Source organism: Diadema antillarum, unplaced genomic scaffold (assembly GCF_040938485.1).
Source record: "Diadema antillarum isolate AM-2024a unplaced genomic scaffold, OU_Dant_1.0 scf00000051, whole genome shotgun sequence".
NCBI lineage: Eukaryota > Metazoa > Echinodermata > Echinoidea > Diadematoida > Diadematidae > Diadema > Diadema antillarum.
The window spans coordinates 1047484-1191662 of NW_027270940.1; the positions used below are offsets into that span (position 1 = coordinate 1047484).

The 144179-nt window shown below is 38.7% G+C and overlaps 5 protein-coding genes across 5 annotated transcripts; 2 read left to right on the forward strand and 3 right to left on the reverse strand.

Moving 5' to 3' along the window:
- Positions 1 to 8409: 8409 nt before the first annotated feature.
- LOC139715570 (C-type lectin domain family 19 member A-like) lies at positions 8410 to 14723 on the reverse strand. The gene is made up of 3 exons (XM_071627131.1): positions 14700 to 14723; positions 14137 to 14397; positions 8410 to 8772 (listed from the first exon to the last, which is right to left on the reverse strand). Exons 1-3 carry the CDS (start codon positions 14721 to 14723, stop codon positions 8410 to 8412), a joined length of 648 nt encoding a protein of 215 aa, XP_071483232.1.
- A 30741-nt stretch (positions 14724 to 45464) lies between these two features.
- LOC139715593 (26S proteasome non-ATPase regulatory subunit 2-like) lies at positions 45465 to 74007 on the forward strand. The gene is made up of 20 exons (XM_071627155.1): positions 45465 to 45553; positions 46974 to 47030; positions 48901 to 49065; positions 52132 to 52253; positions 52800 to 53027; positions 54477 to 54635; positions 55543 to 55687; positions 57831 to 57891; positions 58373 to 58525; positions 61058 to 61164; positions 63067 to 63194; positions 64140 to 64227; positions 65919 to 66081; positions 66995 to 67096; positions 67778 to 68013; positions 68974 to 69142; positions 69541 to 69762; positions 70885 to 71003; positions 71661 to 71775; positions 72995 to 74007. Exons 1-20 carry the CDS (start codon positions 45470 to 45472, stop codon positions 73060 to 73062), a joined length of 2691 nt encoding a protein of 896 aa, XP_071483256.1. The 5' UTR covers positions 45465 to 45469; the 3' UTR covers positions 73063 to 74007.
- A 5119-nt stretch (positions 74008 to 79126) lies between these two features.
- Positions 79127 to 89773, reverse strand: LOC139715571 (uncharacterized). The gene is made up of 9 exons (XM_071627133.1): positions 89512 to 89773; positions 87284 to 87505; positions 86468 to 86560; positions 85558 to 85708; positions 84679 to 84709; positions 83536 to 83644; positions 82692 to 82794; positions 80576 to 80658; positions 79127 to 79329 (listed from the first exon to the last, which is right to left on the reverse strand). Exons 1-9 carry the CDS (start codon positions 89771 to 89773, stop codon positions 79127 to 79129), a joined length of 1257 nt encoding a protein of 418 aa, XP_071483234.1.
- Positions 89774 to 93751: 3978 nt separating this feature from the next.
- LOC139715572 (U11/U12 small nuclear ribonucleoprotein 35 kDa protein-like) lies at positions 93752 to 98304 on the forward strand. Its single transcript, XM_071627134.1, has 4 exons — positions 93752 to 93859; positions 94901 to 94999; positions 96945 to 97158; positions 97631 to 98304. Exons 1-4 carry the CDS (start codon positions 93752 to 93754, stop codon positions 98302 to 98304), a joined length of 1095 nt encoding a protein of 364 aa, XP_071483235.1.
- Positions 98305 to 104522: 6218 nt separating this feature from the next.
- On the reverse strand, positions 104523 to 140764 carry LOC139715573 (DNA-binding protein RFX6-like). Its single transcript, XM_071627135.1, has 17 exons — positions 140668 to 140764; positions 134686 to 134914; positions 132989 to 133112; positions 128952 to 129013; positions 125204 to 125281; positions 124121 to 124148; positions 114416 to 114523; positions 113242 to 113319; positions 112039 to 112202; positions 111295 to 111454; positions 110391 to 110532; positions 109468 to 109562; positions 109040 to 109157; positions 108402 to 108524; positions 107282 to 107995; positions 106392 to 106739; positions 104523 to 104785 (listed from the first exon to the last, which is right to left on the reverse strand). Exons 1-17 carry the CDS (start codon positions 140762 to 140764, stop codon positions 104523 to 104525), a joined length of 2931 nt encoding a protein of 976 aa, XP_071483236.1.
- Positions 140765 to 144179: the final 3415 nt, after the last annotated feature.

Consider the following 144179-nt stretch of genomic DNA (forward strand, 5'->3'; position numbering starts at 1 on the left):
GCAAACGAAGTTTGAAGGGGGTATATAGGAATCAGCGGACGGTCGGTCGGGCGGTCGGTCGGGCGGTCGGGCGGTCGGGCGGTCGGGCGGGCGGTCGGTCCGTTGCAAATCTTGCGTCGCGAACTACTTCCTCAGTTTTCAACCGATTCCCATAAAACTTGGCACAGATGTGTGCCTTGGGTTGTAGATGTGCAAGACGTATTTTTTGACAGTACCCAAAAGTACGTTGCCATGGTAACGGCATATTATGGGCAAAAATGGGTACAAATCTTGCGTCGCGAACTCCTCCCACAGTTTTTGATCAATTTTTATGAAATTAGGTACAGATGTTCATCTGAATATGTTAATGTGCAAGACACATATTTCCGCAGTGGCAAAAGGTGCGTTGCCATGGTAACGGCATATTATTGGTAAAATATAGAGCAAAATGCTTCATGGCAAAACTGCTTCATCAGTGTTCTTCCAATTCTCATGGAATTCATATTGAATGTTTGTCTTAGGATATAGGTCAGCATGACACATTTCTTGACAGTGACAAAAAGTATGTTGCCATGGTAACAGCTCACATATTATGAGCCAAAATGATGGAAAATTTTGTGTTGCAAACTAATTCCTCAGTTTTTGCCCAATTTCCATGAAACTTGGTACAGATGTGTGCCTTTGGTTGTAGATGTGCAAGACGCATTTTTCGACAGTACCCGAAAGTACGTTGCCATGGTAACGGCATATTAATGGCAGAAGATCAAGCAAAGATCTTGCGGATTTAACTACTTCCTCAGTTTTTTGACCAAAGCTTATGAAATGTTGTTTTGACCAAAGCTTATGAAATGTTGGTTGGCGGGGGTATAACCAATCGCTGTAGCGACATTTCTAGTTTTTTAGAGAGAACATTTCAGTATAGATTTCATTAGAAGATACCATTAAAAACATGCTGCCGGCTTCTCCAATACTTTCCATTGAACATTAACAAATATTTTCACCCAAATTTCACTTCAATTTTACTCGTAACTCACTTTTTTTTCTGTTAGTCTCTCCTCCAAGAGCGAAGATTTTCACCCTCTTTTTTCAGAGAGTAATCTACAAAAATACGATTTTAGATGTTCATTATGTCCGAATGATGTATTTATATATATTCAAACATTCAAACATTTAAGTAGCTATCACACTTTTAAGTAGTTATCTTAAAGATCGTCAACAGAAATTGCAGTTAATGAAATTGAATCTGATATCAGAACAATTAATTGTGGTGTTCCACAAGGATCGATTTTAGGCCCTCTTTTTTTTCTTATATATATATATATATATATGATTTCCCTTTATCAACTCAACATTTAAGTTATGTTTTATTTGCTGATGATACCATTGTATTTTGTAAAGGCTCAGATCCATGTAAACTGTTTGGCATTGTTAATAGACAATTGCGTAATATTAGTGATTGGATGGAAGCCAATAAGTTGATTTTGAATATAGATAAAACTCATTATATTTCATTTGGTATGCGAATTATAACAGACCACAATTTGCAATTGTATTTTAAGAATATGAAAATAGATAGAGTTGTAAGCACAAAATTCTTAGGAGTAATTATAGATGAAAGATTATCATGGAATTATCATATTGATTACATAGCCAGTATTATATCAAGAAACATAGGGGTTTTGCATAGATTACAGTATCTTCCTAGAAATGTCCTTAAAATGTTATACCATGCTTTGATTTCACCACATATTAATTACTGCAATATTGTATGGGGATTCACTTTTAATAAGAATATTGATCGAATATATAAATTACAAACAAGGGGAGTGCGTTTAATAACCAATTCAAGATATGCTTCCCCCAGTTTACCTCTGTTTTTAGAAACTCAACTATTATCCATTCAAGATTTAATTTCATTAGAGTCTGCAATATTCATGTTTAGACTTAATAATAGTTTTCTCCTAATGTATTCTCTGATTATTTTACCAGCAATAGTTCAATACCAGAACTGCTCAGAGTATTCATCCCCAATTAAATCGCACATCTTGTACGCAGTCATCAATATTTTATAAAGGTACTATTTTATGGAATAATTTTAATTTAGTTTTCAGGATCAGTAAGACCGTATGACAATTTAAAAGATTATATAAACAACATCTTTGTGATGCAATTAAGTCACAAGTTGACGAATAGTTAAATATGGAGTTTCTTCTTTTCTTCTCTACTTTCATATCTACACATATCCAGTTTTTTTATTGATTCAAGTTGTAAATCTTATCGTATTTTGCATTCATATTCGTTTCAATTCAGTTACAAACCAGCGATTATAAATGATTACATATATCTACATCACAATATTTCTTAAGGGATCATTTTCAATAAGCCTACTTTGTGCTTCTCATGATTCCGCCACTATCATATTTGACACCATGTATTTTTGTTTTTAATGCAAAGTTTGTAAACCTGAAAGTGGAAATAAATGAAATGAAATGAAATATATATGTATATATATATATATATATATACAAACACGTTTAATATATGTACATGTTTATGTATAAAATGTCAGTTGAGAATTAGAAGGGCGTTAAGTTATCTCGAATACAGTTGTTTTAGTGCCAACTTAACACCCTTCACTTTCTCACCCGACGATGAACATTATTATGAACATTTTATACATTTGTACATCTACTTACTATTATAATCATAACAAGATTATACATATTGATTTTTTGGGGACATATTAAATGAACATACGAAATCGTATTTTCTCAGAAAAAGGATATCAAACAAGATTTTGATTTTTATTCTTTCTATCACAAGGCACTAAGCGACATTATGTCAGATTTGTTGTTACGGGCTTCATAAGTCTTTCAGTTTGTCGAATGCATGTTAATTGTGTTCCATATTAATGTCGCAATTACTGTAATAATAAATTGTCATGCAAAGTAGATTTGATTATATTCATTACTATAATATTGTGCATCGCTTCCGTACTCTGAATTCCTATAGATTTCTTATGGATCAATTCAAATTTCTAATGGTCCATTTTCGTAATGGTTTTCTAATGGTCCAAGGGGCTGTATCTCTAGTGCTTTTTCATAATGGTCCCGTGTGTCACTTTCCATGTTGAAACCATTCATTAGCTTAATGATTTTCTAATAGCCCAGTAGAAGTAATGGTCAAAACACTCATGGAATTTCGACCTGGGTATAGGCACTATTTATGAGCGCCACAGAAAAGCGCCCATGTAAATACGTTGTAGTTGTATTCCAATGTACTCGACTATTATTTACGTTGTGTACTTGAGTATCGTAGTTCAATGCTCTGACTTTGCTTTGGGAAATGCTAACTCACCCTGAAGGTCTTTTTAGATTCCAACGCAATATAATTTTCCTGTGAGTATAAATAACATGCACTTTGATCTCACATTCCATAATGGAATTCACTTATGTAGTTTAAATGTGATTTGATACAATGTTAGTATGATAGGGTCTGTACTAAAAGACATGTAGTATTTAAGAATCATTCGCACCATAGTGAAGAATACACTAGTCACTAAAGTTTCGAAATCACTTTGTGAACTTACCCGTCAATAAACACCGTGCAGGATCGAGTCTTCACCGAAAACTCAGCATACGAATTATTATCACAAGTAACGTTTGATCGTTCATATAAGTCAAAGCTCCAACAAGCCAAAGACCACTCCTATGTTCTCTTCATGCCGAAGAGAAACTAACCTCCCAGAGCCAGGTAACCTAGTTCGCAGACTACAGTATGTCTTTCAGACATGTCAGAGTTACCTGTACGTGTACTGGCTTTTATGTGTTTTTGCTTATTACCCACCGCAACTCGTATGCTTCAATAAAGAACAAACACAAGTACAATAGTGATCCGCTTTTTCCCCTATCTCTCTCTCTCTCTCTCTCTCTCTGCGCTGGTGTTTGTTCTTTTCGTCAACAACAATAGTTTTTGCGTTGGGGGCGATCACACCAGCGCTTCTCGATTCTTTATACCGTTCAAACATGCTTATTAATGAAAGAGACTAACTCTGATTTTTTATTTTCCCATTCGTGGGTTGTACGTGTCTACTTTGTGCCACTTTGTTGCAATAATGCAGCAAAGCTGAACACCCAACAGTAACTATGTATGTTGGATGTTCTACATAGACAGATAAACCTGTGTGTATGTGTGCGTGTGTGTGTGTGCGTTTGTGAGTGGGTGGTGTGTTTCTTTTCGCAACATGAGGTGAGGGTATTAAGAGATGGTTAACATAGCTTAGAGGGTAAAAATCCTTATACTCTCCTACATTCTTCCTATCCCCCTTTTGCTTGATAGGGGAAAACCCCTAACCGATACACATAAAAGACTCGTAGAATGTCCAGCATATTCGGTATATACGGAGAGGAGGTAGAGTGGGTGTAAACTCTATTGATAATCATTGCCGTCTGGTAATGCCAGTGAACCATGATCCTTATTGCTTGTGTATTTCGTAGAATTCAAGGTTGTGTGCGGGAGTGTCCTCTTTATTCTTCTTTTTGCGTTTTTTTAAAATATATTTCGTTTTTTTCCTGCAGACTGCTACCGTGTTTTTTCCCCAACTTTGTGGTATCATCTTGGAGTACAATTTATGTGTAACCACATATTTGTTTGCCATATTTAGAAGGCACTGAGGCACATGTTAGTTGCTTGAATGTACATTGAAGAGTTTGACTGGAATGCATTTGTATCAAATTGAGAAATTATAGATTAAAGGGATCGAACTGTTTTTGGTTGAGACCTACCTTTTTTATTTTTTTTGTATGTATGTGTGAGATAATAAAAAACTTCTTATGAAATATAAAAGAGCATGCAATTCCAAAATGAATTCAACGTTTATTTGATGAAAATGATTTTGAAATGGCTGAAATATCCAAATCATAGCAATCGTACATGATAAAAGGTGGCAGCCAGCTTTTATTACGATCGCTTTGTTTTACTTGGTTTTTGGATGTCTCATCAGGCATTCCAAACCCCATTTTCATCAAGTAAGCTTTGAATTCCTCTTAGAATGATATCCTCTGTACTATTTCATAAGTGGTTTCTTGATATCTCGCAAAAAGTTCTATGAGCCCAATCCTCATCTCCACCACTAATGTATCATCCCTTTAAGGCTGCTATAGAAACGATTGAAAATGACCGTAAGATGGATAAGTGCGTGATCTTTAAGATTTGACCAACAAAATTCATGTAAAGTAAGGAATATACCTAAAAACAACGGCGAAAAGAATTGCTTTTTCCTATTTGATGATGATGACCTCACATTTAAAAGAATAAAAAGAAAATGACGTGTTTTTGTTTTTGTTTGTTTGGTTGCATGCCAACTCCTTAAGTGATGCGAGTCTTCGTGGGAGTATGTTCTGTCACGGTATACTTGTGGTCTACTTCGGCAACAGCCTCAGCAGTTGACGCGACGCATATGTTCAGGAATTATACCTGGAAAGGCCAGTGATTTCACCTGGTTTGTTTGTGCAGCGGGGGATGTGCACGATAGTGGAAAACATATTTGACTTTCAAAATGGAGGTCCGGAAGTCGAATCCTCCAAGAGTCGGAATTATGTCTATGGACGAAATGCGCTTGCCGAGATCAGGGAGGCGTCACCTCCCTGGCGAGATGATGATCCCGACGGTGTAGTGCAAACCCAACTACAGCTCGACCTCGATTATCCGACCAGATGTCGGGACCGGCGCTCATCCGGATAAGCGAATTGACCATTTATGGGAGACACGATGTTAAAGGGATAGTACAGTATTGGTGGAGATGAAAATTGGGCTTATAACTTTTTGTGAGATACCAAGAAAACCTTTATGAAATAGTACAGAGCATACCATGTTAAGAGGAATTCAAAGTTTATTTGAAGAAAATCGGGTTTGGAATGACCGAAACATCTAAAAACAAAGTAAAACAAAGCAACCGTAATAAAATGTGGGTCCCACACTTTATTAGAATCGCTCTGTTTTGGATATCTCAGCCATTTCAAAACCAATTTTCATCAAATAAAAGTTGAATTCTTCATGGAACGACATGCTCTTTCATATTTCATAGGAGGTTTCTCATTATCTCACCAAAAAATGTTAGAAAACTGAAATTAGGCCTCAACCAGAACTATACGATCCCTTTAATGTACAAAACTGCCGTCCAAGCTGTCGTCCCAGTGTACTGGCAACTAAGCTGGTAGCGTACCCCGCAGCGGTGGTGTAATCTATGCTATATAGCCTGCGCAAAATTGTAGTCCCTTCTTCACAAAAATAGAATTATGTGAAAATCATACATGTTTTACCTCATTAGAAACCTATCATGCACATCTTATGAAACTAGTGAAATAGTTCCAAGAAAAGATGTTAAAGTCACTGTTTTTTCTCAAATTTTGGATGAAAAAAAAGTACTTCGCTGCGTGAACGCGTCCGGATGACAGAGATTTCCGAATAAAAGGAGGTCGGATAATCGAGGTCGAACCGTATTCTGTAAATTCCCAGCATGGTATCACAAATACTTTGCGTGTGCTAATCTTTCTCCTGGAAGCATTCGGGACGGGGAATGTTGTTATGTATAATGTTTCTTATCTGGCTTCAGATTGCTTTTTCGCCAGCAAAACTGAATTCTGAATGTTTTTCACAGTGCAAAGCCTCAAGGCAATAGGAAACAGCTCTTTTGATAAAGATGCAAATACAATAACATGAAAAATGGTAAAAGTAAGACTTATCAGAATCTATGTCTTCTTTTCGTATGAACTTGACGCCGACGAAAAGGATGTTTGCATTGGTCTACTGATGCATCTGTTATAGTGTAATTGAAAAGTGAGTTAAGGCCTTTTTTTCTTCTTTTTTGTATCTAGCTACGAATCACAATGTTTTATATTTTTCAGAAAGTCACTGGGAGAAACCGCGCAAAAATGTGGCAAAATCCACTTTTGTACAAATCAGCATGGTCATTTATTATACTTACGTTCCGTTGCTCATTGATAAACATGCCTTCACCAAAAGTTTCACAACAAAAGACAAAAGTATCGACGAAACATGGAGGCAAATCATCACATGTAAAAAAAAAATGTTTGAATAAAAAAATCTGCTCAATGATTTAAGACCAATGCTGTCCGTGATTGCACATCACTGAAGGATTTTAAACGGTCCCTTTCTGAAGTGGTTTTGTCCACCTGTGTAAACGCATCTATATATTTTTTTTCTGATATACATGAAATGTATCTACACATCTCAAGAAAGTGAATTTTGCCTTGAGATTTTGTATAATATTGCATTATAAAACAATATTTCATATTTAATTTTATATTTATATAATATGTAATCTTCTACTCTCTTTTCTTTCTTACCTCTTTATAACTGGTCCCCATGGAAGATCAGCGGCACCAGAAACGTGCAGCTGATTATAATGGGCTATCCATCGCAGCCGTTATCTTTCTCTAATCCTATACATTCTATTCTTTTTCGTATATCGATGATGTGTCACAATAATCATTTTTGCTATGTATGTATGTTTCATTTTATGCATGATGTTTCATTTTCCTTGTACCTTATGTTGTCTTTTATATCTGTATGTATGTTTATGACGGAAGTAAAACAAACAAACTAATTTTGTGTACCATAAGCACACTTTGGACGCTATATGAGATTTCAGATAAGTGGAATGATAGATCAAAAAAGTATTGCAATACAGACACAGGTAAGCATTGAACATGAAGCAAAATTATTAGATTATACATGACCTCAGGAGATATTTTACACAATTCGTGTCACATGAACATGTTCAGACGTTTCAAAAATGATATGAAGAAAATGCAATGTGAGTAGTACAGTACTTTTAATCAATGAATATTTATGCAACTGTTGTAGGTGAAAGGATAATCATCAAGGTTGTGAATGGTATTATTCCAACATTTTGCCCTTAAACTCAAGGTTGCAGACATGACATATAACGTTCTACAGGTTGTATACATTGGCATCTGAAAGTATAAACTTGAGTGTACACGGTCGTAATTTGAATAGATTTACAAGATGTAAATCTATGCAGATCTTTAGCGACTTAGTCCTGAGTGTTACATATACTACATTGATGATTCTTAGTAGCTGAATCAAGGCCACAGGCAACAAGGGGTCATTTACATGATGTAATATACGGGCTCAGGCAAAATGGCGACCATTTTGCACGTGATTTTATGCAAATATATGCAAAAACTATATATAGGGATGTTTGAAAGTTAATAAAGATATCATAATTGTATTCTAAAAACATAGGTTTAGAACCGGGATGTATACTTTCTGCGGGTTACATGTCCCGAGATATAGGCGTAGATAGGTTGCATGGCGGCAATTTTGAATTTATGCAAATTAGGCACTGATTCACCACTCGAATCTTAGGGAACTTTTGATATGTTATTACATTAGCTCTTCCAGGTAAAATGCAAGTGGATTCGTTTCTGTTGCAGTTAGTTGGGGGTTATTGTCGACATTGTCGTACTGGACTAATGGGTCGTTTGCCTCAACTTCGCAGATAAATGGCATGACTTCCTGGCAGTACACGTCATTCCATCCCTGGATGTCGTCGTCGTTGGCATTACGGCGCCAGACGTGGACGCAGTCCTCGGCCTGCTCATCGTAGTAGTTATTGTTGGGCTCACCAGGCAGCCAGTTCATGTAGTCGTACTCTGAGTCATCTGTGTAGATCCACGGGCCGTCGGCTTCGTTCTGGTGCAGACCGGTCCAGAATCCGTTGAACGGTCGCCGGTTGGCCTTGTCGTACTGATTGGTGAATAGATAGAAGAGTGAGAAATAAGCGAGTAATCCAGGCTCAATGCATTTTATTTTATTTTTCGATTCCAATAGTGTCTAGTTTATATCAAGTATATTACCTTGGACATCATGATTTGCACTGCAATAAAGAGCAGGAAGTCTGTAAATAAATCGATATAAAATTGATTAAAATTCAGTCATTCGATCATGTAGATGCCAATGTTTCCTATCTACCCACGGTATGAAAGCTATGTGTGCGGGCGTGGGGTTAGTTGCTACTGAGGTAGGTACTGAGGTGTCTGGTTTCCACACCTTATAACCAACAGCAGTCCCTTCCACAAAATGCGCCCTCCACGGCGACGAAGACGCGGTCTTTTCCGTCCATCTAATCTTGCCTCTTCTCTGATACCGTTTACAGTGAGTGAAAAGGCCGGGCTCAGCCCGGGCACAGCCCGGCCTTCCTTTCACTGTAAACGCTCAGAAGGCCAGATGCAGTACTAAAAATGGCCGCGCATTTAGCAAAGCTCTGGAGGTAGTCTCGGCCCGGGCTCAGCTCGCGCTCGGCCTGGCCTTATTTTGTCACTGTAAACGCAAACTGGGCAAAATGTGGTACCAAACGGCGACCGATGAGCTCCCAAAAAATGATCATTAATTGTTTACAAGCAGAGCACCACTATGACAAAATATTGAAAGCTTTGAATGAAATGCCCGGGCCGAGCCCTCTTCTGTAAACGGACAGAATTGCGGAGCCGAGTACCGCTGCAATAATTGAGGCCGGGCTCAGCCGGGCTCAGCCCGGACTCGGCCCAACCCTGCACTGTAAACGGGGTCATAGAGAATGTTAATATATCAAAGAGTATAGAAGCTTACGCTAACAGGGCGTAATCTCTCGATTTCGCACGCAAACTGATGTAGTACGCCATGGAGCCCCACATGGAGCACCACATGGAGCCCCACATGGAGCACCACATGGAGCCCCACATGGAGCCCAATGGCGGCCATTTCAGTAATAATAACGCGTGCTCCTTAACACTTGAGCCTATGGAGCGAACTGTGCCTTCCTTTAATTTTCTTCATTCTAAGGAGGCACAAAGCGGTAAAATTGTGTTTCAGACCTCAAAATATCACCAGAAGCATATTTTCTGTCGATACGTTAAAAAACAATTGAAGAAATGCCATTACTTTTCAATCTGTAGTCCCTCAAAGTTTGTGTTTGAGCTGACAAATCTCTTTCTCTCTCGGGCTACTTTAGCTCAAACTTTGTGGGACTGCATATTGGAAAATAAATGACTTTTTTTTAAAATGCATTTCAGGATTAGACAGGAATGATACTTTTGTATGACAAAACGAGCTCCTAAGTACATCCCTTCCCCTGCATGCCCCCTAAAAAGGGGAAAAAGAAAGGGAGACAGAAATCACTACTATAACGACACTGCTATGATCACGTAATATACGCCCTCTATCGGTCTGTTACCTAATGGCGCCCATATTTCGCCCATGAGCGTACTACGCGAAATCGCGGGAGTAAGCCCTCTTAGCTTCTATACTCTTTGGTTAATATAATGGGAAGCAAAATAGTACAGGCAGATGGTCTGGAAGCCAGACTACTAATGAGACAGCCGGATGCCTTGTTATGTCTGTACTTTCAGGCCTATCCATGTAATCTTTCATTAAAAAACAAACAAACAAACAAACAAACAAACCTGATACTGTGCTGGACATGATGGCATTACGAATTTTTTATTGAAAAACATTATATCTACAATACTGTCTCCTTTAACATATACATTAAATTTGTCTCTTGTTACTGGCGTAGTGCCTAGTCAAATGAAAATTGCTAAAGTTGTTCCGGTTTATAAAAAAGGTAATAAAGAAGACGTAAGTAATTATCGTCCAATTTCTCTTTTGACCGCGATTTCCAATTTCCAAGATTCTCGAACATTTGATATATTCTCGTGTAATTAAGTTCTTAAACGAATGCAATGTGTTTTTTTTTGTAAGTCTCAATTTGGATTTAGAAAAACAAAACAACTCTATTTCTCACGCTGTGCTTGCTTTTATCGATAAAGTAGCCGACGCTATATATTGACGACTCATCACATACAGTTAGTATATTCCTGGACCTCTCCAAGGCCTTTGACACTATCGGTCGCGGTATTTTGTTATATAAACTCTCGCACTATGAGATACGTGGAAAGGCCTTGGACTGGTTCAGGAGCTACCCAACCAACAGGAAACAGTTTGTCAATATCAAGTTTAAAAACACTATCTTTCGGGGTCCCTCAAGTTTATTCTTTATGATATAAAGGCCCACTTTTGTTTAGTCTTTATACAAATGATTTCATAAATTCATCTAATGTTTTATCTTTTCTTCTTTTTGCCGATGATTGTAATATCTTTTTTTTTCACATCGAAACCCAACAACCTCTTTACATGTAGTTAACAGAGAATTAAAGTCGGTTCAACAGGATGATTCAAGCAATGTAAACGAAACTGTTTATATTTTATTTAGTAACTCTGTTAACCATTTACCTAGCGATATAAAAATGAATAATGACTGTTTGATTCAAGTTGAATCATGTAAATGTTTAGGTCTTTATATTGACCATGAATTAACATGGAAATAATTATCACATAGATTGTTTATCTAAGGTGCTCTCAAGAAATACTGGGATTTTAAATACGCGAAAACATTTTTTTCCTAAGTATATTTAAAAAAATTTATATGCAACGCTTATTTTACCCTATCTCAGTTACGGTATACTTGCCTGGGGAAATTTGCCAAATCACACATTGATTTTCAATTTTCAAACTACAAAAACGGGCTATTTGTTCAGTTAATCTAGCCGACTTTTATTGCGACAGGAATACTTTCTTCTTTGAAAACAGACTCCTAAAGGTTACTGACTTGTTTTTATACAACTTAGGCACATTTATGTTTTGTTTCTGTTATCAGCCAACGGCTTGCGTAACGCATTTACCCACATGTTTCAGAAAAACTATACTGTTCATGCTTACCCCACAAGTCAAAGAGATTCATTTCACCTTCCACGTACTCGCACACTCCTTGCTAAAAAAAAAAAAACAATAGTTTTTACCGCACCCAAATTATGGAATGATCTTCCCGCTGATTTAATCAAATGTTGTAATATGCTTACATTTAAACAAAAATTAAAATCAATGTTACTTTATGAATATAACCTGCCTGACTAGAATGTTTTGTATGTTCTCTGCAGTATCCTCATTCAATGTATGGCGGATCAACCTGCAGTGTATGATCGATTTACCTCTGGTTTATGCTCCCATTATAATTACTTCATCAGTACCTGTATTTACATTTCGAACTCGTTATGAACTTGATTCTAGATATGTACTCGTATACTTGTGTATCTATATTATGCTATTTTTTCACTCAGTTCTTTTTCTTTTGGTCCTTGTTTTTCCCCTTTTCTTTTTCTTCTCTTTTATTTCTTCTTCCCTTTGTACCTTGATATTTTAGCTTTCATATAGTTTCGTCATTATTACTTTGTGTCCTATCTCCATTGATTACATAGCAAATCTACATTGGTATTTTTTCCCGGAACCTGCGTTTACAAGCTTTGCTTTTGCGGTTCATCATATTTCACAAGTTATACAGAATTGTCTTATGCACATTTTGTATGCTGACACACTTTCAATTCATTTTTTTTTAATATCTTGGATGTATCTCGATGTCAAGTGAAATATGAAAATAAACGTGCTGGAACTGTTCACTGTGTCTCGAGTGTAAGACCAGTGCAGTTTCAGTTATTCAATTCAATTCAATTCAATTCAATTCAATTCATTTCAATTCAAATAATTTTGACCTGCGCTGCACATGGCACTTGATGTAACAATTCCACGCAAGATCGCCGCAGTTACTCGGGATGGACAAGCAAATAATGGTGCCGTGACGATGTCGCTCTGTTCTGATAGAACTGATGTCGTGTTACAGCGGCGATGACACGACATGTATTATGCTCCCTGAGTTAGCTCATTGGCACATTGGCACGAATGACCTTTCTTTTTTTTTTCAGTCGCTTAGAGACACTTCACTCTTTTTCAGAGCGACGTAATGCATAAGCTTTACGTAACAATTTAGGGATTCATCAATCCTTTGCAAAGAATGAACTTGTGTCGACCAGATGTCCAGAATGATTGGTCAATTAACACTAGGGAAAACATTCATTTCCTCTTTTTTTTTTGCATTCGATGTATTGACAATCTCTTTCTATTGATATTGCCCAATATCACTTTAGCTGTTAGGTGGATGCGCTGGCGAGCAGTGTTTATAAGGATTACATTACATTGCATCACAGATGCTTATACCAGTGAATTTAAAAACCAATATGCCTGTCGGAACGAATGACCTTTTTCTGCTCATTCGCAAGAGTATAACTCTGAACTGGCTTATTGTTCCGGTCTTAGTTTCTCCGAGAACTTAGGGTTAGAGTTAGGGTTGTGATAGGGTTTTAGGTTTTATAGTCTAATGTGAAATAGGATTTGGGTTAGGCTATTGCTAGGGTAGACTCGTGAGCAGAATTTATGTGTGGCTTACAGGGGCGGATCCAGGGAGGACCGCAACCGGCGCACGCCCCCTTTATTTTTTGTTGAAACAAAAGAAACAAAAAGAAGAAAATGGGGGGAGGGGTGCGTGCGCTCCCCTTTAATTTTGTAAACGCGTCCCTTCTTTACGAAATTCCTGGATCCGCCCCTGGGCTTATAGATGTACTGTGCAGTTATTTCATGGGAGCAATTATTGTCGCGGACGCCAATGTCATTGAACTTACGTGAGTAGCAGTCAGTCGTCCTACAAAGCAATCTCAGCAAAATACCTAATGACTCATATTTCTATGAGCATAGACCTATACTATATACTGTAAACAAGACCTTTGTGTTAAAGAGACAGACTGTTCTACGTTCAGGTGAGGTTTTTCCTTTATGCATTGTAATTGTTGTAATGTACAATATATCATTTTTTTCTGTGCCATTATCGTGAGAAATATGGAAATGTGTTAGAATTGAAATTCAAAAAGCGCGCTACGTATACATAAACTTATCTGTACATTTGGATTTACAAAACATTTCATTAGAAAGTATAGCGTTGACGCAGATCAACGACCTCTTCAATGTTAACCTTTATAGTGGACACTGAAATGAAGTCATGGATGCCTGTACATTTCAAGATAGGCCCAGCCATTTACACACTCGTATCGAAAGACACTCTGGTATAAAATAGACCACAATTAATGTCCAAGAATGAATGGTTTACAACCCAGGACCTCCTACTAGATCCCATATCCTTATTCACTACACCCCATCGTTTTGCCTCGCAGAAGCAGAAAGAGGACTCACCTGCCAGTCGGGGGTATCACCTACACTTGAACGGTAGAGCTCGTAGGCAAAGCGGTTCTCGTCCTCAGCATTGAGTGAGATCAGGTGAGCCATTCCTTGGGTCGAGAAGTATTCTTTACAGCTGGCCTCAGCTTCTGCCCAATTCACTCTCTTCCCGAAGTAGCGGTAGCAGTTACCGTCAAACAGGTGCCAGAAGACCGGGCAGGACTCTGCGCTGGTCAGGGCTGCCGTGGCAACCGTTACCAAGAGGATGGTGAGTAACTAATGGTGAGATGGTGATTCATCTGGGGTATCATGATGCAGAAATGATTACAAAATGTCATGTGAGACATTACTATTATTCATAGACAAAAAAAAAATATTAGTATTATTCATAGATAAAAATATGTCCTTATGATAACAATAACGATAGCTCGACCTCGATCCCGGATAGCAAAGCGTAGTCATCAGTACCGAAGACTGTAAACAGTTCCATATTCGATTACAATGTTTCAACATTTCTTTTCTCCGTGTCGAATCCCCGCTTCTGCCCTTCCGTTCATGCAGTTATATCTTAAATATACCCCACTAATTGCCTTCTTATCCATCTTCCTTAAATCAAGAGAAAATATAGGAGGATGAAACCAAGGAAACACGTCCCTTTACGTCCCAATACTAGTAAATAAGAGAATATCCAAACGTATTTTCTTACTTTCTTCACCGTTGTCTACACAGAGCTAGTTGAAATGACTGGAAACCGCTGAGGGTAGGCTGTGAGGAGCTATTGCGGCGAGGACACACGGTTTTCTGTCAAATTGCAGAAGCTTCCAAAGACTGACCGATGGCTTGTCCCTGCCTCCTTTTTTATAGGGGCAGATTATGATCGGACTTCAAAGTCACGTGTGCCAAAACATGCCGAAGCAGAATTCGTTGAAGATAGACCAGTTCGTAATTCCACTTTGCGCATGAGCAGAAAAAAGGTCATTTGCACCAACACCGGGTATTTTGGTTTGTAAATTCACTGAGATAAGCATCTGTGATGCGATGATTATTCATGTGATCCTTATCTAAATGGTGCTTGCCAGCACATCCCCCTGACAACAAGAATGTTATTTGGTCGTAATATAGAAATAACTTAACTGTTATTGCATTCAGTACAAAACAATGAAATGGATGCCTGTCAAGATTGTCACATTACTGATGGAGTAATTCTGATCACCTACTCTAAAGCAAGCTCATTCTTTGTTTGAACGTGAGTTCCATAAAATGTTACGTTGGGCAAGCTTATGCATTAGGTTACAGCTCGTTGTTCCGAAGGTTCGTTATTCCGAAGGCTCTTCAGTCCGAGGATTCGTTATTCCGAAGGTTCGTTATTCCGAATTTCATTTTCGGATTAACAAAATGTTCGGAATAACGAACCTTCGGAATAACGCCACAAGTTAGTGATCGGATTAACGAACCCTTTTTCATTTTCGGATTAACGAACCTCTAGGTATAGGGAATTTGTGTGTTTCAGATTAACGAACCTTCGGAATAACGAACCTTCGGAATAGCGAAGCTTTGGAATAACGAACAGCACCCATGCATTATGCCGCTTTTAAAACGAGTGAAGTGCCTAACCAACTGAGAAAAAAGAAAGGTCACTTGTACCCTTGTGTATAGGCCTAACATGAGATATCTCCGAACTATAGAGAGGAAGTATAAACCAGAGCAACCAAGTCCCACGCATTGCGAGTGAGACTCAAGCATCTAGGGTCTGTCTCACGATATCACGCATGACACTCCACTTTTTTCACGCATCGGGAGCATGGCTTGAAGGATTAAAGCGAGATTTGCAATTGAAGGCATATCTCCCTTTTGTATTTCAAAATAAGTAAAAAAATAATCCCTTATAAGTATGCACCAGCTTGCAAAAAATTAAAAGAAAATTAAAGCTAAAAATTGAAAAAGCTCCCTACCCCTACATGCCCTATCGTGGGAGGGCGGACACCAGTAGTATTATGATGTCTCGGGTGCCATAACTTAATTCTATTGTTTAGGACAATAGAATATGAAATATGAATATGAATATGAATATGATAGATCGATGAGTTATGAAATAAGAATATGGGATATATAAATATGAAATTATGAGTATGAATAAGATATAAAATCAAATTAAAAAATTAATCAAATAAATAACGTGATAGGAGAACTGGAAAATGAATGACGTCACTCATTTAAATATTCATAATGACGTCAGGAGCTTTATTCATTTGCATAAATGACGTCATAGGTTGTTTTGAGAAGAGAAAACAATAAAGAAAAAAAGAAAGGTGTATAGTGAATAGAGGGTGAACGAGTTGGGGCATGAAAGTGACGTCATGACATAGAACGCTGCATGAAGATGTATGTCAGGAGGATGTATAAATTCTCGCAGTCGACCATACTTGTTATCACTTTGCAAAAGGTTGGTTTAGTCATAAGAGGTATATCATGTCTCAGTCTGACGTTGATCCTGATAGTGAATGTTGCAAGGAGTTTCAAAAAACCGCGGAGAAAGCAGACCTACTCATGCTGATAGAGTACCTTACGTTGGTGGAATTGTTCAAGGAACTGAACAAAACCCCATCGAGCTACATCGACCAGTTAGTGTCGGACGACCCACAACTGAAAGTTCGACAAGCGGCTACGTACTTGGACCCTCAGAAGGTAGCCAAGTATTATCCTCATGCAGCCAGGGTGATGTGGATGAATCCAAAACTGATGGATCCATGCATGTTTACGGAGTACATGAAATATCTGCTCAGGAACGAGACAGTGGAGGATCTGAAAGAGAGACGGGAAAAACTGGCTCGTCACCTCGAAGGACTGGACGCCGCGGTGCGCGTCGTGTACCGTGCTATGGGGGAGGAGAGCGACCTGTCAGACAGCGTCATGAAGACATCATCGCTTTAGATACTTCTTGGAGGGATGTCTTGTCAATCATCATTCGACAGACTACTACAAAATCCTGTTTAAATGTGGATATGTCAAGAATATTTTCCACTAGTCAACGCATCATGGCATTGGAAGAATTTGAAAACGTGGAAATTGTCGAGCTAGAACCAGACGACTCATTCGAAGATTTCGTCAAGATTATACTTTCAAACTGTATTGGAAATGAGACACGAAAGAATGTACTGGAACGTGGAATGACAGCCGTTTGTTATTTCTTGAAAATGTATATGCTTTCTAACCTGGAGGAACGATGTAAAGATGAACTGTTACTCTTGTTCACGAATGAACTGCGACGATATGATATACCATGGCCCTGTAAACCCCCCAAACGTAGTAAATTGCACCTGATAATGCATGTTATATTAGATGGGTTCTGTCAATTGTATACTGTGGATGTAAACAGAATAGCAACTTAATTGCATGTGTAAAACATTTATACGTATATTTCCGACAACTTGACTTTTTTATGTAGACTAGGTGATCAATAAACACATAGCATTAATGTACAAACACTTGCTTTCTTCATCTTTTTATATTCAGTGTCTTTTAAATGAATGGGGTGAGTGACTTGCTGTTCATTGATGAGTTTTGTCAGAGGAGAGAGAAGACAGGAGCATGGCGTCGTTAGACAACTTATTACGTAAAATCTATTACACGGCGTCAAACCAGGGAAGTTTTTGTGGAGCAACTAACTTGTGGAGAGCGGTTAGAGAACGAGGAATTGAGAATGTACCTCTTGAAACTATCAAAAGGTGGTTAGAAAAGCAAGACACGTACACACTGCATGCGCCTGCGAGAAAGAGGTTTGTGCGAAACAAAGTTGAGGTGAGAGGGGTCGACGAAATTTGGGAGGCTGATTTAGTCGATGTTCAGAACTTGAAAAAATATAACAATGGATACAGATACTTGTTAACTTGTATAGATGTGCTGTCAAAGTTCGCCTGGGTCGTCCCACTCAAAGATAAAACGGGGAAGAATATTGTTCAAGCTTTTCAGAAAATTACCAGTGGCGATCGCGTTCCCGAGATGTTACATACAGACAAGGGAAGTGAATTTATGAATAAAGAAGTCAAAAAATTCCTTAAGAATCGAGATATCCATTTCTTCACTACGGAAAATGAAACAAAGGCATGTATTGTGGAAAGGTTTAACAGAACCTTAAAAGCACGAATGTGGCGGTATTTCACTTTTTCTAATTCATTCAAGTACATAAACATTTTACAACAACTGGTCAAGGGGTACAATTCTACATTTCACACTAGCATTCGAATGAAACCGCTGGAAGTAAACATTGAAAATCAGCAACAAGCCTTGGATGCTCTGTACGGGGACAAACGTCACAGACGAAGAAATGTTATTCCCAAAGCGAAAAACTCTTTCCAATTCAAGATTGGGGATCAAGTTCGTATAAGTAGAAATAAATTGCGATTCGAAAAAGGATATGAAGCAAACTGGTCTGAGGAAATATTTACCGTCAGCGCTCGAAAGTCAAGGCGGATTCCAGTGTACAAACTAAAAGATTACAATGGAATTGAGTTAGACGGCACATTCTACCAAGACGAAATTGAAAAAGTGTCTAAAGCAAAGTATGAATTATATTCCGTTCAAAAAGTGTTAAAGACCCGAAAGAGAAAAGGAAAGAAACAATACCTAGTTCGGTGGAAGGGGTATGGCAAAGAATTTGACAGTTGGGTAGATCGGATTGAAAATCGTTAAAAGTTAGAAGTTTCGCATACAGCCCTCATTCTCTCTATTGCGAGTGAAAAAGGAAGGTTGACATGGGTTCGCAATTTTACATTACTCTACCGAGTAATAGCTCAATGAAATATTTTCCGGAGAACAAGACATGCAGATATTCAACTAAATTGCACAGACCACTTACTCTAAATGAAGACTACGAGGTAGGGTTAGCTGAAATACAGTTTCAAAATTCATGGTACAACGTGAGAGAGGACAACAATTGGTTAGAGATTGTTACTTTCGACGAGAGTGACGGAACAGACACAGCCGTCCCACTGTCGTTCCGAGTAAACATACCAACTGGATACTACTTCACTGGTGACGAGCTGTGTGATGCGATAAATGATGTTTTGCCAGACCGACTTCAAAGAAATGTTGAATTTCATTACAAGAAGAAATCAAGACGCTGTAAAGTCGAAATACGAGAACACTTAGAAATATTGATGTCATGTCATCTGGCTATGATATTGGGTTTTGAACGTGAATGCCGAATCACTGAAACAACGATGAGTCCGTTACCAGTAGATGTCCATATGAATTTTCATACATTTTATGTCTACTCTGACATTGTTCAGTTTCAACATGTGGGTGATGTAGCTGTTCCCCTTTTGAGAACAGTCGCGGTGGTACCCAATAAGAGGCATGAAAATATTGTCAACACTTACGCCTCTCCACACTACGTTCCTCTGAAAATTTTCAGTTTTGAGACTATTGACATTATATTAACTACTGAAACGGGTAATGTTGTTCCATTTGAACGCGGGAAAGTCATAGTGAAACTACACTTTCGTGAGCGCTCTTCGAATCTATCTTGAGAATGGTGTATGTTAGATCATTTGGAAGAAGTGTCAATCATTTGTCTAGACCCTTCCATTCATATCAACGTGGTATGGGTATTCCCGTCTATAAAGGAGCTGCGATACAGCGAGGTCATGGACTGGGAAGTTTAGTAAAAGGCTTATTTCGTTCCGCTACCCCATTACTAAAAAAAGGAGCAATGGCGTTGGGACGAGAAGCTATGACAACGGGAATGAATATAATGCAAGACACATTAAGCGGTCAATCGTTTAAAAAAGCTGCTAAAAGAAATGTTTCAAAAGCAGGCAAGAGAATGGCTCACAAGGCTCTAAATGGTGTAAGAAGGAAGGTACAGAGCGGAGGAGGTAAATTTATTTTGGTTAAAAAGAAGCAACGAGGTCGGAAACGTGTCATTCGAGTTAAAGGAACCCGTGCGAAAAGACGTCGTCTTGATATTTTCGATTAAACCACGCCTATATCCTTCGTGTAATAAGCAATCATCATGTCTCTGCTTCACGAGAAGAGCGACGCCTGCTGCAAGTCAGAATTGGACATTTTTTCTGTACCATTCACGCAGATGAGCATCGTGAAAGGACCGTGGGTGGAATATCACCCAGTAAGCAACATCACCGACTCCGGCCCCATCGAATTTAATATCGCCGGTACTGCTGAAGAATATGTGGATTTGTCACAAACCATGCTCCATGTACAAGCAAAAGTAGTGAACCCAGATGGAACCAATCTAGCGAACGATGCGCAAGTTGGACCAGTCAATCTGTTCCTGCCTTCACTGTTTAGTCAGGTAGACGTGAAACTGAATGAAACTTTAGTGTCACAGCCATCAAACACAAATGCATACAGAGCGTACTTGGACGTGATAACTCACTACGGACCCGATGCATTGTCTTCTCAGATTACTCAACAACTTTTCTACAAGGACACTGCTGGACATATGGATGTTGGGAACCCTTTTGCAACGGGAGGAGATGCTAATTTAGGACTGAAGAAAAGACAGACGTTCATCGGCACGAGTAAACCGGTCTCTTTAATTGGCCCGATATATGGAGATATCTTCTTTCAAGAAAGGCTTTTACTCCCAGGAGTGGATATCAAAATTAAACTCATTCGTAATAAGGATGCCTTTTGCTTACTGTCTTCACAAGCTGTGATCAAGTACAAAGTTATGATTGAAAAGGCCTCCCTCTACGTTAGAAAAGTAAAAGTAAATCCATCAGTGATGCTCTCACACGCCAAGATGATCGAGTCTTCACCTGCGAAGTATCCTATCAACAAAGTTGATGTACGCTCTTTTACAATTTCATCTGGAAATATGTCAGTGAACAAAGATAATCTCTTTTTAGGTCAAATTCCAAATCGGATTATCATTGGATTTGTTGACAACGACGCCTATAATGGGAGTTACATGAAAAATCCCTTTAATTTCAAAAATTTTCATCTAAGTTACATTTCAGTTACTGTCGATGGTGAACCCTTACCAATGAGACCCCTCCGCCCTAGCTTTGGAGAGGGAAATGGTCAAAACTTCATCGAGGCGTACAATACTCTGTTTCTAGGAACAAATCGTCTATTTACTGACAAAGGGATTGCTATAAATAGAGAGGAGTATGCTAAAGGATATACATTGTACGCGTTTGATCTCACCCCTGACTTAAGCGACGGATGTCACTTGAATCTAGTCAAGGAAGGAAACGTGCGACTTGAAGCTGGATTTGACCAAGCTCTACCCAACACCGTAAACTGTATCGTGTACTCTGAATCTCAGGGACTGATTCAAATCGATAGAAGCAGAAACGTCGTCTACGATTTCAAAGGGTGAAGAAAGAGAGGGGAGGACTATTACATCAAATCACCTTATCTGTCATGGATACCCATCAGATTACCTACGCTTTGACTCGTCATCAAGCTACCAAGGCGTATTTCAGGGGAGTTTATGCCCTAGATGAGATTCCCCGTGTATTAAAGCGGGAAAAGAATTGTTGCATCGTGAATTCAGACACGAGTGACAAAAGCGGTTCCCACTGGTTAGCGGTGTATTTTGATGGAAACAAAGGACAGTTTTTCTGTTCATATGGGAATCCGCCCTCATTTTACGACGATCGCCTAGAAAGATTTATGGAGACATTTGCAGAAAAGTGGAACTTTAATACAAAGAGGCTTCAGGGAACTTTTTCTACTGTCTGTGGTCAATATTGCATTTACTATTTAATCAAAAAATGTGAAGGGAAAAGCCTGCGAGACATTGTTAATGTATTCGGTAAGGATTTGCATTTGAATGACGAAAAAATTAATTCGTGGTTTAATCGAAAATACAATTCAACCTTTCCAACGCATGATATTGGTTTCACATTCACTCAATTTTCCCGTAGTTTTGAAGATCGAGAAGTCAATACTTAACACACGCACACACACACACACACACACCCAATAGTCACAGATGCATGTATTCAGCACGGGCTCTAACTCAGATTCATTCATGGCTGTGGAGACACGTTATGAATTCATTCATGCATACTAAATATCTATTCCGTATTAAGAGGTTGAATTCAATACACAAAGCTGTCTCTTTAATAACGAAAAATATGAAAATATTTTTGTATGTAAATGTGCTTGTACTTGTTTTTCTTTTTTAATGGTATGAGATTGTTGGAAAAAGTGTTGTAAATGTAAGTTTACATCTTTGAGTATACTACGTAACGACCGTAATAGAATGTGTACATAATCCTTTCACATCCGTGTTCTATTCATCATTTATTTCAAACGTAATGTAAGAGCTAGTCACTTAATCACTGACCATGTCAATATTCTAAGGTCATCTTAGAATATCCACATAGGGTTACTCTCTTTTCACCTCCTTGTCTCATGCACTATCCATTTCAAACGTAATGTAAGAACTAAATAATGATAGCATGCTCTGTAAAATAAGTGATATCAATTGTACTGAATATGATTTCACTCCGAAACCAATAATCACATGATCAAATCTTAGAATATGGACATGTAGGCCAACTCTTTCTTTCACCTCGCTATTTCATGCAACCGTACACTCATTCCACTCGTAATGTAAGAACCAAATGAAGGTAACAAGCTCTGTAAATCATTGTATTGAATGTGATTTATACTCCGTTTACAATCAATAAATATTACATATTATCCGAATCGATGTACAAAATCTTGTTATTTGTTGTCCTATATACATAGACATAACGAATTAATGAGAAAAGTAAAAGAACAGACACACAGAAGATTATTTCGAACTAAGTACAATCTATGCAGGAAAGAAAAAATGTATCTAGGTATCAACCACATTCTTATAATCAATACAAATAACTTTAAGCATTATTTTTTTTTCTTTCAAGATGGTCTTGTGCATACTCCTTTGCTAATTATAATGATGCACAAATAATTCGCAGGAACAGACACACACAATTGAATTCTCAATATATTCCTCATAATTTCAATATGAGATAAGCCCTCACAGCAACGATTTGTAAATACAGAAAGCGAAAGGAAATGAAATAGAAAAAACAAAAAATAAGCAAATCAATCAATAGATAAGCCTTTCACTCATTTTACGTTTACAAAGCTGATGCCTCATATAATACATAAAAGTCAAAATTTAAAATTATTGTAAGTCAGTTCATCATATGATTCAACATAATATGAAGATACTTTATCAGTCTACCTAATGTATCGTCTGACCATTTTTAATACTCTTCCGGTCATTTGGTCATTCGGCCTTTTGGTCATTTGACCATTTGCTCATTTGGTCATTTGCTCGTTTTTGTTTTTGTTTTTTGTTTTTTTTTTTGTTATCAGTGTGAGTTACATGGGAAACTGAAAAATATTACAGTCTCCATCACACATTTTCAGAGGAAAAATATATACATTAATCAATCTAAGTAATAGTAAAAACTATATCTATTTACAATCAAAATGATATCACAATATTTTTCAATCCGTTTATGGATATGGAGTCATATTCACCATAAACAGAACCCCTGTGTAATGGGGTCTAATCCTCATGGGATTAGAGAATAGAAGGGGTGACTGAAACCATTATTTATTAGGGGGATTAGAAACTAACCCATTTTTTGCTTTGAGAAATACCACTTAAACTCTCAGGTTTAGGTTTGTCTTTTGCACCACCACGTACTCGCGGGGCCACCCTTTCTTCACGATCTACCCGACTTCCTCCTTCGTCTGCGCTGTCCATACGCTTCCACCGTTGTAGGTCCTGTCTCCTCTTAGGATTAGTGAGAAATGTTTCTGGAATATTCATCGCTGCCAGTATGCGCATGAATTGTTCGCTACCTGTGGGAGAATATCCTCGTCGTTCACGGAAAATATCGTACATCAAATCGCAAACATTACTCCCACGAATTGTGCGCCCATCTATGACAAGCTGACCCGCAGAAGTCCAACCAATGCTAGGATTGGTTTTCAGTTTCTGTAAAAGATGAGAGGCTCGGTTGACGTAAGATTTTGGAATATGTCGAATAATTTCCAGTTCAAGCGGATCAGGTTCAATATGTTCGGGCTCAGTTTCTGTCACAGTCGATGGTTGGTCGGGGGAATCTGCGGACGAAATGTCTCGAACCTCAATAGACAATGGTTTCCTCGCAATTTCGCCCGACTTTAAAAAATTCTGTAGATATTGCGAATACATATTGGCTTTCTCATGAACGTCCAAATCATTCCTCTCTAACACCAAGCGCATCTTTTCGTCCAGTGAATTTCGGTGGTGGTTCGATGACGATGAAGAAGCTGCTTGCAGTGTTTGTAACATATTAGGCGGAACAAGGACCATTTTGCGTGCGTGTTCCATGATTGTCTATACAGATTATTTCTTTCCGGTAAATGCTGTCGCTAGTGCTCCCACCGCTGGAACCACGAGTCTCATCAATAGGGGTAAGAGAAATCCACCGCGTTGAGTTAGAAGTCTCTTCCTTTCTCTTAATGACGTGGACCGATCAGAGAGCTTTCGTAACTTCTGTTTATGTTTAGACAGAGTTCGCTTCTGTGTCGGTGAAATTTTGATATTACCGTTAATGACGTTCACGATGCATTCGCAAATGGCGTCTATCAACCCTCTGTCAGCGGTTTTCAGCAGGGCCCTTCGCTGTTGAGCTGTACAGTGTGTCAATGTCTTCAGAAGAACCGCATGTGTCTTGATACGACGAGACATTTTTAAAAAATAACGAGGTTAAGATGGGATCGTGCTCTTTATACTTTAGGAAGATATGCGAACTGCGTTTCTCCGGGAAAAATATTAGTTCTCAGTCTGAAGTCTTCTGGCGTGTCGGGTTTCAGATCAATGAAAAGGTAGCCATATTGTTCGTGGGTAGCATCGGCATACGCATCCTGGAAATACTTGGTGCGGCCTGGATACATTTGACGCCCTAAACATGATACTTGCATTTTATCTCTACTATTCTTAAACAAGCAATAATACTGAGTATTTAAGGAAATTGTCCTAGACTCTTTTCCGTTTCTGTACATATTTTGGGTTAGATAAATCAAACTTACATTTCTATGGTGACATCCCTTTGTAAAAAGAGCAGCCACTTTTCTACTATCACTAACAACATCCATCAAATCATCAATTATAAATAACGTGGGTCGTGCGTTGTCAGTAAATGCATAAAAGTCTTCTGGTAGGTTTTCGTGAAATTCAATTTGAGGAATCTCATGCATCATTTCAGCATAATCCTTTTGAAATTCCCCATAAAACCAGACAATTTTTCGAGGAGCAGGGTTAAACATACGCTCACGCTGTTTAATTAGTCTTTTGACAAAAGAAGTCTTTCCCGAAAAAGTTGGTCCGACAACGCACATTGTAAAGGGATGTTTTAGACGGACATCCATGGTAGATCTGTAATCAAAATCAACACGAAAATACTATAAGAGTGCAAACATTAAAATACAAATATTTGAGTTCAAAGTGAATGCGATGTATATTTACAATATAGAGATGTGGGTACCAATATTCATGACTTAAAGCTAGGAGCAGTTAAAACAATTACACATGTAACTACTGTCCCCCATCAGGAACGTCTTCACATTCATCCAGCTGAAATATAACTGACGCTTTCTTCAGAGCTAGAAGTATTTAAATGGGATAAAATTACAGTCGAGTTTGTCATGCCTTGTTTCTCAAGAAGAATGTCGAGAGAAAAACTGACAAAAATAACAACTATCAGTAAAATGGTAATCAAAATATTCATACGACACGTGTTGTACGGAATACGCCTCACAAAGTCACGATGCATTCTTTAAAAAATCATACTATCCATTTTTTTTTTCAACACTATCTCAACCTCAAAAATAATACAACCTTACAGATCTAGAGTCGGGGACTAAATGAGGCAGCATTTTTTTACACCGGTGTATATAAAATACTGGTTATGAAATATCCTTATGGCCATATGGTAGGGTTTTGGTTCCATCTCCAACTCGAACCCTTTTAGTAAAGACTACCCTGTAATCTTTTTTAGATTCGATTGTGTGAATCGTCTTGGTTTTGGTGTCTCGGACAATTTTTGATTCATGAATGGTGCGTATTTCATCGCTTTTGGACATAACGAGTTCTTTGATGAGTGTGTCATGATTAATGACCATAGAATTAGTGTGGTTCAACGTGAACCCCCGCACCTTGCACACTGTGTTTCCTTTGTTAGTTTTGTAACTGTAATTCTTCGGTCCACCACACACCCACGTGTGAATGTATTCATCATTAGTGGGGTCGATTTCATTTGTGAGATCACCTAGGTAATCGCCAGTCTTTGGGTCAAAGGGTTCGAGGGACTGATTCGTCTTAAAAACAACACTATCAGTATCATAATAGAGCGCCCTCTCTTCTAAGATTTCCAGAATTGAATACAGCTTCAATCTAGCCATTGCCGTTGTAAAGCTCGCTATCACTATATTAGTATTAACATTTTGCTCTACAAACCCGCGGGCGTTATTGTATTGCACTTCTATCATGTCTTCATTGATAACCCACATGTCATGGACTGTAACGGAATCATCTCTAAAATACCGTAATAGTTCCGCTGGTGTTTTGACATATTTCGTTTGCTTATGATTATTCTTTTCAGCAAGTTTACCCCATAATGTATTTAAGAGCAATTTTGAAATGGCACGCATGCCCGGATTCTTCTCGATACGGTCAGGATCTAACGATACTCCTTCGTGATTGTGATATTTTTGAATGTAATTTATCCTATCGGATTCTGTCTCGACACTAGCTGGATAGCCCGACGACTCTTGCTTTATTTTCATGAAAGTATCGATATATTCCGCAAAAAGGCCCCCCTTGCATTCCCGTTTGTCATACTTGGTATATCGATCGAAGTGCCATACTTCAGAAATTTTGATATCGTAGTATCCTTTTTCTACTGCCTTTTTTACTTCTTCTGACACCCAAACGCCTTTAAGCGCTCTCTCGCGGTCCTCGTGCGTGCACCGAGTTTGGTTCAATGACTCTGCGCATGTAGCACACAGTGGGAAGGTGAGTTTACCCGAGGATCTGTAGGGGAGGACAGGGTGATACAAATCTTTGGGAGGAGTTATCTCACACTGGATGAGGCCAAACATTTTCTCGAGGGGTGGAAAGTTTGAGCGGATGATTCGAGGGTGGCCAATGGGGTACTTTCCAAATTTGTTTATGAATGGATACAGAGAAGTAAAATCATAGTATAAAATTTTTTCACCCTGTTTTGCCTCATCAAAAAGTGAGCATCCATCAGTCCTACCACCAAAAAAAGAATCTCTTGGATTGAGGGGATTTTTGAATTTTTCGTGAAGATGCTGGACGCGGGCTTTCACAGCAGGATCTTTGATCTGCATGTCCCATTCATGCTCCCAGATGTAATGTACTATGTAACCTGCATTTCGGAGGCGGTAGATTCTTTCCATAACTTCGTTATGGAGTTGACTCATTGATTTGTTACATCTTTTGTTGATTGTGAAGGGGTTAAAACATTGACTACATCCATGGTAAAAACAACCTAGAAATTCAAAAATGTGCTTTTCCTCCCCTACCTCGGCATACCCGTCCACATAGCGGCCATGAACCTTGCGCTCCCCACCAGTAAATGCATATTTGATATCGATCCCTCGTTCCTCAGCTTGATAATGTAACCATTTTCCAGCTTTAAGCGAATGACGCTTAGGGTTAGAATAACCGTCGTGCGGAATAAGGGCTATCTTGTTCGGTTTTAGAAAATTACTCCTGTAGAGATAATTACACGCGCTCGGAAGGGTGAGGCTGCGTAAGAAGGGATCGATGCCATCGGGATTAGCTTCTGTGGCACTTATTGTCTTGAAATGCAGGCGAAATAATTTACAACTTTCATGCAGTATTTTTACATCGCTCTTGCAGTACTCCAAAATTTCTTTTTGAAAATCAAACACAAAATTGTCAGGAAGGCTATCGTACCATGCATCAAATTCTGTCTTCGCTTCTTTCATCATGGTGTTTGTCCCGAAATATTTCTTATCGGGAATGGGACCAACGTAATTTTGATTATCTTTTACGTTAAACAGGTGTGGGAAATATCCCTTCTTCAGCTCTTTGATACCGAAAGTTTTTGGAAGTTTGGCCAAGCCCATTTGGAAGAAGTTTAAGCTATCTTTAATTACGATTTTGGGGTCTTGTGTGCTCAGACACATGATCTTTCCTCCATTCATTATGACTTCGGGGATTATCCCTTTACGAACGAGGTGATTAAGAAGGAAATATGTGTCATACGCCTTAGCGTTGTGTGCAATAGCTATTGCCTTGTGGTTATCTTCTGACAACAACCATGTACAAAATCGTTCCAGGGTGTCCTCCCCCTGAAAAGTGATCTCTCTTCCTTCATCTACATTACCGCACCAAAGACAGCCCCACCCATCGGGAGTTACACCATCCATACAGTTACTACAATCCCAGGTAGCGTGTACTAGATTAGGAACATGAGAAGTGGTATTCTGGGTACATTCAAAATCAAAGAAAATATATCTCTGTGGGTCTGGCAAATCAGCTTGCGTGGTAGGTTTTGATTTCTTTTTTTTCTTTTTCATAGCTGCAAGTTCTTTCTCAGCCTCAGTGGGGACGTAGTATTTGCTTTCTTTTGTTACTTTCATGTAGCATTCATGGGTGGGTCCATCGACATAATCTTTACATGTCTGACAAAATATCTTGGAACAGTCATGTTTATCAAATATGCCTGGAAATACTTCCGAATCAAACACGCGCGCACATTTTAGGCATTTACGACGGGTCTTACAGGCAGTTGATCCCTTGAAAATTGTCACCGAATGAGCTTTAAAGCATTGCTCAGTGAGGAACGTCATGTTACAATCGGCGCACGTTCGAGGATCGCGTTTAATGGGGTCAGTGCGATTGCAATTTGTACTGAAACAATCGTAGCAGGTATTACAACAACTGTGAGTTCTGGGATCGTTGTAAACTTCATGGCATTCTTCGCACAAATGCTTGACACACAAGAATGCAGAAACATTTTTGATGACATTATAATGACCGGATTCAGTCAAATACAAGTACAATGTCTTCTCAGCTGGGGGGCCTGCATATATCATGGCATGTTTTTTTCGACCTCTGTATATGATCAATCTATATTCAGGTAGTAAGACTTGTTGAAAGGCGTCGTACTGACTCGAATCAACCTCTCCTTTAGGAACGCCAGCTAGATCGTGAAGTTTTGCGGCTTCATGAAGTAAACCCTTTGTGGGTGGTCTGTTAGTTCGAGACCAGGTTCGATATTTTCGATCATTATTAACGTAATAGCGCGAGATGACAATTGCGCTTGCAAAACAGGTTTTTTCTTCTTTGCTGGAGGGAACGGTGATGATGGAAGTTTTTCTTATGGATGCCTCGTCATCAGGCAAGCCATCCATTTTTCGCGTATATCCACCAGTGGGGTTTTGCACATGGTGAAATCTGATAGTAAAACCAGGTTTGAGGAAAAAGTTCTGGTTACTATTGAGAACTCGTTCTATCCGTTCTAATATAAGCGCGATGTCAAAGTGCCTGACCACTGCCCAGGGAAAAGCGATCGGAATATTAAATTGGTCCGAGACTAGCACCAGTCGCACATAGTCTCTTTCATTCGTATCGTGAAGAAGGAGCGTTCGTAGCTCCTCGAGAGATGATCTAATATAGTCAAGAACATGTCTAATTGAAGAATGATCGGGTACATCTCCGACAAAGTCGTACCAGACTTCTCGTACGCCGAAGCGTTTATTAATTCGTGAATCTATGAATTTCCATTGAGGTGAGGCTGTTTTTGTAGTCTCATTGCTCTGGCTTGAACAATCGCTCTCCGATTCATTTATGTCTGACGAAGAAGTCAGTGGGGGGCGAGACTGATTGTGGGGTGGGTCTAAATGCTTTGTTTTTCTCTTTCTCTTGCCTCCGTGCTGTTTCGTCTCAGAGGGAAGATCAGAATTTTGTCTATTTCCTCCACTTTGTACATGACCACATGGAGTATGATGACAGTTGTTATCAGAGTAGTCAAAATCATCGAGATCTTCGTCATCGTTATCATGATATCGGGTAAGGGGAGGAGGGGCATGTTCTGGTACGTAATTTCCGGGGGTACCATGAAAATGTGAAGGGCCAGGAATATCATAAATGTTATTGTCTTCTCCTTTTTTCCGTCTTGACCTTTGTCGGAGACTCAGTTTCGATCTTTTGAATTGGGAACCGCTTCCGATGTCCATTCTACGCTTCATTCCTCTTTGTTGTTTTGGAGAAGAGAGAAATATTTTTTCTTTTACAATTGGACATTCCGATCGTTTTTTGTTTCCTTTCAATGAATCAGACACACGTCTTGCTTCCTTTCCCTTTGACTTTCTTCTTTCAGCAATTAATTCGGATTTTTTCTTTTTCAAACCACCACCTTTCCCTCTATTAGAGCGGGGTTTTTCCCGCTTTCTAACTCGTGACTGTTGTGGATTAGGATCAACAAAGTCATCATCATCAGACCAATTGCAAACGGAACTAACAGGAACATTTTTTGAAAGTAATATTGGTTTCGACGAAACTGCTGAAGCGGCAATAACTTCACATGTAGAGGCGTTTTTACAAATACCCACATCTCTATCTGAACTAGGAAAAGAAACATCGCATTCACTTACCTCATTTTGATCTGCCGGATGAACGCTAGGAGCACGACGGACTAAATCAACTGTTCTGTTCACAATCCTTTGAATTTGAGAAGACGTGAGGTCGTACAAGTTTGAAATCGTGTTGGTTAGATTGTTTCTAAGAGTAGAACTGCGTTGTGAAGGATGGTTTTCATCCATTTTACGGCTTAAAGTGAGTAACAAGTTAACTCTAAAAAAGTGCAAACTTGACAAGTATTCAAACGCTAAATACAGTCATAATGGTTTCAGTCACCCCTCTTGGCGTCTAGATTCTGTATAAACGTAAAGTTACAGAGCAATGACCACACGATATAGCTCGTGTATAAAATAGGAAGAAATGTGGAGAACTGGGTTTTGCTCAGGCCTTTTTATCTAACTCTCGCTCCATTTTCCCGTCACTTTACTTTCAAGCTGAGACATGTAAGTCATCGGGAAGGACCGATCAATAAATAAGGGATTATTTTCTCAAGTGGAGGACAAACAATTCTGTACTTGCACATAGGTCCCGCATAGGAAGTTCCATCCATTGTTCTTACGTAGACCTACTTGGAAGAATTCTTTTGAGTAAGGATTAACTTTGAATCGTTCGACGTTAATGGACTGTGGACAAAGGTGTTTTTCAGTCCGGAGTTCTCTTAATGGAGAGACAATATACTTGCACTTGAGTCCCCGAATAACAGTCATCGTTCTTTACTATTGTACCTAACAAACTTTCTTTACAGGACGTATTAACAAATTTTTTGAACTACGTTAATGGACTGACGACTTGGACTGTCGACAAAGGTGTTTTTTAGTCCGGAGTTCTCTTAATGGAGAGACAATAAACTTGTTCTTGAGTCCTCAAATAACAGTCATCGTTCTTTACTATTATACCTAGCAAACTTTCTTTACAGTACGCATTATATTTGTACTGCGTTAATGGACAGGCGACAAAAGTGTTTTTCAGTCCGAAGTTCTCTTAATGGAGAGACAATAAACTTGTTCTTGAGTCCCCGAATAACAGTCATCGTTCTTTACTATTGTACCTAACAAACTTTCTTTACAGTGCGTATTAACCAATTTTTTTTTGAACTACGTTAATGGACTGACGACTTGGACTGTCGACAAAGGTGTTTTTTAGTCCGAAGTTCTCTTAATGGAGAGACAATAAACTTGTTCTTGAGTCCTCAAATAACAGTCATCGTTCTTTACTTTTATACCTAGCAAACTTTCTTTACAGTGCGTATTATATTTGTACTGCGTTAATGGACAGGGGACAAAAGTGTTTTTCAGTCCGGAATTCTCTTAATGGAGAGACAATAAACTTGTTCTTGAGTCCCCGAATAACAGTCATCGTTCTTTACTATTGTACCTAACAAACTTTCTTTACAGTGCGTATTAACCAATTTTTTTTTTGAACTACGTTAATGGACTGACGACTTGGACTGTCGACAAAGGTGTTTTTTAGTCCGGAGTTCTCTTAATGGAGAGACAATAAACTTGTTCTTGAGTCCCCAAATAATAGTCATCGTTCTTTACTATTACACCTCGCAAACTTTCTTTACAGTGCGCATTAACCGATATTTGTACTGCGTTAATGGACTGGGGACTTGGACTGAAAAACACCTCATCTCTTCATCATGCATACTCACTCACTTCCCCCCTCCTCTTCTCTCACTAGCATGCAATTCAGTACATTTTGATCTTAGAGGCAAACAAATACCCATCCAAACACATATGCTCACTCATAGTTATCCAATCAATGTCTCATAGTTATTTTTCAACGAAATATCTATAAGGAACAACGTAATAAGGACGGTAAAATGAAACAAGTTCTCTATATGATGTATTTTTTATTATTATTCCTCATTCTCCTTTGACATTGACATTAAAAAAAAGAATAAAATAACATAAATTGTTTTTTTTTTTCAAATCAGTTAAGTCCACATAATTTCTCCATCGGTCTCCTGAATCTCGGCCTTTATTTTCTGTATTCATCTTGATTTAAAATAATCTTTCTTGTATAGCCTTCCTTTTTTTTCTCCCATCGTTCAGCCGATCCACTTCACCCTCTCACATGTTGCCCTTGAATGGCGTCGTTGATGTTCTTAATCACCGATGTAAAAGCTCTGAATTCCTCCATGGTGAGCGTGATTCCCTTCTTGGTAGGTAGTTCTTCGTGGTTTTTCTCAAAGTACTCACGAATGTCAATGTAAGTCTTGCTGCGGAACGTCTTGGCCACGATGTACTTCAGGCGGTCCGGTTTCACGCTGATGGACACTTTGCAAATAATTTTTGAATCATCCTCATCTTTCGTTCCCGGAGTATGGCTCGTAGGTTCGGGGTTCCCCGTGGTCTTCTTTCCTTGCACGTTTCCACCTCCTCTCATTCTTTTACGTGAAAGATCAACACGATGTTCACCTTCTTCCATGTTTTTCCGCTTAGACGACTGGGGAAAACATGTTCCCTCCTCCATATATAGACGGTCTGGAGAATAGTCCACGGTGCAATCACTCCCGACTTCCCCCTGAATACTGCTCATGTCTTGCGAGCCTTCAGGCGATGGGGCTGATGGCGTGTTATACACGTAGTTGTAATAACTCTGCTTCATTTTTCTCTCGTTCTTGTAGGACTGTTTCGTCTGGTTGACAAAATTGTGTCTGTTTCCTTCTCAGAGGGAAGGAGTATATATAACCATATATATATATATATTATACGAATGCACTGTATGTATAAATCACACGTACTCCTGCACACCTTCATGCAGCGTTCTATGTCATGACGTCACTTTCATGCCCCAACTCGTTCACCCTCTATTCACTATACACCTTTCTTTTTTTCTTTATTGTTTTCTCTTCTCAAAACAACCTATGACGTCATTTATGCAAATGAATAAAGCTCCTGACGTCATTATGAATATTTAAATGAGTGACGTCATTCATTTTCCAGTTCTCCTATCACGTTATTTATTTGATTAATTTTTTAATTTGATTTTATATCTTATTCATACTCATAATTTCATATTTATATATCCCATATTCATATTTCATAACTCATCGATCTATCATATTCATATTCATATTCATATTTCATATTCTATTGTCCTAAACAATAGAATTAAGTTATGGCACCCGAGACATCATAATACTACTGACACCCCCTTCCCACACCCTCCCCTCGCCCAGTCGCTTCGCTCCCTCGCTCACACACATGCACACGCGCTGAGATGCTGAGTCATGAAAATCTCACTCATATTTTTTTTTTTTTTTGAACTTTACATCTATGATAAACCCGGACGAAAAACGACAAGCCAGCTTCCAGTCGGCACCAAATATGTCACGCCATGTTTGATGTGGGTCGAAAAGCTTCATATCAAAAATTTACTGTGCTTTTTTTAAAGCGTTTCTGATTATCAATAGGAGACCTCCGGATGATTTTTGGACTTGTTTGAACATCTAGTAGTTATTAAGTATAACCAGTTCAAAGATATTCATACAAGCGTCTGGGTATAGAGTTTTAGAACAGAAGGAAGGACAAAACGCCAGATGAATTTTGAAATCATTAAAAGATAAACAAAAGCGGGTCATACAGAGACATTATGAGGGCACGTTACCATGCAAGATAAACTGGGACAAAAGCCGTTCATACTAACAAACTGTTTCCTGTCGTTAATATAACTCCTGAAAAAGTCCAAGGCCTTTCCTACGAGTTTATAATCATCCTGATCGATAGTGTCGTATAGGACAAGTCCAGGAATAAAACCAACTGTATAATTTATGTGATAAATCGTCAATAGTCTGGTCTACTTTATCCATATAAGCTAGCAGATCATGGATGGCAGTTTTGTTTTTTCTTTTTCCAAAATCCAATTTTAGAAGCATAAAAGATATTGCATTCGATCAGAGACTAATTGATTACACGAGAATATATTAAATTTTCGAGAATCTTGGGTATAGTGGAGGAAGTACAGAGGACGGCCGGATGTATGATGTTTAGATGAGCTATGTGATCATGTTGTACTTTGGAAAAATCGGAAGGAACATGGTAGTAAGATGGATTAACCATTAAAGCTTGAGTTTGATTTGAAAAAAGCTGAGCTTAGGTTAATTTTTGTTTCTGTTTAAAGAGGCACAGATCATATTCAATTCCAAAATACACTGATATACGGATATTATGACAATACATTGTTAAGCAATCACCATCACGTCTATAGCCATTACTAGTATCCTTTCCCATTTTACAAAATTACAAAGCTTAAACAAACTGTCAAACCGAAGAAGTTTTCTATCTCTTGCTCCTGGAAAAAGAAAATAAACCTTTTCGAACCACATAGCTTTAAATAGCCGCACAATGGATTCTGTAATAAGTCGGGGAGTGGTGGACCATAAAAATGAAAAGTGTCCACCGGAACAGACTTGGTTCCCTGTAATTGCTACGGATGAGTTCCATTACATTGCATTATACCTGAACATGACATAATTATGCGCTCATTTCTTTCTTATTTTCTTTACTGTAACTTTGTTAGTAGATGACTTCAGGGTAGAGTCACGAAACATTATTTCTAAATCCATATTTTGCCTTTCCACCATACTAATCGTCGAGTGGATTTTGATCTAGCCTTCAATTCCACTCAAAATCCCCACCAATCCCCAGTGTGACATGAAGTAAAGTAGATTCGCATATTGCATATTACAAGCCAGAAGGATAAAGACTAGTTAATATGTAGTTTGTTCGTTTGTAGAACAGGAATTTTTTAGGTATCTTCCTCTTTACATTGTCCTTTGCATACACTTATCAATGGAATTTTTTCAACTAATGAGTTTTCAACTATAGATTTTCAACTTTTTCTTTCTTTCATTTTGCTCAAGATTTACTGAGATTAGGAAGCCTACTCGACTCTTGCCAGCATAACATCCCATGCATGCAAAGTGTATAAGCTGACAGGCTCGCTCCTATAGTAATTATCTTCAAGGGTAAAAATGTTTGCGTTTTTGTTACTGTATAAGAATATCTGTCTTACAGAACCGTCGACGAAATATGTCCATTCCTCGCTTTAAATGAAGAGTGAAAAACAATAAAAAGAATAAAGGTCAAAAGAGAGGTGGACCCCGTAATGATTACGCCAGTAACTCTACGTACAAAGGCAAACAACTGTAGAATACACAAGGACATGTTTTCGAATTATTCAGCGATGAATTGTGTATCTCTTGACCAGAGATGGCAGATGACGTTTACAATCATGATGGCCATGGTTCAATAACCTGGCGATTATGCTGTCCAACCAAGGTCCAATTTTCAAATAAAGACCCATTCTTTGAATTTCGCATGAAAACTCAATCTAACTTTATAATAAAATATCGGGTTATTTTAGAATGTCATCATTTCTTTCTTCTTCTCTTCGTTTACTTAGGAACCTATTAATTTCAGTCACGTGTATTGATTTTTCAACAGCTTTATTCATTCTAGGAAAAATAGATTAAACTTTGCACTTTTACCCGCACTGTCACATTGGGAGCATCTTTTCGAGTACAACTTTCAGACTAGAAAGTTGCAAAGCTGAAACTTTAAAGGTGCACACTGGTCTGAAAGACGTAAAGTGGAAGGTAAGAGATGATGATTTCAATTATCCCTTCCACTTTGATAATGTCTCCACTGAATCTACTCTGGTGAATTACTTGTCAGTATTACTTTTGAGGGGACTTATACAACCCCCACAAGCATCTGCATGCGTGTTTTTCTGTAGGTTCACCCGCACAATAGCTTAATTGCGTGTTAATTGTTGTTCAATATGAATGTGACGTACTCTAGACTGATTTCAATCCATTCTGAATCATGAAATATTATTTATAGTCTGTATACTCTGAATTTTCAAACATATATGTTACGGTTCACTGATCCAAAGAGCCATGGACTATATGTTAGAAATGAAATTTGTGTGAAAACTTATTGAATGAAATGGGTATATGTTATTGGCCGGCTTTTTCATGGACTTTTTGCTGTGCACCTTAACACACCAAAATAGAGCATTTCCACATCCTTATTTTCTCACAGCATTTTTTTATTGCTACACCAATTATTGCTAAATTGAGTTTCTCGTTCAAAAGTCTCTACTGACAAATCGTTATCCCCCAAATGCCTTCCACCGCCATCACCCTTTCACTTCACGAGCTTTAGGTTAACCAATCCAGGTTGTGCTTTTCAAACTCTTGCGCCATGATGTACGTACAAGTATCATAAGCATGCTTTTTGCCCCAAATTTAAACTTTCCCTAATGCTTACAACCCAAGATATGTATAAAAAATAAATTTAGCTATGGCGGTCATTTTGAATTTCAAGATGGCGGCCTGCAAATTGTATCAAAATAATCCACAATATCAAAAATAAGATATATCAGAGTGTCTGACATCACAATCATGCATTTTAGTTGAAACTTCTACTATGCTCACCATATTATGAGATATGGGTCAAAATGCAGTTTGCTCTGGTGGCCATCTTGAAATTCAAAATTCGGCTGCAGATTTAGACAACTATATTTCCTTATAAAACTTGAATTACACAACTGATATCTAACATCTAAAATGTTCATTTACGAGTAGATTGTATGCAAGAGGTTTGGTGGGGCACCTAACTACCACGTGGCAAACGTACAGTATAGTCGTGTACACTGAGGATTGTGCTATATACCTGCATAATTTCCTCTTCTAGTTTATCTGTCGCCACCGATGAAGTTTGAAGAACAGTGAAGTGTCACGTCTCTTAGGGCGTTGAAATGTGAGCTATATAGGCTCTCTTCGATAAGTGAAAGTCTTCTTAAGGACTATTTCCATTGTTGAATCGTTAACATCTGTCCTTATTCCAAGTGTTGTGCAGCCTTGATACACATTTCAGCTGTGTATAGAATCATATTATATATAATGAAGATTGCTCACTTGATAGATGTTAAATTTCAAAGAAACATGATGCTGTCGTTGGCTGGAAACTGACACAGGAGCCAACTAAGGGTATCAGAGGTCATTAAGACATTTTTTTTTTGTATCAAATATCGGGTGCTGTTCGTTATTCCGAAGGGTCGTTAACCGGTAACGTTGCATGTATTCCCTTTACGCCTGGAGATTCGTTAATCCGAAAATGAAATAGGGTTCGCTATTCCGAAGGTTCGTAAATCCGAAAATGAAATTGGGTTCGTTTTTCCGCAGGTTTTTTTTTTATCCGAAAATGAAATAAGGTCCGGAACGAACCTTCAGAATAACGAGCCTTATTTCATTTTCGGACTAACGAACCTTCGGAAAAGCGTACCTTATTTCATTTTCGGATTAGCAAACCTTCGGAATAACGAATCTTCGGAAAAAACGAACCTTCGAAATAACGAACCTCTGGAATAAAGATCCTTCGGAATAATGAACCCTTCGGAATATTGTGTAACCTCAAATTTCTTGATTTCGTAGTGGAAAAGAAATAACGTTACAATATTAACCCTTATTGAAGCAAGACAGTGAGAGGGGGAGAGTTCAAATACCTGTCAGTCTCAAACAATGTCAACCAGGACAGAAAAAAGCCGCACGGGACAGGGCGATCATTAATTTCCCCACCCTCCTGATTTTCAGAGTAAGCATTTTATTGGACAAATTCTGCATGCACATTGTGAGATATGAGAGAGACGTGTTACAAGAGATAATTTATCTTAAGCTGTTCAAACAATTAAAACAAAGTCTGACACTACAAACGACCAGTGTTAGGAGCGTGAAGAGATCATGCGGAAGGTCCTAATGGTCAAACTTCTATTTGCATTCAAATTATTTCATTCTTCATGTTTCAATATTTTTTCTCTCTTCCATACATTTTGTTAAAAGGTAGGACTAAAAACATGCTACAATCATAGCAGTTTTTAATGTACGACAAGAATCAATAAAATACCAGGCTTTCAGTTTGCGCGAGTGCGTATACATCAAGCACATTCGACTTCATTTTTTATGTTCTTATAGCTGGCGATAAATTTCGGAAATGTTTGTGATGTTAATCTCTCCCGGTGTATTGATATAATATTGTTAAACATGTCGAGGAGAAACACACACACATACACACACACACACACACACACACACACACACACACACACACAAACACACACACAAGATCGAATGACAAACGGATCAGACTTAAACTAGAAATGTCGCTATATGGCGACTGCGGGTATCAGGGGCGGATCCAGGAATTCCGTAAAGATATAGAGGGGGCGCGTTTACAAAATTAAAGGGGGCGCACGCACCCCTCCCCCATTTGTTCTTTTTATTTCTTTTGTTTCAAAAAAAAAAATAAAGTGGGGAGAGGCGTGCGCCGGTTGCGGACGGTCCTCCCTGGATCCTCCACTGGGTATGGCCCCGCCATATGGTTCTCCTGATAGATCTATAGGGCAATGTCTTGGTAATGTGTGAGAAAGTTTCACATAATTGGTTAAAAAACGTGTTGAATGTTCACTCTCCTTGAAATAGGTTTAATTGGATGAATGGCTATATTGCCTAAAAGTGCAGGTATTTGGGTATTTGAGCACTTTACTTGACTTTTGTTCCTTTCATAAGTTTAAGGAAGAAGTGAAATTAAGCACTTTCACTTGACCTTTGACCTTTTTACCTTTGAACTTTTGGCAAGAAACTCCCAAGAGAATGTCTATCATTTGGTAATACATGTATACACTATAAGTTACAAGAAAAATCCTGCCGGCACTGCATAGATAAGAGGAAAATTTTGCGGAGTTGACCTTGACCTTTGACCCCCGGACCTTTAACCCATGACCCCCAGTCAGTACATCCGCATGTACTAAGTTCCATGAAGATACCTTGAATCATTTGTGAGATACGGAGAAAAACGTGATTTTTTTTTTTTCATTTCACTTGACCTTTGACCTCACGACCCGTAACTCTCTCGGGAGAATCTCTATTTGGTAGTTCATGTATACACAAATGCCCCTGTCACACTTTGCTGGATAAGGCAAACGAATGGGAAATGAAGGTTGTTGTTTTTTCCATCCGTTGATGTCCGTTAAAATGCGTTTCATATCCTGTTTATCCTTTGGATGGAAGTTTATCTTCCGATGATTTCCTTCAGAGAGGCCAAAAAAAAAAAAAAAACGTCTAAAACGCTTTCATCGTACTGTGGCATTTGGCGATTTATCGGTCCCTTTGGGCGACTTTGTGCTTTTGAGCAGAATATGAAAGTGGCACATAGAGAGTTAAAGAATGTCCAGTGTTGATATCATTATTAGGCAGTTCTGGAAAGGGTAGAAGTACCTATAATTATGGACGTTCGCTTCTCAACGTTCAGAGTTCAGGGTCAAAGGTTACTGTACTCTCGGGTAAAGAAATCCTTGAAAGAAAGTTATTATTTCAACAGGGAATGTTCAGCATGTCCAATAGTAATTGAAGTCTAAACAGAAATACACGACTACTTGCAAACACATGATTGTGTTGGTGGGTGGTTCTATAAAAGGAGGAAGGTCAAAGGTCACTCTGGTTTGATTCAAAACGTTCAAGACCTAACGCGGTAAGGTCAACTGTCAAATACTGGAAATAATTTCCTTTGTGCAAAGAGGGTTAAAGGTCAATCATTAATCAGCTGTCAAGATATGTGAACTTCATGAAAGTGCAAGTGAAATACTATACTCCCATAATCCCACAGAACAAGTCAAATTACATTTTAATTTTTTCCTGGTATATAATATTGTTTATTGCATTGTTAAATGGATAGTATAGATTTGTTGAGATGAGAGATGTCAAAGACCATATGATTTTGTGAAGAATTCAAAGTTTTTGATGAAAATCGGTTTTGAAATGGTTGAGATATCCAAAACAAAATGTAACAGAGCAATCGTGATAGAAGGTGGGTCCCACCTTTTATTAGAATCACTTCGTTTTGGATATCTCAGTCATTTAAAAACCAATTTTCATCAAAATCAATAAACTTTGAATTTCTCTGAAAATTATATGCTTTTCATATTCTATGTAGGGTTTCTCATTCTCAAGAAAATCATCAAAAACGTTTGAAACCTGACGCCCTACTCAACCTAAAATACCATCCCTTTAAACCTCTAAGTACATAATAAAAATAATACGAATCTTGCGAAAATTCAAGTTCGTGCATTTTCTCCAAACATGAAGCTGAGATAAGTGTATTTTGATTATGATATAGGAATTCACATAATCAAGCTTAAATTCTTGAATTCATAATACTTGATTTTTTAGATCGCAGACTGAATTCAAGCTCCTACCTCGGTGGTGATAAAGAATGAATAAAGGTATGAATAACAGGGGCAAGGGAGATTTTGGGCTTCTGAGACTCTTTCAAAGAGATAAGTATTCTCCCTTCCAGGGCTCCTCCTTTCGTCACATTCATCTTGTCTAAGCATGCACCTCCTCTAGAAAAAAGCACACGGACACGAATCAATTATTTTACGTTGTGTTGTGTTGTTTTGTTTGTTTGTTTGTTTGGTTGGTTGGTTGGTTTGTTTGTTTGTTACTGTCGTCATTGTTGTGGATTTTGCTGCTATGGTTCATTCGTTAAACCTCAAACAAACAAACAAACAAACAAACAACAACAACAACAACACGATCCACGATTGCATTAGATAAGGAGGTACGATGCTGCGCACTCCAAGGTATACATGACGCAAAATTGGACAGTGTCAAGAAATTAATTTGTGAACAAATTCAAATCACAGTGGCGTTATATCTGAATGAGATCACATTGTGAACGCGTACCAGTAGTAATCTTCTAAAGTTATCAGGTTATCATCCGACTGATCAGAGGGTTGAAACTTAATTTTCTTAAGGATATATCCTTCCACCAAAGTGTTTAGTTCTCCCTCCGACACGTGTCCGATGACTCCCTTGAGGGCGCTATAGTGTTCAATTGAACTCCTTGTTATCATGACCGTGCACAGTGCGTGGTACCTGTCTAGCACACCTGGGTCAAGAGACCAAGAGAACAAGGGCAGGATTCGTGTTTCAGTCAATTTTATTATTCTCTCCTCCTAAAGGTGTCAGGATGGAGCCAAAGACGTTCAAAGAAAGTCATCGCGTCATAACTCGTCACTCTCTCGATCAGTGCTGCGTGTATGAAAGCCGACGTAGAGGGCGTGAAACGGTCGGAAACAGCCGAGTGGAAACAACTCGCAACTTGCAGTCTTTCTGTATCTTGATTAATATGCTGTCAGTCATGGCCGTCATGTGTAATAACAATAGAAGAATGTGGTTAGTGAAAAAAGAAGAAGAAGAAGAAGCAATAACGTGCAGGCTTCTCAGTCTTTTCAACGATACAAATTATTTTGCAATATTTACAGAGGCAATGTTTTATGCACATATTTACAAATTTTCATTGGGGGATTACATGATATTGATATTAAATATTGTTATTAAGATCATTCGAGATTGATTTAAAGTGCAAAATGTTAGGAAACTACGAAATCCCTCCCTTTTTTTTACAATTCAGTGCTTTTAATCAAGAACTAAATTTGGCAAAGGTTATGAGATCATCACCTCCTAGTCTTAACGTGACTTGTAATAATTATTTAACAAAATATCAATTTCTTCCACATTGAATAGATAAGAATTATGTATTTCAAAAGTTCAATTTTTTTTGTTTATTTCCGTCAAAGAAACAATGATAGTATACTTACAACACAATAGCCGAAACCTAAATTAACAAAATATACGTGAAAATGAATACTAAAATGAAGAAAACATAATTTTGTAAATCCATACATATAATATGCATAGAACAAATTGAATAAGGATGGGGTGGAAATTGCAAAGCTTAATTAAGTAGATATGGGACCCTCAGGAAATACATACGAAAACAAATAATGAATAACGAAGCTACAAACCGATATAAAACAAAACCAAAGGAACCAATGTCTACTGACAGTCCTTCAGTGCAGTGAAAAAAAATATTACTTTTGCAGCAGCTTTTAACATCTAATACAGCAGTTCGGCGAAGTTTCAGTTCAGTTTGATTTGATCATATTTTGAATAGGCATTTTTTTCCCCAAGAAAAATTATGCATAACTTATAAGGATACATGCATTGGACAAAAATGAATTCAAACTATAACCACGATAATCTTGCAGGTATATTTGCGCAAGTACAATAACAATAATAATGATAATGATAATAATAATGATAATGATAATAATAATGATAATAATAATAATAATAACAATAAGAATAATAATAGTAATAACAATAATAATGATAATAATAATAAGGTCTTATTTACCCAGGGTAGCTTCTTCAGTGTTGCCACTGCTCTACCAGAGGGCCTTGCTATTAAGATTACCCGAGCATTGCCAGGTACCCATTTATACACCTGGGTCGAGAGGGACACAGTGGGTAGTAATCATCTTGTCTAAGGACGTAAGCTGACCAGTGGGCCGGCGTGAGATTGATTCGAACTCGGATCCTCCGATCAGGGAGTCGGGAGTCTTATCCACCCAGAGCCCCCCCCCCTCCCCCCTCCCCCCCCCAACGATGAAATCAAAGCAATCAATGCGCTTATTTCCAGTTTGAGAGTTAAAGGGGATGGCTAGTAACTGATAGTGGGAATCAGTGGGAATGCTGAGGGATGATTGTTCCAGTCCTTGTGGGATTCATGTAAGAGTACATTATATATCTATTCTTGTGTGAAAATTATTTGCTTCAGAATGGTCTCATATTCAAGTAATGTGCAGTTTAATGTTTCCAGGTAAGCGTCCCTGGTCAGTGACGGGGCATTAATCTGCACATTACTTGAATATGAGACCGTTCTGAAGCAAATAATTTTCACACAACAGTAGATATATAATGTACTCTTAAATGAATCCCACAAGGATTGGAAAAATCATCCCTCAGCATTCCCACTGATTCCCACTGATCGGTTACTAGCCATCCCCTTTAAAAGGGGGAAATGTAGGAGAGCCCGACACTGGGAGTCTGTTTGACAGTGATGTCAGCCTCATAAAAAAGACAAAAAGAAACACATGCAGAAATGGGCGATAAAACCTAAAACAACAAACAAAATGTCCTGCATGAGTGCCATCCATTATAGACCTTCTTTCAGATATTTGCCACTGTACGAAATCTAATGATTATGTAGGCCTATACGAATTGAATATTACAGTCATTTGATATTAATATTGGCATTTCTGTCGATTATGATTCCTTAATTTTGCCCCCCCCCCCCAAAAAAAAAAAAATGTTACAATTTCCTTCTTGAATTTTAACATGGTCACCAAAGCCTCTTATTAGACCTAAATCGTAGTGTTATTCATAAGTGAATCAATTTATAATACTAATAAGTGAATCAATTTCTAATAAGGGGCCTATACATTTGGGTGTTTTGAGAAATGTTTCTCAAGTGCTGGTTTGCGAGATTTTTTTTTTTTGTACAGTTCTGGTCAAGGTGAGGATTTAGCTTTTAACATTTTGCGAGATATTAACCACTTTATATGAGATGTCAAAGAGCATGCAATTCTGAAGGGTATCAAAAGTTTATTTGACGAAAATCGGTTTTGAAATGGCTGAGATATCCAAAAACAAGGTGAAACAAAGACATCATAATAAAGTTGTGGCATGTCGCCTTTTATTATTATCACTTTTTTGGATATCTCAGCCATTTCAAAACCAATTTTCATCAAATAAATGTTGAATCCTTCTTAGAATTACATGCTCTTTCATATTTCATAATAGGTTTCTCACTATCTCACTTACAAATGTTCAAAACATGAATCCCTTACCTCAACCAGTACTGTACGGTCCCTTTAAGAGGGGAATTAGAAAAATCGACTACCACCCCCCCCCCCCCCCCCCCGAAAACCACCCCCCCCCCCCCAAAAAAAAAATAAAATAAAGGTAGGATTTCACTGAATTAGATAATTCTCAAATAGGGCCTATGAGTTAATAGAAATGCCGCATAAAAGCTTAGTCTCCATGTTAAAAGTGGTTAAAATTTAACCACTTTTAACATGGAGACTAGGCTTTTAAATTGAAATCACCAACAAAGAAAATAATATCCTTCGTTAACGATAAAGAATACCTTTTCACTTAGCTGGAGAGAGAGAGGGAGAGAGAGAGAGAGAGAGAGAGAGAGAGAGCGAGAGAGAGAGAGAGCAGTGCTGCCAATTTGCTACAAATTATAATCTTTACCTTTAATTCATTTTTTTTTAGATTTAATTGTAAAGAAATAACCACAAAATAAGTATTAATACTAAACTAATTTATTTTTTGCTATGTAATGCCTACAAAGTTTGCTAATTATTTTTTTTTATTATCTTTTCTTAGACTCTGCAATCTCCGAGTAGCAAAAATTTAGTCTTATCCAAAGGACTATTGAGTGGAGTTAAAAATACGAAATGAAAAGTTAGGACTAATAGAGGGAAAGTTTTTATCATTAAGATGGAGGGCAGAATAGAATTTAATATTTTTATGTGTGATTGTTGTTTTGCTCTTTTTCACTTTGATACATCTGTATAAGAAGAATTATCAAAAGTATGGTCTGTTGTGTAAAGCCTAGCGCACGTACTGTGTTCTGTCCTCTAGTGTGTGTGTCTAGCTGCATGCAAACATGCTAGCTAGCTGATGATCGCATGCGTAATAAATGTGCTGTATGTACGTGTGTAGTGCAGTGATCACCGGATCCAGAGAACGGACCCCTCAAAATGGCAGACACAACGAAGCCGCCAGAGAAGAAACAAGAACAGAAAAATGAAAAGAAAACTGAAGATGATAAAAACCTTGATCTGGTAAGTCATCAGTTGAATCTGTATCATTTGTATTACTTAACACTGTAAAGATGAGTGAAATAAATCCTTGAATAATTCAGATTGGGGTAACAAGTTGCGGCCTATGATAATGACTGAGCAAGTTTGGGAATCTGGCAGCACGCACTGCACTGGCAGCTGCGACTCTCGCCCGTTTCTTCGGAATGGTACCGGCGCGGCGCCGGGGTCGGTCGGTCGAGAAGTGTGAGACTGGCGTTGTGGCGACCCCTCTGCTCTACTGCTCCAGTTCTTCGGAGCGGAGCCTGTCCTCAGTCCTCTGTTAAAGAGACCGGCTGAAGTGCCATGGGTAGTATAGAACCAGTTTCAAACTGCACCTAGTTCCGACGAAATATTTCTGAGCATGTATGACATAAAGTATCACTATCAAATCACTCGCGTAAAGTCCATACGACTCACGAGATTACGACTAGAACAATCTATTCAAAGTCACTAACGGCTAGGCCCCAGATGCTAACGGGTAACGAGATATGCATCCTGTACTGTAGGTCTAGGCCTAAATTTATGTTAGGCAGCCGGCCAGGCAGGGAAAAAAATGTCGACCACAGCACATCCGATCCACACTAGAGTCCTCTACCACAGGGCCACAGCTATGCCCTGATTAACTGCGACCAGCAGCCCCAAACGACTGATGTAGCGTAAGATTATAAGAATGGGGTTGCGGACTGTAGCTTTCAGGATCATGACAGGGGTAGTATCGCCGATAAATATCAACTTAAAATCAAAAAATTTCTTCAATTTGAAGATTTACAGATGAAGTTGAAGTGTTGACAACAGGTAACACGCAACGTTTGGTTCTGCCAGTAGTCCCTTTCTGCTCGTATTGATGACTTAATGTGATTCGGTCGAGAGAGAGGAACCTGGTGGGAGCGAGAGCGCGAGCTACACTGAATTGACGTACGGCCAGCGCGCGCGAATGTTCACACACACATCCATTTTTATCCGGTCAATAGGATTTGAAATTTGTCCGCATGTGATGTGTGCACATGCGCTGGCCGTGTAATCAGTTGTGTAATCAAATACTTTTGATAGCAAACTTGGCACGGTGTGCGAGTTGGAGATGCTATTGCTAGAATGTCCAAATTGTGTTGCTGATACACTGGTCACCATACATGTGGCTAGCTCATTCTCTCATTATGAAAAAAAGAAAAGAAAAAAGATCGGGGGATATAATTCAAAACCAAATGCAAAAAAACCCCAACAAAACAAAACAAAGATGAAATTACGAGAGCGTAAAAAAAAAAGAGAAAAAGATTAAATACATTACTATCTTCAACAGTGATACCGGACGGTGCTTACTGGTGGTGTTAACATGTCAATGAATGTTTCGCTTTATTTTCTCCCTAATGCAAACATGTCCTCCAATTTCTTTTCCCCAATGCAGTCCGAAGAGGACAAACAGCTGCAAGAAGAGCTGACCATGCTGGTGGAGAGACTCCAGGTGAGTGGTCAGCGGTCTGGGCTGGACGTCCATAGTCTTAATAAGGCAATTACATTGTACCCCCTGTGCCCACTGGTTGCAGTTGGCACCGTTGAATTGGATACATCTGGCTCAAACAGATGCATGGAAGATCCATATGAATGTGAATGTAGACAGTTTATCCCAGAAACGATTTTATGATTACTTTGGTTCACATTTTGTATGTGTACTGATTGGCTTTTTAAAAAAATTGGTTGTTTTATTCCTAACTGGCATTTTAGAACTATTTTGAAGCAATATACATGTAGTGTGGTTTTTGTTTCACTTTTATCTGCAAATGCTATTGAGGCCTTTAAACCAATACAAAGCCACAGAAGGGCTGTTTCTTTGACTTCAGAGGTCTTTTAAAAGCATAACAGTGTTTGGTGTACAAACTCATGAGGAATACAATCCAGGTGAATAGACGGAGTTGGTATGGTATTAACATAATTTCTGTTTTGTATAATATCCCTCATAGGGCTGTTCACAGTGTGTGGCCCTTTGTATGAGCACAGTCGGTCATTATCTGCACTAGGCTTTATGCATGTGTACAAAAATGTATTACAGTAGGTCAGTTTCATCTAAGGTATTTCTAATACTTTTCAGAATACAATAGTGCCAGGGGCATGCGGATATGAACCATGGTGATCCTCAGTCACTTCCAATTTTAGACTTTACATAATACTTTGCAAACGTATTCCTACTCCCCATGAGAACAATAGTGAAACTCAAAGTTTCTGACTTTGGCTGCTTGTTACATACTGTATGTGTATCTGTAGGAGGAAGATGCCTCCCTCTATGGGCCAGCACTGGGACAGTCAGATAACCTCCCAGTTCAGTTCAGACTTCCCATTATGCTTTACAAATTATTACTACTTACTACCTATGAAAACGACAAACAGGCCTGTTTCTTTAACAAGGCCCCCCCCCCCCCCCCCCCCATGTGGCTTGTGTGTTGTAGGAGAAGGATACCTCCCTTTATGGGCCACTGGAACAGTCGGTCAGTGGCCCTCCCAGTTCGAACTTCCCATAATGCTTTGCAAATATATCACTAAGACTACATGTACCCATGAAACAACACACAGGTTATCTAACAATTCTTCCACTATGGCTTGCTGTGTATATTATTGTAGGAGAAGGAAAACTCCCTCTATGGGCCTGCACTGGAACAGTCAGTCAGTTAACCCGTTGAGGACGGACTGATTTTGCCACAACACGTTCCCATAGACACCTGCCCGAGTGTACTCGGGACTCGTCCTTAACGGGTTAACCTCCCAGTTTAGACTTCCCATAATGCTTCGGAAATATGTCACTGCTACATGTACTCCTGAAAACAACAAACAGTTTCTCTAAAAAGTTTTCTCCCTGTGGCTTGCTGTGTGCATCTGTAGGAGAAGAATACCTCCCTCTATAGGCCAGCACTGGAATGGTCAGTCAGTTACAATGTAGGCCTAATCTCCCAATGCAGACTTCTCATAAAAAACAACCAACAGGCCTGTTTCTCTAATTATAACAAGTTTTCCTCTGTGGTTTGCTCTGTGCTATTTGTAGGAGAAGAATACCTCCCTCTATTGGCCAGCACTGGAATGGTCAGTCAGTTTAGGCCTAACCTCCCCATTCATACTTCCCACAAAACAACAAACAGGCCTGTTTCACTAATTATAACAAGTTTTCCTCTGTGGTTTGCTCTGTGCTATTTGTAGGAGAAGGATACCTCCCTCTATTGGCCAGCACTGGAATGGTCAGTCAGTTTAGGCCTAACCTCCCAATTCATACTTCCCACAAAACAACCAACAGGCCTGTTTCTCTAATATAACAAGTTTTCCCCTGTGGCTTGCTGTGTATATTGTAGGAGAAGGATACCTCCCTCTATGGGCCAGCGCTGGAACAGCTGAGGCAGATGATCCGAGCCTCCACCAGCTCCATGACCTCAGTACCCAAGCCGCTGAAGTTCCTCCGCCCCCACTACGACACGCTGAAGGAAATCTACGAGAAGATGGCTCCTGGCGACAACAAGGTGAGAGGTCAGGGGTCAGGGGTCATGCCCACGCCAGAAGAAGTGATTCTGACTGTTACATTTTTGATGTATTGGTGCAATTTTAATTTTTTCCAAAAATGTTGCAGGTCTCAGTGTTTCTTTTCCAAATTTGCATACTTCGCACATCTATAGAGGGATAGATAGAAATGAAGTTTACCACCAAAAGAACAAAAATGACTTTTCACCCCTTAGAATACACTTATTATGCAGTGCTGTTTGCAAGTGTAGCATATCTGTGGAAGGCATTTCACATGTCGATTCTTTGTGGATTCTACTGACCTACAGTCCATGAATTGAATTTGCTTGGACATCATTAACTCTTAATGTGCCAATACCAAAACCCCTAACGTGCCAGACGTTTTTACCTAATGCCAGAAAGTTTGTGAACTGAATTGACAATGTAATTTAAAACTGCCATATCTTTGAAACTATTGTCTGTTTTGAATTGGGTTCTTCACAACAAATATCAAGAAATGATTGTTCTTTCGTGTCATGTAGTCAGTTTGCTGTAATATCTATCTGAACCTGAAATATTGAAGAAATAATCAATATCATAAAAAAAATTATTACAATTTTTTGTGTAGTAGGGAAAGAAAGAGTCAGTCATGATTTTTCTTCAATAGAACGCTACCTTAACTCTGTGAGAAAGTTTTAGAGCTACATTTCCTCTTTCAAATGATAACAAATTTGTCTTCTAGAGTTGTATAATTCCAAAGATATTGGCAGTTCAATTTGTCTTTTCAATTTCATTTTCTGCCTCGGTAATTCATTCCCAAATCTGTGTCCTTTAGTCCCAGATCCTGTATTTGAAACTCAAGTAAATCCCGGGTCGAGTCCTGGAAGAGTTTCTTTTGTCCACTTGAGAAGGAAGCACCTACTAATCCTTCTTTTGTCTCTACTACGGCCGGGCGCACTCTATTGAAATCGGCAGGCCTTTGTACGCGAGGAGTTTGTGCTCGTGCAATTCCTTGGTTTACAGCTACCTTCCGTCCACTGTACATGTACATAGACATGAACAAAAGCGTGTTCTTCTTTTGTATATGCTAGCGTGGGGACGATTAGTGAAGTTCACTGTCCAAGACAAAAGGATGAAAGACTTGACCGACGAACAAAAGCTTTTCCCTCTTTTAGGGACAAAATGAAAGCCGCTCCCGCAGGAGAGCGCCCAAGCAGAGCAATGCGAGTGGAAACGCATAGACAACACAGGCAGATTCATTAGCATACACACGCGTGGTTTATCAATGAGATATTTGATCTATACACATCTCGCAGAGGGTGCGCTCCCTGCGGATTTTCCCGACGCGAAAAAAATACTTCTAGCTGAAAAATCACGCGTTTACTCAAAATTTTCCAATGTAAGCATACTCATATTTTTAGTGGAAACGATGGATATGCTAATCAGCTACCAGTGCATGTAAGTGGCAGTTTCTTGTTGTAACGCATTTTGGTACCACAAGAACTTAAATGACCAATGTTTTTCGCGCTCTTCTTAGTCGCCGATTGGCGACCATGGCACGTCAGGACTAAGGTCGCCGAACGGCGACCATGCCACGTTAAGAGTTAACTCGCAACCTGCCAAAGAACCTGCTGTCCTTTACTTTTCTTCTCTTCTGTTGAATTGTGCTTTATTATTGTTGTGCAATACTGCTTCTAGTCTTATTACTATTTAAATGACAATGATATTGATGTTGATAGTGATAGTGAAAAAAAGAAAAGATAAAAGTACCGATGGGATGATATTGTGTGTAAAACTCATTGAGCAAGGATGCTTGATCCATGTGTGATTTGACCTGAGAATTTGTTCAACAATGGAGAGCCATAACCACTACACCAATCCACTAAACCAATTCTCCCAACCACGCTGTTTTCACAGGGGGGGGGGGGGGGGGGGGGGGGGAGTGAAAAAGAAAAATTAATTATACCTGTATCTAGGGTTTCTAGGGACTACTCATCTCAGCCACTTCTGAAGTCATTGCACTGGCTTCCTTTGAAGCAACGGATAATCTTTAAAGGACAAGTTCACCTTCATAAACATAAGGATTGAGAGAATGTAGCAATATTAGTAGAACACATCATTGAAAGTTTGAGGAAAATCAGACAATCCGTTCAAAAGTTATGAATTTTTGAAGTTTTTGTGCAGTACCCGCTGGATGAGAAGACTACTGCAGTGTATGAATAACTTAGATGTCACATGCGTACAACAATATAAGGAAAATATAAAGAGAATTTCACAAAATTCCATCTTTTGAAAAAAGTACACATTCCCCTGACTCGTTACCGATAAATGTTATGGGTAATATTATTCCCCCTGCCTTTAGAAAGAGGCAAGTCAATTGCTCTTTTATTATGCGAAAAAAGTGAAAATATGTTGAATTTTCTTTTATATTTTCTTTATACTGTTGTACGCATATGACTCACAAGCTGTAGTAGTCTCCTCATCCAGCGGTTCCAACACAAAAATTTAAAAAATTCATAACTTTTGCATCGATTGTCCAATTTTCCTCAAACTTTCACTGATGTGTTCTACTAATATTGTTGTATTTTCTCAATCCTTATGTTTATGAAGGTGAACTTGTCCTTTAAACTAGTTTGGTTTGTCTAGAAAATCCTCAACAATCAAGCTCCAAAATAGTTGACACCTGTTTGACTTTATATACACCTACCAGAAATTTGAGGTCATCCAGTGATCCGCTTCGTCTCACATACTCTGTTACTCGCACCTTAGCCGGTGATAGGACATTTACTGTGTCTGCTTCAAAGCACTGGAACAATTTACCACTTACCGTTAGACAGTCTCCATCAGTCAGTGTTTTCAAAAAAGCCTAGAAAACACATCTTTTTAGTAGCAACTAGTTCGTAGCTATAACATTTGTCGAATTTCACATACTGCAAGTACATACTTTGAATTGATTGTAAGCACATTGGGCCATGTTGGAAAAGCACACTATGAATAATGACAATAATGATAATAATAATAATAATAATAACGATAATGATAATAATCTCCAAATCATAGTTTTCATGCCTGTTTTTTTTTTGATGCAGTGTTTCTGTGCAGACATCGTGTCCGTGCTCGGAATGACCATGAGTGACTCCAAGGACTGCCTGAAGTACCGGCTCCTGGGGTCCAAAGAAGACATAGCCTCGTGGGGGCACGAGTATGCCAGGTAATAGAGGGAGCCCTCTGGTCTTGGCAGGAGGGAGATACATTTGTAGTAACTCTTTGACGTTTCACACATGTTTACATTCAAGACACGTGCTAGAATTAAAAAGTCCAGAAAATTCAATGAAATGTACAAATTGGTAATTTTTATTTTTCTAGTTTTAAAGGAAAATCAAATACCTCTATCAGATGTTGGGAAAATAGTACCCTATCTTATGTCAGTAACAAGTCAAGGGAATATGTGTCTTTCAAAAAGATATATTCTACAGAATTCTCTTGATATTATTGCAATGTCTGTACATATAGGTTTACCAGGTCAATAACTCATGGAGATGTGCTAGTCCAAATTTCCTCAAACATTACTGATGTGTTCTAAAATGTTCTCTGCATACTTTAATTTTATTCTTAATCTAAAAACATTGTGTACATATACACCTAAAACATAATTTCCCCCTTTAAAGAATATGAATGGAATTATGCCATACAGTGTACATCAAGTGTTGTACACCATATGAAAACCTCTCCAAAACTGCCCACATTTTTTTGACAGGCACCTTGCCGGTGAGATTGGACAGGTGTGGAATGAGACGGACGTCGAGAAGGATGCTGAGCAGAGGGAGCGGCTGCTGGGTCTGGCCAAGGAGATCGTGCCCTACCACATGCAGCACAACGCCGAGGCCGAGGCCTGCGACCTCCTCATGGAGATAGAGAAGCTGGACCTACTCCAGGACTACGTGGACAAGAACGTCTTTCCCCGCGTCTGTCTCTATCTCGTCAGGTGATTACGTTTATTCCAGTTATAATTATACTGTATACGCCATATATTTCGCAGGGTTTTTATTTTTCGTGAATTTCGCAAATAGAGAGCTATTTGCAAATTTAAGAGCATGCAAAAACACTAGATCTGATCCCGTCATGAATGCAATGTGCATGAGTACATTTCTTTGTTCATTACTGTACTCTACTATAGTAAATTGTGAAAATGGTGTGTGGTAATGATCAAACAGATCCTTGTCATTAGATAAATTTCCTGCAGACATTTTCGGTTAAAAAAATAAAACAATGATGTTTCACTGGAGGATATGCTGCTGTGACTGCTACAACCAATCAGTTGTGGTGACTGCTACAACCAATCAGTTGTGGTGACTGCTACAACCAATCAGTTGTGGTGACTGCTACAACCAATCAGTTGTGGTGACTGCTACAACCAATCAGTTGTGGTGACTGCTACAACCAATCAGTTGTGGTGACTGCTACAACCAATCAGTTGTGGTGACTGCTACAACCAATCAGTTGTGGTGACTGCTACAACCAATCAGTTGTGGTGACTGCTACAACCAATCAGTTGTGGTGACTGCTACAACCAATCAGTTGTGGTGACTGCTACAACCAATCAGTTGTGGTGACTTGGAAAAAACAAAATCTGGCTTGCTCTCTCGTCACAAGGTGACTCTAGGGTAACGTCAGAGACCTTTCCAAACAAGATAGCAGCTTCATTTGCCTGGAAATCTTATGATTTCTCTGCGATATCTTCTCAGTTGCGGAGATGTCTTAATGTGACGTCTCTACATCAGTGCCTGAGGTTTTTAAGGTGTCTCCGCAAGGTTGTGGAGACACCTTAAAAATGTCGCAGACAATCACACATAATTTTATAGTGCTATCCAGCCACATTGGAATCCGTAATGTCAAATACAGCCTTGTCAGTGCTTGATGATATTTGTTCATTATGAAATGGTTATGGATCCTAATCAAATGATTGGCAGAGAGCTATCATGTGACCATGTAATTTGCCTAAAATCCTGAATTTACTTTTCAAAGGCTTTAAATAGTACAGTACTGACTGGTAGAAGCAACCGCTAATGTGTGCTCAGCTGCATTGCCTGTGTACTATAAATGCATTAGAGTGGTTTCTGTGTGCAGTTCAGTTTACCAGCTTGGAGCTACACTTTGTAGCCTTTACCCTGAGGATCTTTCTATTAAAGAAGGCTACCATGGAATTTAGATCCTTTCACCATCTTATAAATCAAATAATGCACATTACCTGGTCAGGCATTTGTAAAATTATCCACCCTCTTCAACTTTGGAATAATGCAAAACACACTTATGAACTGTTTCAAAGTTATTGTCCAATGGATAATTCTTGATTATGCCCTGTGTAATATGTATTATTTGCATCTTATATCGCCTTTTTGGTCAATATCATGTGAATGTTTTCCTCTCTCCACAGCTGTGTGAACTATGTCCCTGAGCCTGAAGATTCCATCCTACTCAGGACGGCACTGAACATATTCAGGAAGTTTGACAGTCATCCGGAAGCCATGCGGTTGGCGATTCGACTCAACGACATGGAACTCATCGAGAAGATATTCACATCGTGCAAAGACAAGTTAGTATGCCTGGTCTTGATTTGATTGCATCTGATATTCATTTCTTTCACACTTTCCTTGATATTGTTTGTTTTGTTTTTATGTTGCAACAGCCTTTAGATCTGAACATTTATTTCCTTCTATTTTCATGTTTACATCTGGTATTGTAGCAATATTTCTTGATAATGATTGTCTTGTCAGTAAAAAGCAGTGCACAGCCCTTGACTAGTGAGATCTCTCGGACTTTTCTAAATATTCTGCCTTTTATTTGCTGTTAGTTGATTGCCCAGAAGTAGCTGGCGTACATGGTAAACTAGCACACAATAGGATGTTCACAGTTGCTTTTTTTAGTGATCATAATAATTATTTGGTTTTGTATGTCTGTTGGTAAAAAGTAATGAACAGCTCTTAATGAATGGGATGGCAGTGTTTTCTCGACTTATTCTATACTATTTTTGTATCCACTGTCATTGTTTGTTGCAGACTGGTCCAGAAGCAGCTGGCCTTCATGCTTAGGGTGCTACAAGTGTGCCATTTTTTGAATGTTTACAGTTGCTATTGTCAGTGATCATACTACTCAATTGATAGTACGTGTCTGGCCAGTAGAAATCAGCACACAGCTCTCAACCAATGAGATCACAGTGTTTCATGAACTGTTGCTCTGTAATATTTTAGCTGATGTCATTGGTCAATGCAGACTGGTCAAAAAGAACCTGACCTACGTATGAATTATGCTTAGGGTGCTACAAGTATGCAGTTTTTGAATGTTTTTGTACAGTTGCTATTGTCAGTAATCATTCTAATCATTTGATATCACACACCTTGCCAGCAGAAATCATTCCACAGCGGTCAACCAATGAGATTGCAGGGTTCTTTTGACCTGTGGTTCAATAATCTTCTTTCATGTGCTGTCATTGGTTGATACAGGCTGGTCCAGAAGCAGCTGGCCTACATGCTGGGCTCACAGCAGATCTTCCTGGAGCTGCCTGAGGAGACAGAAGATTTTGATGACCTGGTGGAGATCATGTCTAGCACTCAGCTCAACACACACTTCTTGGCACTGGCCAGAGAGGTAGGAATGTGACCTGGGCTACTGGCTAGCTAAAATGCCAGCTGTTTTTTCTCTCTCTTTTTTTTTTTTTTTTTTGGGGGGGGGGGGGGAGAAGGGGGGGGGGGGATGGGGAGGAAGGATGTGGTATTTTGTACATTTTGTTTCATGAAAAACACTATTTCTCTCGGTATGTATTACTTCACCAAGGCTGCCAAGTCTCTCTGACTCTGACCAGAATGCAGAATCTTCAAATATGGGAATAATTTTTGCCCATTGAGATGCATTCACATGTGCCACACAAGTATCTCCTTTAATAGGTGCTTTCTCTAATATTTTATCAGATTTTAGTGGCTAATCATGCTTAAGGCAGAAAAAGGTAAAATACCTTCTTACCACCAAGAATATGCTATTTCAGCCCTGAAAATACTGCAGTCCTGTTTACAAGGTTGGCATCTCTGGCCAGGATATCCAAGAGGTTTATTAAACCCTAAAAAGACTGGGGGGAGGGGGGGCCTAAACATTTCACGCGATTACTCTGCAACACGCAATGCTCTCGACGCGATGCTCTATGACTTTTTTCTTTCGAGTTTCGCGCACATTTTGACACCAAATTTGTGACGCCCGGGGGTACGGTTCTGAAGTTACATAACTTTTGTGCCCCCCCCCCATAGAACTTCTTTATTACATGATGTATGACCGTCATATTTTCACATCGGTAGAGCAACTCGTACTCTACATGACCCAACATTTGAAAGTTCTCAAGGTCATCCACAGAGGGCGCTATTTATTAAAATATAAAGAAATACATCGGAAATATGCTAAAATAATGTTTTTTCTGTTTATTTCTTTATCCAAAGTATATATCTTTTTATTTTGTATCAATCATTTTCATATTTACCTAAAAGGAAAAGCAACTCAACCTTCACTATTTGTTATGGTTCAAATTTCTCAAGGTCAACACATGGGGGCGCTTTTCATTGCAATATAAAGATATATATAAAACCTATGATGTATTGCTTGGAATAGATACATATATTGGTATTGCATTTCATATTTCCAAAATATTGTGATTTTGAGTTTGTAGATTGATAGTATGATAAACAAATGATATTACAGGCAAAACTTGTGTGAAGATAACACAAAATAAAAGGGTAGTCTTTGGAAGATGCTGTATTTTCGATTATTTCTATTATATCTATTGTTTGATGCCTATGTCATATAGAAAACAAAGGAAATAATAAGAAAACCATTTCAGGATAATTCACAACCATAATTCCTTCACCCTTTGGTCCTTCAGCAAATTACAAGCCAAGAAATCCCCCATTTCATCCATTATTATACTGTTAACTGAAATTGGAACAGAAAATCATGCAAAATCTGACGAACATGGTTGGCAGTTTATGGTTGCCATGGCAACCAGCAATATTGGACATAGCTAGATTATACATCAGAATGTGCGCAATAAGATTTTAGGAAAAGTTACCAAATTTGGTTGAAATCGGGTAAAGGGTGTAGGAGCAGCAAACAAAAATATGGTGGGGGGGGGGCACAATGTGCCCCCCTTGGGCTTTGTAGGGTTAACTCTGCATGCCTCGTAATTCTGAGACCCCAGGATCATTTCATGGCAAAGTTGTTGTTATTTTGAATTTCTGAAGATGTGTGTCATTCCATTGTGAATAGTTTTGCCAAAGTTGTACTTATTTCTAATTTTAAAGTGTTTGTCATTCAGTTGTGAATATTTAGGCCTAAAAGGCTCTTTATGCCAAAAGGCTATTTACACCAAAGGGCTACTTATGCCAAAAGGCTATTGGATTTCAGCCTTGATTCCAGGTTTCACTATTGTTTTTCTTTTATCTATGCTGGCAAAAGTAGCTTAAACTTAGCCTCAACTCCAGCCTGCGCAATGATGTTTTAATGTACACTGACCAGCATGGTTTTGACTTGGCCTACAGTTTACTAGTCGAATCAGTGATATCTGTGTGTACATGTACGCGTACAGTATGTATCTATGGGCGATACGAGTTGAAACATAGCCTTGATTCCAGTCTTTGCAATGTTTATATTCTAATTCACACTGGCCAGAAATGTGGGCATCTTCACTTGAATACAGCATGCATTTCTGTTCCTGAGAAATGTGTGTGTGCCGTTTTCTTTTTCCCTTCAGCTTGATATTATGGAGCCGAAGGTGCCAGAAGATATCTACAAGAGCCACTTGGAATCAACAAGTAAGTCTACAGCTTGAATGGGAGAATTCCTTTTCCTAATTATATGTCTTGTAATTATACCAACACTTTGCACAGAGAGATCGAGAGCGAGGAAAACATGGCCCAAGGGGAAGAGCAGACAAAAATAAAACTTCTGCTCTGTATTTATGCACCCTGTATGATAACTGTTGTATTATGAACAATCTTATGTAGTGTGTCAGTAGTTTCTACCTGATTTTTTTAGTAGATTGAGATACTCGTGTTTCTTTGTGGTATTTTGTGTTGGATTTTTTTGTTTTATTATTCAGCTTACATGAAGAGCATTTAGTTGGCTGTGTTTGAGCACGATGTGTATGGTGTTTTCTATTATTATTATCATTATTATTATTGTTGTTATTCTTTTTCTTATTATTGTTATTGTTATTCTTCTTCATATTATTGTTGTTGTTGTTGTTGTTGTTGTTGTTGTTTTTAATTCAATACTTTTACTTCCTTCAAACAGGGCCGTCATTTGCACCCAGTGGGTCACAGGTAGACTCGGCGAGGCAGAACCTGGCGGCGTCCTTCGTCAACGGGTTGGTCAATGCCGCGTTCGGCCAGGACAAGCTGCTGACCGAGGACGGGAACAAGTGGATCTACAAAAACAAGGAGCACGGTGAGTGTTGGTAACCTATATAAACCCATTAGACCAAATTCACAAAGGAAGTTTAAATGATCAGCTTGCGATTGTCAATCATCAAATTGCCAACTCTGAATTCACTGCAAATGTTATGCTCAAGAAAAATTGTGTGGCATACGTTGAATTCATTTATCTTACAAAAACGTGGATATAATTTTATTAAAAGTTTATAATTTGAGTGAGAAACACAAGCTTTTATCTGCCAAAATTTGGTACTGATTCACGATTCAGTTTTGATATAGACTCAAGCAGCAATGAACTACTTAATTTTTGCACCAAACCAGACGATCATGTTTTGCCTGCAAAATATTTTTTCTTTACCTTATGGAGCACTGATTTTGAATGATAAGAACTGTGATACAAAGATAAAGCACCTGACCGCACATATAGATATTATTTTGTTCTTTGATTTCTTGTTAGTGACTGCATTTGTCACAAAGACACCACAGGCATGTGAATACTACAGGTGTGGAAAAACAGGAAGAAGAGAAAAACATTGTTTGACTGTACCGTTTTTATAAACATTGTAGAAGCAAGCTTGCGTTATTAGCATGCTGTAAATCTGTGATGCTTGTAGCCTATTAAATAGCTAAAAAACATTCAGAGAAGAAATAAATTGTTTTACTGCACATGCGCGAGACAGCTGTTCCCATTGTCGACCAGGGACGATGTGGTGTATCATCAATGTTAGCATTGCAGATCTAACTAGAGGAGCACTCTGAGAGCGCGGACCTCCGCCAAGCATGCAGCTCATTTCCACCACTGATCTTGTTCTTCCGTAGAGATATCAGTGATTTCCACCCATACGTACTGCATTGTGTGCTGAAAGTTGCCAGATTTTATTTCCCAATATAGAAGCCTTTGTTAGCTCACCTGAGCCGAAGGCTCAAGTGAGCTATTGCGATCGCTCTTCGTCCGTCGTGCGTCGTCCGTCGTGCGTCGTCCGTCGTCCGTCGTGCGTAAACTTTTTACATTTTCATCTTCTTCTTGAGAACCCCATGACCGATTTTCACCAAACTTGGCAGGTAGCATCCCTAGGGGGATAGGATCTCAATTTGTTCAAATGGGCACCATGGCCCACCTGGGGGGCCCCAGGGGGGCCCAAACACCCTAAAATTAAGGAATCTTTAAAAATCTTCTTCTCTAGAACCAGAAGTGATAGGGCTTAATTGATACGTTAAGTAAGTACATTGATGACTGTAGTTTCAAGTGTGTTCATGGGGGAATCAGGGGTGCCCCCCTTGGGACCCAGGGGAGGGGGGTGGGGAGGGGTCCTAATGGGGCCTAAATTGTACATTTTCATCTTCACTTTGTGATCGCCATGTCTGATTTTCACCAAACTTGGTAGGTAGCATCCCTAGGGGGATAGGATCTCAATTTGTTCAAATGGGCTCCATTGCCTACCTGGGGGGTCCCTAGGGGGCTAAACCCCCTAAAATTAAGGAACCTTTAAAAATCTTCTCTAGAACCAGAAGTGATAGGGCTTAGATGATACTATGAGTTAGTACATTGATGACTGTAGTTTCAAGTTTGTTCATGGGGTTGGCGGAATCTGGAGTGCCCCCCCCCCCCCCCCCCCCCCCCCCCCCCCCCCCCCCCTTAGGACCCAGGAGAGGGCTGGGGAGAAGTCCTACAATACAGTTGTAATGGAGCCTGAATTGTACATGTTCATCTTCTTCTTGAAAACCTCAAGATGAATTTTGACCAAACTTAGCAGGTAGCATCCCTAGGGGGATAGAATCTCAATTCCTTCAAATGGGCACCATGTCCCTCTTGGGGGGGGGGGGGACTAGGGGGCCCACCCCCCCCCCCCCCCCCACATTAAGGAATATGTAAAATCTTCTGCTCTAGAACCAGAAATGATAAAGCAAAGTTAATACCATGAGTTTGTACATTGATGACTTTAGTTCCAAGTTTGTTAATTGCAGATTCAGATCCAGGACTGCCTGCCCCCCCCCCCCCCCCCCCCCCCCCCCCGAGTTGAGGGGGGGGGGGGGAGGGATCCGTATGCAGACCTAAAGTTTCCAATGTTCTCAGGTAAGAGTGTGCAAGAATGCATGGAAGTTGAAATTGCGATACTCAGGTGAGCGCGTGACCCGCGGGTCTCTTGTTACGTCATAAACCCTTATCTGCACGGCGCGCCTCACCCCAGCATTTTTGAGCACGCACTTTAGTGCGCGCAGGCAAACCTCAAATACGCGCAGCCTGAACTCCAAGTTCATTGACCCTACCTGCTAAAATATCAAAAATCCTTCATAAATTCCTTAAAAATTCTCGCATCACTACCAAAAGTTAATCGTTTGGTACTTGTGTCATTCTCAACCTTTCCTGCAAGTTTCATCCCAATCCGTCAACTACTTTTTGAGTTATTTTGCGCACGGACAAACTAACAAACCAACGGTAACGAAAACATAACCTCCTCCCTTGGCGGAGGTAATAATGCATGATATTGTATTTATATGATCAGGGATAATAAGAACTAGCCACTGTGCTCTGTCTGTATGGTAGGAATGCTGAGTACCACAGCATCCCTGGGCCTGGTCCTCCTCTGGGACGTTGACGGAGGACTCACACAGATCGACAAGTATCTCTACTCATCAGAAGACTACATCAAGGTATTCTTTTCTTTCCTATATCTTCCTCAATCGTTCCTTCTGCCCTTTCCTTCTCTGCATCATTTTGAATGGCATACTTTTTTAGACTACTAGTACATTAACCCTAAAAACACTGGGCTATTTTGGTAGCTCGAAAGACGGGGGGGGGGGGGGGGGGGCTAAAGGGACCCCCCCTTCAGATCTCGGCCACGGATCGCGCGATTGCCGCGGAAATTTGCACAATGGTAGTGTGCGATGTAATCTACAAGATCGTATATTTAAGTTTTCCAAAATAGTCTTCTTTTATTTTATTTTGATTAATTATGCAAATTTATGCGAGAAATCGGACTCTTTGATCTAAATCAGTAAAGCTCCAAAAGTGCTCATTTTTGGTCTAATTATTCTTTGTGGCATTCTTAGCAAATGTACTTGAAAAAAAATTCGGTATCAAAGTTAATTTCTTATTTATTTTATTGTTTTATGAATTTCTTTTGTATTTCCTTGTTTTTTTTCGACCTTTTGTTTTTGTTGTTTATTTTACAAAAATTGTGGCAGACACTTTTTGAAGCATAATACTCCTAAAACAAATGAATTTTAGCCATTGAGAGTAAAAATAAGCATATTTATATGAACCATGTAAAAAAACTCCATTTGCATTGACTTTGTACACAAAATCACATTTTTGGGCCATTTTCGGCCTCACGTGCATGTACAAAAAGTTATGTAACTTCAGAACCGTATCCCCGGGCGTCACAAATTTGGTGTCAAAATGTGCGGGAAACTCGAAAGAAAAAAGTCATAGAGCATCGCGGCGAGAGCATTGCGTGTTGCAGAGTAATCGCGCGAAATGTCGAGGGGGGGAGCTTTTAGGCCCCCCCAGTCTTTTTAGGGTTAAGATATCTTTTCCTTTATCTTCCTCCATCGTACCTTCTCCTGCTCTATCCTTCTCAGCTTCATTTTGAATGGCAAACTTTAAAGACTACTTCAAGGCATCCCTCCCTTTCTTTTATCTTCCTCCATCATTTATTCTTCATTTCTTTCCTTCTCAGCATCGTCTTGATGGTATATTTTAGAAACCATGTAGCGTTGGAGATTCATGGGTGGTCCAATTCATTCGCTGCCCTCCGGGATACATTTGAAAAGCACGTATAGCACCGGTCAGCGAATACGTGTATGTGCATTGAAGCGTAGGCTCATTGTCATTGGTCGTCTCCATTTTGCACTAGATTTTTTTTTTTGTCCATGGCCTAAATTGGAACCATTGATTTGAGCTACCTATTAGCAAGGTTGTACATTAAAGTTGTTTAAGGAAAACTCGAACACCTTGACCTGGTTTTGACTTACCCTACTTGCAATTAGTTTACTTGTTCTTGCAGCTACTTTAGAAGCTTTGGTCACTTATTAGTTGGTAAGGTCATAAAATAAAGTTAAAGTGAAAACTACAACACTGAATTCCATCAGACTAATATCTTGACCTGCCATTAGTGTACTTGCTCTCGAATCTGTTTTAGACACTTCGGCCACCAATTACTCATTAACATGAGATAGATTGGTTGAGTGAGCGCCCGTCATGTTAGGCAAAACCCGGCTGACAGTGAACAGTGCCATAGATAAGGAGAGTCTGGCCAACTCAGTTTTCGACTTATTAGCTTTGAAGCCCATGATTGGTCAATGACTAATCTTGTGATGTACATCTTACATGTGTACATGCCGCCATGTTGTTGCCAGACAGAGCACATACAATGTGCCCTTTGTTAACTACCCTCTACTTTGCTTGCTTTAATTACGTATGTTGTCTGAGCGTACATGCTAACCCTCCAATGCCTAATACACTGGGTAACGACATGGCCCCCATTGACAGCAGTTGGCCAGACTCTCTTTACTTCTGATAGTGACTGGACGGTGTTTTTCTTTTCTCTCCAGTCTGGCGCCCTCTTGGCTTGTGGCATCGTGAACTCCGGCGTGAGGAACGAGTGTGACCCCGCCCTTGCCCTCCTTTCTGACTACATCCTACACAACAACAACGCCATGAGGATAGGTGCTATATTTGGGTAAGGCATTGAAATCGCGAATAGCGCTTCCTCCAGTGTAGACACGGATGACAACACTGGGTATGCATGGTGGTAATGCAATGATGTGGCTTTTGGTGTTGGTGTCCCAGTGGTGGTGTTTGTGTTTGTGTAGGTGTATGTTAAACTAGAAAAGCACTCAGAGAATGTAGAGCGGAACTTCAAGCTGGCTTATTGTTTAGTTTCATATTCAGCGACACCAAATGGACATCTTCCCATCAACTCCCCTCACCGTTTGACACGCGTTTATTGAGATTGCAAAAACAGTGTCTACTGTCGTATTCTCAGGAGAATGCTATGAGCACATGAGAATGAAAATCATCTTTAATGCAAATGACTCTTGCCTTTCATGGCAATAAATAGTGGTCACAGCATCTGATAGCTATTCAAGTGTGAATTATAAAGGGTCAGTCTCCAGTGCGCTGAGCAGTCTTCTACAGAGTCATGCAGCACGTGAAGCTAGGATTGCTCTTTAGTATCCATGCAGGAAGTCATACCTACAGGGAATTCTCGGTTATTCATTTGAGCAAGGTATCAGTCCAATTCATCATCAAAACACATAACACCTATATGAGGTTGAAATGTGGTATGCAGATTGATGTCCAAACATCAGATTGTCAGATGAAATTCAAGGGATATACAAAGTTACTTCAGAGTTTCAAGAAGGATTCACTGTTATAAATATCAACAAGTTTTCCTCCCATATATGTCATTAAATCACTCAAGTTTATTAATTTGTCTGACAATGCAAGGGAAACTCTTGAAAGGACATTCCCAGTTTTGTATTCGATTATGGGTTTAAATACAACTTTGCGAGCACTTGTACTGCCTTTTAGGACAGATCTACATTATGCAACACAAAATGCTACCGGTTGGCATATTATTCTTATTTTTCTGTCCTGTTCCTGGAATTCTTGCCCCAAACAGGCTTGGCTTGGCCTATGCTGGTTCGAATCGTGAAGATGTCATCCAGCTTCTTCTACCAGCTCTGGCGGACTCGAAATCCAGCATGGAGGTAGGTCGCTGAACTCGTACCAGGTTTACCTGTAGGTTCGCAAAAGCTCCAGTCAGTCTGTGCAAAACTGTGTAGTTTACTTCCAGTTATAGGCATAATTTACTGTTTGCAGATGAAACAAAAGCCCAGCATTAGTGCTTTAAAATAGTTCTAAAATGTGAGTTAGAGATAGAAACAACCACTGTAAAAATTTGAATCTGTATAATCAATGTTAAGTATTGTTAAATGCACAAAATGTGAACAGTAGTTATAATTGAAATGTTTCCAGACTATTGTAAAACCGTATACAGTTATGGTTTATTGAGAAAAATACTGATATATATCTCCTTATATTTTAGGCTTTCTTGTGAATATTTTGTATGATAGGATGTTTTATGATACAACAGACCTACACATCCATCAAATGTGATATTTTGAATATTTTTTAAATCACTGCTCCTAAAGGTACACTTGTAAACAGGACCTTTAACTTTATGGAGTTTCAGCATGTGATCATGCTACTGACAACATTTTGCCTGGTTTGAGTGATTTGAAACTACATGTAACCTGTAGTTTGGGCTTCTAACAGGCATGCTCGACACAGGCAAAACAGTGCACCCTCACACATTAAAAAAAACACACACAAAAAAAATGCAAAAATGCAACAGCAAGCAACATAATGTGCGATGTGCGTAGACAACACAAAATGGATCAAATCATGTGGCAAACCCTTGCTTGGAGTTTCAGCCGTGTGTTACCACACGCACAAAACTATGCATAGTGTTTGCAAGAATCTAGAAACTTCCCAAGTGCCTGCTGGTAGGTTTTGCAGAAAGTGTAGCTGGTAAGTTTTGTTGGAAGTTTAGCTGGTAAGTTTTGTGAGAATTTTGTGCTCATACTGCCCAAAGTATGTGAAACAAATTACCAGGTAGTGAAACTATAATCTTAGTATGACTTGGGCTGAACAGCTTCTTGTTTCAGACAGTGACTTTGTAACAAAAACTGGGGGGAAACAAGAGCCTTTGTTTTTTTTTATTGCTAAATGTCGGATTTCATTTTCATGCATATTTAAAAGGTGCCTGCGACCAACTTTAAAGTACAAGGTTTCTGCCCATATCTTCAGAGACTAGTGTGATGATATCATGCAATGTGCAAGACTGGTGTCCATTCTGTGGAGATGCAGATTTTTACTTTCATGCTCATTAACTTTTAACACAACCTAACCCAATTCAATTCATCTTTAACCCTACCCAACCTATCCCCTAACCCATTCCAACTGACTCTGAACCCAACCTAACCCCAACTCAATCATCAACCCAATCTAATCCACAAACCACTCCATCCTTACCCCAACCCAATCACAAACCTTAGCTAATCCCAAAGCCACTTCATCCTTACTCCAATCCAGTCACCAACCTAAGCTAATCCCAAAGCCACTACTTCCTTACCCAACCAAACCAGCAACCCAATCCAACCCAAACGCTACCCAACTTAACCCTGACCCAATCACCAACCCAAGCTATTCCCCAACCCACTCCATCCTTACCCAAACCCAATCACCAAGCCAATGCAAGCCAACTCAATCCTCTAGCCAACTTAACTACGAACTGATTCCAACCCAAATCCCAACCCAACCCAACTCAACCCTGCCTGACCCCAACCTTGTTTCAATGCTTAACCCTTTGACTACCGATGCCTTACCATTCCTGTAGGTGGTTGGGGTGACAGCCTTATCCCTGGGCCTGATTGCAGTAGGCACCTGTAACGGCGAGGTGACGAGTACCATTCTCCAGACCCTGATGGAGAAAACCAAGCTGGAGCTGAAGGATAACTTTTCTCGCTACTTGGCCCTGGGCCTGGCTCTCACATACCTGGGTAAGTCCAGTCCAGTACTGTAAAACATGATATATTTGCCGCACAAAATTTTCGCGATATGGAGTCGACAGCCTTTTAATACATGGCATGACATTTTCACGAATTGCCACTGGCGTCCAATGCATATAGTGTAGACAAGAAATTTTATGTGCATTTTAAATTCGCAAATCTTGGCGCTCGCGAAATTCGCAAAATTAAAATACACATATACATTTCTCGTTTTACAGTAAATTGGTTCACAAGGCTCCACCATAAATCTTGGAGTGTTTTGTGGTATGGAATTTCCAGAGCCCATCTCAATTGTGCTTCGGCACCCTTGCAAAATGGAGATTGCGCTGATATTTTCTTTTTCCCTGGCTCCAAAGGGTCTTGCAGGCAGTATATTTTCATGTTGTCCATTTGTTCAGTATAAAACACCTAAGTATCTTCCTGAGTGTTCTGTGAAATCTTGTATGAATGTTGGACACTCTGAATTACTTGATAGATGTAGGGGGCTGGGTATGACGTGGCTCAGTCGGTAGTGTTTCTGCCTTCTAATTGCATGGGTTACATTTGGGCATGGGCTTAAATTCCAGTGAATATTACTGAGCAATAATACGTAACATTTTATCTTCCCCTCTCGTAAGAGGCAAAACAGTATGTCCATCAGATAGGACATAAATGGAGGTCCCATGCCTGAGAGAATCACAACCTACGCACATAAAAGATTCTGCTTCTAGTCCATTGAAAGCAAAGAGCAATGTGCATAAGCCATTGAAGTGGTCTGCCCCAAAGTATGTACAGAACCCCATAGAAGACCAGGTAGTATGACTGAATTTGGGCAATCCTGTCATTTTGTCAGAAAATGCAAACAAAAAACAACATTCAAGAACAACTCCTTGTTTCTCTTTCCCTCTGTGTGTTGCCATGACAGGCAAGCAGGAAGCCGTAGAGGCCACGCTAGCTGCCCTCGATGTCCTCCCAGACCCATACAAAGAGTTTGCCAAGATCTTGGTCGACGTCATCGCATATGCTGGTGAGTTTCATTTGAAAGCTTACTTTGGATTAGATCTGTGACATAGCTTTGTTAGAGAGGGAAGGTCCACATTATGTTTGAAAAGCCATAACATAGTTCTCAGAAGGGCTTAAAATTCATCTTCCACCATGTGGAATTTGCTTACAATATAATGAAAGGCTCTACCATTACCAAGAATCTTGTCTGGCTCACTGCACTTGCCAGGATAATGAGTTGTTTTGGAGTATTGTAAGATCAGAAATGTGGAATAATCAAAGTCAATGTACATATACCTGACGTTTATTCCTGAAGCACCCTCCCATTCAGTAGTGGGTAGGTAGAGCGTTTCTAATGGTATGTCCTAATGAAAACATGTCCTAGCGGTAGTACTTAATTGCATGCAGTTAACTAGCTGTGTATGCAAATCACTCTCGTGCGGTGGATACTGCCATAGCCTGATTTGTCATATCGTAGCAACCACCTCTGGGAATGATCTGAGATTACAATACTTCTCGTGCACTTTTTGGGATAGTCATCACATTTTCGTCATTACCCCTTCTGATCTCCATTTTCCAATGTCTGTTTACTCTGCCCCACCCTCTCCTGCCATGCCCTGCTCTACCACACCCTACCATGCTCCTTCCACACACCCCTGCTCAATACATTCCAACCACCCTCCTGTCACACCCGTGCCGCATCCAGGCACCGGCAACGTCCTGAAGGTGCAGCACCTGCTCCACATCTGCAGCGAGCACATCGAAGAAGAGGATGAGAAAGTGGAAGAGAAGAAGGAGGACAAGAAGAAGGAGGACAAGAAATCAGAGGACACGCCCGCCGAGCTGGCCGCCCATCAGGCCGTGGCGGTCCTCGGTATCGCCATCATTGCCATGGGGGAGGAAATTGGCTCCGAGATGGCCCTGAGAGCGTTTGGGCATCTGGTGAGTCACACTGCCAAAAATGTGTTTCCTCCGTGTAGCGGATTTGGCATTAGAGTACATGTTTGTCGGTAATATGCGAAGAGGAGTTATGGATAGATTGAGGTCTGGATAGCTGCACATATATGACAACAGATTTTTCATCTCCTTTTATCATGATTAGATATATACCAATGCTTCTATTCCGTACCACTGAAAACGTGCTACTATGCCATGTGTCTGTTGGCCTTGATTACAAGAGCAAAGCTGGCAAACAGTATAGTAGAGATCTCCCCAAATCAAGTCTGAAGTAAGCTAACATTATGGAATTTGGAAGGTCTACCCACTTCCATGAAACAATGCTAAAGAGAAGCACGCTCATAACCAAGCAAGAGGAGGCGAAGATGTCAGAACTTGACAACTCTTGGACTGAACTCCTATTTTCATTAGTAACAACAGTGTAGCACCTACAATCCCTTTTGTCTTGATAGTCGCCATTGCTAGCTGATTACAAAGCTATGTGATATAAATGATACAACTAATTCCATGTCAAACAAGGAATTTTCAAATAGATTTATTTACAGGTTAGTGGGAGAATTGCCATATTTCTTTTTCTTTATTATCAGTTTTGCAAGTATCAGTCAATTTTAAAATTCTGTGAAAATCAAAAATACTTTGAAACATATTGCTCATACAGTGCTCCAGATCTTCTGAGCCCTCACAAAACCAACATGTCAAAATGCCATTTCAAACTTTGTATGTAAATATATTACCAAATGAATGAAAAAAACAAAGTTTAAAATGTATGAAGAATTCTGTTTTATATTTTCTTCTGTGTGTGTGTATGTGTGTTTGTTTGTCATTTGTCCCCCTTACCCCTTCCCCCCCCCAAAAAAAAGAAAAAAAAACCAACAACAACATGAATTTTACTACTGTAGCCTCTTTTAAAAAGCTGTTTGTGCTGTTTGTCTTTTCCTATCATAGCTGAGGTACGGAGAGCCCGTGATCCGTCGCTCTGTGCCGCTGGCCCTGGCCCTGCTTTCAGTCTCCAACCCCCAGCTCCAGATCCTGGACACCCTCAGCAAGTTCTCCCACGACCCGGACAACGAGGTCGCCCACAATGCCATCTATGCCATGGGCATCGTCGGAGCAGGTGAGTTTGATTCTGTGGTGGACGTGCGCATTGGAGATATAGATCTGGTCATGAGTCCATACACTTATTTATTAGGCTTTGTGACATATCTCTCCACTATCTCTCAAATGCCTTCCCTATTTCTCCTTTGCTTCTTCTCGAGGATGATACCCACACAGTGCCGGAAATGTTTTCCATATTTGTACCTTCTCTAAAATGGCACCAAAGAATGTAGGAAACTTTTCTATGTTCAGATGTACAGACTTTGTATCAAATCAATCCCTCCCTGATTCCTACTGTTGTAGGGTTTTATTCCTCTCAGAATAATGTCCAAGAAAGCAGGAATATTTAGTTCACATCCACCTCTTCCTCCTCCTCCTCCTCCTTCACCTCCTCCTTCTCCTCTCCCTCTCCTCCAGGCACCAACAACGCCCGGCTGGCCGCCATGCTGCGCCAGCTGGCCCAGTACCACGCCAAGGATCCGTCAAACCTCTTCATGGTGCGGCTGGCCCAGGGCCTGACCCATCTGGCCAAGGGCACCCTGACCCTCTCCCCCTACCACAGTGACCGGCAGCTCCTCAACCAGGTGGCCCTCGGGGGACTTTTGGCCACCACTCTGGCATTCCTTGATGTCAAGAACAGTGAGTGTTTGCTGCTCCAGCTTCTTCCTATAAAATAGCAAAGTGATGACGTTAGTCTTTTGTTGTAGCTTGGGTTGGAGCCAGACATGAGCATAAGCACTTGGGCCAGGGCCCTGTTTCATAAAGCTGTTCATAAAGGTATGCATGGCATTATTATATGCCCAATTCTTTTTTTCTTATGTTTTAACCCTAATCCCACCGGGTTTTTTGAGGGACTTGAAACCAGGGGGGCGTTTCATCAACGAGTTCGTCGGAGTTTTCACCGACAAATTTGCTATCAGCCAATCAGACCAAGGATTTCATTAGCTTTTAACAGTTGTCAGTATAAATCCTTGCGTCTGATTGGCTGATAGCAAATTTGTCGGTGAAAACTCCGACGAACTCGTTGATGAAACGCCCCCCAGATCTCGGCCGTGGATCGCGCGATCCTCGCAAAAATTTGCAGTAAGGTAGAGGCCAATGTAATCAACAAGACTGCTATTAAACTCGACCTCTGCTGTCAAAATCTGTGGCCTTCTAGAAGACGGTGTAGTGATGACTAAAGAGATGATGATAATATTAGTGAGGTTAACCATTTTGCAACATTGTGGTAATCCTGACAAAGATTTCAAGAAGACAATATCAGTTATCAATAATGTTCATCATTGTCATCATTACTGTTTCAGATCTCAATGGCAGCTTATTATACCACATCCCGTGATTAAAAAACCAAAACAAAACATGATATAGCGTATGTCGTAAGTAGAAAGTGACTGATACGTGTACAGTGAAATCTTTTCAGGGCTAACCTCCTCTCCCATTTCCCCCACCCCCAAAAAGCAATGATGTGGAAGCTTGTGCTTTGTAAATTATGCTTTTGTGGTTTCTCTAAACTCCGTAACTTAGCCTAAACTGTCAAAATTTTATGTTCCTGAAGGCAGACTAAAATTAAAGACACTGTTGATTCAAACTGTTGCAGTAGTACCTGTGCACATTGTGAGCTTTTATTTACTGCCGACATTTAATCTTGGTATAGCAGTGATTTCACAAGTATGTATGCCACCTATTCGAAGTGGATGAGGGAGATTTTATAGTGACCTTTGACCCTTGACTTCTGTATACTTTGTATGTTACCTCCTGCAGCCATCCTGAGTAAGTCCCACTATCTGCTCTACGGTCTGGTCACTGCCATGAGACCTCGCATGCTTGTCACCTTTGACGAGGAGCTTCGTCCCCTTCCGGTCCAAGTCCGTGTCGGACAGGTCAGTAGTGTTTTGTTTGCATAAACAGTCTCTCAGAATATGACAACGATTTAACTTCAGATACCAACTTTGTTGCTCTCCTCTGAACTGATTCAAACTTCTTCGCGTCGATCTTTGAAAGTTTGTTCCATATACAAGAGCAATATTTCAAGAGTGGTCTAACAAGGGCCTTATACAGTAGGACAAACACTTCCCTGGTCAGATGCTTAAAAGTCCTTTTGATCAGACGCAGTACTTTATTTGCCTTTGCAGCTACTGTAAAACATGTTATATTCGCCGCCTTAAATTTTTACAAATTGGAGCCGATGGCCTTTTTCATGGCATGAAATTTTTCGCGAATTTCCATTGGCGTTCAATGCATATAGTGTAGACAAGAACTTTCGCATGCATTTTAATTTCGCGAATCTTAGCGCTCGCGAAATTTGCAAAATTTGAATGCCCGCGAACATTCCTCGTTTTACAGTACTTTGTGTACTTGTGTAAATATGTAACATGATGTATTTTCTAACTTATGTACTCTGCAATCCAAGAGAGTCTTTTTTTTTTTTTTTACTCCCTCCCCAAAATTCAACATACAAGCTATCATACTTGTTTTCATCTATATTAAACCTGCCTTCCCTCTCTCCTGCCTCTCCCCCTCCTCCTCCTCCCCTGTAGGCTGTTGATGTCGTGGGGCAAGCCGGCAAGCCCAAGACGATCACTGGATTCCAGACTCACACCACACCGGTCCTACTGGCCTATGGTGAGAGGGCTGAGCTGGCTACGGAAGAATGTATCCTTTTTCACACACCATCTATAAATTTACTCTAAATTTGACACCATGTAAATTCTCTGTGTGTCACTTAATGCTGAGACCGCAACGCTCGAGCGCTTTAATAGAGAAAATATTCTGTTTTTCAAAGCCAGGCAACTTGTCATCAAATGTTGATGCTAGAAATTCAATACAGCAAATATGTTGAGAATACTGAAAGCTTTGCTGTGATATGAATTTTATGACAAAGCTATGGCAATGACACTTTCAAATTACTGCAGCATATTGCATTTTATCAGTCAGTTTAATGTGAAATTGAGCAAAATATGCAGAGTCTGCAAGCCATCAATTGAATTGGGCATGCTAACATGGAACACAATCACTTTACAGCTGTGGTGCTGTCAGTCAGTTGATACTGATTGTGCAAAAGGTAGCCCTTTTGGCATTTTTTTGTTGTTGCCATTTTTCAGTTATATGTGTCAAAAATAGAAAGTAACAAAAGAAAATATTCAATTTTTTTCCTATTTGTGAAGGGTGTCATTCATTCATGCATGCATGCATACAGATACTTGTATGTGCACATACACTTGTACGTGCACACGTCAATGTGCATGTTAATCAACTCTGTCATTGCTGTCTTTCATATTTTCGAATCAGTTATGCTACAATTGTACCTGTCATCCAATTTACATTCTTATGTTGTGACTATCCTGACCAAGCCTGTTTTCTTGCTTGTTTGAAAGACCTTTTGTAATGACAGTACTGGACAGGCTGAACACTTCACCGTCTTAATTTTTTTGTCTATTTTGGGCAATGTAATACTGGCACAAAACTCTAAACAAGGACATACTTTGTTCTACCCGGTTTTTCACGGGTATTTGCATCATACATGTGTAACTGCCAGGGCCGGCGCAGCCGTGGGGGCCGTGGGGGCTCGGGCCCCCACACTTTTTGTGCACCATACAAAGGAATACATAAGGTGTCATCACTTTGTTAGCTCATGAAACCCGGAAGTGGGCCCCCACACTTTTGAAAACACTGCGCCGTTCCTGACTGCCATCACGCAAGGTGAAATCATTTAGAATTCACTGTGCATGGACCAAGTGAGAAACGTTATTTGATGTGTGCATGCCATCCTCTCTTACAGTGTGTGTAAGATTTGAAGATATTGATGAACTTGTCTATCTGTTGTGTAAATCCTAAGCAAAGCATTTCCTTGACACAAGTTTTCCTATCTTAGACCTACCTGCCACGCCCATCATGGAGGGATTCGTCATCCTGAAGAAGAATCCAGACTACGAGCAGTGAGATGCATCTCCCTCGACCCATCCCGGTCAACCCTCTTAGAAGACTTTCATAGTCCAAGATTGAAACATTTTGAATGCACGGGAAGAGAGACATCTTCATGTACAGACAAAACGCCTCAACGGTCACTCTCAAATATAGTGGACGATGTCGAAGCATACACCAGTCCTGGTGTATCCCCACCAGGGTTACCATAGTGAAAATTTTCCAATTTCCGTCAGGAGTTAATGTTGTACTGTGGAAGCATGTGTAGATAATTTTCCCAATATGCTTAAAAGCAAATTTGATTTAATTAGAAAACCAAGAGATGACCAAATATGGTCAAACCTGCAATAGAAGCCACCTGTCTGTAATGATTACCTGGCAGTGTGTAGCAATCACAAAAAAAAAAACCAAATCCTCCACAGTGGAAATGTGTAGTTAAGAACCTGTGTATAACGTCCACTGGCCTCATTCAAACAGCGGCCATAGATTTGGTTGCTGCTGGACAACTGACAAGTATGCACAGTGACTGCCAAGCAATGGTCAGTGGCAGAGTGACTGGCTTACTATAGCATTAATGGCTCCTGGGTCAGAGAGGTGCTGTGGAAACCTGCTAGCAGCTTTTAACCCTCTGTTTGCTTCGAGTGCTGATTGGTACAGGAAACTCCATAGCATTGTACACACTGTCCAAAGTCACTGGTACAGACAGGGTTAGCCAAGAAGCGATGGTTTGATGGGTAGGGTAATTATCTATTAGTAACACAAATTACTTGATATACTGTATACGCCATATATTTCGCGAGTCCAAATTTTTGCGAATCGAGAATTCCTGACGATTTCGCGAGTGGTTAAATTCGCGATTGTGGAGTCCTGTACTGAACGGAGAATTGTACACGCGTACGTCACATTCAAATTGGGATCAGAGTCAATATTTTCGCCTGTCTTTAATTCGCGAATCGCACCTGACTCGCGAAATTCGCGAAAATAAAAACCTCGCAAAATATTTGGCGTATACAGTAGATGTATGAATATGTAGTATTGTGGTATACATATAATAATATGAGACATTAAGATTGTCTATCCCAAAAGTTGCCATGTCAAACCTGTCTCCAACAACCACCTGTCTATAATGACCAAAGTTTGTGTTTCCCTTGAGTGGTTGTTGTAGACAGGTTTGACTGTCCCCTGATTTCAAAATTCCTCTGATGGTTTGTACAGCCCCAGGCAGGAGAGAAGAGGTTTGAAGTCAATGCACTTGTGCAGAGCCTGTTTCTCATGGTGGAACAGTGCAAAGGATTACATCATATGTTTTATTTATTGTCTAGCAGAATGAAAAAGGGTAGAGGTGCTCTGTTTTTGATGAGAAATGAAATGGAATACAGGCAAACCTGTTATAACGAGACAGTTAGGATTGTAAAAATTTTTTGATTTGAAAGAAATTTTGTTACATAAAAGGGACTCAGTCGCTATCAAAATACACATTTTGAATACAGGGAAACCCGGTGAAAACGAGCTCGCACATGAGGTACAGCTTCTAATGAGGTGAATTTGGCCATCCCGATTTTATAAAGATAAAAAGGAAAATGCTGAAGATTATAATTCAGAGTTCTACATCCCTGTGGTCGATTAGTGCTACCACGCATTTTCTAACCCTACCGATTGGCCAGTTGGAGGAGAGAGCTAAGTGCAAGTCTTGCGTCACGACAAGCCAATCTTTGAGCTTTTTCCTTTGCATGGGAGTTTAGCTTTCGAGGATGTGATCAGCTACATGTAGCACCAAAGCTGCCAAGTCTCTCTAATCCTGCTGGATTCTCCCTGACAAATTAATAGATTTGTCCTGTCAAAGAGAATGTAAAGACCTCCCTGATTTAGCAATTCCATTTTCCTATTGAGGTGTATGCAACACGCAAGTGTATTCCCCAAATGTTTTTTTGAATATCACACATTTTGTTGTGTAATATGATGGCCATATGCAGCCGTGTGTGGCACATGCTTCGAAAAGGTAACGGCATTCATGTGTATAGAAAAATGTCAAGCATGTTGCATTAAATGTCAAAAAAAAAAGAAAAAAAGAGAAGATAAAATGAGTAAATATTACTTTCTGTGATTTCAGGTTAGAAATGAAAGCTCATAATATTGATCACTTAAACGTCACTGATGAACGTGTGCGTGTCTTTGTCTTTGTATGTATGAGAGCTGTTTAATAACAGCATGTCAGTTAGAAAAGAATGTATGGAAGGAGGTTTACAATGCTGTAATAAAATGTTTTTTTGTTCAGTTGTAAAGAGCAAGACTGGATGTCTAAGAGTCTCTATGTCATGTTAGTTTTTGGTGTGCGCTGTTATATGTTAATCTTTTGTCATGCCTCTGCCATAAAAGCCCAAATTCACGGAGGTGGTGCAATCGAAACCATGGTTTAAACCATGGACAAAGACCGTAGTTTTTTATGGGGGGGGGGGCAAGTGTTGCATGGCCTATTTCGTTACGAAATCAGTCATGTTGTCGACGAAATGTTCATTTCATTACAAAATGTTGACATTACGTCTACGAAAAGATCATTTCATTAACAAAATGGTAATTTCGTCGACAAAATGACTGATTTTGTAGCGAAATAGGCCATACGACATTTGGCGCCCCATAAAATACTACGGTCTTTGTCCATGGTTTAAACCATGGTTTCAATTGTACCACCTTCATGAATTCGGGCCAAAGTGTCGCTGGAGGCATTATGTTTAAGTTGTCATACTTAAGTGTGTTTTTTAAATATTTATGTTCAGTATAGTTCCCGTCAGCATCTTCAACATTGTTTTTGTCTTACACGAATGTGGCTATCTCCCATTTGGAATGTAATCATACCTCCACCGAAGCCAACACTTGGATTACTATCACCACAACCACCACCACTAATACCAACACTACCACTGCTATAGTGTGCTGTAGTTCAATGAACATGGTTATAACAGAATTTTGTTACAATGACGTAAAAGTTTAGGTCTGACAAATTGTTATAGATAAACATATATATCTTTATATACTTCAGATATTCGGCTATAACAAAATTTTGATACGACGAAAGAAAACTGCCAATCCTGTAAACTTTGTTATGATGCGAGTCGCGTGTATGATAGAATCATACTATATGTACCTACTTCCACAACCTCCACCATCCGCAACACCAACACCACCGTCGCCACCACAAACACTACTAAAATGTACCACCACTACTTCAACCACAGAGTGTTCAGAGAATATACCATTTATCTACCCCTCCCATTATGTTTATTGCACTCCTGGCAGCAATGTTACGAGTAGAACACAACATTTTGAGGTCAATGTTAGGCATAGATATGTTGATTCAAGAATTTCATCAAATTTATTTACAAGTGTTCTTCAATAGTAAATCATACCCTGTAATTGCTATGAATTACATATTCATATAAAATCAATGTATACATATTTACAGAGATGTCTTTCTTCTTTGTTCAACCAACAACGTGTAAATGGCACCAAGTAATCAAAAGAAGTAGAGAAGTTGTTCTGCCTGGGAAGGTGAAAAATCCTCTTTAGAGTGAAAGACAACATGAACTTTAGAGGGCGTCCTGTCCCTGGTTAGAGTGAATCATGCCAGAGTGAATCAGAGCGATCTAAACTGTACCAAGTGGCATGGTTTGGTGTGGTTGACGGAGCAGTCAGTCTTGTGCCAGTAGAGCATGCCACTATAGGGTGCCTCTCCCCTGAGACACACTTTTCTCGTTCCAAGCAAAATTGTGTACAAGCTTATGGGGCACTGATAAAGTGCATACTTTTGTGAATAGTACAAGACTAATACCCCGTTTGTACTTAGTAAAAAGGGGGTTCATGAAGCCTCCTGTAGCAGCCTCGAGCAGCCTTTCAGCTCGGTATAAACGGACCGAATTCAGAAAAGGAGATCCGATCAGGTCAGGTTCTGAAACCACCTACAGGAGCTGGTTTCAGAGGCTGCTATAGCAGCCTTTGCTGCAGTATAAACACTAGGGGGTTCGAGAAGCTGCTTTTTAGCCGACCCGGAGGTAATTGCTGAAGGTCATCGCCTACTTACATAAACAACCCAGCCGTCTCGACCAATCCCGCTGAAGAAAGCCTTTCAACTTGCTCACTTTCATGCAAAAGCCCGCGCCATGTATCAGAGGGAAGGAGCCAGTTTGTCCTGCTAGGGCCTGCTAGGGCCTGCTTTTGGCAAGCAGTATAAACAGACGAGAGGCTGCTTTTTCAGAGTGGGCTTTCGAACTTCCTCGAGGAGGCTCTGAAACCCACTAGCAGTATAAACGGGTTATACAAGTATCAGTTAAAAGGGTGCCAAGGATACTACTGGGCTGCATAAAACCATGCAGAGAGAAAGAGCATTTATGACAATGGAAAAACTTAGCATGAAAATTATTACAAACAAGACGTAATTTGACATTTGTGTCTGGTCACTTCACTTGCAGTCTCATGCATGCATTTTACGTCCAAAATATGGATGATTTCATACTTCAAAATCAGATCATATCTAAGTAAACTCTATTTCTGCTAATGTTTTAGCTCTTCATACACTATACACACACAAAAATATCCCAAGAATTCTGGGATCTTGAATACAGCATGGAACACTCTAACATTCAATCCACGCACACAAACAACATGAAGCAGAGACTGCATATGTGACCGTGCACCTCAAAACGAACATAAAGTCGCACACACTGGTTTTGCGTGAGGACTGAAAACAAGTGAAATGGGTCAACCTAGCCGAACTTGACTTTTTCATATTTTCTGAAAGAGCAGGTCTTCTTTTACATTATGCTAAAATTTGGTATCGTGAAACGGGCAGGAAAGTGTTTTTTTTTAGCAGTTTATCTCGAACATTTTTGATAGAATAGTGTGATTAGGTGTGTCTTCAGAATCCCTTTTTCATTTCTGAAAAACCTTGTCCACACTCTTCACTTTCAACTCTAATGACTTTTGAAAGGATAATGCTACTGCTTTGAAAGTTGGCATTAATTATGGACAGAATGTGTTAATGAGGCATGCTTAATTTCAGTTTAATCTGATAATCCCTTCATTGTTGTTACTCCAGTGGTTTACTTCCTGTTTTTTTGTCCCATTCATCGCACAGCCAGCACGGTTTGGTAAAGATTAAGCGCTTGAATACACACTGTACTTCAAAGCCTCTTTTCTCAGCTCACACTTTTTCTGAGATTGTGCTTTCTTTCCAATATTTAGATAGGTTAGGAGAGTCCATTTGATTTGAGTTATACATCATTTTAAAGCTTAAAGTCTGCTCTTTCAGAATATGGTCTTAACTAAAAATTCATGTCTGGCGACTTTTTGTTTATTTTGAGGTGCACTGTCACATATGCCATAATATATTCATTGAGTCTAGTTTTCTGCAAATCGGGACTTCCAGACAATATCGCGAGTGGTTGAATTCGCAATTATGCAGTACAGTGCAGAACAGAGAAATGTATGCATGCACGTACATTCATGTTGAGGTCAGAGTTAATATTTTCACATTTTTAAATTCACAAATACAAATTTGTAGCACGTACCCGACTCACAAAATTTGTGAAAGTAAAAACCTTGCAAAATATCTTGCGTATATCCGTCTGACACGAAAAAAACAAAACACACACACACGCACACACACACACACAAATACTAAAATCATAGCAATTTATAGCCAAAAATCTCCCTCAGTTGATTATTTCAGAATGGCACATATACACTCCATACAAAATTCATGAATCAAATTTGCAGTACACATCTAACAAATAGACAAATGATAATGAAAGCAAACAATGAATCACAATTTACAAAAGTGGACGGCATATATAATAGTCACAGAAATTGAGAAGACAATGGTAAAATTAAAATGCATGTGCAAACTTCATAGACTCCTGCATGCACACACAAAGACATCCATCCAGTAGGAGCTATTCCAGAAAAAGACGAATGAAGTGTCTCACAAGCATGCGTGCATGTAGTGCAAGTTGATGTCACTGGGAATTTGGGCACAGCTGTCAGCGATCGACTCATGTGTAACAGTCCCATATACTCAAATTCCTGTCGGCTACCGAGATGGGGAGAAGCTCTTTCTGAAGTCGTGTATGACGTGTCTGAGGTACATGTACCAGTAGTTGATGTCGCCGCGGGTCTGTGCGCAGTAGTTGCTGCGGCTGTTGTTGTAGCAGTAGACCGTGGAGACGAGGATGGCGATGAAGACGGTGACCAGGAAGAAGATGAGCATCAGGAGGCAGGTCATGACCCAGTCATCTATCATGTGACAAGCAGGGTCAAAGGTCATGAAAGATCATTGTAATTCATAACACATGCCAGAGTGCAGATATGCTCACGTTTATGTTGACCTTAATGGATGGAGTAAGGTAGGATGAACAGAATGGCAAAAGTTATCAATGGAATCTTTGAATTTTAAGTTTTCACTATCCTGATTGTTTTGACTTGATCTAATACAACAATGCATATGTGACCCGCTACAACAAAAGCATCCTAAAGTCGCTGATGGGTGAGCCGAGCATGGCCTAGAAAAAATGCTATTTTCAGGCCTTTCCTTTGATCATTTAGCTTTGAAATTTCGGCAGATGATAGAAGATACATTAGACTACAAAATTATGTTAAAAACAGAAATCCGAACGTTTTGACCTAGATTTTGGTGATCTGACTTCAAACTTGATTTTCTCGGCTCACCTGTCAGCGACTTTAGGATCCTTTTGTTGTAGCGGGTCACATATATTCATCTGTGCAAGCCAATTTGAGAGCTATGACATCATACAAGAACAGTGTTTTTTCTCATCACTCACAGATTTTCCATTCTTTTTAGGTGAAGCTTTAAATAATCTCTTCTAAGTACGTCATAGCTTCATTTATTGAAGATATCAGAGACATTGGTAGTTTTATTAATTGTAAGATCATGATGCTCTCAGATTCTTGAAACTGGAAACATTGTTAAACAGCACCCACATTAATCAAGCTCCTTACTAGGACCTAAACAGTAGGTCAAATGGAATGACGTGAACTGTGTCCAACTTTCTGACTGAATTGATCCCCAAAGGCTGGTTGAATGTATAGACATTACTTACAGTACATTTAGAAGTACAGTAAAAGCTTGTTACAACTACTGTAGGTCGCATAAAGTGAGATACCAATAAGTTAAACCTTGGAGGTCCCACTCCTAAGATATACATTTATATTTCCTCCCCCCATATACACCACAGCAATCAACATTAGAAGGAAATGTCATTGGTCTCAAGCAACTCCTTATGACAGGAATTCTGTGTACTGTAAAAGCAGATATTTTCATGTGAGTAATTTTTCATGTCTGGCTAGGTAAGATGTGTTTTAAATTCAGTGGAATAATGACATCAAGTACTGAAACATATGGCAAGCAAATATCTTTATATGCTTTTACTTTTGCGCTAGTTTCTGGTTGCGCAAAATGTGCAAAAATTTCAACACCTTAAAAATGTCCACTTTTACAAGTATCAGAAAACTTTTGGCTCACCACGCTCCTCTGCTGGGGTCGGTTCCAGCTCCCCTTGGTGAGTTGCTTGTTCTTGTGACGGGGTATCTTCCCCACCATTTCGTCTGAAAGGACCACAAACAAAAAGATACATATGATAATAAAAGTCATTGCTGCCAGTGGCGTATCGGGGGGGGGGGGGGGGGGGGGGGGGGGCAAGGGGGGCACGTGCCCCGGGCGCCACTCCTTGGGGGCGCAAAAAACGGAAAAAAAAGCGAAGAAAAGAAGAAAAAAAAAACGAAGAAGAAGAAGAAGAAGAAGAAGAAGAAGAAAAAACTCGCTCGGAAGGGGGGGGGGGGAAGGGAGAATGATGGGGGGGGGCAGAAAACCAAATCAAACAAGATAGAAATAAAACATGATGATGACGCGGACAAAATGACAATGTTTATTGTGTTCACACAAGAATTCCATGTTCCGTAAGCTGAAATACAAAAACTTTCGGCGCGCTCGCTGCGCTCGCTCGCCAAATATATATGGGCCGTGACGCGAGAAAAGGGCTCTTAGCGCCGCTGCGCGCAAACGCCAGAAAACGGCGCGGAAGTTTAACAAAGCAATACGCGCAAAAAAGATCAACTAGCTAACTACGCGGAAATGCATAGACGCATAAAAAAGTGACAGGATTTTGGACAAAACATGCTGTTTTGAATGCCGTAATTGGAGCATTTAGGAGTGGAATTTCAGACAAAGGTTTGCATATCCAAATACGTCAGAGTTTCTTCTACAATATGGAGGTGAAAACTCATTTTCGGTATATAATGCCCTAAGGGCCCTTTTCTCGCGTCACGGCCCATATAAAAAAGAAGGTAAGAACAAAACTTGATGATGACGCGGACAAAATGACAATGTCTATTGTGTTCACACATGTCATTTAATATTTAGCAGGCAAAATGCTTCACTGAGCAGCGGCTGCAATTTCGTTCTGAAGCGATCGCCAATTGGATCAATAGGCGCCAACGGTTTCGAACATACGGGGGGGGGGGGGGGGCGCAAAAAAACCCAAATCAAACAAGATAAGAACAAAACGCAATGATGACGCGGAAATATACAAATTTCGGCTCACTCGCTCGTTCTAATTTAGAGTATTTTTTCAAGTCCTCAGTTTGGTGGTATAAATCGTTATCTATAAGGCCGTCACTATATCTTGATTAGAATTGTAAGATTTAATAAGCAAAAAATGGCAAGAATTCCATGTTTTGTAAGCTGAAATACAAAAATTTTCGGCTCGCTCGCTGCGCTCGCTCACCAAAATTTATCAAAATTCGCTACATTCAAATCACCCTCAAAAGACCCATTTTAAGTGCTTGAAAAAAGCATAATCATGTAGACTTTGTTTAAAGTCCCTACCGGGATGGGGTTGGGGTTGAACACTTTTTTCAGAAATAGGGGCGCAATTTTCACGCTTGCCCCGGGCGCCGTTTCCCCTAGATACGCCACTGATTGCTGCCAAACTCTTCACATCAAAACAGAAAAATTGTCACTAGTACACACTTAAAACATAATATTGAGAAAGTAATAACTTTCCAACCTGTGCTGATTTCAGTTGACTTTACTTTTTTTCATTATCTTATGGAAAATCATATTCTCAAACACATTTCTATAACTGTCCAAAAGTGTTCTTATATTCTGAATTATTTTAACGCTAAATGTAGTTCAGCAGTATACAACATTTCCACAAATTTCCAGACCAGGAAAATATGTAACAGTGCATCAAAAAACTAACAAAAAAGTCGCATGCACTGATTTTGTGTGAGGACTCAAAATAGGTGAAATGGGTCAACTATGAAGTCTATCTTGAGTTTCTCATATTTTTCTGAAAGAGCAAGTCTTCTTCCATTTCTCCTAAAGTTTGGGATCATATAACAAATGAAAAATTGCATTTTCAGTTTTTCCATTGAACACTTTTGGACAACAGTATGATCAGGTGTTTCTGGAAGTCTCCTTTTCATTTCTTACAAAAAAAAAACCCTACACACTCTTCACTTTCTACTCTTATAACTTTTGAAAGGATAATGCTACTGCTTCATGCATATGAAAATTTCTAGTCTTTATACAGTAATCACATTCCATGTTGACAGCACTTAACAAGGTTTCATCTCACCGATGTCTGAGTTCCATGACCCTCTGTCCGTCCCCCAGGCCGCTGTCATCAGATCTCTCAGCCTTCAAGGCCTCCTCTTCTTTCTCAAACTTTTCCATGGCATCTGATGTTTTATGGGGGAAGAAGGGAAAGAGAAAAGAAAAATAGATTTTTGAATGCAAGCATCATCTGGTAATCACTGGAAAAGAAGGCTTGCATGATTCCTTCCCGTGTAGAGGTTTTAATACCCAGGGGAATGGAAAACAAATCAAGTGGATTGAGTGAATGCAGCAAACTGACTATAACACATCAGTGAAAGTTTGAGGAAAATCTGACCATCCGTTCAAAAGTTAGGAATTTTTGTTCAGTTGTGACATCATGTAGCGTTGTAGTTTTCTTCATCCAGAGATGGCAGAATCTAAACTATAAAATATTCATAAAGGTTTTTCCGCCTCCCAATTATAATGGCAGTTTACAATAATATTTAACTGTTAAAAGAGCGAGAGAGAGAGAGAGAGAGAGAGAGAGAGAGAGAGAGGGAGAGAGAGAGAGCAGTCTACAAAAAACTCCACTTACGTACATCTTTGCTTGTGTGTGGGTGCACATCATATTTAAGTTTGGAGTAGCAATTAAGGGGAGAATAGCAAATTTGGCAAAAAGAAACCAAAAGCTGTCAACATGTGATTGCAGATTTTCTACAAGCTTTAAATCTATGATTATTTATGTTTGTTGGGATCCAATTTGCACAAATTATAATCTACACTGGCATTGCAGTTGATAACGTAACTTCACTCTAAAATACCCCAGTACTTAACAATCAAACATGGGAGGTACATCATCTCTGAACATTTTTTTTTTCTCCTACCTGAGTAAAGCTTCTTGCCCACATCTGCATAGATGACTGTGAAGAGATCGAGTGCTGCCACGGTAACGGGATGATCCTCCCCCAACTCGGCTTGGTACATCTTGGTAGCCTGTATTAAGGTAAAGGGGAGAGAAGAGATAGGAGAGAACGAGAGGGCAAAGAACAGACAGACAGACAGACAGATAAATAGACATGCATACAGACAAATAGATATACGAACAGAAAGACAGATAGATATATTAATGGATACAGAGATAGGGACAGACAAATAGATACAATTACAATGTAGATAGATAAAGAGATAGATGGAAGAGACAGAGAGATATAAATGAAGACAGACAGACAAAGACAAACAGACACACAAACAGATAGAAAGAGATAAACATACAGAAAGCAAAATGGACAGATTGATACAAGAAAAAAACAGACATAAATACATACATACATACATACAGAGAGGTAGATAGAGATAGAGAGAAGAAACGGTGTACGATAGGTTGATATGAGAATACCACTGAAAGTATGTGTTTGTGACCCCCCAAAAAAGGCTTTAACTCACAAAAGGCATTACAGTCCCAAATCAAACCGAATCCAACAACAAAAAAAGTGATAATGGATTTGATGAAGGTATTGCAAATTCATGCTATTACCATTGATAGTGTCCAAACATAAAATTCCTCCTGGGGCATAGACATTTCTTAAAGTGCTAAAAAAAGAAATATTAGGTCCAGAGTACATGAAATGACTTAAACTTCTTGAGGACGAGTCCCAAGTATACTCGGCAAGTGTCTATGGGAAATGTGTGTTGTGTAGCAAAATAAGTCCATCCTCAACGGGATAAAGAAGAGAGTAAAAATGCATTTGTGTTTGAATGCACATGCCCTGAAGGACAAACTATTCTTACCTCACAACAAATGAACAACTAATGAAAAACATTGCCTCCAATAATAACCAAAATGAGTACAGGGTTGGTAGGGAGTCACATCTTTCTTACCTCTAATACCACTATCTCATTTAGCCAATGCGGTTCTTGGTTGCAAATTCAAGCATTCAAGAAATTGGCTTAAAAGTTCAAACTTTGGAAACTGTCGTACTTGTGAAATATATGGAATATTCATACAGTATATCTTGACCAAGACTCACCTTGCCACAGTACTCCAATGCCAGTTGTAACCTGAAAAAAAAATGACAAGAGAGGAAAAATGATAACAGCATACATCATTTTTATACTGTAAAATTTGAAATATTCGCAGCACAACATTTCCGCAAGTTGGAGCAGACAGCCTTTTTCGTAGTATGATTTTTTTTTTCAAATTAGAATCTATGGCCTTTTTTGTGGCAAAATATTTTTGCGAATTGCTACTGACATTCAACATTGTAGGCCAGTTGAGACAAGAACTTTTCCATGCATTTTAATTTTGTGACACTTGGCTCCACACACACACAAATTTCTGGTTTTGAATTATGCTCAAACAAATCAGTCACGACAATCTTTGATGCGAGTTTGGGTGTATGCATTTGTATTGTGTGTCTGTCTGTATGTAATCTACACATAGTGTATACAAATGTAGTTGTGTGTTTGCCCAAGCATTATGTGCCGGGAGTGAAATATGATATTCATGTTTAGGTGAATATGATATTTGGAAAAACACGGCATTGAATACTAAAGGGAGAAAGCATGCATACCAAAAATTTGAAAGAATACCGGAGTGGGACTTAGCTTAAATTTGTGATTGTCATGTTATCACCAATTTCAGACACTAGAATTTTGTATACGGTACTGATCGATGTTTGACGATTATCTTACACCTTGAAAGAAAACACACAAAAACAATAATAATTGAAGATACATGTATATCTGTTTGCAGCTTGTCCAATCTTGAATTTTAGTGAAACAAGTGTCTTGTGATTTCCTGATAATAAATAAAATTGTAATGAAATTTCATAGAAACTAGCAGGCTTTGATTCAAGGAATGCATGGCTCCACCTCTACAAAGTTCACATATAAAAAGATTTACTCACTTTCCTTCTTTGAGGCACAGCCTGGCCAGGTTCTCGAATTCTTGACCCTTCTTGGCATCAGGTGAAAGGTCATCTTTGCTAGGCTCCTCCACAGGCTCTTCATCAGATCCTTTGCTTTCTCCTTCACCATCCTCATTGACTTCCTCGTCATCTGACTGTGAGACTGTTATCATAATCAGAAAGGCTAAAGATGTTAACATCCATGCTTTTAGAATCATATAAATAGGTTTATAATCAGCTGGTTTAACCCAATGAAGGCTAGTCCTGAGTATACTTGGACAGGTGTCTATGGAAAATGTGTGTTGTAGCAAAATGAGCTTATCCTTAACTGGTTATGATAAAGTAATTTTTTTTTTCCAATGGAAATAATCTCCAATGCTAAAAAGGCCTCAAACAACTTGACATACATTTGGAATTAATACACTGGTTAAGTTCCACATAACTTCTTTTCAAGGTGAATACATGTAGCTCCAATGATAAAGGGGTCTCAAAGAATGTAAATTTTATGCACTAGAGACTATGTGATTGCTCTCATAATTACCTTGTTTGGAGTCATCATCAGTGTTCTACCACAAGACATCTTGTGACAAGGGTGGGAATAGCTCAACAATTAAAATGGCCCAAGCTGACTGTCATAGTTAGCTAGCCCACAATGTTAATGCAGTACACTGATTATATTGGTTGAATCATTGATTAACTTTATTGTCTACAATGGAAATTCTTGATGCATTGGATATCAAAATTGCAACAAAAATACATGAAATTTCGTCAAGTACACACAATGAGCTCACTACAGGGTTTGTGGGCACATTGAAGACTATACAAAGACCGAGTCAATGTGATAATCAAGTCATATGCAACGAAAAAAAAAAGAGAAAATAATAATCAAATACGTATGAGTCCTATATACCTTTCTCAGCTGGTTTCTGCACATTCACGATGTCAATGAGCGCTGTCTCGTAGTACATCTTCTCTGCCTGAATGAAGTAAACTGCCTTCTCATCTGATTGAAAAAAAGTCCATCAAGGAAATACCTCTGCTTGTAAAGGTGAGGATTGAAATACCTCATAATTGAGCATGATCGCATTTGGACTTCTAGAATAAGTTTGAAAAATGTCAGCATCTTCTTTTCCTCACAGGCAAGACCAACAATTATGTTTGTTATTTATCAAATTCTAATCTATCTCTTACATCTTGTAAGAATGTATGATTCTTGATGGTTCTTGCTGACATGTACAACAAAAGCCTTTCAAATAATGCCTGGAAATAATTCATCCCATGAATAAGGGAATAATACTACCATCCCTCCAGAAGATTCATTATGTTGTTGGTACAGTGCTAGGAAGACAATGAATAACAAACAATGCGTCACTGCATGTGACATGGAAATAAAGCACACTTTACAAAACCCACCAAAAGTTACCATCTTGTCTCATGTAGAATTGAATGATGAAAGTATCTTAAAGAAGAAGAAGAAGACAAAGAAGAAGAAGAAGAAGAAGAAGAAGAAGAAGAAGAAGAAGAAGAAGAAGAAGAAAAGAAGAAGAAGAAGAAGAAGAAGAAGAAGAAGAAGAAGAAGAGGGAACACAGGGCCTAAGCATGAGCAACAATAACCTTGAAGGGTTTGTTTGCCCTATTTGTGCTAGGGACTTTGGACAGTGTGCACAATGACATGGAGTTTTCGGTGTCAATTGCCACTCGAAGCCCACAAAGAAATAAAGGATACATTCCTTCTTGTCGAAGTAAATGTCAGCTATGCTGTGAAGACACTGCGGGAGGCTGTGAAATGTGTTACTCTCCGACAGGCCTGTGATGGCGCCCAGCAGACACTTGAGGGCGCCCTCTGTCTGACCCTCTATCTTCAGTTTGACACCTTCCTCGTAGAGCTTGGACCGCTCCAATCGCGAGAGAGCGTTGAGGTTGGAGTTTAGCAAACTCTGCAGCGCACCTGTGTTGAGGACATCACATGGATTGTATGCCATGAGGCAGTTATCAAGATGAACAATTCAACTGGAGTTTGGTTCACATTTCTTACAACTTTTAAAAATGTCATGATGGTTTATTAGCTGTAATATAGGCACAGCTGCTCTCTTTGTGTTTTACTTTCTTTATACAATGATATCACATGATGTTGATTATTGAAACTGTTTCTTTGATTCTATGAAGTACGGTATACTATAAATGTGACCCGCGACAACGGTTTCAGGCAAAAGTCGCAAGAGCAAATTCCCTCCTAGGCGGGGTACAAAGATTTTGACCATTATTTTTGTCGATTTAGGTTTTTTGCAGAAATCGAATCTTTGATATGTTTTCTACATCTACACCAAATTTCATAGCATAAGACTAAGTTTTTCCTATCGAAAATGGAATTTTAAGCACCCTATGTTGGATCGCACCCGTCAGTTTCGAGCTTCTTTCGAACGCCGCGCCAATATCCTCAGCGTTGCTACGGCGCAGGGTCTCGCATGCAATTGGCTGGTGCGTCGCATACATTTACATAATTCGGCTTTCGGAGACACCAGTTGCAGCATTTGGGGAATGCTTTGTCCACGCGTGCACGCTCCATTGTTCTTGCTATAGTGGTTTATACGCTTGCTCTGTAGTGCGTGCTCTTCGTTTGGCTTTCTATCCGAACTATTCTACCGCAATGTTCGACAACGGAAGTGAAACAAAAATCATGTAGCATGACATAATCATGTGAAAAGAAAACTAAATATTCTCAAATTTGTCTACTTGTACATGCAGTAAAAATTATGACAGTAGACTGACTCAATGGAAGGTAGATGAGAGGAAAGGAGCCGTCACATGTAACCAATCATATTCACATACTACACGTCAAGATCGCACCAAAGTAACGAGTCATGTTTGTTTGTTTGTTTGTTTGTTTGTTTTAATTTAATTAGCACCACCGAACAAAGCAACATATGCATGTCTTGTAAAAGCAAAACAAACAGGAAGCGTGACCCTCACCAGCACTAGCAATTTTCTGCCTTAAAAAGGCACCACAATGAAAACGCGATTTGTAAATGTGTGGATTTGTCACCGCTCCTGTTACATGCACACGGCAGTGGCATGTGGATGCCATTGCGTAATGCGTGCACCATACACATGAACATTGTACATGTACACCATACGTGCAATTATCGTATTCGCCATCTTGAAAGACGTAATGGTAAACAAACCCGAGCGAAATGCATTGTTTTTCGGCTCCATACGCTGAGCTCCGAGGAAGGTGCCCGGGAAATTTGACTCTCTCAGTGAGCCAATCAGAAGGCGATGTGGTTGCTAGAGGCGGAGCTTAACATCGATTGGCACCATCGTACGGATGGGTGATTCTCCCCTCGCATCGCCGCCCGGACATTGTCTTTGAGAAAGAGGTGAATCTTCAAAGCCTGTTTTCTCGCAATTTTGTCAGGCTATCAACTTAAAAAGTGCATTTTATTTCTCTTTCTATGCCCACTTACGGTGCCGAAGAATACAAGTGTTTTATATCAATGCAAAGCTTAGGAAATGGGCAATGAGATTCAGTGAAAAAATGAATTTTCAAAATTCCAGACTTTTGCCTGAAACCGTTGTCGCCGGTCACAAATGAAGGTCCAATGCACTGTGGTGTAACATGTATGTCAAATGGCTGAGATTATCTAAATATAAGGAAAACAAGGTGGTCCTATAAAAGGTATAGGTCCCATCTTTTTTAAGATCTCTTTGCTTGTTACTTAATATCTCAGCCATTTCAAAACCAGTTTTTACCAAATAAACATACTGTATAATTCCTCTAAAGATCATGCTTGGTCATACAGGTTTCTAACTATTAAAAAAAAAAAATCATCATCCAAAAAACGCTGGAAACCTGAAGCCCCTTGGATCTCGACCGAAACTATACCATCCCTTATTAAGCCCCATCTCAACCAAAACCATCGATCCCTTTAATGTTTGGAAATAGAGATCTATCACCTTCTTTATCATCTTTAGTCTCATCCCCAGTCTCTTCTTTCTCCTTTCCAGTTGGTGGATTTCCTTCTGCCCCATCACCACTCCCTGCAATGTCTTCTGGTTCTCCCTTTGTTATTCCTCCTTCTGATCCTTCTGTCCATCCCTCCCCATCTTCTCTCTCTCCATTTGCATCGCTGGTTTTGTCTGACAGAGTGGCATCTCCGCCAGGGCCCGAGGAAACTGCAGTCGTGTCGGCTTTGACCGGAGTTGTTGACTTCTCCATCACTAAAGTTGACCTGAACAAAACGAGTTGACAGTCTATTTAAATGGGACATGTTAATTGTTATACAATGTAGGCTACTGATACAGGTTCTAGACTATAGTGATGGATTTGATTATGGACGTCAATTACTTCTTCTTCTTCTTGGTGGCAGTCTGCTTCCTCCAGGCTTCAACCAGGAAGATTTTTGCAAATTTGGTAAAGGATAGGGTGCATGTGCCAATAATTTACATGGTGTGAGTAATAATCGCCTTGAAACAAACTGGCACTGCACTGCTGCGCTTCATCAGCAGGAGACAAAAGGCACTGACAGAGGAGGTCCCCACAACATTGTCTGGGAGGGCATTCCAAGACCTAACCTGTAACCGTTCTATCTAGGAAAGAATAAGTTTTGGTGTTGTTGAGTCAGGGTTGTGGGATGAGGCAACCATTCACACCTCTGGTCCATCTGGAATCTGGATCATGGTCTGGTGGATTTGATGATTGTTGAAAGTCTCACAGTTTAAATGGTACACAACTACTGGTAGGGCCTAACGTGTTACACTAGCGAGAGTGGATCGATCTTCTTCGTTATAATACTAAATAGAAGTTGCAGTAGGCCTATGCATGGTTACGCGGATACGCCTACATGTCAGTTCGGGAAACCCACTCACAAGGGGGGCCCCTCCTTATAAGTAACCCGTCCCCCTTATAAGTAACCCCGTCCCCCTTATAAGTAACCCCCGGGGCACCCCTTATAAGGAGTCTCCACGCTGTTTGCAATGCAACGCGAAAATGAAAGGACTGCGGCAATTCGCTTGATTATGTCCATAAAGCTTCACAAGTTTCCTAGTTACTCACGAAATTTGAGCAAAATCGGTTTGAGGCATCATATCTAAAATCATGGATTTAAATGCGATGTCAAACGACCCATGCGAATGCTGAAATGCCAGCGATTACTGGCGCGAGTGTCGCCAGGCGCGGCGGCGCGGCAATGCTTGAGTGCAGACGTGGCGACTGAGTACGAGAGAGTCTCCGTACTCAGTCGCCACGTCTGCACTCAAGCATTGCCGCGCCGCCGCGCCTGGCGACACTCACGCCAGTAATCGCTCGCATTTCAGCATTCGCATGGGTCGTTGGACATCGCATTTAAATCCATGATTTTAGATATGATGCCTCAAACCGATTTTGCTCAAATTTCGTGAGTAACTGGGAAACTTGTGAAGCTTTATGGACATAATCAAGCGAATTGCCGCAGTCCTTTCATTTTCGCGTTGCATTGCAAAAAAGCGTGGAGACTCCTTATAAGGGGTGCCCCGGGGGTTACTTATAAGGGGGACGGGGTTACTTATAAGGGGGACGGGTTACTTATAAGGAGAGGCCCCCCTTGTGAGTGGGTTTCCCGAACTGATGTACAAGACATGCATGCTGAATGCCTGCCCTAGCTTATTTAATTGTTTAGACCCCGCGCTGCCCTAGATTCCGAGTCCTCTCTCCATAATTACCCTTTTCACTTTAAATAGATCTAACAACATTTTACAATTAGAATAGGCCCTACTTTCTAGACCTTACGGGCTTATTTCTCTACCACTCTGACAAAGTCACAAACTGTTATAGTGTTAAAAGCTACAGAAATCCTTGCATGTGATTGACTGACAGCAAATATTCAACAAAGTTGTTGGAAAATGCTTCATGAAATCCCACCCCTGGTAGAGGTCTATCGGCCTATCAGACCTAAACGTTATTTAGGCGCCTTTACAAGTTCAAGTTACTGTTTTGAATAGCAGCTACATGTAGTGCAGTGCGTGAGTGCCAGTGCAGTGGCGGCTTGATAGGCCGTTAACGTAATATAACAGCTCTCAGTCCGCTGCGCTGCCCCGCCGCAGGGGGCAGAAACGGACGGTGTTCGTCGCTGGCGCGCGGCGGGCCTCGACCAACTGCTGCTGTGCTGCTGAGCTGCTGCAGTGCCAGTGTCAGCCGTATCAAAACTTCCTAAGATAAGTAAGAATTGTGGGCAGCATAATCACGTTTTCTAGTCTACTTACTTGCGTACACGGACTAGAAATGGATCTAGATCTACATAGAGAGGAATAAGTGAAAAGGTATGACGCACGTTCATGAAGCGAATGTCGATTCTACTTACCACCGATTTTGGCGTCTGTCATTACTGTGGAAACTGATTATGACCTTTGACCCAAGCCAGCCAATCGAAAAGGGAGAATCCCCTGCATCCTCATGCTTTGGCTTGATTAGCTTTGGCCTTTGCGCTTGAAACGTCCAACCGTGTTACTGTTAGTTTGTCCAACAACGGCAATAAAAAGGGTAAGTATAATCTGGTATCATGTCTCCTTTGCTTTCACAGGAGAGGCTGGCTGGGTAGGCTCGAGCAGCCGTCGTAGTAGGTATTCTTTGACTGCTGCTGCATGCAAAGTGCAGCAAACGACACAGTCACAGAAGGTCGACAGAGAAGGTCGAGGGATCAGGGAGAGCGTGCCAGCTAGGCAGGCTGGCCAGCCGGCTGGCTGTTGGCTCCGGCTGGCTGGCTGCTGGAGCTGAGTGCTGGACGGAGCTGAGCTAGTAGTAGTGGCATGCCCTAGCATCCGAGTGTGTGTTGGTTACGTAGCATACCTAGCAAAACCCAAAAGTCAGAAGCTCTGTACCCAGTCATAAGATACGTTTAGGGTAATCCTGGTTTTATAGGGGGCTAAGTTATTTTTTAGGCTTCCATCTAGATCAGTGCACCTCGGATCCACTGAAAATGGAAAATAAGATTAGAAAAAAGAATAAAAAAATCAGTGAGAAAACAATGTATCAATAAATTTAACGTTAGGTGGCTTGTAAATTTTAGGGTAAACTATACCTTAGGGTTAGAGTTTAGGGTTAGGTACGTTGTGCTGAAGTTAGAAGCCTAACTAAAATAATTCAACCTTCTAAAACCCAGGATAGCATACGATAATTGTCGCGATGTTGGGGATATGCATGGTTATATATTATGTGCTCCCACTGTGGCACTGTGTGGAAAAAGTAATTTTACCCATGATGCATTCAGCTGGGATCCACTCATGAATGCACTCCCTAGCCAGCCCAGGAATCTAGTTCCTCTATAGTTTTCAAACATCTTTTGAACCTCGCTTAGCCTCACAATAATCTTAGATAATTTGTCATGCCACGCTGCATGCCCATTCGTAGCTTAGTTCTAGTCAGAACAATATCAATACTCACGGCTACATACAGGGCCCAGCACATATCTAGAAATCTTGCTTGATTAGTATGGGAAATAAAGGGAAAATGTGAAACTAGTCTACTGCATACAAGTTAAAGAGTATCTTCCAAGTTGTAGAACCCTTGATAGAGGACCCTGATTTGAATCCCAGCACCTATTTGTATAGACATTGGTGAAGATTGATGAGTACTGTGCTGGCAAAACTTACTGGTGTAAATGTAAGATTTTGTCCAAGAATGTATACACCATGGCAGGCCAAACTACAATGTACAATGTAGGTCAGATTTGAATTGGGACCACCCTTTTGAAAGTCCAAAATCTTGTCCATCATAGCACGATGTGCCCTCTGCATGTTATATGAATAGAATACATGTAAGAAATCAAAGTAAATAATGAATTAGAGCCCTGCAGCAAATCTATAGTCTACAATGTACACAGACATTGGAAACGTCCCTGATTATTTTGAAGAAAATCTGTTGAATTGCATTTGTCACCCTTTATTGTTCTCGCAAAGTTTTATTATGATCGTTTACCACTCTTGGGAAAGCAATGGATTATGAATAATGAATAATTATGTCTGATGTCAATGGTAATTTCCGCTCAATATTGGCAGGAGTTCCATAAAATTGTATGCACTTTATACTTTTACTATTTTAGTAGTATAAACAGTACAGTAGTCTGAGAATCTTACAGTGTGCAAAGTTTTCAAAGTACATTGTACCAGGTATTCATAAGTTTCAGTGGTGTTTCCCCTGAATTTGCAGAAAAGTAAAGGAAACATGGACACGTGGCAGCCGATAGCACGGGTCTACCTCCCACTAACAGCAGGCTCTATAGATGGGACTGATACCAGACCACATGACCGAGCTGTGGAGAGAGCTATGAAGGTAAGTTGACCAGTCTATCTCTTAGATGGTAACAAACGGGGCATGCAATCTTCATGTGCTGGCTGCCTGCATCTTTGCTCTATAATTCATGAGTGCTCGTAGTGTACAAGGTTTTAACGTTTAGAAAGGAATGTGCCTCATATGTGGTCAATGTCATAGCGAAACATGATATGAATTTTAAAGTTCTCAAGTACCGATAATGGTAATAACATTTATACTTGGGTGACCCGCACCTCACCATAGTTAATGTTTATGCATATTTGAATCACATTTCGTCACTGAAATTCTATGAGATCCCATTTACCTGCTGGAAAAATGCTGAAGATTCCAATGGAACCACAAGTTTACTGTTCAATACCGGAAATTTGCAGCTATCATCCTCAAACGTGAACGATGCGAAAAAGTTGCGCGCTAAGGAAAAAGGGGCCCGCAACTTTCCACCCGCGCTCCCAATTAAAGCACGTAAAAGACGTGTGCAGGTGATCATGATGCTCCCATAGACAAGCACGTAAAAGATGCGTGCGGGTGACCGTGATGATAACACGTAGGCCTATTCCTAATATAAATTTTAAATTTTCGAGAAAAACTGCTCATTTTTCACGTACCACACTTTGCTTGTTTGTGGTAACCCTGCCAAGTTTCAAGTTTTTCAAGGGATACTGAACACAGTCCCGCGCATAATTTTGTGTTCAGTGCGCTTATAACAATTTTAAGCCGGGTGGCGGTATTCGGGCCCCTGGCGAGGTGCGGGCACCTCACTATACTGGTTATATTCAGTTGTCATTAAGACCATTTTTAATCGTGATGTGAATGTATTACCATCATGCTGATAATTATGACGAATGTTATTATAATTACCTTGTAGGATAATAATGATAGTATGATGATGGTGATAGATAGTCTTGACAATGTTGCTATTAAATATCATTTGCTAATAGTTAATTCAATCATAATCATTATCCTTGCGATAATTGCCATCATTATTTTCATTGCCTTTGATAATTGTTACTTTGAAAATTTTTGTTGTTATATTTCCAACAGGCAAATTACTTTCCAAACACATCACTGGAATCTGACCCTTCCCTCACTCTATTTGTGGCCAGACTTAACCCAGAAACCACTGAGAAAACACTGAAGAAGGTAAGTAAGGCCTATTCAACTTATCACAAAGCCTGTGCATTAACCCATTTAGGATACCGTGGCTGATTTTGCTATGTCAACACACATTTCCCATAGACACTTGCTCGAGTATTTGGGATTCATCCTCAATGAGTTAATATTAATCTATCTAAAGTTATACAAATGACTGCAGCCAAGGTGTAAAGATTTTCATTGTTTGACAGACCTCTTTGTGGGTTAGAATCAAAATTGCTGTATGGCAGCCACCAAGATGACATCTTGGTTGAATTCAATGAATACCTTCCACAGAAAACACAACCCCACTTCTTTTTCAAAATGCATTTAGTGATTTGCTATCAGAATAGACTTGTGCCATCATGTTGTCCTCGGACTGTGTACTGCTATTCATAGTATCGTGGAACGAGAGGCCATCCCTTCAAATTATTTGCCACCCATTGTTGTTTGAACATATGCAGCAACTGTTTCAGCAAAAGAGTCATCCAGTCATGGAACAGTTTGCCCTCATCACTTGTGACATCCACTAGTATAGATTCTTTCAAACACGGTTTAGACACGTTCTGGTCAGACAAACGTTTTGAAATTGTCTGACATCCATGCTCACGCTTGATATAGACTGTTACTCGTGCTACCAAGCGCTGACAACCGAGAGACTTGACAGGACCTACCTACACTCCCGTACAGATGATGATGATGATGATGATCAAAGTTTAATAGCTGAATAGATGCCAGGTGCACTTCTTCTCTTCAGCGACAGGACTGTGTATAGTTTATAATACATAGTAAACTAGGGAAGCACTCTGAAAGCGCAGACCTCCACTAAGCAGCTAATTTCCACCACTGATTGTGCTCTTCCATAGAAATTAGTGACTTCAACCCATACCTATGCATGCTGAAAATCGCCCGATTTCCCAATGCAGTATAGAAGCCTTTTGTTACGTCATCAGCTTCAAGCTGCATGGGGCGCCTTGCTCTAGCAGAAACTAAAGCTCACACTTTAGTGCACATCTATATGCAGACCTAAAAAGATATGCAGCTTGAACTCCCAAGTTCATTGTCCCTTCCTGAAAAGTATCAAAAATCCTTCATAAAATCCATAAAAATTACGGATTAGTACCAAAATCTAATCATCTGTTTCTTGTGTCATTTCCAACCTTTCCTGTAAGTTACATCAAAATCCATTCACAACCTTTGAGTTATTTTGCACACAGGCAAACAAAAGAACCAACAAAGAATCAAAAAATCGATGAAAGCATAAACTCCTCCCTTGGTGGAGGTAAGTACGCATTACCTACTTAAAGAGAGACAAATTAGGGCAGCTGGCAATGTTTGGCATCATGGGCAAAGTCTTTTACTCATGATCGATCTCTGTGGGAATTTGAAGTGACCACATAAAGCTTAAGGACATGGATGACTATGACCAGCTTGGGAACCTTGTTTTAACTGCTTGGGACTACTGAAATCTCCTTGTGATATTGGATATAGTTTTGTCGTTATATCAGGGATAAAAATATGAAAGGAATGAGGCTTGCAAAATTATTGTGTTGTATTGGTTACGCTAGTATGCTCAACCTCTATATAGCAAGGCTATGCTGTAAATCTGTCATTACTTGTGGAACTTCTCCATGCACAACATCATTAGATTTTTTTTTAATAATAATAATAATATATGGAACTTAAAAGGTGCCAAATCCATCTAATAATAAAAATGCTCAAGGCACAACCATGTGCAAGATAATAATTACATTACAGAAACATGAGAGAAAGAAGGAAAGAAAGAAGACTTTTTTGAAGACTTTTTTATTGTTTTGAGAGAATTGAGATGTACTAGAAAAGATGTAGTGTACCATTTTGCATAGAACTCTTTGCAACTGTTTGTGATTTTGGCAGTAAATAGCTGAAAATAGCACAAGTGCATTCACACTCTATGTGTCTTCTTCCTTCCCAGACTTTCTCCAAGTACGGCGAGGTGCGATCCGTCAAGGTCGTGCGCGACCTGGTGACGGGCTTCTCCCGGCAGTACGGCTTCGTCGAGTTCGAGGACGAGAGGTCGGCACGCCGGGCACGCCAGGAAGCAGACCAAAGCGTCATTGAGGAGCACATCGTCTTTGTAGACTGGGAGTGTCAGAGAACACTGCCGGGTTGGATCCCAAGACGACTAGGTCAGAAGAAAAATGTCTTGCTTGATGATAATCGACTACCTAATTGCACTCAAAGTCAATCCTGCTTTCTTATCAGTCTTGCAACTTGGGTCAAATATGTTCAAGTTTATGAATAAATGATATAAAAAATAATACATATCATAATAAATCAAATACATAAAATAATATGTATCATAATAAATCAAATACATGAAATAATACGTATCATAATAAATCAAATACATGTATGTTCAAGTTTATAAATAAATGATACCGGTACTCTATGAATGGCAAGCAGTATTTTCACATAATTTCAACCCAAGTGTCTGCTATTGTTTTGTTTTCTGAACATATTTTTGACCAAAGAATTACAGTTTGACCGCCCTCCCCCCCCCCAAAAAAAAAGATTTGTTTGTTCACTCGTTTGTTTGCTTGTCTCTGGATGTACAAATATTATTTTGTACCTGTGTTCTCTTATTCTCTATGGTGACAGGTGGCGGGTTTGGTGGCAAGAAAGAATCGGGACAGCTGAGATTCGGCGGAAGGGACAGACCATTCAGGAAACCAATATGCCTACCAGCCAGGCAGGATGATGGGAACCAGGAGCGGGACAACAGGGACAGGGATAGGGACAAATATGGGGATGGAGACAGGGACCGTGAGAGAGACAGATATAGGGACAGAAATAGAGATAGGGATCGGGACAGAGACAGGGAGAGGAACAGAGATGGGAGGAGAGATAGGGACAAGTATAGGGACAGGGACCGGGACAGAGACAGGGGTAGGAACAGGGATAGTTATAGGGATAGAGATAGGGACAGGGACAGGGACAGGGATAGGGACAAAGACAGGGGTCAGGACAGAGACAGATATAGGGACAAGGAACAAGGTGGGGAGCGGGAAAAAGATAATGGAGGCAGTGACAAAGAACGGTTTAGAGATAGGGACAATGATCGCTCCAGGGACAGAGATAGAGACAGAGATAGGTATAGGGACAGAGAGAGGGACCGGGAACGGGACAGAAATAGGGACAGATATGAATATAAACATAGAGCCGCAACAGATGATGGTGAAGAAAGGGATGGTGATGCCTGGGACAGACGGAGAACTATTAAAGAGGAGAGAGACGTTAATGAAATCCTTGAGGAGGAGCCCACTCTTGTTTGAGGAAGGTATCGCAAAAGTTGATGGACGTCTGGAATGACCATGATACCGAAGGCAGGACAAAAGAATGGAGACTGGGAGAAGGGAATAAACAAGTCGAAAGACAGCATAGAATATGGAGGAAAAAGCAACCAGAATGATACCGAAACAGAAAAAGAAGACTGCACATCGGCCAATGCTATGTTGTACATTAAATTTTGTACCGGCTGAATTAGACAGTGAGGCAGAGGCAAAGGTGTGACATACAAAGAACTTGATTCAGAACTGCTTAGAAAAAAATGTGGGAGCACAGAAACGGATGTAAAGTACACCGATGAAGAGAGTACTACTGTTCCTTCCTGTGTGGGGGAATGATGTGCATGAGACATCTTAGACTGACCAAACATTTCAAAGTAGTAATCATTTTGATGAAGACTGTAGATATAATGGAAGGTGCTAGGAAAGTGCATTATTATGCATTGTTCTTCTTTTGCAGTGGGTGGAGGCGGGTTAAAGGTTAAAGGTCACAAACTCTCTCTTGCTTTGCGAGCCACAAAAAGCATGCATTAACTCATTGAAAGAGTATTGTGAAAGCACCATGTTCAGTTTTGTTTCCTATGAACTGCCCATGGCATGCTTGTATGCCAGAAAGTAATTTGCAATTTCAGTGGCGCCTCAATATAAGGAGGTCTGATGTAACAAAACTCTCTGAAAACAAGTTGGTTCTGCCTGTCCAAATTTGTTCATGTGTATTTCTTCTTCCTTTTTTTTTTTTTTTTTGATTATACGGTGAGATTTCTGATGTATTCAAGTAATTGAAGACCTGAATAAGAACGACCCAAGTCCAATTTTTAGCCAAATTCAGTTTGACATGGGAAATTGTAGCTTATGCATGGACTCATCTTGTGTATAAATGATAAATTCTAATTAAAGCCGGAAGTGCGTGGAATGAATGATTTAATTCTTATATGAATGTAAGAATGAAGGACTTGGGTCATTCTTACATTCATATTATAGCGCCCTCTCTCATCCTCTCATCTCTATAGCAGAATATCACATATGATTCAAAGAACGACCCAAGTCCATCACACTGAATGGCCTCTCCACAATTAATGTAAATGTTAATTGTCATAATAATATATGTTCTAATTTGTCATGTTGCCTTCCCATCACAGTTAAATAGAATATTATTGGACAAATAAAAAAGATGTGAAGTTTTTTAAAGTTTACTCGAAATGGTCTTCCATGAACTTGGGTCGTTCTTATATTCAGATACTCAATTGTCATTGTGTTTTAATAGGTCCCCACTGTAATGAGGTTCCGCCTTACACTGTATCAAGTAGTTTGCATCCACTGGCACATGGGAATATAGTCAACCTCGCTTTAAAGTCAACCTCACATAAGTCAAATGATTGCCAAATTCGACGGTCTTTTCAAGTTATCTTCTCTTTTTATATTCTGATTTTTATCCCTCATTTATGTCAAGTTTTCTGTAAGTCGAAGCTATTTCTTCAGTCCAAATAGATTTGACTTAGGCAAGGTTGACGGTATGTTCGAAATGAATACTGTACCACTGCTCTTGTGCATCAATAAACCATGCTCAAAGAGAAGTATGTAAGTTGTGTAGTACAATTCAGTTTTCAATTTACGCTATGAACATAGGAGGTTAATCATGTATTTTTACTTTGACATTTTAACCATGAAATTTTTTCTTTCTTTTTTTAAAAGAAAGTTAATTAGGTATTTGAAACAAGCATTCTATCAGGACAAAATGAGTAAATACTGTAAACTTAAATGAAGAGAACAAAGGCCAAGATTCCATTTAAAATTTTATTGAAAAGTAAGAATGAAATAATCTGACAGATAATCTGGAGTGACCAATTCGTCATCCCTATTTCTGAGGAACTTGGAACTTTTGAATGCAAAGTTAAATGTTCAAAAAGGTGAAAAATAATTGACCTGTGTAATGAGGCCTTCCATCATGCAATTTTTGTTATTGTTATTGGTTTTTTTTTGAAATTCAGAATGATAACATCAACAAATAAGATAACTGGTATTAATCAAAGCTGTACATAGTTAAAAAGTGAAAAATCTGACAATTAGTGAAACAAGCCTTTAAATAGGCGTAATATGCATGTCAGAGTGTGAACAACAGGGAACTGAATGTCTTTAGCCATGTATGTGATGTATTGTGCATATTTTATGTGATTTGGAATGGGTGTCCCTTTGAAAGATTAAATCTAAACTAACCCTTGTGAGTTTTGGGCAATGATTTTGTTTTCATTATGAGGCAGCATTAAGACTTTCTCTCCTATCAACCTTTTACTCTGCTTGTTTTTCAAATTGACACAGAATGAAGACCAGGGCCCCATTTTATCAAAAGATAAAATTGATTTAAATTTTTTTTACCACACAGGCTGCCATAGACTTACAGTTGAAATTAATGATAATTATAATCAATTTTAACTCTTCATATTATCAAAAGATAAAATTGATTCAAAATTTCCTTATCACACAGGCTGCCATAGACTTACAGTTGAAATTAACTATATAATCAAGTTTAACTCTTTATAAAACAGGGCCCAGGGCCCCATTTTATCAAAAGATATACAATCGATTTTAAATTCCCTTACCACACAGGCTGTCATAGACTTATAATTGAAATCAACTATATATAATCAATTCTAACTCTTCATAGAACCGGGCCCAAAACACTTCAAATTACCTTGCCATATTGGGTTTCTCAGTAAATCAGGGTAAAACAAACAAACAAACAAGCAAATAAATAAATAAATGAATACATACAGTGCATATGAGGGGATGTGAACTCTTAATACATGTAAAGTTCTGCTGTACCATCATAAGTGCAAGGTAATTAGGTATACACTGTCTCCACTGAAAACGTACACATAGACTACATTCTTTTCTTGTAAGATACTGACATCAATACATCAGTCTGAATTCTTTTTCTTTAGTACCATGAAATTTATTAGACAATGACCAGCATATCACATTGTATTCAGAGCAAAGATATGTCATCAAGTGTTGATCCTGTACACATCATAAAAAAACAACACGGTTTTGCTGGCAAGAATACAGTACCAAGAAATCAAAAATTGATTACAAATGTATGCATAATTATGAAGCTCTGTTTTTAACAAATGTAATGTAAGTCACTTGAGTAAAGAAATTGATGTAGTAGATGTAATAGTCGTGCAAAGCATAATACATGTATTCTTGAATGAGAGTGTTCAACTGATGTTTCTGTGCCTCCATAGCAAAGGCTCAATTTTATATTGCCACTCATGTGCAGCTTTGCAAATTACGGCACTCCTGAGCAGTGTTTGCTGTTTGTAAAAGGAAATAAGAAGAAAAAAAATCAATAAAATCTGAGCTGCACTTTCCAACATCATGCTACCACTGTCTCTTGCATGTGTGGAAATGAAAGTGGAACTGAAAATAAATGGGCCGTGGTTCAAAAAGTGAACATTTGCGAGTATTTCCCATAACATCGGAAGTGGTGTTAAATTTAACCGTCATTATTTAATAGGTTTATCGACATCGCGATATTTGTTCATAGATCTCCTGATACAGTGTCCTCCCATTAAAATGAACATGCTGTTATAACAAAAATCTCATTAGAACAGGGAAAAGAACAAAATGAGGTCCCAAGATTATTATTTATGCTTATCTTTATACTTAACTGCTTGGCTTGAAAAAAATGTCAATACACATGAAGGAAAGGAAAACTTCCAGCCCGCGGGACTTCGTTATAAGCGGAGTCATAATAAAGCCAGAAGTTAATAAGATTTGTTATTCCAAAGGTTTGTTATTCCATAGTTTTGTTTTTCAAAAAGCAAACTTAGATTTGTAATTTTAAAGGTTCATAAGTACATACTGGGGTACACACCCTATTTTCATTTTTGGATTAACGAACATTTCGAGTAACAAACTTAACCGATGTTTAACAGTGTCTGAAATTATTTTATAACATAAATTCAGAGCTATAGTCTTCAGGCACATCCTAATGACTATAGCCAATAAATTGTGACAAATACAATTTTCAAAGAAATGTTGTGCTGTGAGAAGGGTTTTATTATTGTCTATACATACATACAGTCAACCTTGCCTGAGCCGAATCAAAATGGACCAGGGAAAATCCTTCATACCATAAACTTTGACAATAGAACAAGTATTATATCCATTCTGGTTAGAATTTTTTCCTCGATCTAGCAATTTTTTTTTGCCTTTTATGAGGTCGATTTGGGCCCTGTTGACTGTACTTTTTTTTTTCTTCAAAAGAAACTACCTTATCAATTTAACGTCCTTTTAATACGATCCAGTACATTTAGTTTTGTATACAGTATAGACAAAATAAATGAACGAGTTTTATTGCAAAGCAAAGTAACTCCATTCTTGGTAAGTTGAGACATCAAAGCCGCTATAAGACAAAGAAAATAAGAAAATCTTAGATATTTGTCAATCATGGCTTTAAAAATATTCCATGTCATGTCATGGGGTTTTGTTTTTGCTCTATCTTATGATGGACTTACTTCAAAATGTTTTTAAATGGTGCCTAGCCAATTTTTGCAATGAAACTCTTCAAATTTATACTAACATTTGATACATGACGAGAGTCAATTATGGTTTACTAACAGAACATGAAAGGTATAGGTCCTATCTCCCAAGCTTTGACAAAAATAAAGTACAATACAAGCACATCGGGGGAAAATACTACAACGTTGTATAAGAGACCTTGAACTAAAGATAAATAGTGCAGAATTTAAGTGTTATACATGTACGTATTAAATGTTTCTTTCTGCTGAGGAAGAAAAAATACACATATCGATACTACCATCATGACCGGCATGATTTTCAGTGGGTACAAAATTGGAATACAGTTGCATATTATTATGACTAACGTGGCGGGTTTCTACTCACTACAGACATTAATGTACAACTATACAAGCTGCATATGAAGAGCTTATTTGCAAAAGGGGTAGATCCATTTTTAATGAAAATTGAGTTATTAGCATCACTGCACAGAATTCCATTTGAGTTAGTTACAGTGAAAATTTCAACTCCGGACAATAATATTATTTGTTTGCATAGAAATAATCGCAAGATTAGATTTAGATTTTCCATACACTTGTGTACAAATTCTCACAAACAAACCAATTTTTCTCCAAAGTGCTAAACGTGGATCTAGCCCCTTTTGCAAATGAACTCTTCATATGTATCACAACATGAAATTAATGCGGGAGCTAACATTTAAGGATTTATAGGTCTTATACATTACATTTACGATATTGGTTATCTTCGCGCTTTCAATGGACAATCGATATTGCTGAGTTTTCTTCTTGAATTAAATTGAGATGCAATCTTTATGGTTTAAAGCATATCGTCCTCCTGCTAAACTACTATGGCAGTCAAGGGAGTATGGTAAAATGGGAGAATCTGTATGCCTGTTCTTTTGTATTAGATATCCCATTATACGTTGCCAATAGAGGGCGCCATTTTATACTACACTCACTCACTGCATGCATCATCTTGGCATTCAGATTTTCGTCTGCCTGGCGTACATAAGGCTTTCTGTTTTTAAGGATGGGCAGTGATTCATAAGGTATGTGTCTTGTACAATTGTACAGAGTTTGAGCAAAAAATAGCACCTTCTACAATCGGGCCTTAAAAAACAAAATAAAACCACAAAAACAAACAAACAAAATGCCCCACTCAACGAACACACACTAATCGAAGTTATGCATCGTTACTTACGTTTTACTCACAAATTCTTTGATGATTCTGTTGTTTCTCTTCAAACCCTTTTCAAATAATTCTCTAAAGTTGTTAGCAGTGCCTGGTAACAACTTCCAAGTATGCAAGCAAATAATAGAGATATGCAACACAAATGAAAACATGCTAAAGTCTATATTTTGAATATCCCCAAAGTGCACCTAGCACGTGACTTTAAACTTGTAAATTCAATAACAATCAATATTTTAACTTTCTTAAATGTATTCGGCTTTGAGACATATTGCTGATAATAAGAGTAACATATAAGATTCCATTATTTACACATAGACAAACATTTTTATTGTTGATTGCATTTGTTCCTTCACGTATACCGTTCGGCAAACTTTATGTCTTCATTAGATAAGACGGTATAGTGTATGAACTCAAGGCATTATGCTTAGCACACGACATCGGTAGAAGAGCCATAATGTTCAGCAGTTTTTGAGCCGTTACATGCTGAAAACTGTGTTGATTGGCGGGAGGGGTGGGTCATGACCATTATTAGATAGGGAAGTCGCTATTGTTACGGGAGGGATTGCGGTCCTCTCGTCCATGTTTTCTGAAGGAGGCAGTCCCTGCGCCACCCCCATGGTACTTGCGTTCTGCTGATGGTAGAGTCCGTGGTGGCTGAAGGTCTGCCCGTGGTCTGCGATAGGACCGTTCTGTCGCTGGGTTATACCATTACATGATGGGTAATGTTCGTGAGAAGGATCTGCAAAGCCAAATCAAAAAAAAAAAAAGAAGAAGAATACAATGACAAATAAATAGATAAACGTGTTGCCGCATTGTTAACCATTCTCTAGGGGGAAATACATGTATGGAGATGCTAGCGGACGCTCGTTAATACCGAAGATACATAGATAGATTTCTGAAGCATTTAGATGATCGTCATATAAAAAATGCGGTAAGCAGGCTATGCACAGACGATCGACATTTGCTCCAGCGACAATTGCTCCGGTCTTATTTTCTCCAAGGACTGAGGGTAAGTTTTGTGATAGGCTTTTAGGTTTAGTTTAATGTGAGGAATAGGATTAGGAATAGGGTAATGTTTGTGGGTAAAATTTATATCTGGCTTAACCCATTCCATACGGGAACCTAAGTCTATGAGGATTTCAGAAATCAGTATGGAATGGGTTAACGTGCAGGAGCAAAGAATGTCGTGGCGTGTTATTCATGCAATTCGTTGTCATTATTCTTATTCATCAAAAAGTCAAAAAGTCCGAAGACAACGTAAATTGACATAAAACAACAACATGCTTAGAGTGCACACATAACAGGATTGCAAAGTTGCAGAACATAAAGAAGTAATTGTATTAGAAAATCACGTCACCTAATCACATTAAAAATTAACGCTTTGGAGAGGTGAGGAGAAAACTAAACATAAAACAGAAAAGAGAAAGAAAGGAAGATTCTTGTTAAGTTGAGATACTTGTGATTAAAACTGCTAAAAAACAGAAAATAATAAGAAAATACGGAATATCTTTAATCATAACTTCTAGAATATTCATTATGTCACAAGTGAGGTATTACTGAGAGGGTGTAATTTTGCTTTATCTGATGGTGCACTTACTTTGAAATGTTTAAAAATGATGTTTAGTTCATCTTGCAATCGGTATAACTCTTCGTAAGAGAGAAAAAAGAAGGTGAAAGATAGAAGATATATAGAATGAAGAAAGAGGAAAAGGAAGAGAAAAGGCAGGAGAAAGAAAATGTGGAAGGAGAAAGAGAGCAGGGGTGAAGGAAAGGGCAACAACCATACAATGATGTGTCGTTTATCTCACGACCGATGGATCAGTGTGAGTATAATGAGAAAAACTAGTTATCATAATAATATTGTGAGAAATGTTCCCTTACCAGTGTGCATTCAACACTATTCGATTATTTCAATATTGTAAGATTGTTTTGAAGCAAGACCGTTTTCGTTATTTTTTTCCTTTTCTTTCTAGTGTTAGCTCCCTTCTACTTCCCCCTTACCTTACCTATGTACGTATTCTTCTCATTTTTTTTTTTTGTGACTGAAAATGCACCAGTCTCTATCAAGGTTAGTGTATAGGTCTATTGCCTTGATAAACCTCGCGTAAGTCGACTTACAAAACGAACAATACCTAAGTCGAAGAAAGTTACTACCCGGAACCGATAGGCCTATAAACACAAGTTAATTTCATACTCTCAGTATGAAACTCTCAGAGGTGACAGTATTTAGGACTGTGACTTTTACACTTTTGTGCAAACAAATTTCTTCCACATACGTATATGGGACAATATATTACAGATAAGAAACGTGGGACGCAAAGGGGGTTAAAGAACTACAAATGTACCTTGGTATTCATGGTCTACGTGGCCGTAGGTGGCGCCCTGGAGAGAGTGTTTTCCGTGCCCGCCGCATCCACCGTCGAGAATGCCCATGTGCTCGGCCGCTGCCGTGTCGTATTGTGGCTGCTCCCGCTCGCCCACCGCTCCGTTCGGGTAGCCGTACGGGCGAGTGTCGTGGTGCTGGTGCTCGTAGCCGCCGCTCTGCTCTCGATGTGCGACGTGCTGCTGCTGATGATGATGATGGTGGCTCTCCAAGCGCGTCCTCTGTGCGTGGGTGCTGCTGATCACCGACACACGCTCCGCCACCGGCTTGTTGGCGGGTGACGAGTCTTGCGCGGTCTGGTGGCAGTACCCTGTTTGACAGCAAAGAGAACAATAGGCCTATTATACATGCCTCCATGACATATCGTTTATATCAAGGAACAGGGATATGTCTCCTTGATTTATAAGTAAGGTGCCTACATGTATTTTGCAGAGATCAGTTTATTTTCTAGCTGTATAATTATGAAGACATTTCTGACGCTGACGCCGACTCTGACGCCGAGGGCAGAAACGTTCGTACAAGCCATGTCATATCATGGTTCAACTCACTATTTAAGTTGATTTTCTTCAACAGATTATGAATACCCTTACTTAGCAAACACTCGTTTTCAGAAACCATTGAATTCTTAGCAGCTCAAGTGACCATCATCGCTATGTGTTGAAATAGATTGTTAGAAATATTAAAGTTTTTTCTTCTAATGTTTCTCTTCGTGAACATATGGAATGTCACTTGAAAGGGCAATCCGAGAACTCCTTCCAATGTGGCACTTTTAGTTATTTTTCCCGGTACTCTGCCAAATCACGTCCATTTTAGGGATTCTGCGTTCACGGCTCACCCCTTTGCTGCACTCACCTGTGTTGTAGGCCGTGTGGTACATGAATCCAGACCCGCTGGCACCGGGGAGGCCATTGATCGGCGTGTCGTGTCGTTCTCCGTTCACGGTACAGCTTCCACCGAAGTAGCGCGGATCGCGATGCGCGTAGGATTCTGGGTAGCCGAAACTCCCGGCATCCCCTTCGGCGCGCGAGTAGTACGAAGACGAGTTGTAGCCCTGAGGAAACATCGAGTGCGCGTAGTAGTTTGATGCTGGGTACGGGGCCATGTAATTCTGCCCATGGGTTGACGACAGATACGGTTCTTGCCCTTGAATGTGGTTGGTGATGTAGGAAAAGCCACTTTGTGGTGATGTTGAAGGCATGAAGCCTTGATTTGGGACGGATCCCCCTCCTCCTCCACCACCACCACGGGGCGTGGTCATTGGAAGCGGTGTCTGGTTTATAACCGAGTTGCGCATGATGATCGGCGAAATGGGCGGAGTCAGCATCGCGTTGCTACGCTGGCCCAATGCCGAATGATTGGCAGGTCCGTAGGCCATGATGTAGTCTCGATCCCCAGGCTGCATCGACGATATGTGATTGGGGTAAAGGGTATTGCGATTGTGGTCCACTGGTTCCTCGCGCTTACACTGGGTGTGTTCCGCCAGGCTCGTTGATTGCCGCACGGTGCCGTTTCGACTGGCAAGGAAGCAGGAGCCTGCCGGGTTAGACAGTGGCCTTTGGGAGTTTCCTGTCACGGGAAAGGGGAATAAATTGAGAACCTTTATTCTGTTTCGTAGAGTGTTTTCACCATTATCATAATTTTCAATATAATCATTACACTAGTTATAATATACAATTATTACAATTATTGTTGTAAAATTGTTATCACAACAACATCAACAACAATTATAACAACCATTATCTTTATTCTGCTTGGTACGCGAAAGACGACGGATGTTAGTCGTGATTTCATCCCCAGTCATCCAATATGAGGTGTCGTGAAAGAATCTCAAAGCAAATACAATATGAGATTATTATTCCATACTTTGATAAATGCTGATCACTGCTGATAAGACGGTTAATGGTTAAAATGAATTCTAGGGAACTAAACGAAAACTGCCGATCTGTAGACACAGAAATAAAGCAAGTCTCACCAGATGCCTTCATGTGTTTCTCTAGTCTATTCTGGAGTTCATTGTCCTTTTCCGAGTTGAACTGACTCTCCACAGCTAGCAGAATATACTCATCAAGCAGCATACGGATCAAATGGAAGGAAGCTGTAAACCAAACAAAACAAAAATAAAGATTATTGACACAAGTTGTATAATTTTTATAATTTAGGTATGGCTGCTACGAGATTAGCGTGTGCACTCCTTTTTCATATCCTCAATAATGGATTGTGTAGGGTGTTTACTGTTCCACATAAAGTCTACCAAAAGAGAAAGGGTAGATGAGAATTGAGAATATAGAAAATTCAGAATCATTTTGTATCGTTTCTTGTGCTTTATCCGTCGATAATGCCTTGAAGGTTTCTTGTCATGCTTGTTGTATAATAGAAATGTGTCAAAATCTATGTATTCTTTATTTAAGGCGCTCATGGCTACTCTGTTTCCACTATCTCGCGCTGTTCTGTGGGCCTTTAACAGTGCTGGAAGGGCAGGATTCTTCACTTTTAAACATAAAATTTGAGCGAGAGCGTCTTGATGGAAGGCTGCAAGAAGGACCACTGGACTTCGTCAATTCCTCAGGGTCTATGAATGAAATCTGTCAGGTTAGCATTTTTCCAACTTACCAAAGCTCTGTGCATTGTTGATTGTGAGTGAATGCATGACGCGCGCGCCGAAGAAAGACCACTTGAGCAGGAAGTCTTGGGCCCTCTTCTTAAAGGACCGTCCATTCTGTTTACTGGGCTGCAATGATAAAGTGAAAAAGGGAAAACACGTAATTATCATCAATGTCTTGAAATTTGTAGTAAGACTATCAATTAAAAACATTTACATGAATAAAATAGATGAAACGGGAATAACGTGTATGACATTGAGAAACAACGATGAACGATAAGTTCAGTTCAAGCTGTGCTCTTTTTTTTAAAGAGAAAGAATAGTGCTCGTTACGTGATACGAAGTTATAGATGTCGAATATTAATTCGTCGCGACAGGTTTGCGCGTAATTATTTGTCCAAGGCAGTTAAGGGGAAACGGACCCACGATTCATGGTTACCTTGATGACCTTTGACTCCACGACCTGGTCTAGCCACTCAGTGAAAGCTTCCACCGTTGCCTGTTTCTTCAGCAGCTCTTTAAACTCATTCAGAACTGTGTTGAAACAAATGAATTGATCAATAAATGGACGACCTCTGACATTATAAAAGAAAACAGTGAAAACGTGATATCTTATCATAGATGCCGTCCTCATTTATCTACACAATGAGTCAGAAATTAGATGCATTCCATTGCAGTATTGTAAATAATCATTTACGCTGAATGATACCTCGTAGATTTCCAGTCTTCCTGTCTCTATCAGGCTCATAATTATCTGTAGAAATGTCTCCCTCTCTCTCTCTCTCTCTCTCTCTCTCTTCCTCTCTCTTTTCTCTTCTCTTTGGGACCTAACTGTCATTAAATTCTTTTGCCTTACGTGACTCAGTGGGTAATTTAAAGGAAACTAAATAGGATGTGGATGACATTCAAAGAATCCGAAATAAATAATATTCATCACACAGATGTAATAATGAATGTTGCCGAGATGTTAATGTACTAGTAGATATTATATCGCCTATCTATTGCATCTCATGCAGTTATCCTTATAGTTTCTCATTAGCCATTTTCTGTTTGTGAATATCCTCGTCAACATGTTGGAAATCATTTTATGTTGCGATGTGATATCTGTCTAATACTTACATCTCGACTTCACCCAGTGTTCAGATAAAATCGTATGGCCCGAATTCACGAAGGTGGTACAATCTTTGTCCATGGTTTAAAGCATGGACAAAGGCCGTATAGTTTTGTGTGGTGTCGCATGGCCTATTTCCTTACGAAATCAGTCATTTCGTCGACGAAATGACTATTTCTCTTACCAGAGGTTGTAACACATTCGTGAATTCGAGCCTAATATGGGTTTGTGCTAGAGAGCAAGAGACTCACATTCCGTGTTCAGCTCAGAGTCCGTATCGTCCTGACTGACACTCAACATGGCCTGCGAACCGATCGATCCGAGGTCGACCTTTTCCAGGTCGCCGATCATCTGGTCGACGAGTTGCTGGTCGAAGAGCACTGGACGGGAGGTCTGCGGAGATGAGGTAATAGGAGTGCCTTCATTTTCTTTCAGGAATTAGAAAAGTATCCTATAGTATAGTGGAATCCAATCCTAGGCTTTATTATCTTCAGACAAGATCATTTTACTTACAACGTTTCTCTTTTTCAAGTACATGTTTAGTGTACCTGGGTTATACTGAGGAAAGAGTTATTAGACAGAGCAGTGTTAATACTGAAAGGTTATACACTTGCTAAGAAAACCATACCATAATTAACAGTCGTGTTGACGTTCTTTTGCCCGCTAGAACAAATATAAGGTCGGCTGAAATTCAATTTAATCAATAGTTTGTTGAAAGATTAAGCAAGCGTATCGTTTCTTCAAGAAATATTCGGAATTTACAGAAAAAAGAAATGGTTCTGGTAAAATGTCTTGTCACCAAAATAGAACACTGAACAAACTGCGGAGAAATAGAGTTTGATACGAGTTACTGCTGACTGTAAACATTCTCGTAAACATTCGTTACGCCTTTGTCTAGTAACTGACCACTGCACTCCCAAGGAGTCAAAATAATAATAAAAAAAAAAACCTTGTGAAATACCAATTCCTTTTTTTCGAGGCATTCGAAAAACGTTTTTCTGATTTCTTGGACAATGCTTGTACGATACATTCTTACTGCTCTGTGCAGGAGTTTTCAGAGTTTTGCGTCCTGTCCTTGGCGTATGCATGTGGTGACCATGCATTTAACAGCTATTGTCGGTTATCACAGCATTCTATCATTATAATACTACTCACCTGGGCGAGATGAAGAAAGGATGATTGCCGCTTGAGCGACTGGACGAAGCGTCTAGCCACAGTAATTTTGCTCTCCTTCAGGCTATCGGGAAGGTTTTCCAAAGATGACGTCATCCATATTTCCCACTGCCTGGTGAAGTGTCGGATGTCGGTAAGCAAGCTATCGTGAGAGAAACGAATAACAACGAAACGAACTATCAATTCGCGTAAAAATTCATGAAGTTTAAGCAGTAGAAGGTTCAATACGCATTATTCAATAATTTCATGTGTATGCACTCACACACACACACACAATATTTGAGATGGAAGTTGCTGAGAAGCAGAGAAAAAGCAATAGAATAATTATACTTATTATGTAATAATGACAGTAATATCTTCAAATTTTTTTCTTGTTATGTAACGAGTACGGTATCATTGAAAAGATTTAATTTTCTCTATTTTGACGATGACCTCACTTTAAAACTTTGAAATGTCGTTTATCGCTCTTTGCATTCAAGCTCACCACATAAATACATACATACATACACATTGTGAAACTCATAAAATAGAATATAATGTGTTCATTATTATAATCATACATATTCTTGTCTGTATCTAAGTATATAATAGATTTATAATGCAGTACAGATACTAATATGTGAAAATGAAAAGTGTTATTTGAACAAGGAATTTAACTCTAACTAAACATGAGTTTCATCAAGTAGGGGCTCATGTACATGTAGGACGTTGCCCTATAATCCTTACCTCTCGGGCATTTCTTGCATCGTGGCTGGAATGAGAATATCGATCACCGTCTTGTACAGTATCGAATCGCAGATACAGATCAGATCGATCACCACTGGGTTATCGAGCAACGGTTGAAGATGATCGGGCATACCTTGCCAAAAGTGAAGAAGAAAGTTCTGGATCTGATAGAAAGGAAAAAAAAAGAAAGAGAGACAGAAAGATAGAGAGATATATAATACATAAACAGATAGGCATAATAGAGGGAGGGAGAGGGAGGGGGAGTGGGAGTACTAGTAGCTACACGAGCAAGAAAGCACGGAATATATATATATATATATATATATATATATATATATATATATATATATATATGAAGAGTTTGTTCGCAGAAACCGATAACTCAATTTTTGAAGATTTTGAAGTACGGTCTCTGTCATAAAAAATGTACAAAATAATAACTTTTAAATGATATATTGGTCACTACATATAAGGGTACATTTTTGAAGTTATGATCAAAGAAGCGAAAATTTTCTTATTATTCTCTTTATTTTTCTTGACCTTTAATCGCAAATATCTCCATTTGGCAAATATGGACTTATCGGTTTTTGCGAACAAACTCTTCATATATATATATATATATATATATATATATATATATGATCAGAAAAGACTCTTCGTAAAGTGATGGTATAATGGAATGAGTATAGTGCATGAACACATAAATATATACGCTGACTTGCACATTAAAATACTCTTTTTAAGTGTATACGTGTGTGTCTAACAATGTGTGTAATTGCTGCATGCAGTGACGACCAAATGACTAAAAATGTACCTCCAAAATATTGTTATATAAAGATGAAAGGATATAATACTAATAGAAAAAAAAAACCCAGAATGATGCTTATACATTTTAGTTACCCAATCATCAGCAAAGGCTTTTTCAGCTTCAGCTTTAAAATCTTTCTAAAACTTGTGTTATGACCAAGAGCATATTTCTTGCCATGATCATCTTGGGCACGATGTAGCTGCAACATCGGATAAGATAGCATTAAATTCACCCCGAAAAAGAAAAAAAAAAGAAAAAAAAAGAACTAGACAAACAAAATAGCAAAACAGAAGCTGAAGACTTTCCTTTTTTTATCACGCGAAACCATGAGAAAACGTGTCTTTGTTTTGACTGATCCTTCACTTGTTGCTGATTGGATATTCATGTAAGCGTACCTCGTCAAAACTTGAGTTGATCACAGTGTCCAAAATACACTGGGAGTGTGTCTTGTACATCACCAGCAGTGTCTCGACCTATTGGTGGAGAGAAAGGAAATATGTGATGTGTGACTGTGATGTGCATTTTTCAGTGATATTAATGTGACTAACAAAAGACATGGCGAGGGAACATGCAAGTTATGCCGAGTCGAGGGGAAGGAGCATTCCATTGTCTTTTGTTAAACATATCAGTACTTAAGCAATGATTGACAGATGAGGTCACAACAGGAATATTGGTTTTGAAGGATTTTTTTTTTTGTGAGCGTATCCAAGTAATCTGAAGAAAAATAGAAGAAAAATTGGAATGTTTCTAGATATTCGTTTCACCGCAAAAGTGATGTTGAGAGTATCATAAATCAAAACAAATCAATATGCATTTGTATTTCAGGGAACCTTGAAACAAGAACTACAGGCGTCTCTAATCATGTATATTGTATAGACATCTAAAACATACGTATCTATATTTTGTTTTTCTTAATGGGGAGGATGGGAGGATATCCATTTTTCTCTGCGATGGAGTGTGAGTGTATATATATCTATCGTTGTCTATGAATAAGTCGCAGAAGGCAAGGGAGTAGGCATACTATCAGATTTGTATCTTTGTATAATATGTATCTCCGTATGTATGAAGAGGTTCATCCATTTCATCAACGTGAGAATGAAGCCGGACAAAAATGAAAGCGAAAGAGAAAACGAGAGGAATGATGTGAAAATTTTGATAATACCTTCAAAAATATTGATATTTTGTTATGTTAAGTGCAGTATCAGTGGCGAGGTTTCATTTTGTCCTTATTAATTGGTGATGAATTCCCCCCACCCCCCAACACTCCGATATTGTAGTTCTTCTCGTTTTGCATAAACTGTTCCATGTAGGCCTACACTATAGTATTTTTAAACAAATATATGTTTTACAGTGTGTATCATAATTTCGTATTATATATTGTTATCTATCTATATAACGAGATAAAACAAGAAACGAAGAAAGAGAAAGTGCAAATATGTGTATTGGAAGAGAGAGAGAAAAGAGAAAGGGAGAGAGAGAGGGAGAGGGGGAAGGGAGGGGGGGGGGGGGCGGGAGCGAAAGAGAGAAAAAAATTATCAAATGCAGGGGGATCTCCTTATTTCGTCTTACCCGTTCAGGCGACACGGCGTACGGGAGAGCCATCTGTTGTGCGTGGGGAAAGTCCGGCAGGAGAGTACCCGTCTTCGACGATAACGAGTACTTTCGAGTGAACCCGCCCTGCGGATGCGAATGGATAAAATCAGAGACTATATCGTAAGACGCAAAAGTTGTTACTCTCAACGTCGTAATATATATACCGAAAATTACCGCATTAAGCATTTGTTAGGGGTCGCTAACAACATCAGAAATGCTGCATCAAAGCACACGCTTCGACATGTCTATCATGTATTATACTTCTTCAATTCAATTATTTATTTTGCCATCAAGAAAAGAATACATGATACAAAGCAGTATTATGTGTCAATTCGACTTCCATCACTGCTGTGAAGGACAGATCATTAAACATGATACAAAATATATGCACGAATGGTTTTATAGCGAAAAAAACCCAGAACACTGCACACTTTGCCGTTGTAACAGAGAGAAGAAGTACTCGTAACGATGGAAAAGAGTGTCCACTAAAAAGCCAAGCTTGTAGGATACGCGATTCCTCTTTATAGTTTCTTGATTAAAGAAATTATTCAATATTCTTTTTTCACTTTCCACCGTTTCAAATTTGGATTCGCTTCATAATCTTGGGCATTCTTCCGTCCACCACCACTATCGCCATCTTCTTTGTAAACTCCTGCCCACTTAAAGACGAAAAAGAAAAGAAAAAGGGTTGCGTTATTTTTTTTTTGTATTATATCCACGAAAGGACAAGGTCATTGTTGGCCAACATTGATTATGAATGATGTTGAGGGCATTTACACGCATCATCAGGATCAAACACATAATACATCATGCGTCAAGGGGGAATTTACGACCGATCTCGGTAGATTAGCAACAAAAATGCTAGTCGTGCTAGTACTTCCACTTGTATGTGTGTAGCTGAAATGCGAGATGTGGCGTACAGTTTGACCCATTGCGTTTTGTTTCGACGCGCTCGCCGAGCGAGCGAGAAATCGCGCCATATTGCACACCATTTACGGGAGAAGCCTGCGTGCTCGTGTTGAGTGCTCGCCGTGCCTCTATCGGGCCGTGAGTACCGCCAGTTGATGAATAGCACTCGGAAGCAGGGTAATACAACGTGTTCTGGTGTTTCCTACTCTTCAGCTCCTCCGGTGAGTGCGTGGTGGAGCGTGGAGATGCATCTGCATTAACCCTGAATTACTCTAACCACGAAAACCCATATCAGGATTTTTTTTTCTAATTTTCCCTACTTAAAAACTTTCTCCTTAATTCTCCACTTTTTTTTTCTGAGATGTTGCTGGATTCAATAATTGATCCATTGTGTCTGCTTGCAAACACTATATACGTTCTTATCTTATATATGGCGTATAGTCGAACAGTACTGTGTCTACATCTGGAAGTGATCTGGAAGTGATAAAACATCCCACGAATATTCGTTTATCTAAAAATTACATCAACATCTATCTAAATAGAATACATAAAGTATTAGATATATGCGTATATTATGTACATCTCTCTCTCTCTTGATGTCTCTATATAAGCCTAATATATCATGTGTGTGTGGGTTTGTGTATGTGTATTAATGGAAATAAAGAGACCATTAGAATATATCAATAATGTATGATTAAGAGAAAAGATGATAGACCCTTTAGTTGTAGTTACGGTCAATGCTCATTTTAAGTGACATTTTCTTCTTCCTCATATCCACGGCGTCAGAGATGGATCCAACGAAAGATGAAGGAGGAGGAGGAAGAGAAGGAGGAGGAAGAGGAGGAGGAGGGGGACTAGGAGGAGGAGAAGGAGGAGGAGAAGGAGGAGGAGGAGGGGAGAAGGAGGGGCAGGAGGAGGAGAGGTGGGATGATGAGCAGAAGAAACAGAAAAAGATGAGGATGAAGATGGTGATGGTGACGGGGAAATAGATGATTAACAGCAGGAGCAGAGAAAAAGTATGACTACCAGATTCTTTAAAATGAATGTTATCTAACGATCCATCTTTTAACCTGTCATCTCTCGTGAAAAGGACACACCCGACTTACGGAAACAAATTAAAACAAAACAGGAAAAACTCTGAAATCATCTACTTAATAGCCACGTGAGTAAAGAGAGAGCGTTTACTCGCAATTTCTTTACCCTGCACACAGTCATTAATCACCATCGAGAACGTGTTTAAGGATCTGCTCATAATTCCCGGTTTGTGTTTTTCTTCCTCCTTCCTCTATACATTGCGAGATTCTCCTTTCTACGAACTATTCCATGTACTACATTTTTTTCCAATGTTGTCTTTACCTATCCTGGATATCGTCCAAAAAAACAAAACAAAACAAAACAAAACAACAACAAATGTTTTCCGGTGGCTTTACATTAAAGGTGATCACGACATAAAGGTAACAGAAAATGTGATGACTAACCCTTGCAATCAACATAACAAACGACATACACGTTTTGGATTTTTTTTTCATCTTAATGGTGAATTTGCAGGAAAAAATGAGGGAGGAGAAGTGGGGATAATTATGATATCAGTCGAGAAGATTACCTTTAATATACACTAGCATTTTTTTCGCGCAGCCTCAGTGTAATTATATAATCATTTAACTTTGTTTTCCGAAATAGAAAGGCTGTTATGGAATCTTGGAATGCCTGTTAGCTTTAAGTCCTTTCCATCTTGAAACGAGTAGACCTTGTGCACGTTAGCTTTAGGCAGGGGAACTTGAACCACACCCTCGGATTGACCAGGGAGGTTTTATGAGACGATGCAGTCACACCTCCCTGGATCGAGAGGTCGTTGTCTTCATACTACAATGTGTGACATATCTCTGCTGGAAAGAACACGGTGTCTCACAGTGTGAAACACAGTGTGAGTGAAACACAGTGTGAACACATTTTAAACACAGTGTGAACATATCGTGAACACAGTGTGAAATCTCCCATACGTTTAATTCGAGCGTTTTAACAATGTGGACATAATTGTGAATCATCAATTTACATTGGAAATCATTATTTCACACTATAAAACAGAACATCACTATCAAGAACTCTCTGTGAATCAAAAATACACATCAGAGCGTTAAATCATCTTCACACTGTTTGAAAATTTTCGCACTTTATGCATCGGTATACATGTACTTCACTTTGATCACTTCTGTTTCTTTTGTACTATATTATGTATGACTACTATAATAGGTCCTCAAGTGTTGTACAGTCTTTTCAATTCTCTATGTTCTATTTACCTCATTCTCTGTTACCAAAAGAAGTGAAACATATGTTTCGTCGAAAAATGAAATAAACTTTGAATTTGAATTTGAAAAAAAAAAATTGACAAAAAAATTTAGCTCTTCACATAATCGACTATTATGAACAGATTGTGAACACACTCTGAGACACTGTGTTCTTTAAAACAGGGATGTGTTGTTTTCAACACCGTTAACAAAGCCACCTGCAGTCCACAACTCAAACTGCAGTTCAAGACACATTACACATTTTAGAATTAAGACTAAGCTCACTGTATTTTGACAGGGGTGATTATTCACAAAACGTCATACTTTTCACACTTTCGTCAGTGAAAACAAAAAATAATTTCAACTTCCTTTTCGGTCGCATCATGCGATTACTCTTATCAAAGACTTTATAACTGACGTGAAGATTTTGCTGAATTTTGTTCGTGTTTGGATGATTTTAGTTTTTTTTTTTCTGTCGGCAAGTAAGACGCAGCGTGCGTTTAAATTTCTGCTTTATCGTGTCTATATCAACATTTCTATCACAGTGAAGTGGTGCCAAAATTATACATCTTGAATACAAAATAATATTTTGTAATATTAAGAGATCTAATCACATCCCTAACACCCTTCCGAAGGTTCTTCGCAATTTATCATTTTTTTTCTCTTTGCTCAATGAGTTATTATACAAAAAGGTTATTAATAGTGTTTCTGTCATATAAGAAATGAGTCTTCATAATACTGGCCTCAAAATATTTGGAAAAGTTTGAGAAGGACTTGAGAATAAGTCGAAGAACATCGTAAATCAATAACCGGACGGTCTTTTCCCATCCTTTTTGTTATCTTGTTGATCCATCGAGTTGGATTTCCATCTAGATTCATCTCCTTCGAGTGTTTTTTGATGCAACTCTACGTGTCCTGTTGACGGATAGTGTTTTAATATCGCTCCCCTCCGTTTCATATCAGACGCTTTTTGCTCCGATAGGGGGAATGCATACCGGTATCGCCCCGGTAGACTTAGCAGCGCAACCCCGACGATAAGGCGGCAAACTGCTAGAGCGGCTCGCTCGGAAGGAGCCCATTACTCAGCGGCGAAGCACCTCAGACAAAATGCCGCTAATTTACAACCATTCATCTAGGAGGCCCGGCATGTTTGCACACGCGAAGATGAATATCCCAATAAAGGATTATTTTACGTCCGCGTTCTCAGTCTTGTAATTTCTCTCTTCTCCCCTTTTTACTCTTCGTCTCTCTCTCTCTCTCTCTCTCTCTTACTCTCTTTCTATTTTCTTTTTGTTTTGTTTTTTTATTCTGAAAACCACAATAAACAGGCAGTAATATCATGCCTTGAATATCATGCTGTTGACAGCCATGGCGTTTCGTTTTTGAAGAATATATGATCCCCAGGAAACGAGTTAGCATCGCCACTTAAGGAACATGCCTGAAACGCAATGAAAAAAAATGAAAAAAAAAAAACATTTTCTAGGTATCAGCAACTCAACCTATTATGAGTTATAGTCAAAATGCTGACGTCATACACACATCCCAACACACCCACACATTATTTCATAATATGATATATGGTTTATACGGATGGTAGATAAAGTGGTAGATATATATATATATATATATATATATATATATATATACATATATATATATATATATATATATATATATATATAGATAGATAGATACATATATATAATATGAAAGAGAGACAAAGAGACAGAGAGAGAGAGAGAAAGAGAAAGGATTGACGAGAGTGCATGTGGTTACTCACTTGTATCTAAACACGAGCAAGTAAATCCAAAAGGGGAAAAAACACCTCTTTTAAATGAGTTAAGGGTATATGCTGATAAAATAGCGCCATTTTAGACATGTTACATTCATTACTGCCGTCATGAGACCTGCTGCAACATGTGACCTTTCAGCTTTCTGTTTTTCTGTATTTTTATTTAGTGATATATAATTAATTGGATTTTTTGTTTTGTTTGTTTTAATCGGTTTCCCCAGATATAGTTGGTCTTAAAAAACATCCGTACTTTAAACTTCCCCTAATCTGATTACTCACGGGACCTGCGGCTGTACAAGCTAATGCTTTTACGCAGGCCCCATCATATTTTTTTTTCGCATTATGACCACAGTGTAATTCGCATGCATACAGACCTCGTGTTTATACCAAATCAAACTTCTGTACATTCTGATGAAGTCTCATCTGAATTATGTTTTGTATAATTTTCGTATTTATATACTTTATTGTGATATATGTGAGAAATATGAAAATAAATTGAAATGAAATGAAATGAAATGAGTTCGACGCCCACCTTACTGGACATAATGGCAGGTCGCCTTTGTGAATAAGGTAACCCTTGGGGAAAAGCCCTTTTTATCTCAACAGAATACCAATATTACACTTTAATATTGTGTCACTTTCCATACTTGAGTGTTGATTAAAATGTGTTTTGAGTGATACAGAAGATAATAACAGGACGCTGATCGAAGCGTTTTTTTTCCTAGTCGTTCTTTCTATTGTTGTTAATATAGCGATAATTCAAAAATAAGTCTGCCAACCAATAGATGCTAGCAATCAGTATTGAATTAGTTGACCACGAAATTTGCAAATACACACCTGTACTTGAAAAGAGGCAGATATACCAGCGTAAAAAAAAAAAATCGTTAACTATTTTGAAAAGTCATGCGTCAAGTTGGATATGAAAAACAATGTACGTTTATAGGTAAACAATAAACAAACTTGCGCTGACATGAATACACTCTATATAAATCATACTTATCTATCTTTATAAGAAAGAACCCGTAGATATCCTGCGTAATGGTTACTGCCTTGAGAATAGAAAACTTACTCCCAATGGGGTGGGGGGGGGGGGGGGTTAATGCTGTAAGAATCCAGCAGAGTTTGATTCATTTGCATTTTCCACTTATGGACCAACTGTGTGTGCTACCTTTTATAGCTAGTATTTGAAATGAGATAAAAATTCCAATATGGCACCCAAGATGACCTAATTTATACTATTGATATTTAGAGTAAAACATTAACAAATACATCAGTAAAATTTCAACTCTGCTTTATTAAGTAACGTAGTTTTGTCTGCTATTTTTCAGTAATATTCAAGAGAATTTTCATGCCAGACACCCCGCCAAATGTTCGTAGAATTAAAAAAAGGAACCGAGTAGATGCCAATGCTACAAACAGACAAAGATAATATTATCTATGTGCTTTCATCTACTGCTGTTTTGAAACATTACATGCTCCATCCTTACTCAACAACAGACTGGGTATTTGACCAAAAAGAAAATGACAAGTTTGCATCTTTCTTCGCATCCCCTCAGTTGTTGTCTTTTATAGAACGTAATATGATTTTATTTTTGTTGGATATTAGTCAGAAATTGCAAAATGTATCTTTTTTATCGGACCCAATGTAAATTACAATGTAGAAGTTGTCATTCATTCTGTTTGCATTCCTATGTATACGTACACGAGTTTTGACACAGTGAAGTCTATTATCCACGTGTTTTGACTACATTACTTGTGTAATTAGATTACTGCACCAATAAACACTACCGTTCCTTGCCTGCCGAGTAAATCTGGCTGAATATCAGCGTGACAACGCAGCATTCGGCTGCAAAGCTTAGAGACCAAAACTGCCCCACATCCCAGCTATAACGAGATGCGATACACGTTGTATACAATGGACCTATAAAGCATCATTTCCCGTCCCAAGTCACAGACAGCAAGTGGCGCCACTCCGTTGCTGGGCTTAAACCGGGTAGCTTCACAGTGGACGTTGCGTAGCTCCCACAGCGTTCAGCGAAAGCGCGCCGCGGCTTTCCTCAACGCGCTTTCCAAAACAAATGCACATAGCAAAAAGGCAGGCGGTATTGCGTTGCTTGGTAGGGGATACTGCTGCAAAGAGACCTAGCAGCCACAGACCTGCTGGACTCGTAGCAACCAGACTAACGTGGAGTTGCTAGAAACCACGATATTTCACGTGACATTTCTGGTATAGGGACAATTGGTTTGTCTCCAAGGGGCAACGATGTAGCGCGATCAGTCATCTCTGCACAGCTGATGTACACTACCAGCCATTATGAAACACATTACTATGATCACCGAGCTGTATGGTCGTTGAATATCGATGATCAAGAGAGAGAGATAGAGAGATACAGAAAGAGAGAGAGAGAGAGAGAGAGAGAGAGAGAGAGAGAGAGAGAGCAGAAAAGGGATATGGCGGGGAGGCAGAGGAGGGAAATAGAATGATAGATATAGGTAGATAGGTAGATAGACAGATAGATAGATGCATGGATAGATAGATAGATAGATAGGTACACTACAATAGATAGATATATAGATAGATAGATAGATAGATAGATAGATAGATAGATACAGATAGATAGATAGATAGAGGAGAGATGACAGAAGGAGAGAAGATAATAATTATGTATATATATGTATATATACATATTTTTTTTTTACATGTTTCAGAAGGAGAGAAGATAGATACGCTATAAGCAATACAGTACTCCCCTCTTATTATGAACAGCATTTCTCGAGAAATACGTGGATAACAACTTACAATTCTTGATTGTCCCACATCTTTGTGTAACTTCACCCTTCAAGGAAGCGTTTTTTTTTTTGTTCTGGATACTTTTTTCTTTACTTCAGCAAACAAACTTTGACAACTATTTTACCGTTTCTTTGTTGTTTGTTTGCTCGTTTGTTATCTGTTTACTGTATTTCGTAGGTGCGTAGTGGTATAAGGAACAGGTGACTAGTTTTTGATGGTGGTTAAAGATAATTTTATAGGATACTTGCGCATTTCTATTTCATTGGGAGCTGTATAGCCTCATAAATGGTTTTGGCTTTCCAAGTGATGATCTGTTTTTCCTGTTATTATACATAATCATGTATACACATATAGGCCTACGTAAATAGATAAATAGCTAAAATATTATATTATACATAGATGTATGCATAATCTATACACACATACGCGGACATACGTGATACATATGGAGAGTTGCTATATTTGAGATATTTACTATAAACATAGAAAACAACTTATATTTTTACATTTCAAATCAAAACTTCAATCATATTCCTTGTTATGTTAAAATGAATAACACGGGAAAGGTTTTATTGGGTCCTTTCCAGTGGACTTTACTTATAATAAAGAAAAAATGTTTAAAAATGGCGCGTTAGCCGTTCTGCGGTCAAACATTTTATATACCTTTCCATATATTACATTTCATATACCATTTCATATACCCTTTCATACACTACATTTCATATACCACTTCATATACATTTTCATATATTGCATTTTATATACCACTTCATATACCTTTTCTCATATTTCATTTCATATACCACTTTATATACCTTTTCATAATACATTTCATATACCACTTCATATACCTTTTCATATATTACATTTTCATATACCACTTCGTACACCATAATTTATGTACAAATGCAATGCAGAAAGAAGGTCCGAAGGAGAAAAAGTACAACATTGAGAGTGTTGGAACGTCACGATCAAAACACACATGCATCCCTGCATAAATACAGTCTGCCAGTGACAGCAAACATGGACACATTATCCGACATATTTGCTGCCCCGCACTTGACTATAATAAATCACTAAAATGGCAGGTGATCCTTGCAGTGAGATCAATTCATGCTTTTACATGAAAAGGTGGTAGGAATACGTTTATGCAAGGATTTTACAGTATACGACACTATACAACTATGGTACTCCCCCTTTCGGCCACATTAACTGAACAGGCGGCGAGTAAAACAATTTAGCGGACATGGCTAAATTACAAGCACTTGAGACTCCCCTACCCTTCATCCGTTTTGGCTGCCACACTCTTGAGGCATACCACCGCTGGCTGGCTCCGCTGCATAGCCGGAGCTCTCGGCGTCTTTGTTTGTCGGCGCTCCGATAATACCAGCTTTGTGAGGACTTTGGTCAACAGAGCTATACGTATGCACTTGATATTGCATGGGGTATAATTCGTATAAACGAGACATATTGCGCCGGCGTAAACCTCCAGATCTAATACGACAGCGCTCTATCATGTGGACGTTTCTTTCTTTCTTACTTTCTTTTGCGCGTTGTGAACGGCGGTGATTTTAATCGCGCAAACTTACGACTCTGTGTTCTGTTTGATCTTCGAGGTGTTACTTCATTCCGTGATATTGATTTTATTTTTTTTTCTCTCTCTCTGTCACCCAATAACCGTATGATCAGTGACCTAAAGGATACATAGTGATTGAATAACGGTTAGGTGGACTCTTAAATGTTTGGAGATCATAGTGGTATTCTTATTCTTGTAAGTCACGTAAGTAAAACTGACGTTTTCTTTGTTAAAATACTAAATATGAGGAGGTAATTCGCGAGCAATACTTTAGATGAAGACAGATTCATAATTAACAAAGTTATAAGCCAAACTTTATGACTCTTACCTCATTTTTCAGCCGCGCCCCTGAAAATCTGTAGATGCAGAATAAAGAAGGGAGAGAGAAAAAAATAGTATTGTCGAATTCTTTGTTTTTTTCTTTACCACTACTGGCTTTTTGTGAGATTTCTATTGTGTGTATCGTGCTTTTTCCATTTATTTATTTTTTTCTGAATCCTTAATAAATACAAATAACCCCCTTTGATCGTGCCAACCCTAATCACAGAAAGTAGAAGTGTAGAAATCACAGCCATGTTGACTATCATTAAATGGTGGTAATTGATATTCAATTTATTAAACGCAAAATTCCAATAGAATCGGGATTTTCTTTGTTTGTGCCGCCCAATACCTTCGTTTTGTGAGTTTGGATTGTAGACGATAAAAGATGTCTGGAGGAAAAAGAACGACTCAGTCTATAAAAAATCGAAGTAAAAACATTTTTCGTAAGCTTTACAATTTGGGCTTAACAAAAGCAGACATTATTACACACACACACACAACAAAAAACCCTCAACACCAAACTAAAACTATAATATTCATGCTTGGTGATGTTCTAACCATCGAGATACATACATTCATTACTTTCCTCTTTACAAAAGAAAAGATAACAAGTATTGGCACATTATGCAGAGCATAAACAAATTATTACTAATATATTCATTTTGTCATTATAATACAAGATGGCAACTTTCATTTTCACTCTATGACTTATACTGGAGAAAGTTTAGACGGAACAAGTTAACGTAAACAGGCACAAAGCTGAAAAGACATTCACGACGATTTACCAATTATTGAGAGAGATTCAAGCACAGTAATTTTGTGAAATGTGTTGCAAAATCAATAACCAGTTATAAATCTAGCAATTAGAGAACCCTTGCTATTTAATCTGCAACCTACACAAACATGTAAATCAATGACTATAGAAGACTTGGTTTTCTTTCCTTATGAAGCACTATAAACAAAAACACAACACGAACATGTATAAGTGCGAAAACAATAAAGCACCAAAAAACTGAAATATATTTGTGGAATTTTATGGCTTAAATAGACGGATGAAAGTTTTCATTATCATGGTAACAAGCGATCCTACCTCGTCAATCCTTTGGTGGAGTACACTGTGTGATAGTAGGCGCTGGTTTCCTTAATCCCGATGCCATAGTAATGATATCTGTAAGAGGAAGGAAATAAATGTTTGGTACATCATTAACATATGTATTATTAACAAATGGCACCAATATCAATATTTTGATAATTTGAGGTCATTGACCTCTCAAGGTCTTCTGAGGTCAAAGGTAGCTCAAACCTGTCAATGCTTTGTGGGATATGAAGACAATGCCAATGTGTAAAAAAAAATGTTTTTTTTTTCGCACAGTACATCTATTACCGCAAATATCATTAACCAGTGACGCCAAAAATCAATATTCTGATGTTTTGAGGGCATTGACCTCTCGAGGTCATCAGAGGTCAAATCAGACTTTACCTCCCAAACTTAAAATGAATCCCACGGCTTACACTAACTCTTGAAAAAGTTTCATGCTTTAGTAATGAATGCACATTTGCTCTGCCTATCTGCCCTACCCAAAAGGGGAGTTCACCCTAAATACAATCTGTGGATTCAGAGAATGTAGAGGTATTAGTAAAACACATTGGTGACATTTTAGGGAAATCGAACAATCCGTTGAAAAGATATGAATTCTTCAAGTTTTGGTCAATAATCCAAGCGACGTCTTCTGTGAATAAGAAGGCCAAATCAATTCGTGATGTCAGAAAAATGGAATGACAGAATCCTTCATTCTTCTTCTTCTTCATAACACAGGTGGAAATTACTAATTGCCTATTAACGCATACTAGTAAGAAGTCGAGGGAATGTGTATTTTGTTGTCATAAAAATACGATTTTTTGTTGAAACTCATTCATTTATATACCGTAATGTATAATATCCCACTACTGTACCGTCATGAATTTGTACCCGACTTACATCGTGTGTATAAAAAGGCTTATTTCTCATTTAATGCATATTCATGAATTTATGCATACATGCACTCAAGCACACGCACGTATGGACATAGCTGTAATAACACTAGTGGGTTGTGTGTGTTTGCATAAGATGAAAAGAATTCATCAAAGAGATGATCCTCATTACACAGTGGTTGACCGCCAAAGTTAGCGCGCAGAGAGAAAGAAGGACATTGTTTGCTTGCTCGGTTCAGGTGTATCGGTGTTTACGAGGTCGGGCGTCCCGCTTTATCTGGCAGACGAGAGTGCGGGGGAGTGGGTTTGTCGCGTCGGCGCTCAGATCTATCGTAAGCCGAAATATCCTGTATCTATTCTCATACCCTGTATCTATTTTTCTAATGTGTGTGTGTGTGTGTGTGTGTGTGTGTGTGTGTGTGTGTGTGTGTGTGTGTGTGTGTCTGTGTGTGTTTGTTTGTGTTTGTTTGTGTGTGTGTGTGTGTGTGTTTGTTTGTTTGTGTTTGTTTATGTGTGTGTGTGTTTGTGTGTGTGTGTGTGTGTGTGTTTGTGTGTGCACTATTGGGTGGCAATGCTTTTGGGACAAACATCGGCAGATCCTCATTAGTACATAAATCATAGAGATGCTCATGTAATATGTAATGATATAAATGAGTATGACCTTGGGACACACACACATACACAAAAAACAACAAACAAACAAACAAAGAAAAAAAAATCAGGAAGATCATTTTAGTCTCCTAATGGTTATACTTCAGAGTGACATAAACTCACGATCAGCCGAAAACGAATTTCTTGGCAATATCCGTTAAGTAGGCCTACAAGAACTTTAATAACTTACAAATGCAAACTTTGTGAATCAAGTCCGAAAGAGCACAAAAATTCATTCGTGATTAACAACATCATTATGGTATTCGTTCGAAATAGAATCAGCACAAACAATGTAGACAGCAATTATAAAATGCAAGACATTTTTTTTTTCCGTAGAAATGATGACATCAAACAAACCACAACCCTTTTTCGTTCTCCAAAGATTTCTGGTTTGGCCTAATCTTTGTTCTGCTGCAGTCAAGATGTCTTAAATTGGGATTGGCGAATATTGAGTACCGTTAGGTGCGGGTTATGCCATGTTCACAACAATGATCGAACAATTTGGTAAGCCGTCGTTTAACGAGCTTCTGTGTTCAGACCACGATGTTTTATAGGCAGACGTAGAGCCGTCCACTCATTAATCAAGACCTCTTTCATCTCACCGCTCCAAAACTTCTAAAATTACGCCCACTCTGAAAAAAAGTGTCCCACGTGCTATTATTAAAACAAAGGTGTCTTTATTATGCCCATGTGCTGTTAAACCAAGGTGTCTTTATGGTGCACATTAAGATGTATGTACCCTTTTTCTTTCATTTGCACAACTGATTTTGCCCTACATTTCGGATTAGTGCCTGAAAAGAGTGGAATTTTTCCTTTTAAGTGATATATTTTCTCTACTTACTTATTAAAAGAAAAATATGCAAAAACATCGACATTTTATGTGACTGGTCTTATAACCAATATTAAAATCCCATTTTAATTTCTTTCATCCATTCTCATTTTTTTTTTCGACAACCAGTATCAGTGCAAACATTCTTCAGTGGGACATGTATAGATTTTAACACTGGCTTTACAGGTATTCCTTCTCGAAATAATTACACATAATCAATTGCAGGAGTAAACAAACAAACAAACAAACAAACAAATAGATCGTGGGGGTTGAAGAGAAATGTCAAAAACACATCGGTACAGCACAAAGTACACACATATACAAGAATAATGACTATAAAGAGGAACAACTGGTAAGATCTGAAGCATATAGGACCGAATTTTCTTGACCAGGACACTATGCGCTGCCTCGCTTATCTTGCGCGAAGGTGTACCGACATCGTTCGTTTGATAATCTCGGAATTCTTGAAACAACACGGGATAGCATTGACGCTATTTGTTTTTCTGTGGGAAAATACGTTGTTTGACGCAGACCAGAGGTTATCCCTGCGTTATATTTTGAAGTCGCCATGTCAATGGATAACATCCTTAAAGTTATCAACAACAATCGAAGACATTACTCTTCGGCTTCTTTGTCATAGACTTTAGAAAGGCGATTCGTATGGCGTTACTCTTGGAATTTTCTTATCGCTCGAATGACGTCAAACATTGTATTTTATCAGGCATCCAAAATAAAGGGAATTCTGATATTTACGGACTCACACAACTTAATAATAGCAACCCAGAGGTTGAAAGTTCCTTGTCTTGTGTTCGACTAAACAATAATAGATATTTCTTGATTTTAAATAGTCCCCAATTGCGGCAGAGAGCTAAGCTTATGTCAACACAATGTAATAGTATACATCTCTAGGTTGATTATACATTTTGACTGATCAATACGGTCCGTCAAAAAATGTCCCCAAGTATATTTGAATCTTGATTGACCGTGAACAGTAAGTAATAGCAAAGTGTAATTTGACATCGCGAAAATGAAATGATGGAATTTACGCTTAAAGAAACCAAAAACAACAATGTTACGATTTCACTTTTTAGGCACATCATTACTCCTTCCAAACATTGGAAAAAACAAAGAATCTAGATTAATCAATAGAAGTATGTCCTTCTGAACACACATCACTCACACAAACACACAGACACACCCACACCGACACAAAGAAATCACCCGTAACTCTTACACATTAAACAAGAATACTGCTAAACATTTTAGCTGAAACGTCAATTGCATTTCATGTGCGGAAGTCCTGTTTTCAATGTAATATTTGCTATTGAGATCTTGATAATATGTGAGACTTCTAACCGACACGTGAAGATTAAATCAACACACTTACTTTGAATGACCCCTTGTCCCAAGCCGCCGAGTTGTCAAGTTAGGAAATTTTTGTCGAATTGTCTGGAAAGAGAGAAAAAAAAACCCCAGAAATATAAAACAAGGTAAAGAATAGACACCAAGACAAACAAACAAACAAACAGACAGACAAAGTAAGTGATACTATGGCTCTCACTTCTTCTGAAGTTAAAACTATAGGCTCTTTTCTGACATCACTGGCGATTTTAAACTTGTGGAATAATCTGTTCATATAATTATGTCAGTCACATTGAATAAACCATGATAAACCTGCTGTATCACAATAATGAAATTGTTGGCGCATTAACGTTGCTACTGTTGAAATGTAGAAAATGCAATTGCATGATTACATAGAATACTTGTTTATTGCTTTAGTATAGTTTTTGCTTATTAGGCATAAGAGAAGAACGACCAAATTACTGTGGGCTATTCAATCCCTGCTCATTCTCTTTCTTGGAATCTTTGAGGCAGAATGTCTTAATTGAAAAAAGACGATATATCTGCGTGGATTGCAAAAGTCTTTCAATTAGTCATTATCAGATAGATATTTCTGATTAGAAATTAAATTATCTTTAAAAAAATGATAGTGACTTCCATGGTATAAGCCTTTCATTTTGTAGACGGATGGCCAAGACTCAAATTACACTTTTATAAGCATTTATAAGTACTAACGCAAAAAAAAAGAAGACGTAAAGAATGGAAAATCGAAATATCGCTCGACAAGTCCATAGGAATGATACAATCCACCATTTTGAGCAGACAACGGTTATTTCATGTCAGTCTCATATACAGTAATAATAATAATAAAAAGCTTTAAAATACCATATATTTGGATTTGGATAATAATAAAAATTTTCAGGAGAATAGAAAGAAAAAAATGTCGTCGTTGATAAAAACTGTGTGAAAAACAATGACGTAGAGATATGATATACATTTTAAAACACATGCGGTATTCTCCGGTTTTTTGAGAATGAAGTGTGTGTGTGGGGGGGGGGGCGTAGGGTAGTTAATAGAGCACTATCAAGTAGAACAACCTGTGATACATAAGAACATTCTAGATTACATTTATAACACTTATAAAAGACCTTTTTGACCATGAGAAGTAGGTAGGAATAGGTCGACATATATCCCATGTGTAGGTCATTCGTCACGCTTTCCCACGCAACTTTGATTTAGAACAACAGTGCATTTAAGGCCAGTTACATATGTCCCCATGCCGACTGTTAATACTTTTGTGTGACTTGTCCCAAACATGGTGATAAGAACCCCAACGTTTGGAATCGTTCCCTGGCCAACTGGGTAAACTGAATACCAAAGGAACCATTGTGTGAGACGGGTAGTCTTAGACTGTGAACATTTTCAGTCATCAATATTATATACCCTCACCATGATATTTGATTTTATTTGATTTGTACTTATTTCCACTTTGAGTTCACAAAAGTGTGAAACAAATATAACTAAGTTATAATGATTATTTCCGTTTAATATTACTATACAATAATATTGTAGAGTATCAAAATTAGTAGTAATATTGTATGAGACTGCGCTTGTTTTAAAGTATGAAGGCCCTATTCATTTTTATGTCATAGTTTTATGATTACTTACTTTCATTGCTATAGTTCAGAATTTTATTTTATTTTATTTTTTATTTTTACTCATTATTCTACTTCCATTATATTATGTGTGTTTTACCATCCCTTTGACTACGCCCGCTCATTGCGAATATACGTGCCTAAAACGATTGTTCACTTGAGTTAATGAATAATGTCTGCCTTTAAATAATTAAACAGATCTTTCTAGGAACTATTAATTGTTTATGCGGTATGTTCTTATATTGTAATGTTTCTGCAAGGGTTCTACGTTTTCTTACCGTCTCATTTTCTTTCTTTTTTTTTGTTCACACAACCTTATTTCTTTTGTCAGTTTCTACTCATTATTCTTAATATACCTTGATCTTACAGACATTCACTCTTGCTTATAGATAATGAAGATAGAAAAAAAAATTGTGAAACAAAATAGTGAGATATTCAATTACTTGAAATTGTGATTTCAAAAAAAAAGAAAGGAATGCAAAAAGACATACAATTTGGAGATGCAGTTTTGCTAATTATTATTCCACCTGATTTCTAATTGTAATCCATTACATAACCTATACATGCTATGAATCTGCTGTACTATTTGAAAACATACACTGCACATTTCTCGAAATTGCATTTTTTCTGGAATTGCCCTGAACATTTTTTTCCTCTCTCTACTTCACTCAATTTGTAAACAATTGCAATGTATAAGTGTATCATTCAAATCCATAATAGCTGATAGGAAATCATTACTTCATTCTCATTCTAAAAACTGATAATACGCTATAGGCGTTATAACTGTCAATGTTGTCAATGTCCATCTTTACTTAGCTGTAAGTAATGTTGTCAATCATCTACGTCTTTCCACAAGTATTCAATAATTGAGTACAATCACTGGTATTTTCATGAGCAAACATATTTTTGGCACGCAATCAATGCAAACACACACATACACACACACACACGCACACACAAATCTCGTCACTTGAGTTCCGTTGCCATCGGAGTCTGAATTCAGACTATTAACCGGGTCAGCAGTGACGCACAAAAGACGCGCACGTCGTGCAATTACGTAAGAACGGATATGGAGCCTCGATATCAAGGGTCGCTGAAAGCAAGTCTACAACATGTTTACCAGTGTTCTTTCAATAGGAACAGAAGCACAACAATTGACTTACAAGATTTCAGGCGCGATTATGCCGATAATCTCAGGTCGGTATTGATAAAGTCAAAGAGATTTATCAAAGTCTAAATAGATCACTTACAATTCAATGCGGTGAGTTGTGAAACGTGAATAAGAGCGTGCGGCACGGATTTATGCACCGCAAGGTTTGTAGATCTTTTTCCGGCTCTTTTTGGAACGCAAGTGTATTTTTATTATTTTTTTCTTTTAAGGGAGGTGATCCGTGAGACATATTCTGTCCCTGACTCATCGTAATTTCGTAAACCGTAAACCTTAAATGCATTATTCACCATTTACAGATGAAACAAAAAACCAAACTTTAGTCAGTGTTAGTGCTTCAAAATATTTCTAAAATATGAGTCTGGTGTAGAAACAACGAATGTAAAAAATTGAATCAGTATAATCAATGTTAAGTATTGTTACATATAAAAAATATGAACAGTATAAATTTTTATATGATGGGATATTTTGTGATACGACTGTGGTATACACACATGCCTCAAATATGATTACATGAGGATTTTTTTTTAATCACTGCTCCTAAAGGTTAACAGTACCTTTAAAAAGGAATACTCTGACTGTAAACAAACGTAAAAATAAATAAGAATAAAATATAAAAATTACATAATACAATAAAAAAAAATCAATGTCATCAAGTGTATGTGTTTCTGCCTGTGCGTGAGAGAGAGAGAGAAAAAAAAAAGAAAAAGAAGAAGAAGAAGAAGAAGAAGGAGAAGTTTGTTTGATGTGTCCTAGCTCTTTCCTGATATTGGGAGGGGGTGTCTGGTATGATTTAATGCGTATTATTTTCTAATACTACCCTATACAAAGGTACTTTTTCACTCTCAAGATTATTTGAAAATCATGTAAGTGCTGCATGTATTCCAAAGCACATATTATGTGATTAAATTTCATAGATGACTCAAACCGACAGACGAGTGTCACATCACACTATCATAGTTTTTTTTTTGGTCATGATATCAAGCTGTCTAAATAGGGTTTGAAAAGACGACAGCCCCCCACTATGAAAATGCTTTATCATAAAGCACGTACGGTATTAAATATATATATATATTTTTTTTATATATGAGATTAATGCCATTTTAGGTTTTAATCTCATATATAAAATATTAATACAAACATACTCTCTCTTTCACATGCACACACATGCACACACACACACACACACACACACACACACACACACACACACACAAAGAAGTAAGACGAGTGTTCTGTGATCTTTCTTCTTCTTCTTACCTTTCCGAAGGTAGCGGCGCATGCAGGTTCCAGGGACTCCTTGCGACAGAAGTCAAGATAGTGTGAGTACAGGATGCACCGGGGTAAGCATACTCCTTCGCAAATGCAGTAATTTTCATCCAACCTATGGTGCAAAAAGAAAGTGCATTTCATCACTATTCATGTTAAATCAACTAATAATGGAATGTATTAAGTGAAAAGCAATGTCATTAGCATAATCTGTAGTTTGAGATCATTCAATTTCATCGTACATGGGTATTTGCAATCTGCTAATCGCAGTTGAAATGTTCATAATCATTTAAATTCATTATCATATTTCTCAATGAAAAATACATAAAATGTAATAAAGTAAAATGATGCATTACATCCAACTAGAATGCAGAGTAGAACAATGCAAACATATACCACATGGTGGTCAATCTATGAAAGTTGAAATCTAAGTATAAATGCTATAGAAATATAATGGAACATACTTATAAAAGCAAGCTTCTTCAGTAAAGTAAAGTATTTACAACACTTGTGAAGTTTGGGAGCGGGTCATGCTTTCTGAATACTTCCTTTTCTTCTTTTTTTTTTGCCTGCTCAAAGCGTTAGCTCCACGTGCCATTACAAATCTATTCCATATCATAGGTAGCATGAAACTTTCATACTTTGAATACGAACTGCACACGAAATTGCATATGTATATCTTATTATATATACTTATCGTCTTTACATTATGTATTTGTTACAAAAATATGATAAACAATAATTTGTGTATTTAAACATATGATTTGTATTTTATTACAATTGTCGTTGGGTGGAAATGGATGACAACTGAACTGAATTAAAATGAGCAGAAATGTCACACAAATGCACGTAACAATCAATAATGATTAAAGGGATGGTACGGTACTGTTTCGGTTGAGATGGGGCTTCAGGTTTTCAACGTTTTTTATGTTGATTTTTTTAGATTATGAGAAAGCTCTTATGAAGTAAGAAAGAACATAATTGATTCTAAGAGGAATCCAACTTTTATTTGATGAAAATTGGTTTTCAAATTGCTGAGATATCCAAACAGAGCAATCCTAATACAAATTGGGACCCACCTTTTATTAGGATCGTTTTGTGTTACTTTTTAGTTGTTGTTGGATATCTGAAGTCATTTCAAAACCGATTTTCATCTAATAAACTTTGAATTCTTCTAGGAGTGTATGCTTTTTGACATTTCAAATAGTGGTCTCTCAAAGTCTCACACAAGTATCTTACAAAAAGTTAAAAGCTGAATCCTCACCTCAAACAATACTATACATCCCTTTAACTGGTAATCTAAAATACTCCAGTGAAATGTATCAGATCATTCGAAACGAAAAAAAAAAGAAACAAAAAACAGAATAATCTTTAATCCGAAAAGTGCGATGAATGTATTAATTTGCTTTGTATCTTTACAATACATAATCCGTTTAACTGAACAAAAAAGATTACTCCCGCAAAATGAAGATTTTGTTTATTCAAGAAACCGAAAGAGAAGTACAAAACTGAGGTGTACGCCACTCTTTCCGTCTATGTATATCGAATAGACAAACTCTTAGATCCGATCGTCTTTAATTACCACCGAGAGAAAAACCTCCCTCATGCTATGATTGTTATACAAGCAAAACTTAGTTTTCAAGGTTTTTCATCTCTTTCGCAGAATAATGGTTGTTAGTTTTCCTCACCATTGCAGAGTAAGAGCCGTCTGCTTCTTTTTATCTTTCACCATTTGCGCCACCGTCTTTTTAACCGCTGTCTTCGGCATCGGGCCATCCTTGACATAATCCGCTCCATCGACATCGTCGTCTTTCTTGGGACGTCCACCCTTTGTTTCATCGTCAAGATCATTCACACGGTCGTTGGCCAAGTCGTCTGCGATGTCGTCGTCGGAGAAAGAATCTTCAGACTCTGCCTCTACATATACAAGAGGGCAAGGAATACATAGGGTTTAGCTTGTGCTACCTTAACAGTATTTCTTCAGTTGAGCTTAGGAGACGTTTTGAAAAGCTCTTTTTGATAACCTTATTATCTGTCAGCGTTCATTAAAAGATATACATATTCATAAATATTTTTATTATACAACCATAACATCCTATATGTAGGAAATCATTCTCTTTCAACGACAATTTCATTGTTGAGAGTTTGTTCTTTGCAATAGTAATGACTTGAAAGCATTTGTGACCTATGCAGAGCCCAGTGTGTAATGTCTTACAAAACAAAAACAGCAATAAAATATAACTCTTACTCAACTAGAGGGTTTCAAGTATGGGAAAGTGTGATTGGTGTATTATGTTCACGTGGTATTTCAACAGAAAACCAACTGCAACCTCAATGACATAACGCAGAAGAATACTTATTCGAGACACAACTTAGCTCCACGCAAGAAATAGAAGACCGGAGACCCATACTTTGAACGTGACGTTGTTTTAAAGGCACAAAAAAAGAAGGTTAATCTTGATATTATGCTACTTTTGTGTAAGATTTTAAAAAGTACTAAGGCATGTAGATCAGTGAAAAGTTTTTGCAAAAATTAGATAAGACATAACTGTAAAAAATTAACTGAACAAGACAAAACATTTCTGTGTGTGACGAACGTGTTGAACAGCTGCACGTGTGGAGCGTTTGGTTTGCACACAAAAAAAGTCATGCACCAATTTCAATTTTTCTCCCCCAAAAAATTGTCTTCAGACCAGTTCTTTGTATCTTATAAGACTAACGCGTTTTTGCGCATCCTCCTCAGTAGGTCAGTGCAGTCTTTGCCCAAATATTTGCCAAAAAAAGAAGAAAATTAGCCATACAAAATGAGAGCTACACGGCACCTTCAATACAAAGAGTTGTCATTTTGCATGAAGTTTCAAAACTTACAGCTTCTTTTACGCTGCTATCTAAAGAATTCTAAAAAAATTGGGGGCGGGAAAAGATAATCTTGATTTTTTAAAATTGTTCTAGACAGAGGCAAGTGAATGTCACTGGATTACAGCGTAAAGGGTATGGCTGCACGTTAAAGTAAACATAGATTCAAACAAAAGGTGGAGGGATGGTTGGTAACTTTATGCATAGGCCCTATTAAAATGCAAACGATACAATTCACTAATCTTATAAGTATTATTTTAATAAAACATATGCGTATCACTTTCAAGGGGTAATTCTGATATTATGCATGATGCTGCATACAGGCTATATGTTATCATCGTATGTGCAGCTTGGGTTTTTAAAGGTTTCAATGAAGGTGTTTTCCGTTTTAAGCATTACAACAAAAACAAAAACAAAGAGTAAACCAGTTTTCCACCCAAAAATCGAGCATACATTCTTCATCTCCTATTAGCACACAGAGAAAAAGAAAATCAGCCAATATGAAGTGCAGTTTGATGAAAATTTGACTGGATGAAATAGGAACAAAAAAGTTCCAGAAGATATATTGGTACACCGCTTTGGTTAAGGGTTAACGTGCCACGTAAGGTATTGTGGGTGTATATTCTTAATAACATCTGCCTCCTCCTCGATGGGCCTGCAGTTACAAGATGCTCACTTAATTAAACCCCCTTCTCTTGTTTCTTTGTTCTAGGGTAATGAGTTTGATCTTTTAAAGGGTTATCTAACAAGTTTACCGTAGAGTATCATTAGGGATCGTCATTAGGAAGGGTTTGTGGACGAAGCGGTGAGTCATTGCACGCCGCAATTCAAAACATCTTGCGGTATCGCGTGGACTTGACATGATACGATGTACATAGCTGCTGGTGAACCATATGGGAGAAAGTTTTGAAATCAAGGACGTCTTGAATGAATGAAAAATAAAATAAACGAAGGCAGAGTAAAGTTGTGAGCATTCCTTGGGCATCCAAATCACTCCATCTTGATGAGTGGCTTTACATTTCAGAAATTAATTGCCAAGTCTATCCACTAAAGCAGAAATAAACGTGGTAAAAAGGAAAAAAAACAACACTTTTACAATTATTTCTAGGAATCCGAGAAAATCCACCGACATTATTCTTCGGTTATACGCTAATGCTGCATAGGTGGCATTCTTCTCTACTTGCTGGCTTTTTCGTATGATTTATCCGGGACTCCTTCTCCACGCGAAACATTGATTGATTGCTTTGATCTGAATCTATTTCCACTTTGAGTTGAGCCCCCCCCCCCCCAAAAAAAAAATAAACAAATAAACAAATAAACAAATAAACAAACAAACAAACAAACAAACAACAAAACAAAACAAAACAAAACAAAACAACAACAACAACAACTAAGTTACAACGATTATTTCAATTCTTACCATACAATAATACTTTGTCAAATTATCTGTACAAAACTAATAGAAACTATTATGATACATGTACTAATAACATCACTTGCAATACTCAAAAGATTGGGGTAAAATGAATCAAAACATTGACGCCAAGGGCTCTCTAGCCATACTTGGCTCAATTCTTAAAATCTTCTGAAGTTACTGCTTGAAATTCTTAATCCATTAACTTTTTTTTTGTATATTTATGTGTTTTATGTTCATATTCCTCTCAGTCTATACCTACGTTTATTTTCTCTCTCTCTCTCTCTTCCGATTGTCAGTATTTTTCTGCCAATTAACTTAGTAAGAGACAGTTCATTGTATTCAATTCAATTTTATTTCCATTTCCATTGAATAAACAGAAAAAAATATATACAATACATTTACAGAACATATTTGTAACAATTTCAAAGAAATAGATACACTTTGATATCTGTTTGAAACTTCAATGAGTTCATGTTGTACCATGTATGTTAATGTGATAATAAAAAATAAAAACAAAATCAAATTTCATAAAATGTGCTAAAATAAAGTAGCCTATATGCAACAAACATGAATCAGTAATTCTTTACCGCTTGTTCTTCAAGAACTTAGCTTCGAATGATTTCCTTCTTGCTCCAATTTCAGGATGTTCCATGCACTCAAAAATTGTGTTAAATAATGTAATAATAAGGGAAATTACGAATAACTGAAAAATCTCATCGGTGTAACAAATGCCCATTATGCACATCAAACAACAAGAGAAGTTTTTTCATAACTTATTCAAGTCTTTACCTATCAACTGTCTATAGTGCATAATAAAAAGATATCATTTTACTACCTATAAACAAACACTCCAGCATGAGGGAACAGACCGGATTGCCTTGCGTTCCCGACATCATAACAGGCTACTTGTTTAACATTATACCCCTTAAAACTTTATGAATTCTAATCTCTATCAATGATAGCAGTGTTAACACCACTTGAACCGTTTAAAACGGATGATATCAACTTTGGATGTAATGGCAAAATATTACCATTTTTAGTGTTAATTATTTTTGTTAACAAGTGTAATCGGATTTTAGGGCTGGACTTTAATCTACTTTTTTGAATTTACTGATGTACTAAAAGTGCAAGGGTATCAATGGCAAATGACAAACGTAACTGGCATCACTTATTAAAATACAGCATTAATCTTGTACTTTTTTTTATACATTTGAATTCTAATTTACTTTCATTCAAATTTTATCAATTAAACTTTGGTAGGACTCAGACTTTAAAAGTCTTGCGCCATTTTCTTTTAACACATGCTGCGACATAATATGATTTACCTTTTATTTTATGAATATACGTACAAGAATGTTTTATCAAATGTAATTATATGCAATTATTTACAAGTGAAACGCATTTTGCTAAGTAATAACAAAAAGTGTGTAAATTATTCGAATTTCAAAAAAGCTCACTTTAACTATTGCTTGTGAGTAACAGTGGTAAAACAAGCAATGAATCATAATAGATAAAAGCTGGTAACCAAAACACTTTTACACTTTTGAGGCTAAGTTCGAACTCTGAAGTATAATTACCCCTCTTAAAGTCTCTTAATTTTGGCAATAGGCGGTTTATTCGATGAAAGATCAGTGAAACTTGTCTTAATTACATAATTCTCCTTTGTGTAACTGACGGAGTAATGATAGCAATCGAGGGGGGGGGGGGGAATCCATCTTTAGGTTATTCTCCAAATCACTGTTGTGTACATCCTAAGATCACTACCCCGCCCCCCCCCCCCCCCCCCACCATAATAATTATATGATCATAAAATTCCGGACAAACTACGTCAACCAATCAGGCAATGCTCTATAAGTTGCATTAACAGTCAATATGTCTTCGGAAGCTATATCTATGATTGATTTTAGAAAAATTGTTTCAATGAAAGAAAACAAAGGTATGTCCTGATCTTAATGATCGTGATCATGATGATCTCAGAAGCTTTAACCGGTAGTTGGCATGGATCATTTACATTGATGAATGTCACGTAAAAATCGCAAGCTGATAAGAGTAAACAGTTCCGTCCACTTGTTTTTATTGCAATGGATTAACAATTTTCCTACATCGACGTAAATAACCACTGAAGAAATCAGCTTTTAAGAAGTATAGCCATGACATAAGAAATCATGGGCATTTTATTCGGGTAAGATTCGAACCTACGACCTGCTGATCTCCGGACAGGCTTCTTATCCACTAGGCCACCGCGTTTCCTCCCTACACTCAGTGCTTGTTCTAATGTCGATATTTACGGATTAGACTCAGCACTGCAGCTGTCGCGCGAAAGCTGGGTGATCTAGTGGATAAGGCGCCTGTCTGGAAATCAGGAGATCGTAAGTTCGAATCCTGTTCGAGTACGTACGCCCATGATTCCTTTGTCGTGGAGGCTTAAAACAATGATCAATTCAGTGCTTATTTACGTCGATGTATGTAGTTGTGATAAGAGTATAATATACAGTTTTGACACTGAATCATTCTTAGAATTGTTGCTATATTCTCTCTGTACTCTACGTTTTAATGTGAGATGAGATACGCTGACACAATCTGTTGTGTCCTGCACATCTACGATTCGCAAAAAAAAAAAAAAAATTCAAAACGGAGAAGAATATAATCTGAAATTAAACTATGTATTAACGAATTACTTTTAAAAGTGCAACTGTATATGCAATTCTTTTCAATAAGGCACTTCCATCTAGCTACGAGATGTCTCTACGAGATGAGATTTTCTCTACGAGAAAAGAAAAGAAAAACTTTTCTGTTTATCTAAGATTAAGAAAAAAAAAAGGAGTACCTGATTTAGCTGAATATGGTACAAACATCTCAATGTTTACAATGGTTTGCCTAGATGGCATTTGACAGTCCGGAAAACATGACAATTTCACAAAAAGAGAATAGAAATGCCATGCCTTCAAAAAGACGGAAAAACTGTTTTGCCAGTCATTGCTATTACTACCTGCCTCACAAGAGCACCACATTTTCCTTTTTATTATGCAAATGTTTCTGACAAATTTTGGACGTATAGCAATGGATGGTAAGATGCAAAACTGTGCATTTTGCACCTCCCGTTTTACAGGAGAATGATGCGCCAGCTGATATATGAATAAAGATGTTGAAGAGGACTTGTTTCAGAGGTAGGGCTTAACAGATTGCAGAGAAAAAAAATAATAATGTTTAAATATATATTATGCATACCTTCATAAAATATTTAGTGAGTTTGTTATCTACAGACCAAAAGGCATCCATAGAGGTCAGCATACATTTGGTTTCGGAAGGTTTTGGAAAGTCAGGGTCATTGGTGACAGACTTCCAGTTCACCTCTGACAGTGTTGAAACACAGTAAATTTGACAGTTGGCAACTCACCGCTGTTATGTCTCGAGCCCAGCTTCTGGAGTTTCTTGGCTGGTAGCTCACAGTCCCCAGCAAGCTTTATCACACTCAAGGCACGCTTCCCTGCCATTGTCGTCCCCCGGCGCCGTCCCCGAGACCTAATGCTCACCGTCCGCTTCGGAGAGATCCGCATGCACCTCCAGCGGGAAAGAGCCGGATCGTGCGATGAAGAACGAGACTTTTAACGACGCAAACTGTTAGAAGGGGGAAGGAGAACAAACACATAGAATGGTCAATCATTAGCCATAATTGCCATCCTGCCTCTTAATATGAAGATCTCGACAAGGTAGTTCACGGCTTTAAGAGAGACGCCAGAAGAGAACAGGAGAGAGGGAGAGAGGGATGAGGGGGGAGGGATAGAAAATACACACATACACACACTTTATTCCCAAGGTTACCGTATACAGTAGGACTGAATTAAAAAGGAAAATGTGGTAGAAGGTAAATACAGATGAGATACAAAGAATTATTTCACTTTCATTCACAAAACGTTCATACCAAGGTCTATTCTGAAGGGCAGTATAATAATACAATTCTGAATCATAGCCAAAAAAAAAAAAAAAAATCTGTCGTCACCTTATTAGATTTGTATGACCGTTACGATGGATTATAGCAGTTTGAGGAGTGATTCGTTGGAGAAAATATTTCTCTTTTGTTCATTTGCTGTTTCAGGAACATCAAGAAATATCTCTTTTAAAGATTCCCTAAGACAGAATTTAATCAGTACAGCCAAGCTTAAGTGTTAGAATTTCACATTCTGTGTAACTTCCATCACCCGTAGGGAAATTGATTCTAATAGTCTGCCTACAAGAAGTCGAATGAAAATAACGTAATAAGGTTTAGAGGTTGCTATTACAATTGCATTGAGACCTCCGCTACCTGTAATGTTAAAGATTAGAAAGTATTTTGTGAAATCAGAAGAAATACTGCAGAATTATTAACCCAAGGAATTTGGCCATTTTGTACTAAGTTGTTTGGTTATTACAAGAGTATGTACTTGGGTATAATTCTTTAAGGAATTAAAGAGCACCTGGAAAGACATGGAACATTTTCCTTACTAAACAGCGCCGACATGATAATGAATATATGGGACTGAATATCTTTATGCTAATATTTCCAAAGGGAAGACACACTTTCAGAAAGAGATAAACCGCTTGGCTTAGAACACAGCCCAAAGTAGAATTTGTCACCTGCACAGTTAAATGGTGAGTCATCATGACGTCATCACAAACTGCCAAGAACATGAACTATGAACGTTAAAGAGTGTCAAGATCTGTTATCTCTAATTAGAAGCAGTGTACATTCAATTGCCATTGTCATAAATGATAACTTGCAATTGTTGTTACAATTTAAAAAGAGGCCGACAATAAAGGGGAATAAAGGCTACCCCCTACAACCCACCCCACGCGCGCACACACACATGTAATGTCTTGAGGCAATGAAAATGCTCATGTGCTGAAAGTTTCTTAGACAAAAAAAAAAAACTGCAATATTTTTTAGATAGCCCCAGGACATTGGTTCCTAAAAACCTGAATTCCACAGCAATGATAATGCATGTCATAATGTTTTGCACCATGCCCCTCAACCTTTCTAGGCGACTGGAGGAGGTTATTTTGTCCCCTTTTTGCATTACAATAGCCATTTCATAGATGTAATTCAACAAGGGTGAAAGGAGGCAGCAGAAAAAAATGGTAAATGGTTGATATAGCGGAAATGTTAATTGATTTTATTCAGCTCTAAACGTCCATCGCTTCTTAAGGGTCTCGTGTGCGTGATCCATCATGACACTTTAGAGAGCGTCTACAGGGTGTCTAGAAAGTAGGAAACTTTTCTCCCGATCCTTCCCAGACTCCTGAGATTATATCACAACCACAGTATTATTCTTTGACGTTTACCGATTTGTTACTCCGAAGTTGGAAAAGGAGGTCTTCATATATTTTACCTGTTCATTATCTTTGGGTTGCTGTGATAGTCATCTGCATTGAAATTATTTTCACGACTCCAGGACAGTGCTTACTCGGATTGAGAGATTTTTTTCGTAGGCCTACATTAGAAATTAGAAAAAAAAAATAAAGAAAAACCCTTTGTAGCTGCCAGATATCACACGACTTTGAAACATGAAACCTGGTCTAAAAAAAGAAAAAAAAAACCCTAAAAATATAGACATGAATGTGACGTTTTGATGGAACTGAGAGTGAAGGAGCTCAATATCCATGGCGTACATTTCTTAAATATGATCAAGTTATAATCTTAATTTTATGCAGGCAGGACATACTGCGGTATAATTTTCGTATTATACAATTGAGTGCTAATATAGGATGTCCTGTATATTTCTGTCTGTGTTTAACGACTGCTTTCAAGGAAATAGAAATATTCAATAGCACGTATCACGAATCACTTCAACTTTCCAAAGAAAACAAGATATAAAAAAAATATCAACAATGGGTGAGCATGAATTAATCTACATTTGTACTCTTTCATCTGAAACCCCAGCAGTTGATAATTTTTCTTTAATCTTTATATTTTTGAGATACTGAATTGGTTGAAACTTCTTCTGGAGCACCTTGAGTTGTAAGGCGAGCACGAGCATTTGTGCGGGCAATAATGCCCGATGTGTCGGTCTCCGGGTCGTTAATCATTACATCGATGGCAACATCTGAGTTTATGAGATTATGGTCTCACGTCGTTTGAACATCCGTACATCCCACCGCGCATACTGTCGTTTCCAACACTATTGAACACACCTCTGTGATGTACCACGAATGATCATTTCGGGTCAGTCTCTCCCATTAAACTTTTAGATCTCATTTCATGACCGACCAAGAAAATGAAAGATACAAAGTATGAACAAAAAAAAATACAGGGAACGTCAATGCTTATAATTATGCATTTCTCTCTTATAGTAACATAATAATAATTATCTTTATTATGTGAAAACATTTTCAAAATGAATACATAATATATTGGACAATTTGTATAATCGTAACATACAGTGCAATCCCGTTATGACGAACACAGTTATAACGAAATTCCGGGTGGAACAAAGTAAGAATTTACGCCGCAACATTATCCGCTCTATGTTTTTTTTATTGTTTATGTTGTGCGGTTAGAACGAAATTTCGATATAACGAAAGGAAACTGCCGGTCCCGAGGACTTCGTTGTAACGGGGATCCACTGTACTGTACAAAAGTCATGAAAATGACATGGAATGCAAAATGGATACGAACTTACCATGAGCTCCATTTAATACAGGATTTCAAGATGACGAGCAAAACTGCCAGTGGCTAACGTTATAACACAAGTGGATATACTGTAGAACGCTTTGAAATTATCTTCAATATGTCGTACTTGCTCATTACATTTTATTATGTGTAATATAACTACACACACATATTTGTTTATATATGCATAAGCATAGATAGAATTCATTCGACTTGAGGTGAAATTACTGAAGTATGTATTGCTTTAAGTGCTAGTGATAATC

Coding starts and splice junctions, on each gene's coding strand:
- LOC139715570 (XM_071627131.1), bottom strand. CDS start 14,723: ATGGATAAGAAGGCAATTAGTGGG. Junction 14,398..14,699: donor ATAAGAAGGCAATTAGTGGG/GTATATTTAAGA, acceptor TCTCACCATTAG/TTACTCACCATCCTCTTGGT. Junction 8,773..14,136: donor GTGATACCCCCGACTGGCAG/GTGAGTCCTCTT, acceptor TTCACCAATCAG/TACGACAAGGCCAACCGGCG.
- LOC139715593 (XM_071627155.1), top strand. CDS start 45,470: ATGGCAGACACAACGAAGCCGCCAGAGAAGAAACAAGAACAGAAAAAT. Junction 58,526..61,057: donor CTACAAAAACAAGGAGCACG/GTGAGTGTTGGT, acceptor TCTGTATGGTAG/GAATGCTGAGTACCACAGCA. Junction 68,014..68,973: donor TGAGAGCGTTTGGGCATCTG/GTGAGTCACACT, acceptor TTCCTATCATAG/CTGAGGTACGGAGAGCCCGT.
- LOC139715571 (XM_071627133.1), bottom strand. CDS start 89,773: ATGGAGAAGTCAACAACTCCGGTCAAAGCCGACACGACTGCAGTTTCC. Junction 85,709..86,467: donor GCAGAAACCAGCTGAGAAAG/GTATATAGGACT, acceptor TCTCACAGTCAG/ATGACGAGGAAGTCAATGAG. Junction 83,645..84,678: donor CATTGGAGTACTGTGGCAAG/GTGAGTCTTGGT, acceptor ACCTTAATACAG/GCTACCAAGATGTACCAAGC.
- LOC139715572 (XM_071627134.1), top strand. CDS start 93,752: ATGGACACGTGGCAGCCGATAGCACGGGTCTACCTCCCACTAACAGCA. Junction 93,860..94,900: donor CTGTGGAGAGAGCTATGAAG/GTAAGTTGACCA, acceptor TATTTCCAACAG/GCAAATTACTTTCCAAACAC. Junction 97,159..97,630: donor TTGGATCCCAAGACGACTAG/GTCAGAAGAAAA, acceptor CTATGGTGACAG/GTGGCGGGTTTGGTGGCAAG.
- LOC139715573 (XM_071627135.1), bottom strand. CDS start 140,764: ATGGCAGGGAAGCGTGCCTTGAGTGTGATAAAGCTTGCTGGGGACTGT. Junction 133,113..134,685: donor ACGGCTCTTACTCTGCAATG/GTGAGGAAAACT, acceptor TTTGCACCATAG/GTTGGATGAAAATTACTGCA. Junction 124,149..125,203: donor TCCACCAAAGGATTGACGAG/GTAGGATCGCTT, acceptor CTGCATCTACAG/ATTTTCAGGGGCGCGGCTGA.